We start from the raw sequence: 144,179 nt of genomic DNA, 5'->3' as shown, positions 1-144,179 counted from the left end.
AGTCGTACATCTGTATGATGGCCACAATGTACATTGGTTACATTGTAACACACAAGTCAAATTAGAACAAGGATGTATCACAAGCAGCAGCCAGCAACTTGTGTGCACATGTCCTACATCTGTATGATGGCTACAATATCCACTGGTTACCATGTAGTACATAAGTATAATTAGAACAAGGATGTATTGCAAGCATTAGCCCACAGCTTTCTGTAGATGCCCTACACCTGTATGATGGCCACAATGTACACATGTTACAATGTAACACACAAGTATAAGAACAAGGCTGTACTGCAAGCATTAGCCAGCAGCTTGTGTGTACACGCCCTACATCAGTATGATGGCCACAATGTACACGGGTTAGAATGTAACACATAAGTATAAGAACAAGGATGTACTGCAAGCACTAGCCAACAGCTTGCGTACACATGCCCTACATCTGTATGATGGCCACAATGTAAACGGGTTACAATGTACCCCAAGTATAATTACAAAAAGGATGTACTACAAGCATTAGCCAGCAGCTTGTGTGCAAATGCCCTGCATCTGTATGATGGCCAGAATGCACATTGGTTACAATGTAACATACAGGTATAATGAGCACAAGGACATACTGCAGGTATGAGCCAGCTTCTTGTATGCCCATGCGCTATGCTGTATGAAGGTCACAGTGTACACTGGTGATAAATTAACACACAAATATAATGAGAACAGGAACATACTGCACACATTAACCAATGACTTTTGTGCACATGTCCTACATATGTATGATGGTCACACTGTACACTGGTTACAATGTAACACACTATGATTCGAACGATATACTGCTAGCATTTGCCAGCAGCTTGTGTGCACATGCCCTAGATCTGTATGATGGCTAAAACGTACACTGGATACAAAGTAACACACAACTATGGCAACAAGGACATATTGCAAGCATTAGCAAGCAGCTTGTTTACACATGTCCTACATCTGTAAGATCACCGCAATGTACGCTTGTTACAAGGTAACACACAGGTTTGAGAATAAGGATATACTGCAAGCATTAGCCAGCAGCTTGTGTGCACATGCCTTACATCTGCACAATGGCTACAATGTACACTGGTTAGAATGTAACACACAAGTATAATAAGAACAATGATGTACTGCAAGCTTTAGCCAGCAGCTTGTGTGCACATGTCCTACAGCTGTATGATGGCCTTAATGTACACTGGTTGCAATGTAACATACACGTATGAGTGTACTGCAAGCTTTAGCCAGCAACTTGTGCGCATATGCCCTATATCTGTATGATGGCCAAAATGTACACTGATTATAATGTAACACACTAGTATAACTAGAACAAAGCCATACTGCAAGCATTAGCCATTGGCTTGTGTGCAGGTGCCTTACATCTGTATGATGGCTACAATGTACACTAATTACAATGTAGCACATATGTATGACAACAAGGACAAAATGCAAACATTAGCCAGCGACTTGTGTGCAAATGTCCTGCATCTGTATGAAGGACACAGTGTACACTTATTACAGTGTAACACACAAGTTTGAGAACAAGGACTTACTGCAAGCATTAGCCAGCAGCATGTGTGCACATCTCCTACATTTGTATGATGGCCAAAATGTACACTGGTTACAATGTAACACACAAATATAATGAGAACAAGGACATACTGCAAGCATGAGCCAGTGACTTTTGTGCACATGTCCTACATGAGTATGATGGTCACAATGTACACTGATTACAATGTAACACGCATATAACTAGAACAACGATATACTGCTAGCATTAACCAGCAGCTTGAGTGCACATGTTCTACATCTGTACAATAGTTACAATATAACATACAGCTATAATTAGAAGTTCGTACTAAATGCATTCCCCAGCAGCTTGTGTGCACATGCCATATAACTGTATGATGGCCGCAATGTGTAGTAGTTGCAGTGTAACACGCAAGTATGAGAAGAAGGACATACTGCAAGCATCAGCCAGCAGCTTCAGTGAACATGCCCTACATCTGTATGATGGCCACACTGTACACTAGTTACAATGTAACAAATAAGCATAATTAGAACAAGGATGTATCACAAGCAGCAGCAACTGACTTGTGTGCAGATGGTATAATGGCCATAAGGTGCACTGGTTACAATGTAACACACAAGTGTAATGAGAACAAGAGCATACTGCAAACATTAGCCAGCAGCTTGTGTGCACATGTCCTACATCTGTATGATGGCCACAATATACACTTCTTACACTGTAACACACAAGTATAATTAGAACATGGATGTATCAAAATCGGCAGACAGCAGTGTGTGCACATGGACTACATCTGTATGAAGCCCACAATGTCCACTGGGTACCATGTAACACACAAGTATAATTAGAATAAGGATATATTGCAAACATTAGCCAGCACCTTGTTTGCACATGTCCTACCTCTGTATGATGGCCACAATGTACACTGGTTACAATTTAACGCACAAGTATAATGAGAACAAGAACATACTACAAACATTAGCTGGTGAAGTATGCGCACAAGTCCTACATCTGTATGATGGCCACAATGTACATTGGTTACATTGTAACACACAAGTATAATTCGAACAAGGATGTATCACAAGCAGCAGCCAGCGACTTGTGTGCACGTCCTACATCTGTATGATGGCCACAATGTCCACTGGTTACCATGTAACACACAAGTATAATTAGAACAAGGACGAACTGCAAACATTATCCATCAACTTGTGTATATGTGTCATACATCTGTATGATGGCCACAATGTACACTGCTTACAGTGTAGCGCACAACTATGAGAACAAGCACATACTGCAAATATTAGCCAGTGATTTGTGTGCAGATGTCCTGCATCTGTATGATGGCTACAATGTCCACTGTTTACAGTGTAACACACAAGTATGAGAACAAGGACATACTGCAAACATTATCAAGTGACCTGTGTGCACATGTCCTACATCTATATGATGGCCACAATGTACACTGGTTACAATGTAGCACACAAGTGTGAGAGTACAACATTCTGCAAACATTAGCCAGCAACTTGTGTGCACATGTCCTACATCTGTATGATGGCCACAGTGTGCACTGGTTACAATGTTACACACAAGTATGAGAACAGGAACATACTGCAAACATTAGCCAGTGACTTGTTTGCATATGTCCTACATCTGTATGATGGCCACAATGTACAGTGTTTACAATGTAGCACACAAGTATGAGAATAAGGACATACTGCAAACATTAGCTACAGATTTCTGTGCACATGCCCTACATCTGTATGATTGCCACAATATCCACTGGTTACCATGTAACACACAATTATAATTAAAACAAGGACGTACTGCAAGCATTAGCCAGGAGCTTGTGTGCACATGGCTTACGTCTGTATGATGGCCACAATGTACACTTGTTACAATTTAACAAAGAAGTATAATTTGAACAAGAAAGTACTCCAAGCACTAGACCTACACCTGTAAGATGGCCACAATGTCCACTGGTTACCATGTAACACACAAGTATAATTAGAACAAGGACGTACTGCAATCGTTAACCAGTAAGTTGTGTGCATATGCCTACATCTGTATGATGACCACAATGTACACTGGTTAGAATGTAACACACAAGTATGAGAACAAGGATGTACTGCAAGCATTAGCCGGCAGCTTGTGTGCAAATGCCCTACATCTGTATATAGGCCAAAATGTACACTGTTTACTGTGTAAAACACAGGTATAATTAGAAAAAGAAAGTACTGCAAGCACTACCCAACAGCTTGTGTGCAGATGCCCTACATCTGTATGATGGCCACAATGTACACTGGTTACAATGTAACACACAAGTATGAGAACAAGGATGTACTGCAGGCATTAGCCAGCAGCTTATGTGCACATGCCCTAGATCTGTATGATGCCCACAATGCACACTGGTTGCAATGTAACACACAAGTATGAGAACAAGGATGTACTGCAAGCATTAGCCATCAGCTTATGTGCACATGCCCTACATCTGTATGATGGCCACAATGTACACTGGTTACATTGTAACAAACAAGTATAATTAGAAGAAGGCTGTATCACAAGCAGCAGCAAGTGACTTGTGTGTAGATGTCCTATGTCTGTGTGATGGCCATAATGTTCACTGGTTACAATGTAACACACAAGTATAATGAGATCAAGGACATACTGCAAACATTAGCCAAAGACTTGTGTGCACATGTCCTACATCTGTATGATGGCCACAATGTACACTGGTTATAATGTAGCACACAAGCATGAGAACAAGGGCATACTGCAAGCATTATCCAGCAACATGTGTGCATATGCCCTACATCTGTATGATGGCCAAAATGTACACTGGTTAGAATGTAACACACAAGTATAATGAGAACAAAGGCGTACTCCAAGCATTAGCCAGCAGTTCGTGTACACATGCCCTACATCTGTATGATGGCCAAAATGTACACTGGTTACATTGTAATTAGAAAAAGGATGTATCACAAGCAGCAGCAAATGACTGTGGTGCAGATGTCGTATGTCTGTGGGATGGCCATAATGTACACTGATTACAAAGTAATAAACACGTATAATGAGAACAAGGGCATGTTGCAAACATTAGCCAGAGACTTGTGTGCACATGTCCTACATCTGATGGTGGCCACAATGTACACTGGTTACAATGTAACACACAAGCATGAGAACAAGGACATACTGCAAGCATTATCCAGCAGGATGTGTGCATATGCCCTACATCTGTATAATGGCCAAAATGTACACTGGTTAGAATCTAAGACACAAGTATAATGAGAACAAAGATGTACTGCAAACATTAGCCATCAGCTTGTGGGCAGGTGCCTTACATCTGTATGATGGCCATAATGTACACTGGTTACAATGTAGCACATAAGTATGAGCATGTAAGTATAACCCCTGGATGGCGCAGTGGTGCAGCGCTAGCATTGTCACCTCACAGCAAGAGGTTCTCCAGTTCGATTCTCGGCTGTGGTGCCTTCTGTGCGGAGTCTGCATGTCCTCCCTGCAATCATGTGGATTTCGTCAGGGTGGTCCGGTTTCCTCCCACGTTACAAAGACATGCATCTGCAACCTTTCGCCCTGGGCCTCCACTGAAAATTGGCTTTGTTCCAAGTTGGACTTTCCCGGATAACAAATGTTAAATAAATAAATAAATATGAGAACAAGGACATACTGCAAACATTAGCCAGCAACTTGTGTGCACATGTCCTGCATCTGTATGAAGGACACAATGTACACTAGTTACAATGTAACACTTAAGTATGAGAACAAGGACTTATGGCAAGCAATAGCCAGCAGCTTGTGTGCACATCTCCTACATCTGTATGATGGTCACAATGTGCAGTGGTTACAATATAACACAAACATTTAATGAGAACAAGGACATACTGCCAGCATTAGCTAGCGACTTTTGTGCACATGTCCTACATGAGTATGATGGTCACAATGTGCACTGGTTACAATGTAACATGCACATATTATTAGAACAACGATATATTGCTAGCATTAGCCAGCAGCTTGTGTGCACATGTCCTACATCTGTACAATGGTTACAATGTAACATGCAGCTATAATTAGAACAGCGACGTACTGCATGCATTACCCAGCAGTTTGTGTGCACATGCCATATGTCTATATGATGACCACAATGTATAATAGTTACAGTGCAACACGCAGGTATAAGAACAAGGACATACTGCAAGCATTAGCCAGCAGCTTGAGTGCACATGCTCTACATCTGTATGATGGCCACAATGTACACTGTTTACACTGTAACACACAAGTCTGAGAACAAGGATGTACTGCAAGCATTAGCCAGCAGCTTTTGTGCACATGCCCTACAGCTGTATGATGCCCACAATGTACACTGGTTACAATGTAACACACAAGTATGAGAACAAAGATGTACTGCAAGCATTAGCCAGCAGCTTATGTGCACATGCTCTACATATGTATGATGGCCACAATGTACACAGGTTACAATGTCACAGACAAGTATGAGAACAAGGCTGCACTGCAAGCATTAGCCAGCAGCTTGTATGCACATGCCCTACATTGGTATGATGGTGACATTGTACATTGGTTAGAATGTAACACACAATTATGAGAACAAGTATGTACTGCAAGCATTAGCCGGCAGCTTGTGTGCACATGCCCTAAATTTGTATGTTGGCCAAAATGTACACTGATTACAGTGTAACACACAAGTATAATAAGAACAAGAAAGTACTGCAAGCAGTAACCAACAGCTTGTGTGTAGAGACCCTACAGCTGTACGATGGCCACAATGTCCACTGGTTACCATGTAACACACATGTATAATTAGAACAAGGAAGTACTTCCAGCATTGGCCAGCAGTTTGTGTACACATGCCCTATATGTGTATGATGGCCACAATGTACACTGGTTACAATGTAATCCAGGTATAATTACAACAAGGATGTAGTACAAGCATTAGCCAGCAGCTTGTGTGCAGATGCCCTGCATCTGAATGATGGCCAGAATGCACATTGGTTACAATGTAACATGCAAGTATAATGAGAACAAGGACATACTGCAAGCATGAGCCAGCTTCTTGTTGCCCATGAGCAATGACTGTATGATGGCCGCAATGTACACTCGTTACATTGTAACAAACAAGTATAATTAGAAGAAGGATGTATCACAAGCAGCAGCAAGTGACTTGTGTGCAGATATCCTATGTTTGTGTGATTTCCATAATGCACACCGGTTACAATGTAACACACAAGTATAATGAGAACAAGAACATAATGCAAACATTAGCCAGAGACTTTTGTGCACGTGTCCTACATCTGTATGATGGCCCCAATATACACTGGTTTCAATGTAACACACAAGCATGAGGACAAGGATATACTGCAAGCATTATCCAGCAGGATGTGTGCATATGCCCTACATCTGTATGATGGCCAAAATGTACACTGGTTACAATGTAACACACAAGTATAATGAGAACAAAGATGTACTGCAAGCATTAGCCAGCAATTTGTGTACACATGCCATACATCTGTATGATGGCCACAATGTACCCTTCCTGCACTGTAACACACAAGTATTATTAGAACAAGGATGTATCACAATCAAAAGACAGCAGCGTGTGTGCACATGCACTACATCTGTATGATGGCCACAATGTCCACTGGCTACCATGTAACTCACAAGTATAATTAGAATAAGGATATATTGCAAGCATGAGCCAGCATTCTTGTTTGCACATGTCCTACCTCTGTATGATGGCCACAATGTACTCTGGTTACAATGTAACAAACAAGTATAATTAGAACAAGGATGTATAACAAGCATCAGCAAGTGACTTGTGTGCAGATGTCCTATGTCTCTATGATGGCCATAATGTACACTGGTTACAATATAACACACAAGTATAATGAGAACAAGAGCATACTGCAAACATTAGCCAGAGACTTGTGTGCAAATGTCCTACATCTGTATTATAACCACAATGTACACTTCTTACACTGTAACACACAAGTATAATTAAAACAAGGATACATCATAAGCAACAGCCAGCAGGGTGTATGTGCATGCACTACATCTGTATGACGGCCACAGTGTCCACTGGTTACCATGTAACACACAAGTATAATTAGAATAAGGATGTACTTCAAACATTAGCCAGTAGCTTGTGTACACGTGTCCTACATCTGTATGATGGCCACAATGTACAGTGGTTACAATGTAGCAAACAAATATGAGAGTATGACATTCTGCAAACATTAGCCAGAGACTTGTTTGCACATGTCCTACATCTGTATGATGCCTACCATGTCCACTGGTTACAGTGTAACACACCGGTATGAGAACAGGGACATACTGCAAACATTATCAAGTGAGATGTGTGCACATGTCCTACATCTATATGATGGCCACAATGTACACTGGTTACAATGTAGCACACAAATACCGGAGTACAACATTCTGCAAACATTAGCCAGTGACTTGTGTGCACATGTCCTACATCTGTATGATGGCCACAATGTGCACTGGTTACAGTGTAACACGCAAGTATGAAAGCAAGAACATACTGCAAACATTAGCCAGTGACTTGTTTGCAAATGTCCTACAACTGTATGATGGCCACAATATACAGTGGTTACAATGTAGCACACAAGTATGAGAATAAGGACATACTGCAAACATTAGCTAGTGACTCCTTTGCACATGCTGTACATTGGTATGATTGCCACAATAACCACTGGTTACCATGTAACACACAAGTATAATTAGAACAAAGATGCACTGCAAGCATTAGCCAGCAACTTGTGTGCACATGTCCTACATCTGTGCGATGGCCACAATGTACACTTGCTATAATTTAACAAAGAAGTATTATTCGAACAAGAAAGTACTGCAAGCATTTGCCCGTAGCTTGTGTGCAGATCGCCTACAACTTTATGGTGGCCACAATGTCCACTGGTTACCATGTAACACAAAAGTATAATTAGAACAAGGACGTACTGCAAGCATTAGCCAGCAACTTGTGTGCATATGCCTACATCTGTATGATGGCCACAATGTACACTGGTTACAATGGAACACACAAGTATGAGAACAAGGATATACCGCAAGCATTAGTCAGCAGCTTGTGTGCACATGCCCTAGATCTGTATGATTGCCACAATGTACATTGGTTACAATGTAACACACATGTATGAGAACAAGGATGTACTGCATTACCCAGCAACTTGTGTTCATATGCCCTACATCTTTATGATGGCCACAATGTACACTGTTTACAATGTAACATACAAGGATAATTAGAACAAGGATGTATCACAAGCAGCAGCCAGCAGCTTGTGTGCACATGCCCTACATATGTATGATGGTCACAATATCCACTGGTTACCATGTAACACACGAGTATAATTAGAACAAGGATGTACTGCAAGCATTACTCAGCAGTTTATGTGGCCATTTCCCACATCTGTGTGATGGCCACAATATACACCGGTTACAATATAACACACATGTATAACAAGAACAAGGGTGTAGTGCAAGCAATAGCTAGTAGATTGTTTGCACATGTCCTACTACTGTATGATGGCCACAATGTACACTGGTTACAATGTAACACACATGTATGAGAACAAGGACATACTGCAAACATTAGCCAGTGATGTGTGCGCGCATGTCCTGCATCTGTATGATGGCCAAAATGTAACTGGTTACATTGTAACACACAAGTATTATTAAAACAAGGATGTACTGAAAGCATTAGCCAGCAGCTTGTGTGCACATGTTCTACATCTGTATGATGGCCACAATGTACACTGGTGACAATGTAACACACAAGTATAATTAGAACACAAAAGTACTGCAAGCACTAGCCAGTAGCTTATGTACAGATGCCCTACATCTGTATGATGTCCACAATGTCCACTGGTTACTATATTGCACACAAGTATAATTAGAACAAGAATGTACTGCAAGCATGAGCCAGCAGTTTGCATATGCCCTACAGCTGAATAAAAAAGGGAAAAAAATTGCTGCTGACAACCAAATCCTTGTAGAACAACAGTAAGAACTGATTTGGTTAGCCCAAATGTCCGAAAATCCAAGAAACTGCGAACAATGCTTCAAAACCAAAGTTATTAAGCGCTTTTGTCTTGGTCAATACCAAAACTTCTTCAGAATAAAGACCATACACTCTTCCCCATATTAAATACATAAAATAAATTGAATAATTACCCTGGTAATTACTCCAATTAACATTTAAAACCAATGAACTATAAAACAATATATAATTTCAAAGCTCTACTTTTAATACAGGTGCAAGAGACAAAGTGTCATTTAAATGAGGTTCAAAAACAGGATTTAAAAGAAATTGGCACTTTAACTCACACAGTTCAATGTTCATTTCCCACCAGCCACCTCTTAATGATTTGTGCACAATTTGCAATATACCAAATTTAAATCCTTTAAATCCCCAAAATTTTAATGAATGTATAGAGCATTTCTCTCATTTTTGTGTACAATTGCATACATGTGTTCATATATATATTTCCTTACTGGTCGCTTCGGTTTCCCCACATAGATATTTTTACAGGTGTCGCAAACTGCCAAATAAGCCAAACCCTTTGTGGCACAATTTCCAGGTTTGAAAATTACTTGATTCACCCTATTGGGTATACTAATAATTTTCTCTTCCAAAATGTGTTTACAAAAAGAGCAACATCCACACTTTGTTGTGCCCTTTTCCAATGGGCCCCTATCTATTATATTATGTTCATAGGTTCATAGGTTCATAGGTGGGTACTAGGCTATCTGCCTGAAGGCATTTATAAGTCTAGCCAGAATGTGTTGGCTTTCGCCGTCCCCTTAGATTAGTTCCCTGTGCCTCTGTCCAGCAGAGCCACTGAAGTGATCCCCGAGGTAAACTTTTTGTTTCCCGTCCACTCGTCAAGGTTTCTTTTGAAGAGTGTTAGTGAGGAGCTCTGGCTAATGTAGATTGGGATCTTATTCCAAAGCATGGGAAGTCTCTAGGACAGGAATCTATCCCTCCAGCACATCCTATTTATTGTTGTGGTGAGGTTTCGATCCCTAGAGTGTGTGGCTCGAAGGGCTAAGGTTTTCTTTAGGTGGAGCACGTCCATCAATTCTGGGTTGGACATGGCCTTGTATGTCAGGCCGAAATCACCTCTGAGTACGCGGTATGCAACTGAGTACAACTGGAGTTTCTTCAGTCGAGCTGCATAGGGCATCTGTTTGAGGCCATTGATCCTCTTGGTGAGGTACTTCTATGGTCTTTCCAGCTGTTGTAGTTGTCTTGTAAGGTACATCCCAAATGGGGTGTTGTACTCTAAGACGTATCTGATGACTGATGAGTAGAGGGGTACAATGACCTCTTTTGATCTGGATGCGAACCCTTTTGTGATTAGGTGGGCCACGTAGAAGGATTTTCTAACCACTTTGGCAATGTGATTATCAAAGGTGAGATTACTATCTGCTTGGGTCCCCAGATTCCTTATTACGTCTTCCGTATTTAGGGGACTGCCACCTATGTGGTAGTTTGTGGGTACTTTGTTTTTTCCAAAGGGGATGACTATGCACTTTTTGGCATTTAGCTTGAGGCCATGATTTTGACACCAGGTATCTGTCTCAGTGAAACCCTTTTGGAGGATGTCTGTGTTAGCCGGAGAGTCAATTATAGCTCCCAGTTTGCAGTCATCGGCGGACTTGGTTAGCCATAGTCTTCCTGTGTTTGCCTGTACTTCTGAGAAATATATGCCAAACAGTAGGGGTCCCAGAACTGAGCCTTGTGGGACACCACTTGTGACTGGTTTAGAGTTGGACCTGGAGCCCGCTATTCTTACCGTGTGAGTTCTGTCTGTAAGCCAGTTAGCAACCCATCTTGTGACATAGGGGTTTATTTTCAGACTGGTGAGTTTTTCTATAATACCCGAGTGAGGAATGGTGTCGAACACCTTGGTGAGATCAAGGTAGGCTGTGTGAACCCCCTTTCCCTTGTCTATGGTCTTGGTGACTGTCTCGAAGAAGTCAACCAGGTTTAGTAGGCATGATCTACCCTTAACAAAGCCAAACTGGGTCGAGTCATGTTTGGAGGTTCCCAATGTCTTTGTTAATGAGTTCCATGATGATGCGCTCCATAGCCTTGCAGACCAGGCTAGTCAGGCTTATGGAGCGATAGTTACTTGGGTCAGTTGTGGCCCCTCCTTTGTGGAGCAGAATAACCATTGCTGTGCACCATTCTATGGGCATGTAGCCTGTGGAGAGGCTGAGGTTGAACAGCGTGTTTAGGTGGGGGGTTAGTTTGTTCTATAGTTCATGCAAGACGCAGCCTGGGACACCATCTGGCCCCATTGATGCTATGTTTTTGGCTTTTGAAAGGGTTGTTTTCACCTGTGCTTCTGTGATTTCCGGGACACTATATTGTTGTAGGCCCTTTTGAAAGTGAGAGGGAGGTGAAGTTTGAACTGAATTTATCGGCCAGGATGTTGGCAATATCAGTAGGTTCAGTATATTTTGTGCTATTTTGTACTAGCTCAGAGCATATCTGCGAGTTGCCATTTAGATTCTTGACATAGTTAAAGAAGGCTTTGTGGTTATCTTTCGAATCCTTGGCTGTTTTTCTTTCGAAGTTAGCCTTGGATGATTTTATAAGGGACCTTAGTTTCTTACTAATACTGATCAGGGATGTCTTTCTTTCTTGGGATTTGCTTTTTTTCTGAACTAGTTTCCTCCTTCTGTTGTATAACCTGTTTATGGCAGGGGTCCACCAGACTGGTTTCCTTCTCTTAGGGGAGTGAGTCTTGGTCTTGCTAGGGATGGCACAATCTATGCATCCTTGTAGGTGCTCATAGAGTGCAATTGAAAAGGATTCTGCATCTTCGGCAGTGTTATCCTTTAGCGTGGAGGCTGTGAAATGTACCACCTCTGCCTTAAGTAAAGTGAAGTTTGCTTTAGAAAAGTTTTTCATTGTGGTTTCCTTGGTTGGGGGTGGTGGTGGGGTGTGGACATCCAGGGTGATTAGTTTATGGTCTGATCTAACCAGTGATGGGTTGACCTCCGGTACGAAACACCTTTTGCCCATGTTGGTGATGACCAGGTCCAATATGTTGTGGCCTCTGGTAGGGGAGTTTACCAGCTGATCCAGGGCATTTGAGTTGATAAATTCCAGGAAGCGCTGAGCCTGGGAGTTTGTACTCAAGTAGTTTTCCCAGTTAATGGTAGGGTAATTGAAATCACCCAATATCAGGGTGTTCGGTAGGACCTTCATGTTTTCCAGTGTCTCCAGAAAGGCAGAGTGGTGGTCCTGGGTCATGGAGGGTGATCTGCAGGAGGCCACAATTTGCATTGCAGATTTTCCCAATGTTAGTTGCACATGGATGATTTCAGAGGTATCATGATGCACCACTAACTTGGAGGTGTGAGTATTCTTGATGAATATGGATACACCCCCTCCTTTTGTGTTTCGGTCTGTATTCTGTGGCCGAAATGTGTGGTATGAGTTGTAGCCCAGTAGTGTTGGAGTGCTCTCTGGAGCCTTGAACCAGGTTTCAGTTACTGCACAGATGTCAACGTTCTCAATACTTAGGAGTGCTTCGAGTGCATGCATTTTGAGATTTAAACTCCTGGTGTTGAGTAGCATAACCCTCATTTTTTTACTTGTGCTGTTTAAGGTGGTGGGTTTGAATTTTGAGCCTTGCCTAAAAAAGGCACTATGGGGCAGCAAGAGCCTTGGGCAGTATTCAAAAGCCAAGGGGTGACAGGTGCAAGCTGTCTCTTGCGAAGCAATGCGGCTTGTCGAGCATGTCATTCCAGGCTGATAGACACTGGATCCCCTTTGAATGACACCAGAAGCTTAGCCAATTGTTGAAATTCATCATTGTTTCTTTATACTGAGGTATCATTCTTGGTGAGGGCAGGATGCTACTCAGGGTCAGGGTCATACTCACCTGGGCTACATGATCAGAGAGCTCTTCCATGTCTCTTTTCATGTAGTCCAGGGAGGTATATCTCAGGTCATTCACACCAACATGAACAATGACAGAGTCATATTTGTACTTGTTCTGGAGTGATCTGAGTGCTTGTGTTATGTGGCAGATTCTGGCTCCCAATTGGCAGCTAACAGTAACCTTCTCCTTGTCCAGCCTAGTGAGTGGGGCGTCAATGTGCCTGACTATTGAGTCACCTATTACTAGTGTGTTATGTATGTTATTTCGCCTTAAGGACTGTGATTGTGCGGCACATTGATTTTGTGTTTTATGTGTTATCTGGTTTGTGACGGGAGGTGCAGGTTTTGTGGGTGTCTACTTTGGAGCTCTCTGATGCTTTTGCAGGTTTTTATTTAGAGCCCCCGAGTATGATTTTGTGTATTTATGTGTATTTTTTGCCAGTGCTGGTTTAGTAGATCTGTGTGAGGTTGGAGGTGTGGTGCAAGTGTTAACCTTCTCCTCATGACTGTCTGTTCCAGTCTTGGGTGTAGAGACCTTAGCCTCCAGTCTGGCTGTATAATTGCATCTCTTGCATATGTTAGTGTTTTGTGGTAGGAGGAGAAGGCTGTCTGTGTACATGAGGCAGTTGTAACATTGCCTCAGGATACTCAGATTCACCAGCTGGACTGGAGAGTACACCTGAAGTTGCCCTTTGGTCATGCCTGAATAGTAGGGTGAGCTGCTTAGTTGCTTGGTTGGTGAGAAGTGGATTTTTTATTTATTTTTTATTTATTTTTATTTAACATTTGTTGACCGGGAATGTCCGACTAGGTTCCACAGAGCCTGTTTTCGGCGGAGGCCCGGGGAGAAATGCTCCAGATGCATGTCTTTGGAATGTGGGAGGGAACACAGGGAGAACATGCAAACTCCACACAGAAGGCACCCCAGCCGAGAATCGAACCGGAGAACCTCTTGCTGTGAGGCGACAACGTTAACCGCTGCACCACTGTGCCGCCCAATAAAGAGGATAAAGAGCCTTGCCCTGCTAGGCAGTTAAGTGTCTGGGTATATTACTGCTTGCTATTAGGTCTGAGCAAGTGCTGGACTGTAGGATGCTTTTTGAGTGCTTAGGTTGAGAGTTAGACTAGTTTCAAGTGAAAAACTGAAGAGGAGACTTAGTGGAGCCGAGAATAATTTAACCCTAGCTAACTGCTGCTGCCCGGCACACATAACCATGCAAATGCATTTTTTAAACTACTAACGTCTGGGCTGGAACCACTCCTCCAGGGACAGATGGTTGCTCAAATTTCCCCTCTCTCACAGGTGAACAGAGAAACTTCCCTCTATCCAAGTAAGGTATGGACAACTCAGAAACTTGTAACATAGCCCTGAATTCAGCACTAGCCTAAAAACTGGACTATACCAGCTTAGAAAGGCGGGAAACAATATTTTTTTTTGAAAAGATAAGGCAAAAACAGTAAAAAGTACACTGTAAACAGCTTTAAACGATTACAAACGATCAGAAAAGGCTACCGCACTTTAGTGTCTAGCCTACAACAGTTAAACAATTTATTTAAACAAAAAACAACTTTTTAAAAGTGCAGGCAGTCAAAAAAGTACAATATGTGAAAAAAACAAGCTTTTAAATCACAATAAGTGCTGGAAAAATCAGCGTTTATGCAGAAAACAGTTAAGTACAGCAAGAAAATACAGAAATCTGATAATCACTCCAAAGTCTCTCTTTTAAGCTAGAAGGCTTTTATCAGTTTAAGGCTTTCTAGTGCTTTCCATTAGGTTAGTTACAGGAAAGATGGGAAACAAGCGCAGATGTGGTCTTTTAAACCAGAAAGTTGAAAGAGATGGACAACTTCCAGAACGATCAATAAACTACAATTCCTGTGCCAAGAACCACTCCTCTTGTGGTAGACAGGCTACCTAGTACTTTCCACTCCCACTGATAAGCTAGAAGGCTGCACTCCAACACAAAGGCTTGGGGGGCTCAGAAGCTTACAAACAGTCCTGGATACAGAAAATCTGTACCTGCACTAGACTAGTTATGGGAAAGGTGGGGATCAAGCGCAAATATGGGCTTTAAAACCAGGAAGTTGAGAGAGATGGAAAAACTGCCCAAACAGCCAATAAACTACAATTTTTGGGCCAAGAACCACTCCTCTTGTGGTAGATAGGCTACCTAGTGCTTACCACTCCCACTGATAAGCTAGAAGGCTTCCCTCCAACACAGAAAGGCTTGCGGGTCTCAGAAGCTTACCAACAGTCCTGGATACAGCAACTCTGTATCTGGACTAGGCTAGTAACAGGAAAGGTGGGAAACAGCGCAAGTGCGGCTTTTAAACCAGAAAGTTGAAAGAGATGGGAAAAAACTGCCCAAATGGCCAGTAGCTACAATTTCTGGGCCAAGAACCACTCCTCTTGTGGTAGATAGGTTACCTAATGCTTACCACTCCCACTGATAAGCTAGAAGGCTTCCCTCCAACACAGAAAGGCTTGCGGGTCTCAGAAGCTTACCAACAGTCCTGGATACAGCAACTCTGTATCTGGACTAGGCTAGTAACAGGAAAGGTGGGAAACAGGCTTTTAAACCAGAAAGTTGAAAGAGATGGGAAAAAACTGCCCAAATGGCCAGTAGCTACAATTTCTGGGCCAAGAACCACTCCTCTTGTGGTAGATAGGTTACCTAATGCTTACCACTCCCACTGATAAGCTAGAAGGTTTCCCTCCAACACAGAAAGGCTTGGGGGGGCTCATAAGCTTACAAAGAGTCCTGGATACAGAAAATCTGTACCTGGACTAGACTAGTTACAGGAAAGCTGGGGAACAAGCACAAACTCAGGCTTTTAAACCAGCAAGTTGAAAGAGATGGAAAACTGCCTAAACAGCCAATAAACTACAATGTATGGGCCAAAACCCACTCTTCCCATGGTAGATAGGCTACCTGATGCTTACCACTCCCACTGATAAGTTAGAAGGCTTCCCTCCAACACAGAAAGGCTTGGGGGGGCTCAGAAGCTTACAAAGAGTTCTGGATACAGCAAATCTGTACCTGGACTAGACTAGTAACAGGAAAGGTAGAAAACAAGCACAAACACAGGCTTTTCTAAATAATTCTTGTCTATTGTCTATTTTCACCCCTTCGCTCTCTTTATCTTGAATTGTGAGATATAACCCAAGTTTTCTAGTAAATAACTTAATTCAGTCAGTCTCAGGTACACTGATTGCTGCACTAGGCACAAACCTCAAACTTTTATTAAAAAGAGCAAAATGTTCTTTAGTAATTTCAAGGTGGGAATAATTGAAAATATTGAAGCCCTTAAATTTCAAAACTCTCCCTTCATTTAATACCACAATGTTTTCATTTTGACCCTCTTCTTCCCTCCTAACTAAATTGGATCCAATTTCTGTCAATAATTTCTGTATGTCCCCCATTGCTGTTCCCTGGGGTGATTCCAAGTGCCCTGGGGTGCTGGGGTGTAACAAAAAGAATTACTGTTGATGTTATCATTGATTGTTCCTTGTTTATTACGGTTGTAAATCCTCTCTGATCTCCTCAATGGAGGGTTACTAAACAACTGTTGTTCACCTCTTTGTTCCGTGTCATCGACATCATTATTCAAACTAACACCCCCTTCCCCCTCCTCAAACAAGGGTCTGGTGTTGTTCTTACTAAATATTGTATTAATATATGCTTTAGGCATAGGATAGGCTGTTCCTCTTTTGTATTCTTCACTATCCCTATTTAACTTTTTCCTTTTTCTATCCATATTGAAATCCACTTGTTTTTCAGTACGGTCATACATACTATCATAATGCTGAACACTGAATTCAGAAAGTAAATAATCCATAATTTCCCTGTTTAAAACAGACACTTTCTCTAATAATTCTTCAATAAATGAATTGTTCAAACTAACGGTATACTGCACCAGTTCAAGACCAAACTGGCCAAACATTGTTAAAATTTCCATTTTGTCTTTGTCTTTTAGAAAAATGCCGGTGGGAATTTTAAAAAGACGCAAGCCCTTTGGAACTTGCTTGCATCTTAAACATTCAGTCAAGTACGGATTATTGCACCGTAGTTACCTTTAACTCAAAGTCCAACAGTTTTTTGTTGAAAGTCATTGGTGGTTCCTCCATAGAAATAGGACCACTCTCGGGACCCAACAATGGAATGTCTTTTCATGAAAGTTAATCCTCATGGATAGATGTTCTACACTCCGCTGACCTTCTGGTGCTGCTACTACCGTGTAGCTTGTTCCAAGTGATGAAAAATCACCCTGATTCCGAACGCTCATCACACCTTTTGGAATGTTCACCGAACTACGTGGTGCACAGCTTTCTGGGTCCTGTAGTCTCTGCATAAGTTGAGTCATATTGTTATTTTGTTGCGTTAATAACGAAATGAGTTGAGTTAAACTCACTTCTATATTTGAACTGTTCCCTCTATTGGGCTCAACACTCTCCGATCCGCAACCACTGCTCCTCTGCCCATACCAGCCTGGATCCTGCATTCTCGATGGTAGTCCCCAAATGGAATCCACCCTGGCAGTAGAAACCAATGTGAAAAAAGGCTCTTCAAACCAGGATTCGCCCAATAAACACAATTGAATAAAAAAATGTGAAAAATTTGCTCCTGACAACCAAACCCTTGTAGAACAACAGGATGAACTGATTTGATGAGCCCAAAAATCCGAAAATCCAAGAAACTGAGAACGATGCTTCAAAACCAAATTTATTAAGCGCTTTCATCTTGGTCAATACCAAGACATCTTCAGAATAAAGACCATACACTCTTCCCCATCTTAAATACATAAAATAAATTGAATAATTACCCTTGTAATTACTCCAATTAACATTTAAAACCAACAAACTCTAAAACCATCTATAATTTCAAAGCTCTAGTTTTTAATACAGGTGCAAGAGACAAAGTGTTATTTAAACCAGGTTCAAAAACGGAATTTAAAAGAAATTGCCACTTTAACTCACACAGTTCAGTGTTCATTTCCCGCCAGCCACCTCTTAATGATTTGTGCACAATTTCCAATATACCAAATTTGAATCCTTTAAATCCCAAACATTTTAATGAATGTCTGTATAGAGCATTTCTCTCATTTTTGTGTACAGTTGCATACATCTGTTCATATATATGTTTCCTTAATGGTCGCCTCATTTTCCCCACATAGAAGTTTTTACAGGTGTCACAAACTGCCAAATAAACCAAACCTTTTGTGGCACAATTTCCAGGTTTGAAAATTACTTGATTCACCCTATTAGGTATACTAATAATTTTATTGTCCAAAATGTATTTACAAAAAGAGCAACATCCACACTTTGTTGTGCCCTTTTCAAATGGGTTCCTATCTATTATATTATGTTCGAACATAAACTTCAAATTTTCCCCATTTTGTGTATAAAGTGGGGTTCACCCCCCGAAAGTCATCCAGTATTTTTTCATAATTTCTTTCACCTTTCTCGTACTTTCACCGAAGGGAATTATCATGCTGTTGTGGAAATCCTTCTGACTGGTTCTACTTGGGGACTCACATTCCCTCTCCCTGTACCTAAAAGGGATTTGAACTTGGAACCCCAAGCTTTTATTACCTCAAGGGACACACTCAGAATAAGGTCCCTCTGATATCCTCTCTCCACAAAAAAACCTAGTAATAAGCAAAATTTCCTTTCTCAGTGAATCCCACTCAGAGCACATTCTGGTAGCTCTGACCAACTGCCTTTCAGAACATTCTTCCTAGTTTTGTAAGGATGCTGACTGTTGAAATTTAAATAACTATTTGAAAAAGTGTCCTTATGGAAAATTGTTGAACTAAACTTCATTTTAATAAAGTCTTTACCAAATTTAACATGTCCTGCATCTGTATATGGCCACAATGTTCACTGGTTACAATGTAATACAAAAGTATAATTAAAAAAAGGATGTACTGCAAGCATTTGTTAGCAGCTTGTGTGCACATGTCCAACATATGTATGATGGCCACAATGTACACTGGTTACAATTTAACACACAAGTATAATTACAACAAGGATGTACTGCAAGCATTAGCCAGCAGCTTGTGTGCAAATGCCCTTCATCTGTATGATGGCCACAATGTACACTGATTACAATGTAACACACAAGTGTAATTAGTAAAAGAACATACTGCAAGCATTAGCCAGCAGCTTGTGTGCACATGCCCTACATCTGTATGATGGCCAGAATGTCCACTGGTTACCAAGTAGCACACAAGTATAATTAGAACAAGGACGTATTACCAGCACTATCCAGCAGTTTGTGTGCACATGCCCTACATCTGTATTATCGCCACAATGTACACTGGTTTCATTGTAAAATAAAAGTATAATTAGAACAAGGATGTCTCACAAGCCTTAGCCAGCAGCTTGTGTGCAGATGTCCTACATCTGTATGATGGCCTCAGTATACACTGGTTACAATGTAACACACAAGTATAATTAGAACAAGGACGTACTGCAAGCATTAGCCAGCAGCTTATGTGCAGATGCTCTACATCTGTATAATAGCCACAATGTACACTGGTTACAATGTAACACACAAGTAGGTGAACTAGGATGTACTGCAGGCATTAGCCAGCAACTTGTTTGCACATGCCCTACATCTGTATGATGGCCACAGTGTATACTGATTACAATGTAACACACAAGTATGTACTGCAAGTATTACCCAGCAACTTGTGTGCATATGCCCTACATTTGTAGGATTGCCAGAATGTAACACACAACCATGAGAACACAGACATACTGCAAGCATTACCCAGCGACTAGTTTACACATGTCCTGCATCTGTATGATGGACACAATGTACAGTGGGTAAAATGTAACACACCACTATAATTAGAGCAAGAATGTACTGCAAGCATTAGCCAGCAGCTTGTGTGCAAATCTCCTACATCTGTATGATGGCCACAATGTATACTGGTTACAGTGTAACACACAACTATAATTAGAGCAAGTACGTACTACATGCATCACCTAGCAGCTTGTGTACACATGCCATATATCTGTATGATGGCCACAATGTATAGTGGTTACAGTGTAACACGCATCAAGGACATATTGCAAGAATTAGCCAGCAGCTTGTGTGCACTACATCTCTATGATGGCCGCAATATATATTGGTTACACTGTAACACACAAGTATAATTAGAACAAGGATGTATCAAAAGCAGCAGCCAGCAGCTTGTGTGCACATGCCCTCCATCTGTATGATGGCCAGAATGTACACTGGTTACAATGTAATACACAAGTATAATTAGAACAAGGATGTACTGCAAACATTAGCCAGCAGCTTGCGTGCACATGCCCTACATCTGTATTATGGCCACAATGTACACTTTTTACAATGTAACATACAAGTACGAGAACAAGGACATGCTGCAAACATTAGCCAGTGACTTGTGTGCGCATGTCCTCCATCTGCATGATGGCCACAATGTCCACTGATTGCTACGTAACACACAAGTATAATTAGAACAAGGACGTACTGCAAGCATTAGCCAGCAGCTTGTATGCAGATGCCCTACATCTGTATGATGGCCACAATGTACACTGTTTACAATATAACACACAAGGATAAGAACTAGGATGTACTGCAAGCATTAGCCAGCAGCTTCTTTGCACATGCCCTACATTTGTATGATGGCTGTAATGTACACTGGTTACAGTGTAACACACAAGCATGAGAACAAAGACATACTGCAGACATTATCCGGCGACTTGTTTGCAGATGTCCTGCATCTGTATGATGGACATAATGCACACTGGGTACAATGTAACACACAAGTATAATTAGAACAAGGATGTACTGGTACTACAAGCATTAGCAAGCAGGTTGTGTGAAGATCTTTTACATCTGTATGATGGCCACAATGTACACTGGTTACAATGTAACACACAAGTATAATTATAACAAGGACGTACTACATACATTACCCAGCAGCTTGTGTGCACATGCCATAAATCTGTATGATGGCCACAATGTATAGTGGTTACAGTGTAACACGCAACAAGGACATACTGCAAGCATTAGCCAGCAGCTTGTGTACACATGCTCTACATCTGTATGATGGCCACAATGTACATTGGTTACAATGTAATACACAAGTATAATTAGAACAAGGACGTACTGTAGACATTAGCCAGAAGGTTCTGTGCACATGCCCTACATCTGTATGATGGCCACAATGTGCATTGGTTACACTGTAACATACAAGTATAATTAGAAGAAGGATGTATCAAAAGCAGCAGCCAGCAGCTTGTGTGCACATGCCATAAATCTGTATGATGGCCACACTGTATAGTGGTTACAGTGTAGTACGCAACAAGGACATTCTGCAAGCATTAGCCAGCAGCTTGTGTGCACATGCTCTACATCTGTATGATGGCCACAGTGTACATTGATTACAATGTACATTGGTTACAACATAATACACAAGTATAATTAGAACAAGGACGTACTGCAGACATTAGCCAGAAGGTTCTGTGCACATGCCCTACATCTGTATGATGGCCACAACATGCATTGGTTACACTGTAACATACAAGTATAATTAGAAGAAGGATGTATCAAAAGCAGCAGCCAGCAGCTTGTGTGCACATGCCCTATATCTGTATGATGGCCAGATTGTCCACTGGTTACCATGTAACACAGAAGTATAATTTAAAAAAGGACATACTGCAAGCATTAGCCAGCAGCTTGTGTACACATGTCCTACATCTGTCTGATGGGCACACTGGCCACTGGTTACAATGTAACACACAAGTATGAGAATAAGGACATACTGCAAACATTAGCCAGCGACTTGTGTGCGTTATGTCCTACATCTGTATGATGGCCGCAATGTACACTGCTTATCATGTAGCACACAAGTATATTTAGAACAAGGACTTACTGCAAGCATTAGCTAGCAGCTTGTGTGCAGATGCCCTACATCTGTATGATGGCCATAATGTACACTGGTTACAGTGTAATGCACAAGTATAATAAGAACAAGGATACACTGCAAGCATTTGCCAGCAGCTTGTGTGCACATGTCCTACATCTGTATTATGGCTACAATGTACACTGGTTACATAGTAAAACACAAGTATAATTAGAACAAGGACGTACTATATGCATTACCTAGCTGGTTGTGTGCACATGCCATACATCTGTATGATGGCCACAATGTGTAGTGGTTACAGTGTAACATGCAACAAGGATATACTATAAGCATTAGCCAGCAGCTTGTGTGCACATGCACTACATCTGTATGATAACCAGAATGTACATTGGTTACAGTGTAACACACAAGTATAATTAGAACAAGGACATACTGCAGGCATTAACCAGCAACTTCTGTGCACATGCCCTTCATCTATATGATGGCCACAATGTACATTGGTTACATGGTAACACACAAGTATAATTAGAACAAGGATGTATCAAAAGCAGCAGCCAGCAGCTTGAGTGCACATGCCATGCATCTGTATGATGGCCAGACTGTTCAATGGTTACCATGTGACACAGAAGTATAATATGAAGAAGGACATACTGCAAGTATTAGGCAGCAGCTTGTGTGCACATGTCCTACATCTGTTGGATGGGCACAATGACCAGTGGTTACAATGTAACACACAAGTACAAGAACAAGGATATACTGCAAGTATTTGCCAGCAGCTTGTGTGCACATGTCCTACATCTGTATGATGGCTACAATGTACACTGGTTACAATGTAACACACAGGTATAATTACAACAAAGACATACTGCAAGCATTAGCCAGCAGCTTGTGTGCAAATGCTGTACACACTGTGGAGTGAAAACTTTCAATAAATAACTGGAAGAAACAGCTGTCATAAAGCTTTATTGTGGACCCTCTGAGGTTCTTTTTTATTTTTTATTGGTTTGAGTGTTTTGTGGACCTTTTTGGCTTACTTGTGGATTTGTGTGCAAATGCCCTACATCTGTATGATGGTCACAATGTACACTGGTTACAATATAACACACACATGTAATTAGTACAAGAACACACTGCAAGCATTAGCCAGCAGCTTGTGTACATATGCCCTACATCTGTATGATGGCCAGAATGTTCACTGGTTGCCATGTAGCACACAAGTATAATTAGAACAAGGATGTACTGCAAGCATTATCCAGCAGTTTGTGTGCACATGCCCTACATCTGTATTATGGCCACAATGTACACTGGTTACATTGTAAAACACAAGTATAATTAAAACAAGGATGTCTCACAAGCATTAGCCAGCAGCTTGTCTGCACATGTCCTACATCTGTATGATGGCCACAATGTAACACACAAGTATAATTAGAACAAGGATGTACTGGAAGCATTAGCCAGCAGCTTGTGTGCACATGCTCTACATCTGTATGATGGCCACAATGTACACTGGTTACAATGTAATACTCAAGTATGAGAACAAGGACATATTGCAAGCATTAGTCAGCATATTGTGTCCACATAACCTGTATTGTAGAATGAGCATACATGTGATATATATCCAGTGTGTCAAATTAATACATGGTAGTGGATGTTTTAGCAAAGGCAAACAAAAACTGTAAAATTTATAGGGAAATATCAAAGTGGGATGGAGGTGGACAACCTGAGGCCACATCATGGAAAAGAAGGACATGGTAAGTTGACATAATCCAAATGCATGTGTACAGCACACAGGGTGAGGTAGAAGCCACATAAAATTGCATTTAACAACATGGAAAATATATGTCAAATGGCTAGATGGATTGCTGATGTCCACAGAATTGGACATGTATAAAACAGACATGCACAGTAATGTGCAATCATGTTACATCGATATGCAGCGGTAAGAAAGCTACAAATTGCAATTACATACACATATACTGTCAAGCAAATGTCAAATAAAGAAACACAGCTGTATGTCAACCACCCTGCTCATTATGGAGCAGAAGACACTCCTGTGGGCATTATTACAGCATATCAGCAGTAAATCACTGAATGCTCACTTGTCAGAGGTACATGTTTGTGTCAGTATGTATCTGACTATGTGCACACACATGTACAGTCATAATGTGTACAACTATTTATGGAAGGTGTAGACCAATGTTACTACATCACGGGTGTGGAAATGATACATACAACAAATGTGATGTGATGTACTGTGAAAGAATGTGTAATCTGTAACACTGTAAGCTTACCTTACTCATGATGCAGTCAGATAAGGAGTACTACACATACACAGGGCGTACCAATAAATAATCCTACATGGTATCAGTATTGCCATACCATGACACACAACATCACATCATGACAGCTGGACGTCATAACAGCTGCCATCCAAAACCATGTGGAATGACATGTCTGTATGTTGCACATACTTGATATGGAAGAACAGAATTCCAGGGCATATGATACTGTTAGTGATGGACTATGGACAATTTATTTATTATTATTTGCATTTGTTTACCTGGATGGTCCACTGGGTCGTAGTGAGCCCATTTTCAGTGGAGGCCTGGGGAGAAAAGCTCCACAATAAACACCCACAATACATACAAAACAATACAACAGCTCAACATGATCAGTACATACAATACATCAACATGATCAGTACATACACTACAATAGATCAACACATTCAGTACATACAATACAATAGATCACATGATCAGTACATGCAATACATTAGCTCAACATGAACAATACATAGGGCACAATAGCTCACATGATCAGTACATACAATACAATAGATCACATGATCAATGCATACAATACAGTACCTCAACATGATCAGTCCACATAATGCAGTAGATCACATGATCAGTATATATAATGCAATAGCTCAACATGATCAGTACATACAATACATCAACATGATCAGTGCATACAATACAATAGATCAACACGATCAGTACGTACAATACAATAGATAAGATCAACACGTTCAGTACATACAATACAATAGATCACATGATCAGTACATACAATACATTAGCTGAACATGATTAATACATACAATACAATAGCTCAACATGATCAATACATACAATACAATAGCTCAACATGATCAGTACCTACAATACAATAGATCACATGATCAGTACATGCAATACAATAGATCACATAATCAGTACATACAATTCAATAGATCACAAGATCAGTACATACAATACAATAGCTCAACATGTTCAGTACACACAATACAATGGATCACATGATCAGTACATACAATACAATAGCTCAACATGATTAATACATACAATGCAATAGCTCAACATGATCAGTACTTACAATACAGTAGATCACATCAGTACATACAATACAATAGATCACATGATCAGTACATACAATACCATAGGTCAACATGATCAGTACATGCAATAGATCAATACAATCAGTACATACAATAGAATAGATCAACATGATCAGTACATACAATACAAGAGTCATAGTTGAATACTATAGGATATGAATGATAATTTAATTAACAAGGTAAAGTTCTGAGTACAATATTAGATTACAATATAAGGATAATGTGGTATTACACAATTAGAATATCACTGGTTAGCATATAGCAAGTTAGGATAATTAAGTTACTCATGTGAGTAAATTAGGTTCTAGCAACATAGTCTGAATAATTAACACTTATGAAGTCTTAGGCTTAAATATAGGTGAACAAATATAGCAGGCAATATCAGCACTCTGGTTAAGTAAGTGATTTAAGATAGAAAGAGTGATGGAGTAGTAATTAATAAAGATGTGGTGAAGTGTTAGAAGAGAGAGTCAGGTTTTGGGAAGTTCAGTTTTGGCTTGTGTGTACTGCTATAGAGAGGAAAGGTGTGCTGTCAGAGATTACTTAAAGACAGCTGTATTGCTGGTAGTCCTGATTGATGGTGGGAGGGTGTGATGCATTGCTATTAGTCCTGATTGATGGTGTGTGATGCACTGCTGGTAGTCCTGATTGACGGAAGGAGGGTGTGATGCATTGCTGGTAGTCCTGATTGATGGCAGGAGGGTGTGATGCATTGCTGGTAGTTCTGATTGATGGTGGGAGGGTGTGATGCATTGCTGATAGTCCTGATTGATGGTGGGAGAGTGTTCCATAGTTTTGTAGTAGAGGAGTAGAGCATCTGAGACAAGATGTGTTGTCTGTTAGTTGTCTCAGTAACACAGGTTTACAGGCTGCCTGTCGCAGCACTATCAGCAGATTTACTGCCACAATGCATGGAGAGTTGAATGTGTGAGGACAGTGTAATGTGTTAATGGGTGTCATGCACACACTGAAACCAAAGTAAATATCACATGGTAATAAATAATAACCATGTCAGATACATGGTATGTTTGCACAAGAGTACAGTCCAATCAATTAAATGCAATCACCATGTTGGCATCATAACAGAGGTGGAGCACACAGACAATATCTACTGACCGGTGGAACCAGGCTAATGTGGATCAGCCTCCTGAATGATCTCACAAGCTATCATCCTGAATGAAGCCTGCATAGCCCATACCATTTCATTAAAGAAGGTTCCCATGATGTCCCTCATCAGTCATGACCTCCGGATCTCCTCCCAATAATCATCTCTATCCTGGTCGTGTCAACATCTTCAGAGTGCAGGCAAGATGTGTTGGGCAGGGGCAGGTCCAGATGCCTCAGCATCATCATCATCATCCTCATCATCATCATCATCATCAGCCCACTTCTTCAGAAGAAGAATCTGGCAGTGCCGTTGCATGTGCACATCAGCATCTGTGGATTGGCAAACATCCTCAGGTAGCATGCTCTGTAAAGATTAATTGTAAAACACAACAGAAAAAATGTTTATCATGCAAATATCCCCATGATAATCACAACACAACACAATATCATTATGATGACAATTTACCCAGGGACTGAGACACATCCATTATGGACAGAGTTACCTATGGCCCTGTGTGTTATACTCCTAAAAATGACAACAGTATTCTTTCCTGAACAATTCTATATGCTTGCACACACATACACACACACACACACACACACACACACACACACACACACACACACACACACACACACACACACACACACACACACACACACAGTTCATTAGCTTTGTAAAAATATATGAATGTGAAAAAAACATATTTTACTGTTTGCATTCAATGAGCTATACAAGCAGCCACAACATGCCGTTATAAAAATTAGTTGAAATTTATTGGACAGTATTGTGGACAATAATGAGAGACTCTGCATGATATTTGACTGAACACACATCAATATGATGAGTACAACACTGAAAACAATGTGATATGTTCAATCAACATAACTTTAGACCTATCAGAATCTAATATTTCTCATAATAACAGTACTGTGTTTGTACAAGTGTATACATTATCTTCAAAAACAATCAGGAATTTAACACAAATATAGAGATCAAGCTTTGGTTTGAGACATTAATTCCCTTTAGTATTACAAAAAAAATTACTGACAAATTGCATAGAAACACTTTAAATATCTGGAATCTAAAAACTTCATATGTTGGCAACATTGTATGATTGAACATAAGGTACTAGATGGAGACTTCCTATACTCAGGAAAATGCTACCCATCTATGTCAAGCAAAGTTCCTCATTAGCACTCTTCAAGAAAAATGTTGATGAGCGGATGGGAAATAGGAAATACACCATGGAGATCACTTCTGTGGCTCTGCTCAACAGGGGCAGAGGAAATTAACTTTCTTGGGTGGTGTAAGCTAGGGAACCTTGTTGGCTAGGCTTACTTAGGCCCTTGGGCTGATAGCCTAGTACCTACCTATGAACCTAGAAACCAAAGAAATTGTAATGCAATTTAAACTATCATCACAAGATTGGCTACTACTACAAAGTGTTCTGTCATATTCCCATGATATATGCAGAATAATGAATAGTTCTTCTTTCAAAGAAAAACTAAAGTTTGTCATCTATTTGTATGAAATTGTTTATAACAATTTCAACTTGAAAAACATCACCTCAAGTCTGAGAAAGGAGAAAATTACAGTCAGCTGCCTGTTGGGTGCCAGGATCTGCCACATAAAGCATGCACTGAAGTCACTCCACAACAAGTACAAATACGACTCTCTCATTGTCCATGTTGGAGTGAATGACTTCAGACATACCTCCCTGGACTACATGAAAAGAGACATGGAAGAGCTCTTGGATCATGTGGCCCAGACAGGTATAACCCTAACCCCGAGTAGCATCCTGCCTTCGCCCAGAATGATACCACAGCATAAGGACAAAATGATTGACTTCAACAGTTGGCTAAGCTTCTGGTGTCATTCAAAGGGAATCCAGTATCTGTCTGCCTGGGATGACATGATCGACAAACCACGATGCTTTTCCAGAGATGGTCTGCATATGTCACCACTGAGATTCAGATTACTGGCCAAAGCTCTTGCCACCCCTATAATGATTTTTTAGGCAAGGTTCAAAGGACAAAACCACCACCGTAACAGATACAAGCATGCAAAATCTGAAGGTAATGCTACTCAATGCTAAAAGTCTAAACCTCAAAATGCACTCTCTCAAGGCACTCCTAAAAATGGAGAAAATCGATATCAGTGCAATAACTGAGACCTGGTTCAAGACTCCAGAGAAACCCCTGCAATACCATACTACAACTCTTACCACTCTTTTCAGCCACCAAACCAGGACCGAAACACTAAATGTGGAGGAGTGTCCATATTCACCAAGGATATTCACACCTCCAAGCTAGTTGCCCAACACAATGCATCTTAAATTCTCCAGGTGCAACTAAAACTAGGTAAGACTACAAGCCAAACTGTAGCTTGCTACAGATCCCCCACTATGCCCAAAATTCTCAGTACACCTTTCTAAACATACTGGAAAATATTAAGATACAGCTAAACACCCTAATACTGGGTGATTTCAACTACCCTGCCATTAACTGGGAAAACTACTCAGGTACGAATACATTTTCCCAGCGGTTCTTGGAATTCATAAATTCCAACGCCCTGGATCAACTAATCCATTGTCCCACCAAGGGCTCCAATATCCTAGACTCGCTCATTACCAACATGAGAGATAGATGCTCCACACCAGTGGTCACCCCCTCATTGGTCAGGTCTGACCATACGCAAATCACCCTTAACATCCACATCCCACCCCCACCCCCCAGTAAGGAAACCTTCATAAAAAAAACTTCTCCAAAGCCAAGTTCATGCTACGTAAGTCAGAAGTGACAATCTTCATGGCACGCATGCAGACGGGAGCTGAAGGTTTGACTGCTGAATCCTATACTAAGGCACTGTATGAGCACATCCACTTGTGCATGAATCGTGCCATTCCAAATAGAACTAAGATGCTCTCCTCCAAAAAAGGAAGTGAATCTGGTGGTTCCCTGCTGTAAACAAACTATACAACAGAAGGAAGAAACTGTTGCAGAAAAGAGCAAAATCCCAGGATGCAAAAACTTCCTTACCAGCCTCAGTAAGAAACTGAGATCCCTCATAAAATCCTCCAAAGCTAGCTACAAAAATAAAATTGCCAAAGATTCCAAAGACAACCACAAGGCATTCTATAGTTATGTCAAGAATCTAAATGGCAATGCTCAGATCTGCTCTGAGCTACAACAGAATGGCGTTAAATACACTGATCCCAAGGATATTTCCAATATCCTGGCAGATCGATTAAGTGCCAACTTCACCCCCCTCTCACCCCCTAAAGGGCCCATCTCAATACCAAAAGATTGCCAAATCCTGGTAATCACAGCCACACAGGTAGAAATCGCACTCTCCAAAACTAAGAATATAGCATCCATGGGACCAGATGACATCCCAGGCTGTGTACTACATGAACTACAAAATGAACTGGCACCTCACCTAAGTGTCATGTTTAATCATAGCCTCACCTCAAGCTTCATGCCCACTGAGTGGCACACAGCTACAGTTATCCCACTCCACAAGGGGGGATCCACCTTGGATGCCGGGAACTACTGTCCCATCAGTCTGACAAGCCTGATCTGCAAAGGCATGGAATGCATTATCATGGAACTTATAACCAAAGACATTGGCAACCTTCAAACACTGGCCCCTACCCAGTTTGTGTTTGTGAAGGGCCAATCTTGTCTCCTGAACCTGACTGAGTTCTTCGAATCAGTCTCCAGAGCTGTGGATGAGGGTAAGGCGGTCCACACAGCCTATCTGGACCTCGCCAAGGCCTTTGACACCATCCCCCCACTTTGGAATCATAGATAAACTTACTAAGTTGGGAATAAATCCCTACATCACTTGATGGGTTGCCCACTGGCTTACTGACAGAACTCAGACTGTAAAAGTAACAGACTCCAAATCCAGCTCCAGACAAGTGACAAGTGTAGTACCTCAAGGTTCAGTCCTGGAACTGCTCTTGTTTGGCATCTACTTCTCTGAAGTACAAGCCAACACTAAGGGAGTCTGGCTAACAAAGTTCGCAGATGACTGCAAAGTGGGAGCCATTATTGAATCCCCAAATGATGTGGATATTAGAATAAAGGGCCTTACAGAAACAGATGCTTGGTGCCAGAGCCATAGGCTCAAGCTTAATGCCAAGAAATGTATAGTTATCTCCTTTGGGAAAAAACATGTACCCATAAATTACCACATAGGTGGCAGTACACTAAACACTGAAAGTGTGATGAGACACTTAGGGACACAAGTGGACAGGGGTCTCACCTTTGATAACCACATAGCCACAACAGTCAGGAAATCCTTCTATGTGGCACACCTCATCACTAAGGGCTTTTCATCCAAAAAAAAGGAGGTCATTGTCCCACTGTACTCATCCCTCTTTAGACCCATTATAGAGTACAATGCCCCGTTTGGTATGTACCTCACAAAACATCTGCAACAGCTGGAAAGGCTGCAGAAATACCTCACTAATAGAATCACAGGCCTAAAGCAGATGCCCTATGCTGACCATCTAAAAAAACACAAGCTATACTCTGTGGCATATCGTCTACTCAGAGGCGATCTCTGCTTAACATACAAGGGCATGTCAAACCCTGAGCTATTGGACATGCTCCACTTAAAGAAATCAAAATCCTTCAGAGCCACATGATCCAGGGATCTAAACCTTGTCATCACAATGAACAAAACATGCTGGAGGGATAGGTTCCTGACCCAGAGAATCTGCATACTCTGGAATGGACTGCCCATACATGCCAAGCGGAGTGCCTCCTTGGCCCTCTTCAGAAGGAGCCTTGACAATTGGATGGGAGATAGGAAATTCACCCCAGGTATCACATCAGTCACTCTGCTAGACAGGGGTCCAGGGAAGTAAATATTGTGGGAAGACATATCCAGGGAATTGTTTGGCTAGGCTTGCATAGGCCCTAGGCCCAATAGCCTAGTACCAACCTATGAACCTATGAACCTATAAAACAAAACCTCAAGAAAAATATTGGAATTATACTACTAAGGGGCATTCCTTATCTTTGACTACAGAATTAAAAATAGTATTTTGCTTTCTGTTAAATTAACCTCTTGGTCACAGCATTGGAGAATTTGTACCTGGAAATTTCTCCACAGAACATTCCTAACACCAGATAAAATAGCCAAGTTTAGTACTTCTAGTAATGTTTTATGTTTGAGATGTTCTCAAGCATGCAGGGCAGACTGGATACATATTTTTACTTGTATAAAACAATTCTGGAATGATATTAGTTTTTTACGATCTCTATTCACAGATATGTTTATATCATCTAAAGCTTTAGTGCTACTAAATATAAATGAAGGTTCTGTGGACCATTCCAGCAGTTGCTAGAAAGTGCAAAATGAGGAAATGGAATTCCACTTCACCAACATTCATGGAAGAATTTATAGCTTTAATGAAAGACACAGCACAGAAAGAGATCAAGATTAAATACCTGAGAATCTATCATAACACATTAACAAATAATCCTCTGAGAAAAGTACAAATCTTATTGAAAATCTTTAATTGGACTTTGCCTCCCTCTGATTACTGTAAATGTTTTATTTAATTGTATGTCAATCCATGTATTTTAAATCAAGCTGGCTTTATTTACTGATTTTTCCTGCAGGCCAAATGTAAATAGTGTATATAGTTATTTATGTATTAGAATTTAGATTCTGTTGTATCTGCAATATTTTTATGTGTTTGAAAATAAAAATTACTTGAGATAAAAAAAAAAAAACAATAAAAAATCATTAGGAGGAAAAAACAAAGTTTTGTAAATAGATTTGCTGATTATGAACTGCTGATAAATGGGTGCCTGCTCAAATGTCAGTCAACCTACACTGCAATAGTGTTTTTACAAACACACCCATGATGTCTGCGGCAGATGGAATTCCAGTGTTGAAGCAACACAGTCTGCACAGAGCAGTGCTAACAATAGCACGCCAAACTCCCATTCACTCTGTGAATGGGTACACTATGCACAACAGATCACTCACCAGAACACAAACCATACAGCATAAACAGTAATCATAGCAGTTCCATTTGTAAATTCTTCTTATTAGCTATGTCTCAGAAAGACACAACAAACTGTCATTTAGGTAGTGGATGTATTGTTAAAAACTGTGTGCTTACAAAATGGATCAAAAAATCATAATATGTCAACAGTATACGTTTCCACAGTTGTAATGACAGATGCCCTTTGCTGATTTCACTTACCTTACTGACACATGATGGGTATTCCTGCAGTGTTATCAATGAACATGTTAATTTGAAAATTACAAGCCTAAAAACCAGTGAAATATGCATTTCAGTTCATAATATACATAAAATAATCAACATACCTCTCTCCCCCCACTGCTCTTCAAGCCTGTGCACCTGCTTGATGCACGTTGCTCTGTTCCGATTGTAGTCCTCATTATCTGAAATAAAAAAATAAATAAATAAAAATTTATTCCTGAAATACATTTCTCAACACACTGTTTTTCTGAAGAACTTTAGGTAAGCACATCACTCAGCTGACAATTTTCCATTTAGGTGTTAACATCTTTAAGCATAGATTGATGAGCATGAGATTTAAACCTGCAATCACAATCTACATCCAAACTATAACCTTGAGACCTACATGGCTGTAGACTAGAGCAAGTGTATGTACCATTAAGAAGCATTTCCCAGATGTAGTATGTGCATATAAATATTGAGCAAGTGCAGGCAGCAGTGCCATTTTGAGAAAACAGCCAGAGTGTTAACAGGTATGAGTGCTGTAGTCAGTCTGTTTATAAGTTTATTTAAGTTTGTTACAAAGCCTCATTTCTTATGTGTGTGTAATAAAGCTGCTTGAACAGAACCCACAAATGTTCATCTGTTTTATCCTGACCAGACAAGCCACATGGTGTCAGAACTGGGATTAGAACAACTTCTTCAAGCCAGGAGGTACAGAGAAGAAGGTAAAAGCAGACTAAGTGAGTTGAGTGAAACGGAGCTCAGACAAACAAAAAAGGGCCAGAAACAAGCTAAAAGTAAAGAAAACTGCACAAATGATGTATTTGGCAAAGAAAATGAAACAGAGCATTTATAAGGCGCAAAATGCATTATTAATCAAACAAGTAGCACAAAAATGTATTATTATTCAAACAAAAGGCATAAACTGCATTATTAATTAAATGAAATGTTCAAAACCATGACAGTTGATAAAACTAGCAAAACTATTCATATGGGGCTCAGAATTATCTTTGGTTTGCATAATGAGCATGTTTAAAGTAAAACAGGCACAAGAAAAGTATAATGAGCATGACAATAAAAGGGCAAAATTACACTTAAAGAGCAAGGCGACTGCATGTTTTTTAATAAAAGACCATGCATGGGCACAAACTACTATTTTGTGTTGACTGAAGCCATTCAAAGCATAACTAGAGTTGTTCGAAGTATCTCAGAGTGTGCAAAGTGATTGCGGAGTGTGTGCTTCATTACAGTGCAATTATTTCAAAGAGTTTTCTGTGTGCAAAGTACAGTTATATTGTAAAGTACGGTCAAAGTACTATTTCAAAAAGTTTCTTGTGCTGTGTGCATTTATTCTCAGAAAGGTGCCATTTCAGAGTGCTTCTTACGTTGTGCACAGTTATTTCATATATATATATATATATATATATATATATATATATATATGGTTACCTATCATTTAATCGAAAGTTCATTTCATCTAAAGTTCATTCGAAGTTCATTACATCAAAAGCATTTGCCCCTTCCCCAATGTTGTGCGACCCTGGAGTTGATATATATAGTTAGGGGTATACAGCCCGCCCCACCTAAAATGTAATGAACTTTCATGGAATGAACTTTAGATGAAATGAACTTCGATGAAATGATAGGTAACTATATATATATATATATATATATATATATATATATATATATATATATATGTGTGTGTGTGTGTGTGTGTGTGTGTGTGTGTGTGTGTGTATATATTTACAGCCATTTTGAAAGGTTCATGTGGTGTGTATAATTTATTTGTGAATTGCAGGTAGCGTTGTTGCCTCACAGTAAGACGTTGTCCTGTTTGATTCTCAGCTAGAGCGTTTTCTGTGTGGAGACATGCGTGAATGGGCGTACCTTCATTGAAGGTTGTGCGTCAGGGCCGGCAACTTGGCACGTAAAAATCTACTGCCAATCATTAGCGGACCGGAGTTCCACTGTGGCGACCCCTAACCGGGAAAAAACAAAAGACACAACAACAGCAACATTCATCTTGAAGTGTTTTTTACTCTGAGCTTTTTCCATTGTGTACAGTTTATTTGCATGAAGTATTTCTTACACTGATAAAGAGTGGTTTCACAAAGTACAGTGATTTCAGAGTGTTCTTATGCTATGGAGACTTATTTGGCAAAATGCAGTTATTTCAGAGTTTGTTTTGCCATTGGGCATAGTTGCAAGTACTGGCATAAAGTTCTGGCATATATATGTGTATGTGTATGTGTGTGTGTATGTTCATACATGATTTCAAGCACCTTCACCACTGTGTGTTGATATAGCAGAGGCATTTTGCAGAACAAGTCCACTTGTGTTTGATCATAATATAGCAGAGAATTGGAGAGTATTTGAGCAGGAATACAATATTTTCATACAGCTTTTTCTGACAAAGATGCATGTACAAGGGCATTCATTTTGCTTAATTTACCTGGGTCAGAAGACATTGAAAGAGAGCATTCATTTGTGTATGGATCAGAAATATATGCAGGAGAGGGGAAAGCTGTCATATTTTGGTACCGTCTGAATTAAGGGAAGACTCTGCATGCTGAAAATGTAAATTTAGAGAAATGTGCAACCCCCAGACAAATGTTATATTAGAAATTCACTTATTTAATACAAGAGACCAAAAGCCAGGTGAAACTTTTGCAGCTTATTTTACTGACTTGAGAAACAAAGCTAAAACGTGCAGATTTGGGGACTTGAAAGATGAGTTAACAAAGGACAGGCTTGTGTGTGGTGTTAATAGTGCTGCAGTGAGAAAGATTTTGCTTCGTGACAGTAATTCAACGTTAAGCAAAGCCATAGAGATTTGTCAAATCCATGAGCTCACAGAAAGGCATACACGTATGCTTGCAAGTGATAAAATCATGGTTTCAGCAGCCTCTAGAGCAAACGTAGACAGCATGCAACATGTGGCAAGCAGAAGCAGGCCTAAGCACATGGCAGCAGCAACCCTGTGGGTGTGGCAGGGAAACTGTAACTGTCTAGCAAGTTCCAAGATAGCTCAGTAAGAAGAGCATGCTCAGTACAATATAAGACTGAGTCAGCAAAACTCAAGTCAAGTCTTTTTGTTAACTGTCATAATTGTGGAGCCAACCGTGAGTCTAAAAGAGAGAAGTGCTTCGCATTTGGTCAGCAATGCCACAGGTGTAAAAATGGAACCATTTTCAAAAGTTTTATAAATTCAGCAAACCTCATTCAGTTATTAAGAAAGGTCACTCAAAAAAGCAAGTTAATTATATAGAGAGCTGCAGTCCTACTTTCTTTGTGGATGGTGTATCAGTGGTCAGTGAAAACGTTAATGTAGTAGATTTGTTGTCAAATAATGAAGTATTTTGTACTGCCCTGATCAATGGTATACACACAGAGCCCAAAGTAGACACTGGTTCAAAGTGTAATGTAATGTCAGCAGAAACATTTGCTAAAGTGATAGCTGGTGAGCAACTTAATTTGGCCAATTGTGTGAAGCTTGTTGCTTATGGGGGTGAAGAGATTCAAACCAAAGGTTCAGTAATGCTTTCATGCTATTCAGCTGGGAACAGTTACAGCTTGCAATTTTATGTAGTCTGAAGACCATGCAGTCATTATTAGGTCTGAGATGATCTGAGAATGAAACTGCTTTCTTTTACCAAAGAAGTACATCATATAAGCACATGTCCCAGTTCCAGCTGCAGTGATGTTATTTTCTCAGAGTATGCTGATGTCTTCAACAACAAGCTAGGCAAACTTCCAGTTCCATGAAGTTAGACCCAGAGGTCTGTCTAATGGTCAGACCAGCAAGAAGACTTCCAATAGCTATGCAGGACAAGGACAAGGTCCAGTTAGACAAAATGGTACAGCAAGGTGTGATTTGTTCAGTCACAGAACCAACTGAGTGTGTATCTTCCATGGCAGCTACTCATAAGAAAAATTCATATGAGATCAGAATATGCATGGACCCAAGAGACTTGAACAAGGCATTAAAAAGACCTCATCATCCTATGAGTACAGTCAAAGAGATTGCAACCTTCTTGCCAAATGCCACTGTTTTTCCTGTCTTAGATGCAAAAAGTTAATTTTGGCAAGTGATGCTTGATTGCAGATCTTCACTACTGACTACATTCAGTACCCCATTTGATAGATACAGATTCCTCAGGATGCCTTTTGGAATAAATTCTGCCAGTGAAGTCTTTCAGCGTACAATGGAGCAATTTTTTTTCAGGCTACCCGTGTACAATAATAGTTGATTTATTGGTTGGAGGTAAGGGTGAAGCAGAGCATGACAGAAACCTCAGGAAAGTTCTAGACAGAGTGTGTGAAGTGAATTTAAAGCTCAGTCCTCTGAACTGCAAATTCAGACTACCAGAAGTTACTTATGTAGGTCATTTATTTACCAGTACAGGCTTACAACCAGATGCTTCCAAACAAGAAGCCATTCTTGTGATGCCAGCTAAAGACAATATTCAAGCCTTACAGCTTCTTCTTGGTGTGATTAACTATTTGGGCAAATTTATCCCTGACTTTAGTGAGTTATCACACCTTTGAGAGAGCTGACATGCAAATATGTTGCATGGTTATGGTTAGAACAACACCAGAGAGCATTTGATAACCTCAAACATCAAATTGCTATCCAGCCTACATTAAGATACTATGATGTCCACAAACCAGTAGCTCTTTCTTGTGATGCTTCAAAGTTTGGTCTTGGTGCAGTTATTCTTCAAGAGGACAGACCTGTTGCCTATGCCTCTAGAACTTTTACCCAAACTGAGATGCAGTATGCTCAAATTGAAAATGAAATTTTGGCAATTGTGTTCGCATGTTCGAAGTTCCATGATTATATTTATGGCTGAGCAGTCCAAATATAAACTGACCATCAACCTCTACTTACTATTTTAAAGAAACCTATGCATTCTACTCCAGCAAGGCTACAAAGAATGATGCTCAAATTGCAAAAGTATAATTTCAAAATGGTCAAAACAAAAGGTAAACTACCTTATCCAAATCGCCTAGAAATACCACGGAACAGCTTGATGCAAAGATTTTTTTCTTTGATATCATAAAAGTGCACAATTTTTCTATCACAAGACTTGATGAGCTAAGATATCATACAAAGACTCATCCAATTTTGAAATAGATCAACCTTTTCATCAATGTAGGATGGCTGTCAAAGCAATCCCATGCACCACCAGAAGTACAACCTTACTTTCCATACAGAGATGAGATGCTGATGGAAGATGGTAGCATATTCAAAGGTCCAAAATTTATTGTTCCTACTTCCTTACATGAATACATTCAGATTTTACATCATGGCCCCCAAGTTCCTATTCTACCAAAAGAAGGACAAGAGGGCTAGTAGTTTGGTCTTGTCTAGCAAAAGACATTTATAAAGTGATTTCTTCTTGTTCCGTGTGCTACAGTACTAAGCTGTATTTGCAAAAAGAGCCACTTCAGCTAAGCCAAATTCCTGAACTACCTTGGTCAACAGTAGCAACTGACATACTTGAGTGGAACAGTCAATATTTCTTATTGTTGGTAGACTCTTATTCAAACTGGTCTGAGAATGATTTGCTACCTAATCTAATGTACAGTGCTGTTATTAGTAAGATGAAATGTCATTTCTGACAATGGTTCTCAGTTTACCAGTCAATTATTTCAGAGATTTGCAGAAGAGTTGGATTTTATTCATGTTATTAGTAGTCCTGAATATCCTCAGTCAAATGGCTTTGCTGAACATGCAGTACAGAGTACAAAGCAATTACTGGAGAGGTCAAAGAGTGACAATACCGATATCTTCTGAATTTACTCAGTCTCAGAAATATACCGCGTAACAACCTATTAGGCTCGTCTGCTCAGAGACTTCTATTTAGGCAAACCAGAACAACCTTGCCTATCAGTTCTAGTTTGTTCGTGCCTAATGCTAAAAACAACAGAGCAATCAAAGCCCAACTTTCTAAGAAGTGTTTTTCTGAGAAGTCCAGTTATGATGAAATGAGCAGATTTCTTTGTCCGTTAAAAGAGAAACAGTGAGGATTCAAATGGCAAAAGGCTTTGATCGAATTGGTCAAGTGAGAGGTATATGTACCAAGCCAAGATGCTATTTAGTGGAATCTGAGCATATAGAGTACAGGAGAAAGGGTTCCTATTAGATTGTTGAAACTCAGTTTGTGCAAATACGAAATCATCGACACGTATTGCGCAAAGTATGTAATCGAATATGCAAAACCATGAAATTTGAAATGTCGAAGTGTTCTGGTTGGCCTATCTGTGGTACAGCTCTGTAAGGTAAGTGTGCGATAGTTACGGACCTTAGGGTTAGGGTGCGGGTTAAGGTAAGTCTATAGATAGGCAATGTGTGTAAGATTTAGTGTAGTGTTAGAAGCAGGGTTTTGTTAAATGTATTTGTGTATTATTTATTTTGTTTGGGTATATCTACATAGGGAAGTGTGCGGTAGTTATGGACCTTAGGGTTAGGGAAGGGTTAAGGTTAGTGCATAGATAGTTGTGTATGTGGGGTTAAGTGTAGGGTTAGAAGTTGAGTTTTGGAGCTTTACTTTAGGGTTAGGAGTAGGGTTTGGTTAGTGTATGTATGTGGTTTATTTATTTTGTTTGGGTAGGTAGTATGTAGCGGGTGATGGGGTTGGCTGACTATGAACGTTCGATATTTTAAATTTCGCAGTTTAGTGCGTTTGGTATTTTTGCAGTTCGAGTAAGAGTTGCCACTGTTTTGGTATTCGATGTAATGGATTTTCGTTGATTTGATATAGACTCCAGGAGAAACCAAAGACATCTTCTTCTTGTATCAGAACCTATATTGCAGCATCATACCTGTGATACAGACTGTAGATCACAGAGCAACCCTGACAATATTTGTACCGAAGAACATATCAAAGTATCCATTCCCATTCCTGAAGATGTCTCCAGAGTTGAACATTCCTTGAAGACAGTCCCCGTTGCTAGATCCAATTCTTTTATGTTACACGGTCAGGTCATATTTCTAGACCTAGTGTAAAATACACAGCAACCTGGACATGATTGTTTTATATGTGTCTAACTTTGTATGACTGCATGTCAGATAATTAGTTCTGTATAACTGCATGTCAAAAGATAATTTCTGTAAACTGCATGTCATTGAATTCTGTCATTTCATATAGGGACTATTTCTCAAAGAAGGAGGGTGTAGATATGAGTGTGTGTATGTACCTTTAAGAAGCATTTTGTGATGTAGCAAGTGCATATAAATGCTGAGTACATGCAGGCAGCAGTGCCATTTTGAGAGAAGAGCCAGAGTGTTAACATGTATTAGTGTGGTAGTCAGTCTGTTTATAAGTTAATTTAAGTTACAAAGCCTCATGTCTGATGTGTTTGTGTGTAATAAAGCTGCTCGATCAGAACCCATGAATGTTCGTCTGTTTTATCCTAACCAGACGAGCAACACTGTCTACCGAACACATCTTAACTGTGAAAAAGTATGTTTTCCAGACGTTTGATGGAGGATGGTCTAATAAGAATGATCTTGGCTTAAGTCTGCATGGTATGAACATGTGCTGGTCATGCAGCTAAACAGTTTGAAATTTACATTCATGTCAGCACTGTGTTCTGACAAATTAACAGTAATGGAGAGCATACATTCCTCAGACAGTGGGACAGTGTCATGTAGCATACATCTTCTGTGAACAGAAACATACCTGTTGTTGTACATTATGGACACAGTAAGGTATGTGTGAGGACTGTTATTCATTGTTAAATTTACATTCATGTCAGCACTGTGTTCTGACAAATTAACAGTAATGGAGAGCATACATTCCTCAGACAGTGGGACAGTGTCATGTAGCATACAGCTTCTGTGAACAGAACCATACCTGTTGTTGTACATTAAGGACACAGTAAGGTATGTGTGAGGACTGTTATTCATTGTTAAATTTACATTCATGTCAGCACTGTGTTCTGTCAAATTAACATTAATGGAGAGCATACATTCCTCAAACAGTGGGATAGTGTCATGTAGCATGCAGCTTCTGTGAACAGAACCATACATGTTACTGAACATTAAGGACACAGTAAGGTATGTGTGAGGACTGTTATTCATTGTTAAATTTACATTCATGTCAGCACTGTGTTCTGTCAAATTAACAGTAATGGAGAGCATACATTCCTCAGACAGTGGGACAGTGTCATGTAGCATACAGCTTCTGTGAACAGAACCATACCTGTTGTTGTACATTATAGTTTCATAGTTCCATAGTTTAGTACTAGGCTATCTGCCCTGGGGCATTTGCAAGCCTAGCCCTAGAGATGTGGCTTTCGCCACCCCATGTAGTGGTACTAAGGTGTATAGAATAAATTTAGACTACTGTGCCTTTGTCTAGTAGTGACACATTGAAGACCCCCTTACTTATTAAAATTAGTTTACTGTGCCTCTGTCAAGTAGTGACACAGAGGTGACCCCCGGGGTAAACCTACGATCTCCCATCCACTCGTCAAGATTTCTCTTGAAGAGAGTCAGTGAGGGGCTCTGCCTAACATGGACTGGGATTTTGTTCCAGAGTATGGGAAGCCTCTGAGTTATGAATCTGTCCCTCCAGCATGTTCTATTCATGTTTGTACTGAGGTTTAAATCTTTGGCTCTTGTGGTTCTTATGGATTTGGATTTTTTGAGGTGGAGCATGTCCATCAATTCCTGGTTGGACATGGCCTTGTACGTCAGGCACAGATCACCTCTGAGCAGGCGGTATGCTACTGAATAGAGCTGGAGTTTCTTTAGCCTGGCAGCATATGACATATGTTGGAGACCCTTGATCCTCTTGGTGAGGTACTTCAGGGGTCTCTCCAGCTGTTGTAAGTGCCGGGTGAGGTACATACCAAATGGGGCATTGTACTCAATCATGGGCCTGATAAGGGAGGAGTACAGGGGCACGATGACCTCCTTTGATCTGGATGTGAACCCCTTCATGACAAGGTGGGCAAGGTAGAAAGTCTATCTAACCCCTTTGGCAACATGGGTGTCAAATGAGAGGTCACTATCAACTTGGGTCCCCAGGTCTGTGATTACTTTTTCGGTAGTCAGTGGGTTACTGTCTATGTGAAAATTTTGGTGGTACTTTGTTTTTCCCAAAGGGAATGACTATACATTTCTTGGCATTCAGTTTAAGGCCATGATTCCAGCACCAGTTGTCCGTTTCAGTGAGGCCTTTCTGTAGGATGTATGTGTCAGCTGGTGTATCGACTATGGTGCCTAGTTTGCAGTCATCTGCGAACTTTGTCAGCCACAACCCTCCCATGTTTGCTTTCACATCTGAGAAGTAAATGCCGAACAAGAGGGTTCCCAGGACAGAGCCCTGTGAGACACCACTTGTGATTGGCTTTGAGTCTGACATGGCTCCCGCAATCTTGACTTTATGGGTTCTGTTCTTTAGCCAGTTTGCAACCCATCTTGTGACATATGGATTTACATTTAAGCTGTTTAGCTTATCTATGATCCCCGAGTGGGGTATTGTGTTGAAGGCTTTAGCCAAGTCCAGGTAGGCTGTATGAACTGCCTTGCCCTCATCAATGGCTCTAGTGACTGTTTTGAAAAAGTCAACCAGGTTCAAAAGGCAGGATCTGCCCTTTACAAAGCTGAACTGGGTGGGATCAAGTGTCTGTAGGACCCCAATGTCGTTGTTTATGAGTTCCATAATAATTCTTTCCATAGCTTTGCAAACCAGGCTGGTCAAGCTTATGGGGCGGTAGTTCCCAGGGTCTGTAGTGGAGCCTCCCTTGTGGAGTGGGACCACTGTTGCTGTACGCCAGTGTTCAGGTACATATCCTGTAGTAAGGCTAAGATTCAATAACATTTTTATATGCAGGTTTAGCTCCTCTTGGAGTTCACGTATCACGCAGCCGGGGATACCATCGGGTCCCATAGATGCTGTGTTTTTTGATTTGCTGAGGGCGGTTCTCACCTGGACATCAGAGATGACAGGGAGGTTACATTCAGTTGGGATGAGTATTTCTTCTTTTGGAGGTGAGGGAGGGGAGAAATTTGCACTGAACCTGTCTGCCAGAATGTTGGCAATATCTGTGGGTTCGGTAAATTTTTTGAGGGTCTTGGTTTTATTTGGGATTGCATGATCCATGCATTCTTGGAGATGTCCGTAGAAAGCATTTGTGTAGGATTCAGCATTGTGGGTTGTGGTTTCCATTGGCCCTGTGGACTTAAATGATACCATCTCAGTCTTGAGAAGTGTAAAGTCGGCTTTTGAGAAGTTTCTCACTGTAGTCTTTTGTGCTGGGGGAGGAGGTGGTAAATGTATATCCAGGGTGATTAGTTTGTGGTCAGATCTCACCAGTGAGGGGAATACTTCCAGTGTGGAGCATTTTGTCCCCATGTTTGTGATTATCAGGTCTAGTATATTATCCCCCCTTGTGGGAGAGGTGACTAGCTGTTCCATTGCATTTGAGTTTATGAATTCCAGGAACCTTTGGGCTAAGGTGTTAGGGCTAGAATAGTGCACCCAGTCTATCTTAGGGTAGTTGAAGTCTCCCAATATGATGGTATTTGGTGAGACATTCATATCTTCCAATGTCTTCAGGAAGTCTGAGTGGGGTTCTTGAGATTGGGAGGGTGGTCTGTAATATGCAACCAGTTGTATAGCAGTTTTGCCTATGGTTAGCTGCACCTGGATGGTCTCCGATGCTTCATGAGTTGCCACTAACCTGGAGGTGTGGGTATCCTTGATGAATATGGACACTCCCCCTCCCTTTGTGGTTCGGCCTGGGTTTTGGGGGCGAAAAGCATGATACGAGGTAAAGCCTGGTAGCACTGGGGTGCTCTCAGGAGCCTTGAACCAGGTTTCAGTTACTACACAGACGTCAACGTTCTCCATACTGAGGAGTGCATCAAGTGCCTGCATCTTGAGATTTAGACTTCTGGCGTTGAGCAGCATTACCCTTAGTTTTTTTCCATTTTTGTTATCTAAGGAGGTGGGTTTGTCTTTTGAGCCTTGCCTAAAAAAGGCACTATGGGGGTGGCAAGAGCCTTAGCCAATATCCGGAAGCCCAGTGGTGACAGGTGCAAGCCATCCCTTGTGAAGCAGCGTGGCTTGTCCAGCATGTCATCCCAGGCAGACAGACATTGGATCCCCCTAGAATGACACCAGTAATTGAGCCAATTATTAAAGCTGATCATCTTGTCTTTGTATTGTGGCATCATTCTTGGTGAGGGCAGGATGCTGCTCAGGGTCAGGGTCATACCAGCCTGGGCTACATAATCAGAGAGCTCCTCTATGTCTCTTTTCTTGTAGTCCAAGGAGGTACGTCTCAGGTCATTCACGCCGGCATGGACAATGACGGAGTCATATTTGTACATGCTTTTGAGTGACCTGAGTGCGTGTGTTATATGATGGATCCTAGCCCCCGATAGGCAGCTTACCATTACCCTCTCCTTGCTCAGCCTGGTAAGTGGGACGTCAGTGTGTCTGACTATAGAGTCACCTATCACTAGTGTATCAGGCATAGTGTTTGGCCTTAAAGGCTGTGATTTATTGACACACCGATTTATTGAAGTATGTGTTGCATGTGTTATGTTTTGAGGTGGTGGATTTTTGGGTGTCTGCTTTGGGAGCCTCTGTTGTTTTGGTAAGTTTTTTAATAGAGCCTCCGAGTATGTTTTTGTGTTATTATGTGCTTGATTTGCAGTTGGGGTAGGTCTATGTGTGACTGGGTTTGTTGTGTGTGTGGTTTCCTTCTCCTCCTGTCTGGTCTTGCCAGTCCTGAGTTGAGAGAGTTCAGCCTCCAGTTTGGCTATATAGTTGCATCTCCCACATTTATTTGTGTTTGTTGGGAGGAGGAGAGGGCTGTCTGTGTACATGAGACAATTATAGCACTGTCTCAAGATTCCCAGATTAACCAGCTGAACAGGAGAAGATGCTAGCAATCTATCACTCGACATGCTAGAATATTATAAGAGAGTGTTGTGCCTTTAAGGGAAGTGGTTAGGGTGGTAGGTGGATGTAGTGCTACTTGAGTTTGAGAATGCTTGCTTAGAAGAGAAGCTTTGAGAACAAGTGCTATGCTTATAATATAACGAGTAGACTGGTTATTCTAAGAGTAGAGCTTTCTAAGGGAAAATTTGAAGAGCAGACTTAGCGGAGCCAGAAAAAGTTTAACCCTGTTTAACCGGTGCTGCGCTATGTGCACAATCGCACAAAGCCACAAAAATGCGGATTTTAAACAGGGAACTTCAAAAGAGCTAGAAATGGTCCAAAACAACCAATTACTACAGCTCTTGTGATGTGGTCACTCCTTCAGGGACAGATAGGCTGCTGAAGGCTTCCCACTCCCACTGGTGAGCAAAGAAACTTCCTTCTTATCCAAATAAGGTAATGGACAACACAGGAACTACACCACAGCCCAGAATACAGCAAAGCCTGTAAACTGGTCTAAACTAGTCAAGGAGAGGCGGGAAAACAAGGATTATTTTTTTTTTGTTTTTAGATAGAAAACACCCAGAAATATAGAAGGCAGCAATAAATCAGTTACACAGGCTAGCACACTTTAGTGGGCAGCCTCAATAGTTAAATTAAACAAACAAACAACAGATTTTCGATTAATTTTCGACCAGGTAAAATTTTAAGTGCAGATACTATATAATGCAGCAAACAGTTAAGAAAACAGTATAAGCTTGTTTAAAATAAGCAAGAGAAAGTATTCCAAGTAAAAAACAGAAAAAAATACTTAAATCTGGAAAGTAGTTGCTTTTCTCAGTTCTCTGTAGCTAGGACCACTCTGCAGGACCACGTGGAGCTGTCTCTGAGTATTATAGCCAGGAAAAAACGCTCTGAGGCAGATTTTAAACAGGGAACTTCAAAAGAGCTAGAAATGGTCCAAAACAACCAATTACTACAGCTCTTGTGCTGAGGTCACTCCTTCAGGGACAGATAGGCTGCTCAAGGCTCCCCACTTCCACTGGTGAACAAAGAAACTTCCTTCTTATCCAAGTAAGGTAATGGACAACACAGGAACTACACTACAGCCCAGAATACAGCAAAGCCTTTAACTGGTCTAAACTAGTTGAGGAGAGGTGGGAAAACAAGGATTATTTTTTTGTTTTTTTTTTTGTTTTTAGATAGAAAACACCTAGAAATACAGAAGGCAGCAATAAATCAGTTACACAGGCTAGCACACTTTAGTGGGCAGCCTCAATAGTTAAATGAAACAAACAACAGATTTTCGATTAATTTTCGACCAGGTACAATTTTAAGTGCAGATACTATATAATGCAGCAAACAGTTAAAAAACAGTATAAGCTTGTTTAAAATAAGCAAGAGAAGGTATTCCAAGTAAAAAAATAGAAAAAAATACTTAAATCTGGAAAGTAGTCGCTTTTCTCAGTTCTCTGTAGCTAGTAAGGTATGTATGAGGACTGTTATTTATTGTTAAATTTACATTCATGTCAGCACTGTGTTCTGACAAATTAACATTAATGGAGAGCATACATTCCTCAAACAGTGGGATAGTGTCATGTAGCATGCAGCTTTTGTGAACAGAGCCATAACTGTTGTTGTACATTAAGGACACAGGAAGGTATGTGTGAGGACTGTTATTTATTGTTAAATTTACATTCATGTCAGCACTGTGTTCTGACAAATTAACAGTAATGGAGAGCATACATTCCTCAGACAGTGGGACAGTGTCATGTAGCATACAGCTTCTGTGAACAGAACCATAGCTGTTGTTGTACATTAAGAACACAGTAAGGTATGTGTGAGGACTGTTACTCTGTTAAATTGCATATCACTAGCTAAATCCATATATCTTCCCTGGTCTTCATTCTAACTGTTAACGTGGCCATCACTGTCCCTCAACATTATAGAGGTTGATTTTCTTCTACTGTTGCCTTAAGTATTTCAAGATAAAACAGAACTTCTTAGTGTTTTTGAAAGTATACAATTTCACTTAACAATTGCTCAGACAAGTAACAGGATTTGTCAAGATGTATTGGCACCGCTGTTAAATAGCGGATGTTAATAAATGTTACAGATTATGGAGATTATAAGAAGGAATTTGACAAATGACAGAGTTATTCGCAGCAATGCTCCAAGTAATTTTAATAAGTGTAATATGCTTTGGTAAATTAATGCTATGGGTATATGAAATCAGTATAACAGTTTACAACTTAGAACATCTTGGATGATTTATTCTTAGAAGGAAGCATTGATTATGACCTATTACAGTATTTGACTATGCCAGCCCCCAGGATCCCTACTTTATTCGGCACACCTAAAATTCATAAAGATCTTTTGAACCCCCCCCTTTCAGGTCAATCGTAGATGGAAGGGGGTCTATTACTTATGCATGTGCCAAATTGGTAGACGGCATTTTAAAACCATTGTTAGAACAAGAAGTTCAAATATGTAGGGATTCATGGAGCTTTCTTCAGTGTATAGGCCAAATTGTATATGATCCAACCCTGATATTCCTAGTGGTTGATATAAAGGATCTTTATACGGTTATTCCACATGAACTTGGGGTCGTGTGGACAGCAGATTTCATGCTCCGTAAAGGAGCATCGAATGACAAGATACGTCTTGTGGAAACCTTATTGGAAATTATTTTAAAAAACAACTTCCTTGTGTTTAAAAACAAAATTTTCCTTCAAACTACTGGCATAGCAATGGGCTCACCTTGTGGGGGCACTTTTGCTAATAGTGTATTGGCCCACTGGGAATTTGAACATTTGTTTAAGAATGCCTTATATCAGGAACATGTCACTTGGTACACTAGGTAACAAGATGACATGTTCTTCTTATGGAAAGGCCCTCTAGACATTATACCACACTTTATTGAGAATATCTCCAAGATGACGTATTTTTTGGAGTTTACACACTCTATTGGAATGAATGAAATTTCATTCCTGGATGTAAAAATCAGCAAAGATAATGAGTTGAATAAATTTAAATCCACAATTTTCAGGAAGCAAACTTTCTCTAACACATATTTACATTTTACTAGCTCGCATCCTCTCCATCAAAAAAGAAGTGTCGTTAAGGGACAGTTTGTCCGAGCGGCTAGGATGGTGTCTGAGCAATGTGACTTCTCGATTGAATGTGAGAAAATTCAATCCATGTTTCTTATGCGAGGGTATCCATATTTGTTTGTCGAGGAGATTAGACAGGAAGTGATACACAACAGAGAGATAGGGCATTTTCAACCTTTACTGAGAGGAGGTAATATGCAGCTAGCTATCAATAACAGGAAAGAAAATGATAGTATCACATTTCTTTTTACATACTGTTTGGATTTTAAATCCATCAAGAATATCATCTCCAAGAATTGGAGACTGTTCTTAGATGACCAACAGCTAGCCAAAAGTGTAGGAAATAGGCCTAGGTTTACTTATAGACGGGGCCTTAATTTAAAAGACCTTCTTGAACGTACTAGGGATAAAACTAACAAAAGATCAGGAATGACTAAATGTGGGATGTGTTCTTATTGTAGACACATTTTCACGGGATCATTAGTTAAGATAGCGGGGACAGACTATCTGATAAATGGGAAACATAACTGCAATTTTAAGGGAGTGGTCTATGTGGCACTTTGCAGACACTGTCCTGCCTTTTACATCGGCAAGACCGAAAGACCACTCAAGAAGAGAATGTACAAACATCTATATGCCATTAGTAATGGAGACTTAAACAATGCATTGGCCAAACACATCGTCCAAAACCCTGACCACAATTTTGGGTTTTCGGTTTTACAACAAGTACAACCCCATATCAGGGGGGGCCCGTAGCAGCTGCAATTAGAGGAACAAGAGGTGCTTTGGCAGATTCGTACATCATCTTATATTTACCCAGGATTAAATGATGTTGTTTCTCTAAAATGCATACTCAAACTCAAAGCCCTCAGGAGGTAGTTTGCCAAGTTAAGTCAAAGTCAGATGGATAGATTTAAATTACAGTATCATGTAACAATAATAATAATAAAAAATCTTTACCCAGCACTGGTTGGTTTCATTTTAATTTTTAGTTTTACCTTTATTTTTATTTTTACCTTTATTTCTATAATTTTATTTGAACCATGCCTTATATTTTGCATTTGAGATTAAAGTGATATCAAAACATAAAATACTGATATTTAAATATTGAAATAAAATATAAGGATATGTAAGATTCTGAATCAGAATCTAAGTTGGGTGTTGCTTATATGTGAGAATATATATATATATATATATATATATATATATATATATATATATAAATATATATATATATATATATATATACACACATATATATATAAATATATATATTGATTTTTAAATGAATATTAAATGCATGCAGAAGAAGACAGAAAGTGGCGACATGACACTGTCATTATATAGCCCTAATGTAATGTATAATAGCATATTCCGGCCTTTTTATATGTAATCAAGCACATAAAAGTATATATAATATATTAATTTTGTTTTTTATTATATGAAGTTTTGATATGCCAGATGTTGCTAAAACATATCAGGGTGTTCTAATACACACACACGGATGTGTGTGAGTATTTTTTATTCATTTTTTCTTCACTTGCTGTAAACATATATGTGTGGTTTTTGCTTTTGTTTTACATTATGTTATATGTTATGCTATTTTGTGAATATTGGTATATTGTATTTTACATTTTGTATCTTATTTATAGAAATACTGACATTTTTATTTTTATTCTTCAGTATATATATTTACTTCTTTTAAGTATAATTTAAATACTTAGGGTAACTTTAGAATGAATAGAGTGCATATATATTGTGTACTGTTTTTTTCAAAAGATCAGTTTTAGATATGTTTCTTTAAATGTTCTAAGTATGTGTTTTAATTGAGTAATTAACTGATACTCATAATTGTGAAGGTATTTAAATAGGGGAGAAGTATTTTGTATCTGTGTCTGATGAAGGTGGGGTAAATTTCCCTACCGAAAGCGCTCATTTATTAAATTGTCCGTGCACTGTTCTTGTGTTTCAGTTCCTTTTTTCTTCCACGATATTTGTTGGAGCTATGCTTATAATATAACGAGTAGACTGGTTATTCTAAGAGTAGAGCTTTCTAAGGGAAAATTTGAAGAGCAGACTTGGCGGAGCCAGAAAAAGTTTAACCCTGTTTAACCGGCGCTGTGCTATGTGCACAATCGCGCAAAGCCACACAAATGCGGATTTTAAACAGGGAACTTCAAAAGAGCTAGAAATGGTCAAAAACAACCAATTACTACAGCTCTTGTGCTGAGGTCACTCCTTCAGGGACAGATAGGCTGCTCAAGGCTCCCCACTCCCACTAATGAGCAAAGAAACTTCCTTCTTATCCAAGTAAGGTAATGGACAACACAGGAACTACACCACAGCCCAGAATACAGCAAAGCCTGTAAACTGGTCTAAACTAGTCGAGGAGAGGCGGGAAAACAAGGATTATTTTTTTTTTTTTATTTGAGATAGAAAACACCCAGAAATACAGAAGGCAGCAATAAATCAGTTACACAGGCTAGCACACTTTAGTGGGCAGCCTCAATCGTTAAATTAAACAAACAAACAACAGATTTTCGATTAATTTTCGACCAGGTAAAATTTTAAGTGCAGATACTATATAATGCAGCAAACAGTTAAGAAAACAGTATAAGCTTGTTTAAAATAAGCAAGAGAAGGTATTCCAAGTAAAAAACAGAAAAAAATACTTAAATCTGGAAAGTAGTCGCTTTTCTCAGTTCTCTGTAGCTAGGACCACTCTGCAGGACCACGTGGAGCTGTCTCTGAGTATTATAGCCAGAAAAAAACGCTCTGAGGTGGATTTTAAACAGGGAACTTCAAAAGAGCTAGAAATGGTCCAAAACAACCAATTACTACAGTTCTTGTGCTGAGGTCACTCCTTCAGGGACAGATAGGCTGCTCAAGGCTCCCCACTCCCACTGGTGAGCAAAGAAACGTCCTTCTTATCCAAGTAAGTTAATGGACAACACAGGAACTACACCACAGCCCAGAATACAGCAAAGCCTGTAAACTGGTCTAAACTAGTCGAGGAGAGGCGGGAAAACAAGGATTATTTTTGGTTTTTGTTTTAGATAGAAAACACCCAGAAATACAGAAGGCAGCAATAAATCAGTTACACAGGCTAGCACACTTTAGTGGGCAGCCTCAATAGTTAAATGAAACAAATAACAGATGTTCGATTAATTTTCGACCAGGTACAATTTTAAGTGCAGATACTATATAATGCAGCAAACAGTTAAAAAACAGTATAAGCTTGTTTAAAATAAGCAAGAGAAGGTATTCCAAGTAAAAAAATAGAAAAAAATACTTAAATCTGGAAAGTAGTCGCTTTTCTCAGTTCTCTGTAGCTAGTAAGGTATGTATGAGGACTGTTATTTATTGTTAAATTTACATTCATGTCAGCACTGTGTTCTGACAAATTAACAGTAATGGAGAGCATACATTCCTCAAACAGTGGGATAGTGTCATGTAGCATGCAGCTTTTGTGAACAGAACCATACCTGTTGTTGTACATTAAGGACACAGGAAGGTATGTGTGAGGACTGTTATTTATTGTTAAATTTACATTCATGTCAGCACTGTGTTCTGACAAATTAACAGTAATGGAGAGCATACATTCCTCAGACAGTGGGACAGTGTCATGTAGCATACAGCTTCTGTGAACAGAACCATAGCTGTTGTTGTACATTAAGGACAGAGTAAGGTATGTGTGAGGACTGTTACTCTGTTAAATTGCATATCACTAGCTAAATCCATATATCTTCCCTGGTCTTCATTCTAACTGTTAACGTGGCCATCACTGTCCCTCAACATTATAGAGGTTGATTTTCTTCTACTGTTGCCTTAAGTATTTCAAGACAAAACAGAACTTCTTAGTGTTTTTGAAAGTATACAATTTCACTTAACAATTGCTCAGACAAGTAACAGGATTTGTCAAGATGTATTGGCACCGCTGTTAAATAGCGGATGTTAATAAATGTTACAGATTATGGAGATTATAAGAAGGAATTTGACAAATGACAGAGTTATTCACAGCAATGCTCCAAGTAATTTCAATAAGTGTAATATGCTTTGGTAAATTAATGCTATGGGTATATGAAATCAGTATAACAGTTTAAGATATATGTATTCTCTTTCAAGATTTGAACACACAGCACACAAAATGGAAAAAGGCTGGTTTGTTTCCTTATGTGCTGAGCTACCACCCAACATATGCAACCTATAAGCAAACAGGTACTGCTCTTCAAACAGTGTTGTTATTGGGCTGTTATAGATTATGGTGTTATTCATAGACCAGTGAGTTATTACCATGCACAACATAAGCCTTAATATAAAGTATTGCAATATGTTTTTTGAAAAAATGATATGGGTGAATTTAACCAAGGTAACAAGTTCCCCTGTGTGGTTTGGATCCCACAACATGCCAACATTTAGACATGCTGGCTAGTTGCTTTACAGGCTGAACAAGCTTTCAACAAGGCTTTTATTGTAGAAAACCAGTACTGCAGGTGTTGATTAGAAATCCTGCTATAAACAGTACTGCAGGTGTTTATTAGAAATCCTGCAAAAATGACAGAATATGGAATATGCATACCATTTTAACACCTCTTATAGTGAAGACAGAACAGCTATCAACACATAACTAAAAATATGTTTAAGCAATGGCATGGCCATTAATGTTTACATTAAACAAACGTGTCTGTGTAAACCAAAAATGGCACTTGCAACAACTTAAGAACAAAACACACTGAGACAGAGAGGCAGCTGTATTAAGCGCTTTTGTCTTGTTTATTACAAGACTTCATCAGAACTCTGAGGAAGTCTTGTAATAAATGAGATGAAAGCGCTTAATACAGTTGGTTCTCTCAGTGTGTTTTGTTCTTAAAACGTGTCTGGGTACTTGTTTAGGAAGAATGATGTAAGTAAGTTATATACATGTTTGTCTTCCAACTAGTAACAGTCCAGTAGGTGATACAGTGAGATTATAATGGAAAACTATGAAATGCACAGTCATCCATGGCCTAGGTGCTGTAGGCATCTGAGATTTACGAGAACAGAGGCTATGTGTAATTATGCACTTAGATGTTGTAAAACATATGTACATTATGGATATTATTCAATTAAATGAAATGATAACATGGCTATCAAACCCATAGTTATGAGGGCAGTATTTACAAAGTCCCCTGATTTATCCTCATGAGTTGGGAGGGTGGCCTAATGGTTAAGGTGTTTGCCTTACAAACATAAGGTGCAGGGACTGAATCTCACAAGAGATAATTGGTTAGGCTTAAAATGGCCTGCATGGGAAGTTAGCTTAGTACTAATCTATGAAGATAAATCTCCATGGAATACAAAGAATTTTCCTATGAACCTATATCACTCAGAGACTCCCTATGCTGTGGAATAAAATCCCGGTCCATGTGAGGCAGAGCACCTCGCTGTCTCTGTTCAAGAGAAATCTAGACCTGTGGATGGGAGATTGTAGGTTTACCCCGGGAATCATCTCTGTGTCACTGCTGGACAGAGGCACAACAAACTAATGGGCACAGTATTTTTTCATATAAGGGGTGGCGTAAGCCACAAAAATTTGGGCTAGGCTTATAAATGCCTTAGGGCAGATAGCCTAGTATAAACCTATGAACCTATGAACCTAATTCTCAAGTCATTTATCCCTTGGTTATAAAAACATCTAGGTGATATTTATGGTTGAACAAAATATCTGTAAAATCCACAGCAATGCTAAGGTATTAGCAGAATATTGGTACTTAATTTAGGGAACTATGAGCTGCCTCCGCACCTTGTCAACCCTCCTTTGAAGATCCACTGCATTCCTCCAATGCAAGTCATCATAGTAGTGACGAACTTTCACTCCAGTGCAGTAGATCCCCATCCTCTGTCGATGCTTCCTCGCAATCTGGTTCCACACATTGAACGTAGTGAAGTTTCTCAGTCTGGTTGTCATCCTCTGCTCCAATAAGGCATACATGGTCTACATCTGGGTTGTGTCATCCTCAATCCAATTGGGCACATGGACATGTCTCAGCCTCCTCGAAGTAGGCATCGTGATCCTTAAGTTGAAGAAGTCTGAAAAACAGAAATGCTGACTGAAGTGCCATTCAGTTCACAGTTAGCAATGGTATGATCAGTAAATGTATCAAAATCAATATTTAAAAGTGGCACTGATGTCATATTATCAAGTCATTGGAAGATAACAGGCATGTGCCACACATGGTACCTTTTATCGATACTATTAGGTGTTTACACAGTACACCTGAGAGTTTCGGTGCATAATGGCAATTTACGCTGATGTGCATGAATGAGAATCCAAAAACCTGAATTTTAATTAACATCATTAGTTATGTATGGTGCAAATGGTACCTAAAGCTGTGTGCACGCAAGGTGCACTTTGATTGTGTGAGTCTGAGTGAGAGTTACATTGGCAACTGGTGGAAGTTCTGTAGTGGTAATTACTAAATCTGTTAAATATAATCATTTCAAAAGTTACATGTTTAATGTCATCTTTACTCAAAATGTTAAGTTTAACAGAAGTTGTAAGTTCCTGGATTCATGTTGCCTGGAAATTTATGCATACAAATGTTGTCCTTCTAAATATTTTGGTTCAGTCCCATATACAGTTGTATAGACAGACTTCCACTGCAAATGATAACATTGTATGCAGGAGGAGGATTTACAGACCATCGAAAATAATTCCTTGAAGTCTGTGGTCTAATTACAGAAACCTATGGATTACGACATTATCTGTATCTACTGTGTGATGTTGATATTACAGAAATTTCTTAAATCATGTTTCCTAAAACAGTGTTAATACATGTGCTGCTGCTTTCATGGATGTTTCTTCAATGAAGCTTATTAATAAAGGTGTTATCAGTGCTGTCTCAATATACAATGAACCTGTACTACTTATGGATCCTGAGGTATTCCAATGCTTTCTGTAAGTTGTTTAGTTGTTATTTGATGTTGTACTTTACTATGAAGTGCAAGCATATGTTTGTGGCCTGATGCTGCTGTCTTTAGACCTCCCTTTAGCTAATATGTAATGTTAGGGGTTCTAATCCCAGTCACAAGCTGTACCACTATTAGAAGTCATGTTGATTTTACAGATGTTGTATGAAGACATTGTTGTTACTTTTTACTTGTCATGTTCATGTTTATCATAGACAGTGTTATACAGATTTTTGCATTGCCCAGGAATGTATAGTGTTTATTTTGACATATGCTGTTCACAGAATCAAATGCATACATGTGCTCAACCATGAATATTATAAGGTGTGTATCAATGTTTCTCAGATGGCCAACTGTTTTAGGGATGACAATATCCCCCCTACCCAGGAAAATAAGATCATAATTGATGCTCTCCACCAACATGGAAGTAGACCCCTAGGCTGTTCCGGGGATATGGTTTGGAGAAATGAAACCTGGACTGACCTCACCAACATGATCAATGCTGCTGGAGGATACAAACGATCTTGTGAGGCCTGTAGATGATGCTGCTCAGACATGATTCTTCAAGCAACCAGCAGAGTGACACATTATGAGAGATCGAGGGATGCCACCAGTGATGTACCACCACTGACCTGCAATGACATCATAATTTTTTGGCCTCACTGCATACAGCAAGAGGGGAGTGATGAATCCATGATGGTGGATTGAACCTGTTGTTCCAGGATGGACGTATATGTATTTATGTTTATTACAAGGATGAGTACTGTGACACTCACTGTGTATTGCTTCAGCGTGCGTATTCATGTCCTGATGTTTACAGTTTACAGCAGAAGAGCTGAGCCACAAACAAACTACCAGACAATGTGAGAGTGATGAACAGAAGTATAATTACATGTATTGTATTGGTATATCTGAGTTACAGACAGCGTGAGGATGATGACCATAAGTATAATTACATGTATTGTATTGGTATATCTGAGTTAGAGACAGCATGAGGATGATGAACAGAAGTATAATTACATGTATTGTATTGGTATATCTGAGTTACAGACAGCATGAGGATGATGAACAGAAGTATAATTACATGTATTGTATTGGTATATCTGAGTTACAGACAGCATGAGGATGATGAACATAAGTATAATTACATGTATTGTACTGGTATATCTGAGTTACAAACAGAGTGAGGGTGATGACCATATGTATAATTACATGTATTGTATTGGTATATCTGAGTTACAGACAGCGTGAGGGTGATGACCATAAGTATAATTACATGTATTGTATTGGTATATCTGAGTTACAGACAGCATGAGGATGATGACCGTAAGTATAATTACATGTATTGTATTGGTATATCTGAGTTACAGACAGTATGAGGATGATGAACATAACTATAATTACATGTATTGTATTGGTATATCTGAGTTACAGACAGCGTGAGGATGATGAACATAAGTATAATTATATGTATTGTGTTGGTATATCTGAGTTACAGACAGCGTGAGGTTGATGAACATAAGTATAATTACATGTATTGTATTGGTATATCTGAGTAACAGACAGCGTGAGGATGATGAACATAATTATAATTACATGTATTGCATAGGTATATCTGAGTTACAGACAGCGTGAGGGTGATGACCATAACTATAATTACATGTATTGTATTGGTATATCTGAGTTACAGACAGCATGAGGGTGATGACCATAAGTATAATTATATGTATTGTATTGGTATATCTGAGTTACAGACAACATGAGGATGATGAACAGAAGTATAATTACATGTATTGTATTGTTATATCTGAGTTACAGAGAGTGTATATCTGGTTACAGACAGCATGAGGGTGATGACCATAAGTATAATTATATGTATTGTATTGGTATATCTGAGTTACAGACAACATGAGGATGATGAACATAAGTATAATTACATGTATTGTATTGGTATATCTTAGTTACTTGCAGCATGAGGATGATGAACAGAAGTATAATTACATGTATTGTATTGGTATATCTGAGTTACAGACAACATGAGGATGATGAGCGTTAGTATAACTACATGCATTGGTAGATATGAGTTACAGACAGCGTGAGGATGATGAATGTTAGTATAACTACATGTATTGGTAGATCTGAGTTACAGACAGTGTGAGGGTGATGAATGTTAGTATAATTACATGTATTGGTAGATATGAGTTACAGACAGCGTGAGGATGATGAACGTTAGTATAACTACATGTTTTGGTAGATCTGAGTTACAGACAGAGTAAGAGTGATGAACGTTAGTATAACTACATGTATTGGTAGATCTGAGTTACAGACAGCATGAGGATGATGAATGTTAGTATAACTACATGTATTGGTAGAGCTGAATTACAGACAGCGTGAGGGTGATGAACATTAGTGTAATTAGAAGTACTGGTAGATCTGAGTTACAGACAGAGTGAGGATGATGAACGTTAGTATAACTACATTTATGGGTTGATCTGAGTTACATACAGTGTGAGGAGGATGAACATTAATATAACTATATTTATTGGTCAATCTGAGTTGCAGATAGCATGAGAATGATGAATGTTAGTATAACCACATGTATTAGTAGATCTGAGTTACAGAAAGCATGAGGATGATGAACGTTAGTATAACTACATGTATTGGTAGATCTGAGATACAGACAGCATGAGGATGATGAACGTTAGTATAACTGCATGTATTGGTAGATCTGAGTTACAGATAGTGTGAGGATGATGGATGTTAGTATAACTACATGTATTGGTAGATCTGAGTTACAGACAGTGTGAGAATGATGAACGTTAGTATAACTACTGTATTGGTAGATCTGAGTTACAGACAGCGTGAGGATGATGAACGTTAGTATAACTACATGTATTACACACAGTGTGAGGATGATGAACGTTAGTATAACTAAATGTATTGGTAGACCTGAGTTACAGACAGTGTGAAGATGATGAACGTTAGTATAACTACATGTATTGGTAGATGTGAGTTACAGACAGCGTGACGATGATGAACGTTAGCATAAATACATGTATAGGTAGATCTGAGGTACAGACAGTGTGAGGAAGATGAACATTAGTATAGCTAAATGTATTGGTAGATCTGAGTTACAGAGAGTGTGAGGATGATGAACGTTATTATAACTACATGTATTGGTAGATATGAGTTAAAGACAGCGTGAGGATGAAGAACATTAGTATAACTACATGCATTGGTAGATCTGCGTTAAAGACATAGTGAGAATGATGAACGTTAGTATAACTACATGTATTGGTAGATCTGAGTTACCAACAGCATGAGGGTGCTGACCGTTAGTCTAACTACAGGAATTGGTAGATCTGAGTTACAGACAGCATGAGGATGATGACCTTTAGTATAACTACATGTATTGGTAGATCTGAGTTACAGATAGTGTGAGGATAATGAATGTTAGTATAACTTCATGTATTGGTAGATCTGAGTTACAGACAGTGTGAGGATGATGAACATTAGTATAATTACATGCATTGGTAGATCTGAGTTACAGACCGTTTGAGGATGATGAACGTTAGTATAACTACATGTATTTGTAGATCTGAGTTACAGACAGCGTGAGGATGTGGAATGCTAGTGTAACTGCAAGTATTGGTAGATGTGAGTTGCAGACAGCGTGAGGATGATGAACGTTAGTATAACTACATGTATTTGTAGATCTGAGTTACAGACAAAACAGTGCAAACAACATTTCTGATGTGTATTGCATTAATATTCACAGGTCCATCTACGCCGGGCCTACACCACGTAGCAGCACGTGAGTGTTTCTTTACTGTTGCTGTGCAGACTACCTTGTTCATGCCTCACCTCATTTAATGTCATTGGTGTTTACTATTATTATTGTTTCAGTAAGATTGAACACTACAGGTACATCCAGTGGAGAGGCGAACCACATTATCAAGTGCAGACAGAACAGGTATGTTATAGTGACTTTGTCAGAGCTTTTAACAATGTTTAGCTCACATGATGCCTGATATTTTTGTTAATATTTGTTGATACAGGCCCATCTGGTGTACAGTAGAAACAGTCATCATGTGAGTATCTGCAGCCGATATTGTATTCTACATGTGATGTTGTCAGTATTCTGTTTACTAAATACATGACTGTGCTGTCTTTCACGTGAGTATTTGCTGCCCGTATTACTGTATTTTACATGTGATGTTGTCATTATTCATTTTGCTAACTACATGGCTGTGCTGTCTTTTTCTTTACGTTCCCACTGCATGGTACACTGTACAACCCATAACCTCTACACAGCAGGTGTCCTCAAGTGCACATACAAGTGGTATGTGTATGTCACACATTCTGTGCACATACAAATAGTATGTGTGTGTCACACATTCTGTACACATACAAGTGGTATGTGTACGTCATACATTTGGTGCACATACAAGTGGTATGGGTATGTCAGACATTCTGTGCACATACAGTGGTATGTGTATGTCACACATTCAGTGCACATACGAGTGGTATGTGTAGGTCACACATTTAGTGCACATACAAGTGGTATGTGTATGTCACACATTCAGTGCACATACAAGTATGTGTATGTCACACATTCAGTGCATATACAAGTGCTATGTGTGTCACACATTCTGTGCACATACAGGTGGTATGTGTATGTCACATATTCTCTGCACATACAAGTGGTATGGGTAAGTCACACATTCTGTGCACATACAGGTGGTATGTGTATGGTATGTGTATGTCACACATTCTATGCACATACAGGTGGTATGTGTATGTCTCACATTCTGTGCACATACAGGTGGCATATGTGTGTCACAGATTCAGTGCATATACAAGTGCTATGTGTGTGTCACACATTCTGTGCACATACAGGTGTTATGTGTGTGTCACACATTCTGTGCACATACAGGTGGTATGGGTATGGTATGTTTACGTCACACATTCTGTGCACAAACAGGTGGTATGTGTATGTCACACATTCTGTGCACATACAGGTGGTATATGTATGTCACACATTCTGTGCACATACAGGTGGTATGTGTGTGTGTCACAGATTCTGTCCACATACAAGTGCTATGTGTGTGTCACACATTCTGTGCATATACAAGTGGGATGTGTGTGTCACACATTCTGTGCACATACAAATGAGATGTGTGTGTCACACATTCTGTGCACATACAAGTGGGATGTGTATATCACACATTCTGTGCACATACAAGTGGTAAGTGTTTGTCACACATTCTGTATGTTTTAACTGTGTTTACCTGGTTAATAGTGTGAATGATCTGATTTCTAATGTTTTTCCCCTATACTAGTTAAAGTTCATCCCAGTGCAACAACAGCATCATCCCATGAGTGTTTGCCAGGTGTTTTTATTTTTTTAAGCATCACATATGTCATGTACGTTGGCTATGTTAATACATTATATACTTATGGTATGTACATTATGTGAAACATACATTCAGTATACTGCAAGTGAAGTCATTAGTATTTGTAACATTGCAGTCAAATATATAAGCCAAACATCTTTGATATTTGTCATGCTCAAAGGTTCATAAGTGTTTACTAGGCTAACGAACACAAGGACCTTTTTAAGCCTAGCCATGCATCCCAAATCTCTGACAAGTTCTGATACCCTTGATAAGTGTAAGCATGGGTTTGGGAGATAATCAATTTACAGGTTACCTATGTCCATTAGAGACATAACTGCCAAAACAGGGGTGAATTTCCAGTTTCCCATCCAATTGTCGAAGTTGCACTTGAATTGTGTTAGGGAGGAACTCTGCTTCACATGGATGGAGAGCCTGTTCCATAGATGGGTTAGTCTCTGGGATGGATACCTCTCTCTCCAGCAGGACCTATTTATATCACAGGCAAGATTTAAGTCTTTAGAATGGGAATTCTGGTGCTGTTTGTTTTGTGGATATGCAGTTGGTCCATCAGAGTAGTATCTGACAGTGCCCTGTATGCCAGGCATAAATCTCCCCTCAAAAGCCTGTAGGAGACAAAATACAGGGATAGGGCCTTGAGGCTGTCTGCATAGGACATTTTACTTACTCCCTGTATTCCTTTCATGAAGAACCTTTATGGACATTCCAATTGTTGGATATGCCTGATTAGGTATATACCAAAGGGAGCATTGTACTCAGTGATAAGTCTGCCTAATGCAGAATACAGTGGAACAATGACTTCCTTGGACTGAAATGCCATACCTTTATTTATAAGTTGAGCAACATAGAATGATTTAATCACCACTGTAGACACATGATGGTCAAAGGCTAGATTACTATCTGTGTGTGTCCCCAAGTCCCTGACTACTGGGTGAACTCTAAGGGGTGTGTTGTCAATATGATAGTTACCATGATGGATGACTTTCCAAAGGATACTGTTATGCATTTCTTGGCATTTAGTTTTAGTCCATGGTTCTGACACCAGTTGTTTGTCTGTGTCAGCCCCTCCTGGAGAACTTTTGTGTCAGTGTGAGATTCAATGACAGCTCTTAATTTGTAATCATCTGCAAATTCAGTCGGCCAGAGACCACTGACATTGGCCTTGACTTCTGAGAAGTAAATGCCAAAAAGGAGCAGTCTAAGGACTGATCCCTGAGGGACTCCACTTGTGACTGGCATCTTTGTATAGGTAGACTCCCCGGTTCTGACTTCCTGTCTGTGAGCCAGCTGGCTATCCACCGGGTGACATACTGGTTTGTACCTAACCTTTTGAGTTTGTTGTAGATCAGTATGTATTTACTTTTAAGAAGCTATCCAAGGGCTTGTACTAGAGTATAAATACTGAGCATGTGCGAGCCTGACTGCCGTTTTATAGTTAGCTGTTGAAATGTGAACATATATGTATGTAAACTCTGTTTGTTAGTTAGTCTGTTCATATTTAAAGATGCTGCCATCCATCCTGATGTCATCCTGATGTGCTTCTATATATTAAAGCATCTGAACGAAACCCCAAGCCTTGTTATTATATGTATGAGATGAATGAGCAACATGGTGTCAGAAGTGGTACCAGAAGTTGCATATCTAAAGGGGCCTGAAGTCAGAACTGGCACACTAAAGGGGCATGAAGTTTAAAAATGCTTGGTGAAAACAATTTAAGGCAGTTATCCAGATGTTGGTGGAAAATAAAGGAGTGGATCATTTCCAAACTGTGCATACTTCATAAAACAGGTCAGAAACATATTTCAGGTATAAAATATTGCTCAGCACTATTTCTTTTTTGCATAATATGAAACGATGCATACAGAACATTTGAAATAATAGTCTGACAAACAGATATATACGATATTGATAAACTATTTGAATTACTATGGAAAATGTTTGAAATAAAGTCCGATTGCATAAAACAAATAAAATAAGGGGAAATAACCACATTTTTCACAAAGCATATGTACTTTCATATTACGCAAAGATATCCAAGTTTTCAGAAGTGGATAAAGTGTTCACATGTTTGTGCAGTGTTACAGTAAAGATATTTCAAAAAGTACAGCCATTACAAGTCATATTTCGCAAAGTGCAGCCATTATAGAGCATATTTTGCAAAGTAAACTATTTCGAAAAGTTTATTGTGCATTTGGATGTTGCTACAAGTTCACAGAACTATTTGTACATAATTACAAGGGCCATATTTTCATTGTGTTTGTGTACACTTTGTGAGCATGGCAGATGGATTTTGAAAACTCAGTGCCCTTGTGTTTGACAGTAATATTGCTGAAAATTGGAGAGTGTTTGAGCAGGACTACATTTTCATACAGGTTGCATTTTCTGATAAAGATGACTGTACAAAGGCATTCTTAATTTAGCTGGGTCAGAAGTTGTAGAAAGGGAACGTTCATTTGTGTATGCACCTGCTATTTATGCTGGAGAGGGGGAAAACCGTCATACTGTTTTACAGTCTGAGTCAAGGGAAGACCCAGAGTGCTTAAGATGTAAATTTAGAGAAATGTGTAACCCCTGGGCAAATGTTATAATGGAATGGCTCTTATTTTACGCAAAGCATCAAAAGCCCAGTGAAACTTTTGCAGCATATATAACTGACCTGAGAAACAATGCTAAAATGTGCAGATTTGGTGACTTAAGGAATGAGTTAATAACGGTCTGACTTGTGTGTGGCATAAAAGACGATGCTGTGAGAAAGATTTTGCTTTGTGACAGTGATTTAACTTTGAACAAGGCCATTGAGATTTGTCAGATATATAAGCTCACAGAAAACCACACAAATATGCTTATAAATGAGAGCAGCTCTAGAAGGCACAGTGATAAAGCTCATATTGATAGTATGCAGCATGTGGTTAAAAGAAACAGGCCTAAGCATATGGCATCCCCTGCTGCACCTACTGGTCATAGGATCATAGGAAGTTACTAGGCTATTGGCCATGAGGCCATTACAAGCCTAGCCAAGAATTTAGCCCATGTTCCAACAAGTCAGCACACAATGCCACTGTCAAGCAGTGACACAGATGAAATCTCAAGGATGTATTTTCTGTTCCGCATCCAGTTATCCAGGTTGCGCTTAAAATGGTTTAATGAGGTACTCTGCTTTACGTGGAGAGGGATTCTATTCCACAAAAGGGGGAGTCTCTGGGACACAAATCTGTCCTGCCAACAAGTCTTATTGATGTCACAGACCAGGTTGAGGTCACACATTCAGGTTACTTGAGTGGAACTTGAGTTGCAGATATGCAGCAGTCCCATCAGGGTGGGTTCTGAGATTGCTTTGTACAGGTTCTGGTAAACCTCAGAACTTTCACGCAAATTCCAGACTTCACACAGCCTCAGTGAAACACAAGAGTGAGTCAGCAAACAAGCGTAAGGGTGGGGGTGAACAGGTGGCACCCACTTTCATTGCCAACTGTCATACTTGTCATGGAAGTCATAAATCTAAAAGGGAAAACTGTTTTGCTTTTGGTGAACAATGTCACAATTGCAATAAATTAAATAATTTCAAGAGAATTTGTAAATCAAAAAAGTGTTGGTGCTCTTTTATTAAAAGGGAACATTTTAAGAAATGAGTTGATCAGTTAGACTGTGACAAGCATACTCTTTATGTCAATGGTGTGTCACTGCTTCAAGCAACAGTTAATGCAGTTGATTTAAGGGGCAAGAATGAAATATTTTGTACTGTTTGGATAAATAGCAAACCCATACAGTTCAAAGTTGATACAGGTTCTAAGTGCAATGATATGTCTGCAGAAAGATTTGCCAGAGTATGTAAATGTGACAGGCTTGATATGGCAAGGTGTGCGAAACTTGTTGCTTATGGAGGTGAAGAAATTCAAACTAAAGGCTAAGTTGTGCTTTCATGTTACTCTGCTAGAAGGAGCTACAACTTATTATTTTATGTGGTCTAGAGGAAAGTCAGTCATTATTAGGGCTCAAAGACTATTTGAAAATGGGACTGATTTCATTTAATAAGGAAGTCCATCATGTTAGCTTGAAAGACCACCACTCTAACTTTAACCAACACATTTTTTTCTATATATGCTGATCTTTTCCAAGACAAACTAGGTAAACTTCCAGTTGTGGACTCCATGAAATTGGACCCAGAGGTCAGTCCAGTTATCAGGCCAGCACATAAAGTTCTCGGATTATGAGGCACTCTCAGATTATGTAGCCCAAGCGGGTATGACCCTAACCCTGAGCAGCATTCTACCATCGCCCAGAATTATACCACAATATAAGCAGAAAATGATTGATTTCAACAATTGGCTAAGTTTCTGGTGTCATTCCAAGGGGATCCAGTATCTGTCTGCCTGGGAGGACATGATTGACAGACCTCAATGCTTTTCCAGAATGGCCTGCATCTGTCACCCCTGGCTTCCGGATACTGGCCAAGGCTCTTGCCACCCCTACAGTGCCTTTTTTAGGCTGTGTTCCAAAGACCAAATTACCACAGTAACAGCTACAAACAAATGCAATCTGAGGGTCATGCTGCTCAAAGCTAGAAGTCTAAATCTCAAAATGCACTCGCTCGAAGCACTCCTTAAAATGGAGATCATCAACATTTGTGCTGTAACAAAGACCTGGTTCAAAGCAACAGAAAGCACCCCTGCACTACCAGGCTATAACTCATTCCAAACTTTCAGCCCCAGAACTTGGACCAAAGCTCCAAAGATGGTGGTGTTTCCATATTCATAAAGGATGCGCACACCTCCAGACCGGTAGCCCAACATAATGCAATCTGGTAGTCCCCTGCCATAAACAAACTCAACTACAGAAGGAAGAAACTGAAGTGGAATAAGGTGAAGTCCCAAGACTGGAAAAACTCCATTATCAGCCTCAGCAAAAATCTGAGATCCATCATCAAATCCTCTAATGCTAGCTATGAAAACAGAATTGCAACAGATAGTAAAGACAACCACAAGGCCTTCTATAGTTATGTAAAGAATCTCCATGGCAATACCCAGATTTGCTCTGAGCTACTGCACAATGGTACCGCCTATACTGAGCCAACAGATATTGCCAATATACTGGCCGACAGATTCAGTGCCAGTTTTACCCCTCTCTCCCTCCCCAAAGGACCAATCACAATACCAGTAGATTGCCAGGCACCCAGTATTACTGCTGCACAAGTTAAAACAGCACTGTCCAAGGCCAAGAATACAGCTTCTGTGGGACTTGACAATATCCCTGGCTCTGTTCTACATGAACTACAGAGTGAACCGGCACCACATCTGTATGCCCTGTTCAGTCACAGCCTCACCACAGGCTTTGTCCCTACCAAATGGCGCACTGCTACAGTTATCCCTCTCCACAAAGGAGGAGCGACTACAGACCCTGGGAACAATCACCCCATTAGCTTGACGAGTCTGATATGCAAAGCTATGGAACACATTATCATTGACCTAATAAACAAGGATATAGGAAACTACCAAACTCTAGATCCCACACAGTTTGGTTGTGTGAAGGGTAGATCATGCCTGCTCAACCTGGTCAACTTCTTTGAGTCAGTCACCAGAGCTGTGGATGAAGGCAAGGTGGTTCATACAGCCTACCTTGATCTGGCCAAGGCCTTTGATACCATTAACCACTCAGGAATCATAGAAAAACTCACTAAGCTAGGCTTCAACTCCTATATCACTAGGTGGGTTGCAAACTGGCTCACAGATAGAACCCACAGTGTGAAAGTTGCTGACACCAAGTCAGACTGCTGATCAGTCATGAGTGGAGTCCCACAGGGTTTGGTCCTGGGTCCTCTCCTGTGGTATCTACTTCTCTGAAGTCCAGGTCAACATGAAGGGACTCTGACTAACAAAGTTCGCAGACGATTGCAAGTTGGGAACTATTATTAACTCCCCAAGTGATGCTGACATCCTGCAGAAAGGCCTCACTGAGACCAACGACTGGTGTCAGAACCATGGCCTTAAGCTCAATGCCAAAAAATGTGTCGTCATCCCCTTTGGAAAAAACTCAGTTCCCATAAATTACCACATTGATGGTAGTCCACTGAACACAGAAGGTATTATAAGAGATCTGGGAACACAGGTTGACAGCAACCTCTCTTTAGACCACTAAATTGTCACTGTGGTCAGAAAGTCCTTCTGTGTGACACATCTCATTACTAAGGGTTTTGCATCCAGGAAGAACGAGGTCATTGCCTCCCTCTACTCTTCCCTCATTACACCAGTCATTGAGTACAATGTATTTGGCATGTACCTCACTAGACACCTGCAACAACTGGAGAGGCTGCAAAAGTACTTCACAAAAATGATCCTAGGCCTTAAGCAGTTGTCCTCAAAAAACTCCAACTATTCTCTGTCTCATATTGCCTATGTAGAGGCAATCTCTGCTTGACTTAGAAAGCCATGTCTGACCCAACTCTGTTAGAAATACTACATCTAAAGAAATCCCAATCCCTCCACACCACACGCTCCAGAGACTTCAACCTCATTAACACAATCAACAGAACATGCTGGAGCATAGGCGCCGGAACCATAGAGTGACGGGGAGAGAGTGCCCCCCCTTTTACTGCTGTAGAGAGAGGAGGACCCAACAGAGGACTCATGGGTAACGCTAACGTGAATTTGAACTGTGTGGAAAAACTATGCTTTTAAACACAAACTGCTGCAGAGTCAAGGACATGTTTTATGTGCTATGCCTCATTTATTTAGCTGCTTAGCTTCAAGGTCTGTTTGTTTATTTAGCTGCTAGGTCTGTTTGTTTATTTAGCTGCAAGGTCTATTTGTTTATTTCGCTGCAAGGTCTGTTTGTTTATTTAACTACTAGGTCTGTTTGTTTATTTAGCTGCAAGGTGTGTGTGTGTGTGTGTGTGTGTGTGTGTGTGTGTGTGTGTGTGTGTGTGTGTGTGTAAAACAGAATTACCCAGGCTCAAACCCAGTACCTTAGGTACAAGGGCCTGCATTCTCTACCCATACTACCGCTGAGTTAGCTCTCAACTGACTAGATTTTCACAGAATATTTGGCTCATACGTTTGGTCTGTTCCTCTTAACATTTGTGGTTTTCTGGCAAATCAGTGATAATGGAATTCACTAAATAATGATATCCCTTTAAGTTTGTCTTCCTATGGTAACACAAAACACTATTTTAGCAACTTTCTAAGATTATACAAGCAATATTTAAATTGTGTCCTGGTTTTGGGCCTTTGCCCCCCCCCCCCATACATTTTGGCTTTTTCCAGATTTCGTCTGCTGTGAAATTGAGAAATTTAGTTGTGTCAAGTGGATGGTGCAGTGGTAGTGTTGTTACCTCACAGCAAAAGGTTCTCTGGTTTGATTCTTTGCTGGGGTGGAGTCTGTATGTCCTTCCATGTTACAAAGACATGTGTCTGGAGCATTTCTCCCTGGGCCTCTGCTGAAAATTAGCTTAGTTCCAAGTCAGACTTTCCTTGTAAACAAATGTTAAATAAATAAATTTTACAGGGAGCTGAGAGTTTCAGGGGAAGAGAAGTTTAGTGCTGCTTATTCCAAGTCTGTTTGCATTGTTAGTAGCAAAAGAGGTAGTAGCCTTACTTCTGATGCAGAAGGCTGTGGGTTCTACTCCCACAGTATGCAGATGGATCGCTGATACTGTACTGTGTTGTACTTTAAAAGGAATGGATGCTGCAGTCCTGTGAATATCCTCCTTTGGAGGAGTTACCTAGTAACTATGAACCTGTTATCAGTTTGCCATCCATTCCCTATTGCAATATTACTAGCTTATCATTTTTTAATGTAACATAGGCAATTTATTCTTCAAGGGCAACAGCCACGTTATTTGTAGAGGAAACAATGAAATACAAAGTTGTTTCCTAGCAGCAACCTCTTCATTAGTTAGAGATCCCTTTAATGTGAAATGATTTAGATGACTAACTTCTGCAGAGATTTTGCATATTTACTGATATTGGTGGATTGTAATGACAGAAGTTTGAATGGCCTTTTATGGTTGAAATTTTCTGAAATGGGTAGTTTTGTCATTATTGGTTCATACATTTTGTTTCATTGCTTACTAGAAGACTGCTCAAAACTACACATTTAAAACACATTCTAACAACTGGTGCTGTATTATGCAAGGAATATAATTTAATACAATCAGGAAGGTGCATCAAAGAATGCATACATGTATGCATGGCCCTAAAATGTGTTTGAAAACAGCCCAAAGGAAAGTGTGAAAGCCTCAAAATCATGGGTAAATTTTAAGCTTTACTCTTGATACCAAAGCAATGAATGAAGGTAAAACAGTTCACACCACATTACCTTGACCTGGCCAAGCCTTTTGACAAAATCCCCTACTCATGTGTAGTACAAAAGATGAATGATGTAGGAGCAAACACTTGCATCACTAGCTGGATTGCCAACTTGCTCACAGGATGCAGATCAAAATAGGGGAAGAGACCAGTCACCAATGGAATCCCCCAGGGTTCGGTGCTGAGACTTTTTCTGTTTGGCATGTACATCTCAAAAGTAAAAGCAAATACCAAAGGGCTTTGTTCGGCTAAGTTTGAGATGACTGCAAGCTAGGAGCAGTTATTGAATTCCCAAATGACTTAACCATCAGGCAGGAAGGTTTGTCCCAAATAATAACTGGTGTCAAAATCATGACAATGCCCACTGAGAACTGATCCAATTGGTTAGCATTTGGGAAGTTGTGTGCACAGTGACCTAACTTTTGACCAACATGTGCTCAGAGTCATAAGAAAGTCTTTCTATATTGCACAGCTTATAAGCAAATTGATTGTGACTAGATCTAGAGATGTTGTTGTCCCCCTTTGCAAAGCTCTCATTAGATCAATCCATTTTGTATATAGGTCAATCCAGTTTATATAATGCCCACTTTGGCATGTATCTGTCCAGCCCCATTCAACAATTGGAATACCTTCAGAGATACCTTACTAAAAGGATACAAGTCTTAAACAATAGGTCTCGCATGGACCACCTCAAAGATTTATTACTATACTCAGTATCCTACAGAGTGCTTAGAGGTGATGTGTCTGGCATACAAGGCATCCTCCAACCTAATACAGATGGACCTACTGAACATCCACAAGTCAAATGGCATCAGAAATATTCAGTCCAGGTCTAAAGTGAATGTTGTGGAGAGATGGATATATATCACAGAGACTACCACTGTTCCAGAACAGACTATCCATTCAAGTAAAACAAAACTCATCCCTGTCCATATTAAAATGCAACATGGATCTAAGGATGGGTAATAGAAAATGTACTCCAGGTTTGCCCCTCATGCCACTAATGGATAGAGGCAATTCCTAAATGCTGCATCTCTTACATGGGTCCCCTGAAATTATCTGTGGTATGATCACAGTTATTCTCACTAGGGCTAATATACAATTATCAGCCATAGGATAGGTAAGAGCGATCAGGAAATGTTAATTCAAGCACCAATAGGGAATTGGCTAAGCTTAAAATGTCCTCCAAATTAACCTATGTTGTGGAGTAAATAGTTATAAAAAAATTGCCCTTTATAAATCACTAGGTGCCCCTCTCATCCTCCGCCCCTCCAGTCTTCAACAGCTTCTGGCACCTATGTGCTGGAGGGCTAGGTTCTTAACCCAGAGACTGCCCATGCTCTGGAATAGACTTCCCATACATGTCAAGCAGAGCACCTCACTGGCCCTCTTCAAGAGAAATCCTGATGAGTGGATGGGAAATAGAAAATTCACCCTGGGGATCTCTCCAGTGGCTCTACTCGACAAAGGACTAATGTCGGGTGGCATGATGCCAGGGTAATCCTATGTGTTAGGCTTGTAAAGGCTCCAGGGCCATTAGCCTAGTACACACTTATGAACCTATGAATAGCCATACAGGACAGAGTCAAAGCCAAGTTAGATAAAATGGTGTGACAAGGTGTGAATTTGTCCCAGTTGAAACTCCAACAGAATCGGTATCTTCCATGGTGGTAATGCTGATAAGAAAAGCTCAGATTACATCAGAATATGTATTGATCCACGAGATTTCAACAAAACACTAAAAAGACCTCATCATCCAATATGCACAGTCGAAGAAATCACAACCTTGATGCCAAATGACACTACTTTTTCTGTCTTAGATACAAAGAGCTCATTTTGGCAAATTCAGCTTGACAAAAAGTCCTCAGTGCTCACTAGATTCAGTACTCCGTTTGGCAGGTACAGATTTTTGAGAATGCCATTTGGGATAAATTCTGTAAGTGAAGTCTTTCAGCGTGCAATGGAGCATTTTTTTTCTGGGTATCCTTGTGCTATTATAGTAGACAACATACTGGTGGGAGATCATGATGAAGCTGAACATAACAGAAACCTAAGAAAAGTTTTAGAAATGACATGTCAAGTGAATCTTAAGCTCAATGCACAGAAATGCAAATTTAGGCTGCAAGAAGTTCCTTATTTTGGTCATTTATTTACCAGTACAGGTCTATGACCAGATCCTTCAAACAAACAGCCATTTTTAAGATGCCAACTCCAGACAGTATTCAAGTCCTGCAACATTTTCTTGGCATGGTCAGCTACCTACATAAGTTAATTCCAGATTTTTGAGCCAACTTTCACCACCACTCAGAGAGCTGACATGTAAAAACATATCCTGGTATTGGTGAGAGCAACACCAAAGAGCATTTGATGTCCTGAAACAGAGAATTGCCAGTTCACTGATGCTCAGATACTTTGATGGTTACAACCAGTTACACTTTCCTGTGATGCTTCGAAATTTGGACTTTGTGCAGTTATTCTACAAGAGGATCAACGAGTTGCCTGTGCATTGAGAACTCTTACCCAAACTGAACAATATTCTTCAAATTAAGAAAGAGCTTTTGGAGATTGTGCTTGCATGTTCAAAGTTCCATAATTATGTTTATGGTAGACCTATCCAGATTGAAATAGATCACCAACCATTAGTCACAGTCCCGAGTAATCCAATGCATTCAGCTCCAGCCTGACTGCAATGTATGATGCTGAGATTACAAAAGTACAACTTCAATCTTGTCTACAAGAAAGGCAAACTTGTTTATCTTGCTGATACATTACCCGATCAGCCAGAAAAGACATTAAACAGAATGACAATCAAAGTTCTCAATTGTTTGATGATTTTGAAGTTATGGAAGTGAGACATTTTTCTTCCACACGTCTTAATGAACTGAGAGAACACACAGCCACAGATCCAATTTTGAAAAGGCTCAACCACTTTATCAGTCATGGATGGCCGTCAAAGCAGTTTAGTTTATCTCAAGAACTGCAGCCTTATTTTCCATACAGAGATGAGATTTTGACTGACTAAGGTATTTTTATGAAAGGTCCAAAAGTAATTGTTCCAAAATCCTTGCACCCGAGTACATTACTGTCTTGCATTGTGGTCACTCAGGAACTAAATCTACCAAAAGAAGGGTGAGAGAAATAGTATTTTGGCATTCTATGGCACAAGACATTAAGAGAGCACTTTCTTCTTGTTCAGTATATAATAGGTCCAAAATCTCATCAACAGAAGGAATCACTTCATCTTAACCAATTCTGGAACTACCTTGGTTGACAGTAGCCACTGATATCTTCGAATGGAATGGTCAACATTATTTTGTGTTAGTAGACCCTTACTTCAATTGGTTTGAGACTGATTTACTTCCTAACCTAGCATCTAGTACTGTCATTACTAAGATGAAATGTCATTTTGCTGTTTATGGAAGTCCACACAAATGTATTTCTGACAATGGCATGCAGTTTACAAGCCAACAGTTCAAAAGATTTGTTGAAGAATGGGACTTTACTCATGCCACAAGTAGCCCAGAGTATCCCCAGTCAAATGGTTTGGCAGAACACACAGTTCAAAGTGCAAAACCGTTACTTGAGAAGTCAAAAAAAGATACTACTGATGTGTTCCTGACTCTCTGGAATCTCAGCAATGTTCCTTGAGATAAACATCTTGGCTCACCTGCTCAGAGAGTTCTGCAAAGCAAACCAGAACCACATTACCACTCAACAATTCAGAGAAAAACAATCTGTTGAAGAAGTACCTATCCCAGAAGTCCTACTATGATAAGACCAGTAGACCAATCAATCCATTATGAAAGGGAGAAGTAGTAAGGATGGAAACTTCCAAACATTATGATCGGATTGGTGTCATGAAGAATATTGGTCCAGAGCCGAGATCATACATTATAGAATCAGAAGAAGCAACTTTTAGGAAGAATCAGAAACATTTCATACTGGTATCCAAGCGTATACCACAGCAAATAGACTGTGAGAGAGACTCTTGATCTCAAAGTGAGTTGTCTGGTGTTCCAATGCCAGAGGAAGTTCCAGAGGACATTCCTGTTCCTATGAAGAATCTAGAAGTTCCTGATACGAGTTGTGCACCACAAACTGTCTTCTGTTGCTAAATCTAGTCCCAACTGTTATGTTATGAGATATGGTCGAATCTCTATACCCTGTTGCAGAAATGAAGCATCTTGGACATGACCATTGTATTTTGTTTCTAAAGTGCACAATAATGCATGCCTAGCTCTAACATCATTTTGCATGAAGGGCAATCTTTTTACGAGCGAGGATGTTGATCAGTATGCATGTATATACCTTTAAGAAGCTATCCAAGGGCTTGCACTAGAGTATAAATACTGAGCATGTGTGAGCCTGACTGCCATTTTGTAGTTAGCTGTTGAGATGTGAACATGTATGTATGTAAGCTCTGTTTGTTAGTTCATTCATATTTAAAATGCTGCTTTCCATCCTGATGTGTTTCTAAATATTAAAGCACCTGAATGAAATGCCCGCCTTCTTATTATTTGTAATAAAGATGAACGAGTGACATTTGTCAACAATGCCCAAGTCGGGTATTGTGTCAAATGCCTTGGCCAGATTAGGATAGGCAGTGTGAATGATTTTGCCTTCATCCATTGCTTTGGTGACCTTCTCAAAGAAGTCCACCAGGTTGAGTAGGCATGATCTGCCCTTGACGATATCAAACTGGGTTGGGTCCAGTGTCTGGAGGTTTACTTATATCTCTATTGATCATCTCCATGATAATTCTTTCCATGGCTTTACATATAAGACTAGTGAGATTTATGCGTCTGTAGTTTCCAGGGTCTGTAGATGGCCTAACTTTGTGCAGAGGAATGATGGTTACCTTTCTCCATTCATGAGGCACAAAGCCTGTTCGGAGGCTACAGTTAAATAGTAATTCCAGAAACCCTGATCGGTCATGTTTCATGCTATTTAGAAGGCATCCTGGAATATTGTCTGGGTCCATTGATGCAGTGTTCTTGGTCTTAGAGCATTAAGGACCTGTTCCCTAGTGATAGCAGGAGGAGTTATATTTGATGATATTTCCTGAGAGAAGGTTGTGGGGGAGAGAGGGGTAAAGTTTAGGTTGAATTTATCAGCCAGGAGGTTTGCTACATCTTCTGGCACAGTATAGGTGGCTCCATTTACAATGAGGTCTGCACAAAATTGTGTATTGCCTTTGATGTTGTGGACATAGCTAAAGAATGCTTTGTGGTTGTTCTTCACCTGGGAGGCCAAACTTACCTCAGCTTTGGCTTTGAGAGACTTTATTTGTCCTCTGCATTGTTTGTTTAGTTTGATGACAGCGCTTTTATCCTGCTGGGTGCTGCACCTCCTACCTTTTGTCATGATTTCCTTCCTCCTGTTATACAGCCTATTGATTTTGTGACTCCACCAGGGAGGCTTGTTTTTTAAGTTAGCTCTCTACTTCTTCCTGGTGGGTACAGCTGCCTCTATGCAGCTATTAACGTGCTTTTACAGGGTTACTGTGAACAGTTCTGCATACACAGCAGTGTTCTCAAGGTTTATGGGGGCTTGAAATTTTGTCAGGTTATCACTTAATAGCAGGAGGTTAGCCTTAGAGTAGTTCCTGAATATTCCAGGTTTAGCTGGGAGGCAGGTTTTATTTTTATTTCAAAGGAGACCATTTTGTGCTCTGACCTTACCAGGGAAGTGACTAAAGTAGGGGGTGTGCAGCAGTCTTCCATATTAGTGAAGACGAGATCCAGTATGGTTTCTCCCCTGGTTGGTGTATTGACTATCTGGTCCAGGGAGTTTGTGCTTACAAAATCCAGGAATCTCTGGGCATGTATGTTTGGTGTCATATAGGATTCCCAGTTAATATTGGGGTAATTAAAGTCACCCATGAATATGGTATTGGGTTGGATGGTTAGTGCTTCTAGTAAGTTTAAATACATGGTATGGGTTTCCTGGCTCATACAGGGGGACCTATAGCTTGCAAGGAAGTGGTATTGGATTTTATCTATGTTGATTTGAACATGGAGCAGCTCAAGTGCATTGTCCTGTTTGACCAGCCATGAAGTGTATTTATTTTTGATGTAAATAGAGACACCACCATCTTTAGTACCTGCCTGTGAAGTAGCTGGCCTAAATGTGTGGTAGGCATTATAAGCTTGCAGTACTGGTGTGCTCTCCATGGCTTTAAACCATGTCTTAGTGACTGCACAGATATCAGCATTCTCTAGGGTAAAGACAGCTTCTAGGGAATGGAGTTTTCTGTTTAGACTCCTAGCATTGAGCAGTAATACCTTTATATTTTAGATGTGGTGTAGGCACATTGTCCTTCTGTGTCTTTGTATCTTGTAGCGTATCAGCTGTCTATCATCCAGCAACCATAATATGTCTCAGCATAGTAGTACGGCCCTTGGCACAGAGGAACTTGAGGTGTTTGCAGAGTGCATCCATGGGTCTGACAGCAGTGTTGCAGCAGATGTAGCCTCAGATGTGGAGGTCCACTTGTCTAGCCATTCAGAGGATGCTGTCACAGTGGATACTGCACAGGGTGAGCCTGTTGACCAACACACCACAGCTGAGAGCACTGTTGATGGCAGATACACACAACCAGGAACAGGGCATTGTGGTTGATGTAGGCAAGCAGATGCTGTAAGTGGCCGGGTGTCAGTGGGTGTCTGCCTCCAGCTGAAGGCAGATGAATGGTCACAGCAATGGCATTGTCCCAATGTCTTTGCACTAGCCTGTGCCCCATATTGTGTGGCACACCAACTACGTGTCATGCATGAAAAACAAGTGGTCAGACCTGGTGAGATTATGGCTGCACTGGGTGCTCAGAATGAGAAGTTGATAGCCATGGCATGGTCAATGGAAACCCTGGCCTCTACGGTACTGCAGCAGTGTTGTACTACCAGTATAATTTTGCATTACAAACTATGCACAGTGGACTGCAAACCTGTGAAAGGCAGACCACCTGTCTGCAGAACCACCAATAGGCAGTCAAGAATCCCTGTCTGTGGTCCAACCTGCAGAGACGTCAACTGCTGCTAGCCTATCTGCTGAGGTCCCTCCAGTCACAAGGCCTTTAAACTGCAGTCATGCTCCTTCATCTGAACATGGTTTTGTGCCCCCATCTGTTCCCTCTGTTAAGCAACCAGGGCAGGATGCATTTGTACATGCTCATGACAGGGCAGACCATGGTGTCATATGTCTGCGAGATCAACCAAGACTGTGTTAGAATATGTACACCAGTGCCATACACATAGCTGCTTTGTATTATTTCAATATCATTGTACTGTGATATGTGTTTTCTGGAATAAAAATGCCTGCAATATGTCATGCATGATTTCTCTTTTTTTTTATATTATACTAGTGTACAGATGTGTAAGTGCAGCAATGATATATGTCCCTTATTGTTTACCATACAGTGATACAACAAACTGAGTATGTATGCATACTTGTGTCAGTTGTTCCCTGAGTTGATGATCCCAGTTGTGACACATTTGCTTACGTTCATTTTGGAATAGCTTAGGCTCATGTTATGTGCAATTCTCAGTGTGCACATCTAGTGGGCATTTTTGCCATTAGATGAAATCTGTGTTGCTGTGGTGGGGCAACATCTGGACATCAATGTTCAATCTGTGTACTCATGTACATGAGGCTTGTCAAATGTTTGGGTCAGACGCTGCTGTGTAGCTTGGGCCTGCCAGCTGTTCATCAGGGACAGGGCAGAAATGGTTCTTTCAGACCATCCTGCCCATCCAGCAAGTTAATAAATGTTTAAATAAAAAATGTACAATAAAAAAATGGGGTGGGAAAGTGTAAAAATGAAATAGCAAAAATATTGCATAATGTGTGTGAAGGGCTCAGAGTCCTCTGCATTTCAACTTTGTATGTGAGGGGTTTCCTTGACATGAGTCATCATGTAATGCATGTTTAATAAATGTGAAGGACTTTTCCATTTCATAGCCTGCATGCACTTATCTTGACTGTTTGCGGAAGTTGTCTTAGGTCCAAGCTAGGAGTGTGTGACTGTCTATTGCAGCCATCTCTTTTCCCCTGAAAGTGCACAGATGCTTTTTATATGGTAATGGATTTGGAAGTGTCCCATCCTGCTTCTTTGTTTTATGTTTATTTGTCATGAATAGAAGACAACTTGACAGTGTTACCTTCAAGGTATTTGATATTGTGCATAATAAGGAGGTAATACTCATCTTCAGGGGATTTTCAGTAACATTTGTCATTTTGCTATATAACCAACCTAAACTGTAGGTACTGCAGTGTGCAGAGAACCAAGGGGTCCACAGATGGAGAGAAGGATGATGAGGCATAGAGTAGAGTAGACAGTAGGTGGGTTCTGACAATAGCAATCCAAGAGGTATCTGTTAAGAATTTTTCTTTCTACAAAGGGTTCACATTTTTTTTTGTGCAATTTTTAATTGTTTGACATATGTGTAAGTCAAATCTTCATCTGTTGTTGAAGAAAACACTCAAACAACATGTAAACAGCCCCTGGACATGTCTCTGTGATGACACCACCTGAACCCTGCCCCTACCGCAACACTACTTTCATCCTGCTCTCTCTCCTTTACTCTCCCCTATCCCCTCCTTTTATTCAAATTTAGACTCAGACAGCCCCAACATGACTTTTACTTTTTCTTGCTTCCTTTCCCTGCTGGTACCTGTTATCCTCACTCTCTGTCGCTTTCTTCTTATTGTTACTAACAAGGGATATTTTTACTAATACTTCATAGTCTGCCATATGTTTGTCATGTACATTACTTTTTCATGTTAATCTTATTGTTGTAACGTGGAGCTTTTCTCCCTGGTCTCCACTGAGAAAAAGCCTTTACCTAGTCGGACCATCCTGGTCAACAAATGTCAAATAAATAAATAAACAGGTAGAACAGGAAGCATCTGATCACTTGTCACATAAAGATGTTCTGGAATCTTCAGTAGGAAACCCGTACAAAAGTTCAGCTGAAGTTACACAGCAATGGAAGGAGCAGGAAATGGTGACAACTCTGATGCAGGCAATGTTGTGGAGAGATGGGTTAGTGAGTACCCATACGAAGGAGCAACACATGACACAGGATGCAGCTGAAGAAGGTATGTCACAGGAAGATGTTCTGGAACTTTCTGTTGGATGCTTGCTGGAAACAGACAGAAAAGAACGCACCCTCAGTTTAGAAGAAAATGATCTAAAGGAAGAGTTGTTTGAATTATTAGAGATGGATAGACGTATTAAGATCAATGAAAGAAATGAATTACATAAAGTAAACAAGATCCACAATCATAGAAGTCTGATAAAATAGTTGAGCACAGTAATCAAGACTTTTAGTAGAAATGTATGTGATATAACAGAAGTAAATAGGATATATTACTGTGCAGCTAAATTAATAACAGATAAAGTCATACCACAAAAAATGCAGAACAAAAACAGAAAGGAAGTGAAGAAATAAAACACTGAATAAAGAAAACTGTAACACAATTAAGACAACACAATTAAGACAATAAGTGTCACTGTTAGAGTATAGAACAGGGAACAGATCAACAAAAATACTTAGAAAGATAGGCATGTTAAAAACAAAACACAGTATCTGAACAGACCAGGCTCTATTATACACTATTACAAATAATAAACTAAAGATATCAGCACAGTTAAAAAAAACTTAGAAAATATGCAGATAAACATAAATGATAATTACAAAATAAGCAATTCATTGCTAATCCAAAGATGTTTTATAGAGAACTGGGTAACAAAGCAAAAAGAATAGAAACCCACCAAAAAAGAAGAAATAGACAGATTTGAGGGAAATGTTTATGAAGACCCTGTATAACATAACAAAGATGCTGAATGTATAGAACATCTAAAAGAAAGAGTACAAAGGTCAAATATAGAAGATATGAAGTGGGCGAAGTAATGGCCAGAGAAAGTGAAACAAAACTAAGACAAGCTCCTAGTTAGAAAACCCCAGGCTGAAATGCAATATCTAAGCTTTAACTTAAAGTATTAACATTTTTACCTGAAGATTTAGCCTTGAATCAGAACTATTAATAGACACATCCTGAAGAGACACCAGTCTGGTTAACGTTAGGAAACATGATACTCCTTCTTAAGAGTGAACCTACATGTTGTCCTAAAAGCTATAGGCGAATAACTTGCCTTCTGATGATGTACAAAGTATATACTGGAATTGATGCATATAGAGTTTGTAGTTATTAGGGCATCCACGGTGGTGTAGTGGTTAGCGTTGCTATCTCACAGCAACAGGTTCTCCGGTTTGATCCTTGGCTGGGGTGCCTTCTGTGCGGAGCCTGCATGTCCTCCTTCCTCCCACATCCCAAAGACATGCTGTAGGTGGATTGGACACTCTAAAATTGGCCCTAGGTGTGAGTGTGTGTGTGCCTTCCATGGAAGGTTGGGCGCCGGGCTGGCAACTTGACACTGTAAAACTCCACTGCCAATCATGACCCCTAACCAGGAAAAACCGAAAGGAGAAGAAGAAGTCATTTAGAAAAAGAATCCTCAATTATGGAAGTGGAAGAAAGCAGTAACAAAGGGAAGTCATATGGAACAAAGGATTACCTGTTGTTATATAATGCAATAATAGAAAAGGGGAGGAACCTAAGTATGGCATGGACAGATTACAAAAAAGCATTTGACAGCATCCCACATTCATGGATAAAGGAATACTTACAGATGAATAAGGGACACCCTACACTGATTAATTACAATGGCAAACCACTCTGCATCTATGGCATTATAAAGGACAAATTATTATTCTGGGGATAAAAATTCCAAGGGGGATATTCTAGGTGACTCTTTGTCACATATGCTCTTTATTCTTACCCTTAACCCATTAAACTGTCTACTTAGCAGACTAGGTCATGGTTACAATTTGGGGTCCAGAAAACAACTAAGTGTAAAGACTTCTCATATTTTTGTGGATGACTTAAGACTGTATGGTTCATCAGATGAGGTGGTGAAAGCACAACTGCAAGCAGCTAAAACTTTCTTAGATGATATAAAAATGTCATATAGTCTTGATAAATTTGCAAAAGCAACATTTAAAACAGGAAAGCTGCAGCACCAAGAAAATATCAGTCTGGGATAGGAATGTGGTAAAAAGGAACTTGAGTAGAGGGGTATAAATATCAGGGAATTGATGAAGGATTGTCAGTAAAACAAGAACAAATGTGAACAGGAAGGAATAGTTTAGAAGACTAAAACTAATACTAAAAACAGCCCTGATGTTTAGGAACAAAGTCCAAACTATAAACCAATTTGCTCTTCCTGTTCTAACTTACAGTTTTGGGGTGACTGGCCCCAACAGGCATTGAATCTGTTGTACAGGAAAACAAGAAAATGCTTCACTTACCAAATGATACAGAAAAAAATCTGTGAATACCGAGATTATATATTTCTCATTTTGAAGGAAGTATGGGCCTCCTCAAAGTTGATTACATGTATAGCTCTGCAGTCATGAGACTGCATACATATCTGCTGACCTCACGAGATCCAAACATTGTGAAAGTTTTTAAACATGAGTAGAAGAAGTCTAAGGTGACCTCCATGCTTAGTTTAACAGAAGCATATTGGTGTCAAACAGGAATAAAAATCAAACCAGAAGTAGATAAAAATCAGGCAGTAATTGAATGTGCCAAATAAAAAAAAATGAAAGAATATAAGGAGAAGGATCAGATGAGATGGCAAGAAATGTGGAAAAAGCAAAAATATTGTAGAAGGCAGAGGAAACTACTGGTGCAATCCGATGTCAGTCAGGAACTGACTCTGGGATGGCTAAGGAGCGCTGAATTTAAACGCAAAGATGAAAGGTTAGCACTAGTGTCCCAGGATAGTTGACTAGTTGGTTTACAAAGTCCATTGAACATTTTGGAAAAACAGACAAATGCAGGTTCTGTAAAACAGAATTGGAAACAGTCACCCATATGTTCATAGGATGTTACTAGGCTATTGACCCAAGGGTCTTTACACACCTAGCCATTAAATCTCAATATCATACGAGATGAAAGATATCTTCTATGCCCAATATTTTTCATTCAGGGACTACCCACATCCAGGAGAGAAGCATGGGCAATCCCCATCAGAAATTTATGGCTTCCCATCCAGTCGTTCAGATTGCACTTAAACAGGGTGATGGAGATGCTCTTGCTTGATGTGGATTGGAAGCCCATTCCAGAGGAGTGGCAGCCTCTCAGAGATGTATTTGTCTCTCCAGCAAGTCCTACTTATGTCGCAGGCAAGAATGAGGTTCCTTCAACGAGTGACTCTAATCCTATTTGACTTATGGATGTGTAGCATTTCCATTAGACTTGGGTCAGAGACAACACTGTAAGCCAGACATAAGTCACCTCTAAGTAGTCTATGCACTACTGACTATAGTGACAGTGACTTCAGTCTGTCCATACAAGACATCTTGTTGGTGGGTGTGATACATTAGTGGCAGAGGGCCTGTACACTGAAAGGCATAATAATGTCGCAAAATTGTTGCACTGGGGATTGTGCAAACACTACAATGTCAAAGTAGCTGAGAAGCACTGGAAATATGAGCCACAAAGCATTATACAGAATGGTGAAGTTTATATCACATGGGATCATCCATTATCAGCAGTTCAAAAAATAGGTGTGAGAAAACCAGATATAGTAGTCCATGAAAACTAGAATTGATCATGGAAATTGCTACACCCAGTGATTACAATCTTATGTACAGAGAGATACCAAGTCACAATTTGCAGGCAGAAATGAGAGCAATGTGGAAGAAGGTTACACAGACAGTTCCAATAGTAGTAGGTGCAATGGATCTTATAAAAAAGAATTTTCAGTTTTATTTAGATATGCTATGGATACATCTAACCTCATATGAATTACAGAAGGAGTCAATTCTGTGCACATTGCGGGTGCTAAGAAGAGCACATTTGGGGGTGTGGCTAGGATGTAGACTGGTTGGCAGCATCTTTTCCCAGCTCTGCACTCAAAAGATATTTCTGACAGGAATTTTTAAAAACTAGATATTGTAGACAAACCTATTTTGTTGAATTACTTCTACTAATATCACTAGAAGTCTACAGTGCAAAAAATTTGGCTTTAAACATTATTTTTCCTGTCAAAAACAAGAAGGAAGGTATCTGAATCTACTGAAAATGAGCTTTTCTAAGCATACCACACAGGACCAGATGATGAAAAAGGAGATACAGTCTTTATTAAATGCTATACAAGACTTGTCAGTGAAATTTGACAAAATGAATACCAAACTGGACACTTTTGAGGAGAGATCTACAAAACAAATACAGCAACTACAAGAAATAATGATGCAACAGAAGTCTCAAATAGCTGATATAGAGAGATCCTTAAATGATACTGAGGGCAGACTCTCAGAACAAGATCTTCAGCTACATTTTTTATCGCAACAAAATGCTTCATTACAAAATAAAATAGAGGATCTAGAGAACAGGTCCAGACGAAATAACCTTCGCATCTATGGGCTACCAGAGAAAACAGAGGGAGATAACATGGTGACTTTTCTTACTACCTGGTTACCAGAAGTTTTAAAATTGCCTGAAGCTCTTTCTTATGGAATTGAAAGAGCCCACAGATCCTTAAGAGCTGCTTCATCAACCATCAAATCAAAAATCACCCGAGATCAATAATAGTAAAGTTTTTTCATCACAGGACAAGGAACTTATTTTAAAAACAGCATGGTCAACTTCTCCAGTTAAATACAAAGACAACATAATCAGATTTGATAATGATTATTCTGTTGGAGTTATAACTGCAAGAAAAGAATGTCTCCCTCTGATAAAGGAATTGAAAAAAAGACAACTTAAAGTCCACTTGCTGTTCCCTGCAAGAATAAATATATTTTTTACTGAAGGTCCTAAAACTTTTGACACTCTGCAAGCAACAGTTTCTTATCTTTCAGTTAATAAAACCTTGGATAATGTGGAAGAAATGGATTTCTCCCAATATGGGGTTAAGCGTCACTTAGAAAAAAACGAATGGAGCACTGCTGACAAGAAGAAGAAGAAACGATAAAAGACATATGAAAAACACAAACATTATTGTCTTCTATTTGCTCTGTAAGGCAAAAAAGTTCTTTGAAAGCATTCATGCTTTACACATGTGTCAGTCTTTGAAACAATATAAATACAAGATAAACAGGACATTTTATAACTAAAGGAAACAACCTTAAAGAAAGCAAGGTAACATATCTTTCTCTATTACAGTGTAAATACTTACAGTCATGATTTTTCTAACTCTAAATGATGTTTAGATAGTTCATTTATAAATTACCTGCCTTTTACTGCTAGTATAGAATATGATGTATTTACACTGACTTATTAATGTGGTGTGTTTAAATGAGCATGATTCCTTTTTATATTATTTACACTAAGCTGCATGAAATATCTAAACTGATGTATTTAATACACATAATATATAAAAACTGATAGTAATAACTGTCAAAAAGTGCCTTGAAAAGTAATTATCTATTCTTTGATGTTAAAAGTGCCCTTTTGACTAACAAACAACTGTTTGGCTTGTATATCTGCCCTTAATGTTAAGAAAACTAATAGAAGTTTAATGAGCTGGTGTTCAGTTTAAAAAAAGCCCTAAAAACTTCACTTACTTTGTTTTTGTCTTCCCGCCATGGTCACGAGCTGGGAACTCTTATTTTACCACCCCTGAATGAAGGTTCTTCAGTTAGAATCCATTACAGTGTGTTAAACCTTCTAACAGCACAAAATGAAAGTAAACAGTCATGAGTGATGTCAGCACTAAAACAAGACAGTATGGGTGTGGTGTCAGCTCCTAAGCTACTTAAAGTAACCAGCACACTATTTATGAGATGGCAAAGGGCTTTAACAGTTTTAACAAATATTAAAAGTACACTGAAGTACCTAATGAATTTAGAAGGTATCAACACATACATGACGTTTTATTATATTGTAATATTTGTTATTCATTTTGAATTGTACACATAAACAGCACACAAAGCTTAAAAAGAAGTATATCACTTGGAAGAAACTGTATGAATAGTTAACACATACAGACTTTACTATAATCTTTTCTGATAAGATCACCCACGCAAATTACTATAATTTAACTTAATTTTATAAAAAATTAATCTATTTAAGTCCTTGACTGGAACTATATAACATATTTGTAAACACACTGCAGCTAGTGTACTCAACCTTAAGGATAGTAAGTCAATTAAGGTCCATGAATGTAGCTATGTGTTATTAGGCATTTTAAGGGTAAAAAGGAGTTGCTGTTTAATTATCAAGATACTCTGTAAATATTAAATTGTTCAAGTAGCACAATCATTAAGCAGTAATGAGCAAGAAAAAATCTCAGACTTGCTTATGATATTGTTATATATATATAGGAAAGAACTGCTGAATTATAAGTATGTTTTTATTAAAGGCAAGTAATATTAATATTGAACATCCTCACTGAAAATGAATGTTTGTGTAGAGACACAGTAACTCCCATTATATAACCAAGGCTAAAGAGATTGCCTTGTATGTCTAAATTGATCAGCCTTGAACCTTAGATTGCAAATAGACATGCAACATACTTTTACTTATAATACTGAATATATATTATATAACATCACAAACGCTAAAGCCATTGTCAGCTACATCTCATATCAATCAGCATTAAAATATGATTTGAATAGCATAGGCATTTACTAACATATTGCTGTTGGTACCTGATATGCATATAAGTAACAGGTCTAATTTCTGTCTATGAAAGTAAATACCAGGCTGTGTGCATTTGTTAATTATGAAGCAAGAGCGTGCTATCTATTCTTTTTAATATCCTATAGGTATGTACTTGTTAGAGACACACATGCTGCAAAGCTGCTAGTTATTGCATATTCATTAGTATATTTCTGACTGCAGTGTTATAAATATATGGTATGGACCACTTGAGTTGAGAATATGTCTCTATATTGGGCATGTTCTCTGTTTGAACGTTGTATATTATCTATAATATGATATGGAGTACCCTCACTAAATTCAAAGAAGCCACAATAGAAACAAATATTTATTAAAAATGGAGAATAGAAGGATGAAGAGAAAAATGAAGGAAAATGGTTGATGGTCATATAAGATTATCTTTTCCTGTGTATGTAGAAGAGTTGACAATAATAAGTACCAAACAATTGTGTTATAGCATATGTAAAGCCTACTTTGCTTCTCATATTTTCCAACCTTACAGTTATAATGCTGCAGATAAATCCTGTAATATCATAAGGAGTATGAGTTGCTATTTGACATATGTGGTACACTAGCGATGAAATATGCCAGTGGCACTAATAATTATATAGGAATTGCTAAGAAATATAGTCTTAAACTATATAATACCAGTGCCAAAAACAAATTAGTAGCATTCATACCACTAAAATATGACTTTTTGAATTAATAGAAAACTATAAGATTACTGATAAATGACAATACAAATGTAACGTTATATTCATTGTTACAGATACTCTCTGATTTAATCAACTTGTAGCATGGTTAACTGATGCATATAATGCTTAACATTTTTTTTATGTATGTATGCATATATGTGTGTATGTATGTGTGTATAGATATAAGTGTGTGTATGTGTATGTATGTATATGTATATATATAGGTAGACCATTACAATAAATTTGATACCTATGAATGCCACTCACACTATAAGGGAGATAGACAGCAAGCATATTATTTTTAAGATGCATAACCGTTATTGCTACACAAAAGATATATTAAAATAAAAGATTTTCCTTTACAATTTAAACAAAACCAAATAGTTAAGTATTAAATCTATGTATAGTTGTGTTGCCTTAGTGTTTTATAAAATATTAAAAATAGATAAAGACTGTATTTAAGTAATCTGTAAAGACAGATACATGTATAGTTAAAAGATATATAAGTTACTTTTCATTATAAAACTACCATATGGTGGGGCCGGGGGAGGATGCTGAAATGCAGACTTAGAGAGATTGCTTGAATGATTAGATCATTCAAGGATGAGATGTTTTTTCTCATGGAGGGGTTTGGTGGTTGTTTATCTTATATTGTTCTCAGTTATGATCTTGTAATTTACTTTTATTGGGTGTCTATAATCTATTGTAATACTGTTGGAAGAAGAAAGAACAAGTCATTCTCTTCATGTACACACATCTACACTTTGTTACGAGCATATGAATATGGATAAAAGCAAAGCTAATATAAATCCAATTGCAAAATGTATATCTCTTAATGTAAATGGTTTAAATAATAGCTGCAAAAGGGGAAGTCTTTATAGATATTTAAAGCTATGTGAAGCGCAACTAGTATTTTTACAGGAAACACACCTTACACAGGAAGACATAAATAAAAATTATACAGTACTAGTAAGTTCCACCTATAATCAGAAGCAAAGGGGAGTAGCAATTTTGTGGAAAAACACTACTTTAATGCCTAAAATTATAAGCACATTCCATGACAACTCAGGAATGTTTTGTCTAGTGACAATATCTATCAATGAAATGATATATACATTAGTGAATATTTATTGGATACCAGGACTAGGTGTTAGAGTGGCCAAACAACATTTAGAAGACATTGTACAATATACCAAAGGCAATTTAATCATAGCTGGAGATTTCAATTGCATTATAAAAGAAACTGACACAAATACTAAAACTACATGTAAGAGATCACCTTTAACAAAGTTGTTATCTGAGTTTGTTGAAACTTTTAATATAGTTGACATAAATGAGTATGCTATCCCAGATTCTCTATTCTTTACACATTTTTCCCATAGACATAATACATACTCTAGAATAGATAGAGTGTACATAACAAAGGATTTAACCTCTAAATTAAATAAAGTCAAGACAATTTCATGCCCATTTTCAGACCATAACACCATAACGTTTGAGATAGACTTATGTTTCAAGAGAAGGATATCAGTAACAACAATACCATCTTACATAACAAATCTCAAAGATTTTAAGGAATTTTATATTAAAGAGACACAAACATTCCTAGATATCAATCTTACAAAAGATGTATCTGAAATATATATATGGGATGCATTGAAAGCATACCTATATGGAAGAGCGGTGGGATGGTATAAAAATAAACAAAAACAGTGGAATAAGGAATTAATGGAATTACAGTCAAAAGTAGATAATTTAAAGCTTGATATTCAAAATGGAAACACCAACTTAATAAAAGAACTAGAAGATACTAATAAAAAATACTCAGAGATGCTACACCACAAAACAATGATCAGCTTAGAAAAAATTAAACTATGTTATTATTCAATGAACCCTAAAAACCAACGAAGAATAGCAAATAGGACTAAAAAGATTATTAAAACAAATCAAATCAAGGAAATGGATAATATAGAAACCAAAAAGAAAGTATCTGATTTAGAAGGAATACTAGAAGCTTTTGGGCTATTTTTTCATAAACTTAATAATCAAAATGAGAAAACAGAAACACATTCAGTATTGAAAGCTTTTCTCAAACACAATGTTAAAGTTAGGTTATTACAGGAGCAGGTACAACTAATAGATAAACAAATAACAATGACAGAACTTAAAGCTGAAGTAAATAAGCTAAAATTAAACAAAGCTCCAGATATAGATAATATCACCCCAGAAATGTTTAAATTACTATCAAATGAGGCTTTGCTGTTGTTATTGAATGTCTTTACATCAGTTAAAAATGGTAAAGACATTCCTCCTTCTTGGAAGTACACATTAATATCACCAATTCTGAAACAAAATAAAGATCCCAGTGAATGTTCATCATACAGACCCATTTCACTTCTTAATATAGATTATAAAATTTTTATGGCAATACATGCTGCTCGAATAAAACAATTACTACCACTTTTGATAGAGGAGGATCAAACAGGTTTTATAAAAGATAGGAACACTTATGACAGCATTAAAAGAATTCTTTCCTTAATTGATTATATAAATGTCACAAAAAAACAAAATGAATGTTATTAGCTTAGACATAAATAGCGCATTTGATTCAGTGTACTGGGATTATCTGTGGTTAGTTTTAGAAGAATATGGCTTCTCCAACAACTTTACTTTGTTAATAAAATCATTATATGAAAAATCATTGGCTTATATAAAACTGGGATCTTGTCTGTCTAAATCTATTAAAATAACTAAGGGCACAAAACAAGGCTGCCCTCTTTCTCCATTATTGTTTGCGCTAGTCATTGAACCCTTAGCAAATAATATACTTATGGATAAAAATATTGAAGGAATACAACTAGACAACAGCCTAGAGCTTAAAATTCAACTTTTTGCTGATGATTTTTTAATTACCTTAAAAAATAATAATAGCAGTTTAAAAGCATTATGGGACTCAATTCAAAACTTTCAAAACTTTTCAAGTCTTAAATTTAATGAGAACAAAACAAATGTATTGCTTATAAATACTAATAAAAAGATCTAAATAAAAATACCATAAATATATCTCTACCGATAATATAATTAAATACTTGGGAATTATAATAACTAACAACCTAGATACTACAATTGAAACAAATTATAAAGAGACCTTAAATAATATTAAAAATCTAATACAAAGATGGAATAAATTCTTCTTTTCAATGGAAGAAAGGCTTTATATAATTAAAATGATCATATTTCCAAAAATTCTTTATGTCATACAAGCTTGTTCTTTGCCACCAGCTAAATCGCACCTAAAACAATTAAATGATTTAATGGTAAGATTCCTATGGTATCCAAAAACCAAGGATAGCTATGAAGTATCATCTAGATGATTGGGATATAGGTGGCATAGGTTTACCAGACATAGAAATATATTTGCATTCATCCATTATTAAAACAATATCATTATGGCTAAATACAAAATATACATCAAAATGGAAGCTAGTTCATGAGAGAATCTGGTTAAAATCAGGATTTGTTGTAGCAAATAAGTATACAGATTTCATACCAAACAATTTTCTATGGCTGATGAAGGAATATATGATGATACATAAGAATAAAAATATAAGTTCCAAATACATTACTTGTACATTAAAGATTTTCCAAAATCTTATTAATAGCAATCCTGATATTAAAGCATGGTCATTTATTTTATATCCAGTAGCGTACACACAAGGTAATATAATAACATTTAATATGGAAGTAGTCAACATGCTTAAAGAAAAGGGATTAATATATTGGCATCAATTGCTAAACTCTGGAAAACCTCTGACAACAGACCAGATTAAACAGAAATTAAATGTGGAAGATAGTTCGTGGTTACATGTACAAGAATTAAGACAGTATATATTAAGCAAACAAGAAACAATGCAACCATCAATAAGACAAAATGTTCCTAACCTTATAGAACATATAATATTACTAACGAATCAACCCATTACTGGAAAGGGATACTTATCATCTATTTATAAAACAAACAAAAAAATAAAAATGCATAATAATGACAAAATATGGAATTATTATAGATCAGTTAATGGACATGTGCCAAATGACAGAGATAAAAAACTAATTCTTCTCTCTCCAAAGCAGACATCACTTTCATTACACTGGAGACTTTTTACATGGCAATTCATACACAGATCTTATGTAACCCCTCATAAAATGGAACTTATGTTTAAGAAAAATATTGGCTGCTGGAGATGTGATTTATCAATAAAAGCAGACTGGCAACATGTTCTACGAATGCCATTTGATTAAACCATATTGGGATAAAATAAATTATTTTCTGCAAATGGTATTCAATGATAAATTCCAGATTTCCAAATGTATTATTTTATTTAATGCACCTGTACCTGACTGTGTGCCAAGAACAAAATATGTAATTTTATGGACTCTCCTAGCTATTGCAAGGAAGAACATTACATCAAACTGGAAATCCAAAGCTTCTCCAACTTTTAAGCAATTCATGAATATGGTGTCAGCAGTATCGCAATTGGAAATGAACACTATTAAAGGAAGAACTGAAAGAACTACATCATTATACGTAGCATGGCAAAAAGTAACTGAAATACTGGAGAATAATGACTGCAGCAGATTATAATCAGGAAACAATTGTATAGAAAGTCAATTATATGTCAACAATAGACACCCTTGTAAATACTTTATTTTGGTTTTAATGTTTGATATCTGTTTAGAGGTTTTAGCCTACCTTTTTAAATAATTTGTAAATACTTCATTGTCATAAATAACCTGCATTCTTGTTTTCTTGTTTTTGGAAATGAATAAAAATATTTAAAAAAAAAAAAAGAAGAGCACATTTGGCTAACATCAAAGATCGAAACAATACTTATCTCATGAACTTTAATCATACCTTAACTTAGGAATGGGGTCTGTTCCTGTCATGATACTAGAAATCCAAAAGACTTGGAGAAATTAAACCACAAGAAATTACATAGAATTAATTTGACAGAAGTTCAGCATGCACTACATAAGGATACAGTTTTATAAATGTAATAAATATAACTCCGCTGATATAAGTAAAGTAAAAAATTGCATATCTCAGAACCAGAAAGCCTCCTTTATGTGATGAGAACATAACTGCATGAAAAAGAAGTGGTAATAAAACCTTTGCACTTGATCTTTAAGGCTGTGAGTACTTGCCCAATTATGTGTGACCTTGAGCAAGTCACTTTAGCAGACATTACACTCAGCTCGCTGCTTAAAAGGGATTAAATGGAGTGTGTGTCTAGGGGATCTATCTGATAAATCAAAAGACGTTATTATTATTATTATTATTATTATTATTATTATTATTATCAAGGACCATAGCTGTCAACCTCTTAGCACACAAAATCTAGACAAAGCCAAAAATAATGGGAAAAAAAACAAAAATAGTGTCAACATTTAGGATATAAAGACTGAAACTTAAGTCTGTCATTATTTAGTGAATTTAATCCTCACTGATTTGCCCCTCCTTGAGAAACATGGTAAATAACAGGTATGACCTTGTTGCTATTCTTGAAGTCAAATTTGGTTACTTTCCATTTTTTTCTTGTTTTAACACATAAAAACTAGAATGAAAACCCTCACATTTAACAAGGAAAATCTATCACTCCAAAGATTTAAATAAAAAGCTTTTCCATAACAGCTCTTTGTAAGATGCTAGACCTTATCAACAAGCTTAAAATCGAGGAGGTAGCTTTCTACTTTAGCAGTAAATGAATAAATCAAAATCTTAAATGAAAAAGCACAATTAATATTTGTGTACTTGCTTTACTTCAGTTCTCTAAATTTAAATATGGCATGCACAAGCACTGCATTATGGGTATGCAAATCGGTTTTGGTATTTAACAAACATAGTAATACATGTTTTGGCCTATTGTACATATTTTTTTTTTCTCGGCAGTAGCAGCTGTTTCGGGAGTTTGTTTAAAGGATCGTTTCCTGTTCTGCTTATATCTCCACAAATAACCCTGTCAGACTGCAGCCTGCATTTATCAAACTCTTTTCTCGGTCACTGTGGTACATTCCAAGTGAAGGGGCAGGTAGGCTCCAGTGCCAGCAGATGTAAGTAAATGCAGCTGAACTACCACCCAAGGGGTGGTAACACTTCACATCTCGTCACTCAACCGACCCCGCCCACTGCCAAAGCAGACTGGAAAGGTATGCCCTAAACAGAGATATCACTGCGAGTCTATACAAAGGTTCTTTATCAGTAACAGAATGTGCTGCATTATGTAAACATTTTCTATCATGAAAAATTAGTATGTGCTCCTCTTTTTGGGCCTGAGTATGATTTGTAATATCCAGAGGCTGATAAGTATGGTGGTTCTTCTTCTTCTTTCGGCTTTTCCCGGTTAGAGGTCGCCACAGCAGATCACCTATCTGCTCTTGATTAGCAGTGGAGTTTTACGGTGTCGAGTTGCCAGCCCGGTGCCCAACCTTCCACAGAAGGCAGCTGATAAGGCTGCTAGTCAACAAACAATAAATGGAGGGTGATGAAAGAATGCTGATCTGCATACCCACAATGCACTACTTTAACATTCTTTATAGTTACTGGAATTTCATGTTTGTAGATCTGGAAATGCAAAACAGAACTGTAAGCTTTAAACTTTCCTTTTCTGCTCTGTATTTAAATTCATATTAAAAACAGTGCAAGAATCTTCTCTGTGTGGAAGATTTTCAATCCATATATATCTAGTTAATCACTGTATATTAATAAGATCAGATAATGGTAGTAGAAGTAGCGAATTTACACTTGTTCTAAGTCAAAAAATAAAAAAAATATATAATTTGTAATGTTATACAGCATTACTAAGCATTCAAACGTAATCCAAGCAGGGTAGACAGTCTGTTTCCAGTCGAAAATCCTTTATTCAGTACGCGTACAAGTGATCCTAGTAAAACAAAAATAACAGAATAATAGTTTCCTCACAAGCTTTCTAACTATATATATATGTGTGTGTGTGTGTGTATATATATATATATATATATATATATATATATATATATATATATATATATATATATATATATATATATATATACACACATACTATATATATATATATATATATATATATATATATATATATATTTTTTTTTTTAATCAGGTAGGGGAGTGATTTATTGTGCTGTAAAACACAGTGCATTGGTATACATGTTAAAATCACATCCCTTCCCCATCAGTGTGACATTCGAGCTGGTTCTGCCCTACTTAGTAGCTGTCCTTATACTATAATCCTTATGTACTTTAAATAAAATTAATAATGATGTGGTACCTCTTATTTAACCAAATTATTAAGTCTGAGCTTTTATCCGAGACAATATACTACCTGGCTGAAAATACATAAACCTTAGACCATTTGACAATCTAAAAATATATATAAATATATACATATAAATTTTGCATGCAAAAAAAGTCATTGTGCAAATCATGTATCTCCAAACACCATCATACTAGGTGATTTCAACTACCCGAATATAGACTGGGATCACTACTCTAGCCCCAACAATCTAGCCCAAAGGTTCCTAGAGTTCATAAACTCAAATGCCATGGAACAACTAGTCACCATTCCCACAAGAGGAGATAACATACTAGATCTCATCATCACGAACACCGGAAGTATACCCTTCACTGGTGAGATCAGACCATAAACTAATCTCACTGGAAGTCCACATCCCGACCCACCTGAGATAAAAAAAGACCACAGTGAAGAACTTCTCAAAAGCCGACTTCACACTTCTAAAGGCTAGTGTGGTCTCTTTTATGGCCCCCAAGACTGCGGAAACCATTACTCAAGCCGCTGAATCACTTACAAATGCCTTCTACCAGCACCTACAGGACTGCATGGATCAGGCAATCCCAAACAAAACAAAGACCCTTTGTACCAAAGGCAAGCGTCCAGTTTGGTGGACCCCAGCCATAAACAAGCTCTACAACAAAAGGAGGAAGCTACTACAAGATAGAGCAAAATCCTTAAAAGGGAAAACACCCTTGATCATTATAAATAAAAAATTAAAATCTCTCATAAAATCATCCAAGGCAAATTTTGAGAGAAAAGTCGCCAAGGACTCAAAGGACAATCATAAGGCCTTCTTTAGCTATGTTAGAAACCTGGGAGGAAACTCCCAGATATGCTCAGAATTAGTTCAAAATGATGTAAAAATTACTGAACCTACAGACATTGCCAACATACTGGCTGACAGGTTCAGTGCAAACTCCCCCCCCAAAAGGTGAGATATCTATACCAGAGAATTATAGCCCCCCAAACATCTCAAACGCTCAGGTGAGAACTGCTCTCTCCAAGGCAAAAAACACAGCATCCATGGGACCAGATGGTGTCCCCGGATGTGTGCTCCACGAACTCAATGAGGAATTAAACCCGCAGTTAGGGCAGCTGTTTAATCTTAGCCTCACCTCAGGATACGTGCCTAAGGAGTGGCGTACGGCAACTGTGGTCCCACTTCACAAAGGAGGTGCCTCCACCGACCCGGGAAATTACCGTCCCATCAGCTTGACAAGCTTGATCTGCAAAGCTATGGAGAGGATCATAATGGAACTCATAAGTAAAGACATAGGAGACTTGCAGACTTTGGATCCGACCCAGTTTGGCTTTGTCAAGGGCAGATCATGCCTTTTAAACCTGGTGGACTTTTTCGAAACAGTCACTAAGGCCATTGATGAGGGAAAGGCAGTCCACACAGCCTACCTCGACCTGGCAAAGGCTTTCGACACAATACCCCACTCAGGTATCATTGAAAAACTCATCAGCTTAAATGTAAACCCATACGTCACAAGATGGGTTGCAAATTGGCTAAGTGACAGAACCCACAGGGTCAGAGTTGCTGGCGCCATGTCAGACTCAAAGCCTGTCACAAGTGGTGTCCCACAGGGCTCAGTCCTGGGCCCTCTCCTGTTCGGCATCTACTTTTCAGAAGTACAAGCAAACACAGGAGGATTATGGCTGACAAAATTTGCAGATGACTGCAAACTGGGCCATAGTTGAGAACACATCTGACACAGATATCCTTCAGAAGGGTCTTATAGAAACGGAAAACTGGTGCCAGAACCATGGCCTAAAGTTAAACGCCAAAAAATGCATAGTCATACCCTTCGGGAAAAACAAGGTTACCCCTAGCTACCATATAGGCGGCAACCCACTAAGCTCAGAAGAGGTTATCAGGGATCTGGGTACCCAGGTTGACAGTAACCTTTCATTTGATACTCACGTTGCCAAAGTAGTTAGGAAGACCTTCTACATTGCCCACCTGATCATGAAGGGATTTGCATCTAGATCAAGGGAAGTCATCGTCCCCCTGTACTCATCACTCATCAGGCCAATGATTGAGTACAATGCCCCATTCGGAATGTATATGACATGACACCTGCAGCAACTGGAAAGGCCCCAAAAGTTCCTCACCAAAAGGATAAAGGGTCTCAAAAATATGTCCTATGCTGCCCGACTGAAGGAACTTCAGCTCTACTCAGTCGCTTACCGTCTGCTCAGAGGTGACCTGTGCCTGACATACAAGGCCATGTCCAACCCAGAATTGATGAACATGCTTCACCTCAAAAAATCTAGATCCCTCAGAACTACAAGGGCGGGAGACTTAAACCTTGACACGGTTATTAATAGGACGTGCTGGAGGGACAGATTCATCACCCAGAGACTCCCTATGCTGTGGAACAAAATCCCGGTACATGTGAGGCAGAGCGCCTCGATGGCTTTGTTCAAGAGAAATCTTGACCAATGGATGGGAGATCGCAGATATACCCCAGGGATTATCTCAGTGTCACTGCTTGACAGAGGCACAGCAAAATAATGGGCATAGTATCCTCCAAACTAAAGGGGTGGCGAAAGCCACAAAACTCTGGCTAGGCTTATAAATGCCCTTGGGCAGATAGCCTAGTATGAACCTATGTACCTATGAACCTATGAACCTATATTCTATTTCCATAACCTATTGTTAACAAAATGTATATTTAAAAATAAAATAAATGATATAAAACTATAATAAAATAATATTAAAATAAATGTATATTTAAAAAGCATGTTTTCACTTTGCAATTTTAGTATATAAAGTTGTATTGATATAGATGGTTGGATTCCTATTGTTCTTTACGTGGAGTTTACCCCTCCTATATTCCTCCAATGTAATTAATCCATTTTTTTATAGTTTCAGTTGAATTGAGGCTTTTTTAAGTGTGTGAAGAGTAGTTAACTTTTTTGTTGCATGAGGTATGTTCTCTGTAACCTTTATGGGTAGCTATTTTTACTTTAGTTGTTATTGCAACATTTAGTTATTTGTTAGTGAATCATTTTTCCAGGGATAATTGTGGTCTAATTATGATTCACTTCTTTTCCCTAATCTCTCTTTTTTCTTGTTTGTTGGTCCCAGTAGCACTGCAAATGGTACAGCTAGACATGCTTGTGGAATTCTCTGACAAGTCAGCCATCGTTCTACCTGCGCACTACAATACAACATGCCCATTTCTTCTCTTTTCTCCCAGGACACGCCCTCTGTACAGTTCTGCATGCCCCCATCTAGAATTTGCATACAATTGTTCACTTCACCTGCATTTCTAAAAACATCCTATTGCTCTGGGACAGGAACTTTTTTTAATGACGTGTTGCCGGATGGCTGTGTTTTGCTGAAGGAACATCATTGCACACCACACTACTCAAGTAACATTTATTTACATTTGTTTACTGGGAAGGTCCGACTGGGCAGGTACCCATTTTCAGTGGAGTCACGGGGAGAAAAGCTCCACATAACATAAAGAAAAAAGTACAACGAAATTACAACAAAAATTATGATAAGGCTTTTAAAAAGAATGTGTATTTACAATAGCCATGGTATATGTCATGGAATCTGCAATGATAAGATAAATAAATTTAACATACATGGCTAAGAGAACTTAACAGCATAAAGGAGATCATAATATCATCAAATAGTACAATATTAGGGAGTTTAAATAAAAATTATAATTGTAATAAGTAGTTGATAGTTGATAGTACGAGTCTTGCAAGGTACATTTGTTGTAGTAGCAACTATAGGATTAAGTGGCAAGAAATAAATTATGGAGGGGTTGAGAGAGTAAGATTGGTACAGTTTATAGACGTCAGCCAGGTATCCTGCATGAATAATGCCAGGTATTTGATAGGTGAGTTTTACGTTGTTGTTTGAAGACAATGGTGTTTGTAGCAGATCTAATGGTGAGTGGGAGTGTGTTCCAGGCTTTTGCTACACGATTTGAGAAAAGACAGTCACCTGCTGTATTTGTTGCCTTGGTGATTTTCAGTAGCGATTTATTGGTGGAGCATAGTGTTTGGTTGTTGGGAGTAAGGTACTATTATGTTCTGGATACCTTGTACATTTTCAGGCTGATGAAGTATTTTGTAGGCCATTATGAGTTGGTTATAATGTAGTAGTTGGGGTAGTTCTAGCCAGGAAAGTTTTTTAGTGTGAGGCAGTGGTGGCTCGTGTGGCAAGTCCATGGCGAATTTTGCTATTTTATTATAGCATACTTCAAGTTTTTCTAGGTCAGTTTTTTTTTTTTAACATTAGTAAGTATGGGTGATGTGTAAAGGAGAGTAGATAGGAGGTGGGCTCCAACAATGGCTCTTCTAGTATTGTTGGATAGGAATGTTTTGTTTCTTTGTAGGGTTCCTGTCTTTTTATGTATCTTTTTGACTGTTTGTGATATATGTAGATCAAATCTCAACTTATTGTCTATTACTACTCCTAAGAGTTCTGTGTGTGATTCTGGTGTAATCATTGTGTTGTTGTTAGAGGTGATAGAGAAAGTGGGAGGGAAATCTGGGGCTCTGGTAGGTTGGAAGATCATAAGGTTGGTATTTTTGGTGTTTAGGATGAGTTGTAGATTTGTGACATACAATTTGATTGCTGTGAAAGATTTATGTGCGATGCCTTGGAGTTGTTGTATGTTAGGGGCAGCACATGTAAGCGCCAAATCATCTGCTACTGGATCATTGTGGCTAGCGAGGTGGCAGAACTTAGATTATTAGTGAAAATTCTGAAAAGAAGAGGCCCAAGTATGGACCCTTGTGGAACTCCTAATGTGACTGGTAGTAAGATGGAGAGGTCTTTTAATCATTTAACTGCTTGGTGGTGGCTTGTTAGATAGCTTTGAAACCAGGTGATAGCTGTGGGGCTGAGATTTAGGTTATTCAGAGCAGACAGCAGTTTGGGATGGGGTACTGTGTTGAAGGCCTTCAATATCCAGGAAGACTGAAGAAACCATTTTACCTTCATTTATGAAGTGATTAATGGTGTCGGTGAAACCGAGAAGGGCAGTTGTGGTACTATGGTAATGTCTAAACCCGTGTTGAGATTTGGTTAGGAGGTTGTTTGTTAAAAGAGATTGGAGAAGTTGTGAGTGGATACCTCTTTCTAGTATTTTGGACAGTGCGGATAGGATGGCTATGGGTCTATAATTTGAGAGTTTGGTTGAGTTGCTGCCTTTATATAGGGGGTTTATGTATGATATTTTCCAAAGCCGTGGGATGTATTCTTCTGTGATGGAGTGGTTTATTAGTATTGATAGAGGGTAGGCCAGTGCTTTGACTGCTATCTTGAGAAAGTCGTCAGGCAGGTTGTCAGCTGCTATTGTTGCTGGCTTTAATGATCTGAGTAGTTTTTGGATGGTCTTTGTGGGGATGAGTTGGAAGGAGAAGGCATTGCTACTATTTTTGGTTAGTGGGGGTGTGGCTGGTGGGTTAGGGGAGGTGTTGTTGGCAAGTGATAGGATGCTTTCAGTAAAGCATTTATTTAATTGTGCTGTGGTATTGCTGACCTTGTTTGGTGCTGAGAGGGATGCAGTTGTGATGTGTCTGGGATGGAGTATTTTATGTATTGCTGACTAGAACTTTTCTCGGTGTTTTTGATTTTTCTGTTGAATATCGGTATAGTACTTTTTATTATCCTGCATAATTTGTTTTTTGGCTTTGTTTGTAAGTCTTTGGAATTCTAGTCTTTTGGCCTGCATTTTGTTAGTGTACCATAGGTCCCAGGCTTTATCTCTAAGTTTAAGGAGAGATTTTATTTCTTTAGTTAGCCATAGACTATCATTTACGTTGATGTCCTAGGTAGGGCTATATTGTTAAGAATTCTGAGGAATGTCTCATTGAAGTATTCAACTGCTATTTCGAGGGGTAGGATTTTAAGGGAAAACCAATTAATTTGCTTAAGTGTGGACATTAGTATTTCTGGGTTGAAGTTTTTTTCTTATTATGTATTTGGCGATGAGTTATATGCTTGACTGGGTTGGTACATTGTCTTAGTATGTAGGTGGGTGTGTGATCACTGAGGCTGTCAGGGAGACAGCCAGAGTGTTGGAAATGGGAGGGTTTATTTGTTAGAATCCAGTCTAGGATAGCCTGTTTGTCTGATTTTGTATCTTCTGGTGGGGGATTGGATAATTTGAGAGAAACCATACAGGTTAATAACATTGTGGGGATCGTTGGAGTTACATAAGAAACTTCAGTGAATCAGTGAACCACCTCAAAACCAAATAAACAAAACAGTTCACTTGTGGAGTCTGTCTGGAATAAAATACGGCTCAATAAAACCAAGGCACAAGTTTATTCAAAGTTACATGCTTTCGTCTCTGCAATCAGATACGTCTTCAGAACAAATCAGTCAGGATACTTCACTTTTTTATATAAATCAATTAAATGTCACATGACTAATTATCCCTCCAAAAAGCAGGGTACCACCTTCGTTCCATTGTAAAACACTATATAAGAACCTTCATTTATTATTTTAAAAAATGGTTACACTATAAAACTAATATTGTATAAAATACATATTAATTAAACCATTTTAAATCAAATTCCAACAATATATATTTTTGAACCCCCTTTTAAAACTATTTTATACTATGCAGATGTATATTTGTTAAAATCCAGGCAGCAGAAATAAATTAAAATAGTGAATGTATGATCACAAACCAATAAGCTCTATTTTGTCTGCCTATTTATATACCCCTTCTCATACATATCTAAATCTGTAGAGCTCTCTGTCTCAATACTGGTTTCAAATTAATATGTTCATTTAACCCTGGTAGGTTTGCTGCATTCAATCTCAGCTGCTAATAAAATTCCCTTAAAGCTAGATCATTTTCCCAACAACCTCCCCTTGGATTTTTCCTAACTATCTCAATGATCCCGAACTTGAAATTTCCATATTGGTTACAACAGATAGTATGTTTATAAAGAGCGTTATTGTCATTTTGATGTTGTACAGCGTACAGATGTTCATATATACACTTCCTGAAACATCTCTCTATTTTCCCTATATAAAAATGTGGACAGCCTGAACATAACGCGATGTATACTAAACCCCTAATGCCACAGTTACCATTAACTAACTTCACTAACTGGGGGGGGGGGGGGTGACATACAATCACATCTGTCCTTTCCAAAATATATTTGCAATATCTACACGCTTCACGTTTTTGTGCTCCCCTTATATCTGAATTTTCAAAAATAGGGTGTTCTAACCAAAACTTTAAATTCCATTCCATCCATTCCATTGTGTGACTAAACTCTCCATGGTATAAAACCATGGAGTTGGTAAAGACAGGCTTTAATGGGATCTGTTCATTTTTTTAAATTCACCCACACTTGGTCAACAGAAAGTACAGATTACTTGGATGTTACCATATTTAAAAATTATGAGATAAGATGATTTGGTTCTAGATAATTTAGGAAGCCAATTTATTCGAATAATTTTTTTAGATTTTCACAGTTCCCATCCCTACCATGTCAAAGGAATTTAGTAAGAAGACAAATGATCAGAGCTGTGAGGATGTGTTCTGACCTTAATGATTTCAAAATGGAACTCACTTCTTTTTAAGATGTTTACTAAGGGAGGGTACCCCCCCCTGGATTGGTGATGGAAAATAGTGAAAATGCTTTAAAAGGGTGGGGTCCTAGATACTTACCATTGTCAGGTAGTGAAGAATTTGGTGTACAAGGTGCAAGTACACCTTCAGAGCCTGTCTATACCAACTCCATGGTTTTATACCATGGAGAGTTTAGTCACACGATAAGGGAAATTATGGTCAACAACCGGATTATGCTTAACACCAACTCTGAACTACTTGGTATGGTGGGTGAAAAGCCTTGGTTCATATATAAGACAGAATGGAATTTGAAGTTTTGGTTAGAATACCCTATTTTTGAAAATTCAAATATAAGGGGAGCACAAAAATGTGGAGCATGTGGATATTGCAAATATATTTTGGAAAGGACAGAAGTTATTGTAAGTTAACCCCCCCTCCCCCAGTTGATGAAGTTAGTTAATGGTAACTGTGGCATTAGGGGTTTAGTATACATCGTGTTATGTACAGGCTGTCCACATTTTTATATAGGGAAACAGAGAGATGTTTTAGGAAGCGTATATATGAACATCTGTACGCTATACAACATCAAAATAACAATAACGCTCTTTATAAACATACTATCTCTTGTAACTATAATGGAATTTTCAAGTTCGGGATCATTGAGATAGGAAAAATCCAAGGGGAGGTTGTTGGGAAAATGATCTACCTTTAAGGGAATTTTATTGGCAGCTAAAATTGAATGCGGCAAGCCTACCAGGTTTAAATTAACATATTAATTTGAAACCAGTGTTCAGACAGAGAGCTGTACAGATTTACATATGTATGAGAAGGGGTATATAAATAGGCAGACAAGATAGAACTTATTGGTTTGTGATCATACATTCACTATTTTATTTTATTTCTGCTTCCTTGATTTTAACAAATATACATCTGCATAGTACAAAATAGTTTTAAAAGGGGTTCAAAAATATATTTTGTTTGAATTTGATTTAAAATGGTTTGATTAATATGTATTTTATACAATATTAGTTTTATAGGTGTAACCATTTTTTAAAATAATAAATGAAGGTTCTTATATAGTGTTTTACAATGGAACAAAAGTGGTACCCTGCTTTTTGGAGGGGTAATTAGTCATGTGACATTTAATTGATTTATATAAAAATTTGAAGTACTCTAACATTTGTTCTCAAGAAGTTTCTGATTGCAGAGACGAAAGCGCTTAACTTTGAATAAACTTGTGCCTTGGTTTTATTGAGGAGTTACATGACAGCCAAGCTGTGTTAAAGTCACCCAGTATGATGGTTTTGTTAGGAATATTTTTGCATGTCCAGTGGAGGAGATATTCTATGGTGGCTAGATTGTTACCTGGGGGATATAAGTAGCTATTATAATTATATGTTTGTGTTGATTTGAAGTTTAATGCAGAGTATCTCAGTGTTTTTAAAAGTTGGTGGGGATTGATTTAGAAGTTGTAGTGTAAGACAGTTTTTGAACACAATTGCTACACCTCCACCTCTTTTACCTATATGATCTGTCCTAAGAATGTTATAACCTGCAGGGGTGATCTCAGTGTCCTTGGTGTTGGGCTTAAGCCATGTTTCTGTTAGAATGACAATGTCTGGGGAGTAAAGAGAGAGGGTGGCATGGAGTTCCTGTATCTTATTTAGAATACGTCTAAGGTTAATATTTACTAGTAGTAAATCTGAGCCTTTGTGAGTTAAGTATATTCAGTGGCTGAGGGGAGGGCTTGTTGAGTGGAAGGGGTGTTGTATTGGGTCCTGGATTTCGGTGTATTTCACCGCTTCTCATGAGTTTTGATGCTATATTAACAAGGAAGTTTATGAACTTAGTCTTATGTTTGTGATATGTAAAGGTAATATTAGTTACCTAATGATGGGTGGGTATATAGTGGGAACATTGGTCAATGCCAAGGAGTTTGTAAGTACAAGTTTTTTTTTTTTCATCAAATAAGTGTTGTGTTGCCATTTTTGAAGTGAATATTTTTTATAATTTCTTATGCTGGAGTGTCTGTGGTTGATTCTGGATAGTGTGGACGATTTTATTTATTTTCTTTTTTTTCTTTTTAATGGTCTTTATAGACTTTGCAATAAACTGAGACAATTGTATCAGTTTAATTGTTGTAGAGTAAGTGCAGATGCAATCAGATCAGTGGTGTTGACTAGTCAGATTAGGATGAGACTCAAAAGAATCTTTCTACTAGCCCAGTTACCCAGGTGAACAGAATGTTTTCACTGAACATAAAGCTTCATTATTTGTTCACTGAGCAGCCCCTTTCAAAATATATATCCACATATATCCATCTCTTTACCCTGCAGTTTGTGTTGTCCATTTGAACATTGGAGAAGGAAAGGACTTGGGTTGTAACAGTGTAAGAACGGACATGAGAAACATTTATCACACAGGATTTAGTGAGTAAATGAAGTCTGTTTGGAGTTTAGCACCACAGGGCTCATTAAATCCTTTCTGATACACTTATTTCATGTATGCTCTTCACTGCTTCACTGTACTTCCCCAGTGATGGCTTCCTGATCATATTGCACTTCTTGTGAGACTTGCTTTTTGTTCTGTGTTTTCTGGGGTACTTACATTTTTAAAGAACACCCATGGCTTTGCCTCGTATTTCTGCCTGCCCCTTGCTAAATGGATGTTACTGTAGTAAATCACAGAGGCTTTTGGTCATCCAGTGATGCCATATATTAGCAATTTGGAAAATATACATTGAAGCCAAATGTGCCATTCCATTAAATATTTAAGTGGATGACAGTTAAATGCAATAATCATCACTGCTTTTGGGCACATGGTGATGTTTTAATTAGGTAGTGTGTTGTGTAAGAGTAACATGTTTTTGTGTAGACAGTAGACCTTTTTGTAGGTTAAAGTTGCTGAAATTGTAGTTTATAGCAAACCCTACTGGATTATTAACTATTTGATTGAACTGGAATTTCCATTTTGTTCACTTGGGAAAGCAGATGGCAGCAGCTGATGAACATGAATGAAATAAGTGTATCACACATGATTTATTGAGAGATTTCGTGAAGTCCCATTGGAGTTCAGTTTGAAAGAGCATTATACATCCTCAGTGATAAATTTATTTCATGCCTGCACTTCTACTACTGTTATTTGCTTCACCAGTGCACATTTTCTTTTATTCTTTCTCGTTTACACTTGTGTCTCAACTTTTTATAGGTAATAAGTTCATAGAACATTACTAGACTCATGGCCCTAGAGCCCTTACAAGCTTAGCCATATTTATCCTGAGTTGCCCCAATTGTTGGTGGTTAGGTGAGTGAAGTTCACAGAGGTAAGGCTTCATGGGAGTTAATACTGACTTCCTCTATCCAGGAGGGACATGGCCATCACCCCATGAGTGAATTTTCAGTCATGCATCCATTGATTTAGGTTGCATATGAAAAGGGTCAGGGAGGGGCTTTGTTTCACAGGAACTGCAACCTTGTTCAACAGAAGTGGCAGTCTCTGTTAGATGCATCTACATCTCCAGTATGACCTGTTCATGTCAGAGGTTAGGTTAAGATCCCTGCAGCAAGTGACCCTCATGCAGTTTGATTTACAAATGTGTAGCACTTCCATCAGAGCTGAATCAGAGACTGCCCTGTAAGCCATGCACCACTCACCCCTTAGCAACCTGTAAGAGACAGAATACAGTAACAGGGCTTTCAGTCTTTCTGTGTAAGACTTGTTTTGTGTACCCTGTAATTTCTTGGTGAGAAACCTCTGTGGTCTGTCCAATTGTTGCAGGTGTCTAGTGAGGTACATGCAAAAGGGAGCATTGTACTCAGTTATTGGTCTGATGAGGGCCGAGTATAATGGAATTATCTGAAATAATCACCGCCAATCCAGGAAACACCAGTGATAACCACTATGACCACAGTATGAATGAGTTCAGTAATCCAAAACCAAAAAGGAGCAGGCATGCTGAAGTAAAAAGAGAATTTATTTAAGCCAAACACCGAAGCTTTTCGTCGGCGCACTGCACCAACTTCATCAGAAAAAGCAAAACAAAACTCGCGCCATTTCACTAGTTCTCTTAATATACAGACACTTAAAAAACACATCCCCCCTTTTTGCACTATTTAAAGGCACCAATACAAAATAAGATCAGATGGCAATAACGTGATTAACTATATAAATCAAAATGAAAACAAAAACAGTAACAATGTATAAATACCTAAAACATTTGTAAAATAAGTATATATATGTATATATATATATATATATATATATATATATATATCGAAAAACTGTCAGATGAATTGAACAACTATATTCAACCCAACATAAATCAACTGTCACTATACGAGCCTTCAAATACCTACAAGGTGTTTCCTGGATTAGCGGTGCTTATTTCAGTTTGTCTTTTTTGTGTTTGAAGTGGTTTTATAATGGAATTATAACATCCTTAGATCTATATGCAATGCCTTCACTTATAAAATTTGCCACATAGAAGGATTTCCTTACTATCATGGATATGTGAGGTCAAAGTTCAGATTGCTATCAACCTGAGTACCTCGATCACATACCACTAATCCTACTCTTAGGTGTTGCTGTCTATAATGTAATTAACAGGGATATCAGGTTTCCAAAGTGAATAATAATGCATTTTTTGCATTTAGCTTTAACTTGTGGCTTTGGAACCAATCATTTGTTTGTGTTAACACTGCCTGCAATATATTAAAATCATTGGAGGATTCAGTGAATGCTCCCAGTTTGCAATCGTGAACAAACTTGGTCAGCCATGTGCCGTTCAAGTTTACCTGAATGTCTGAGAAATAAATTACAAACAGTAAGGGGCCCAGCACAGAACCCTGTGGTATGCCACTGGTGACTGGTCTTTTGCTAGAGGTGAGGTCACCCACTTTGACAGTATGTGTCCTGTCAGTGAGCCAGTTAGCTACTCGTCTGTTAATGTAGGGGTTAATTGTCAGTTTGGAGAGCTTCTCTATAATACCCGAGTAAGGGATTGTGTCAGATGCCTTGGTTAGGTCAAGATAGGCGGTATGCACCGTCTTTTCCTCATCCAGGGCCTTAGTGACTTTCTGGTAGAAGTCAACCATGTTTAACCTTTAATGAGTCCAAACTGGGTTGGGTCAAGAGTTTGGAGATTACCTATGTCCTTGTTAATAAGGTCCATAATGATTTTTTCCATGGCCTTGCAGATGGGGCTAGTCAAGCTTATGGGATTATAATTCACAGGGTTGGTTGATGGTCCCCATTTATGCAGAGGAATTACTGTTTTTGGTCCTCCATTCCACCAGAAGATAGTTAGTTTGCAGGCTGTAGTTAAACAGGGATCCAAATGGGTCTGCTATGTCATGTTTTATGTTGTTTAAAAGGCATACTAGGACATTGTCTGGTGCCATTGATGCTATGTTTTTGGCCCTGGACAGAACCGAGATGACCTGGTCTCTTAAGATAATAGGCTGAGAGATGGTGGCAGGTTTACTTTGGTGGATGACTGGAGGGAACAGAAGGGTGACATTTGCTCCAAATCTGTCAGCTAGCAGGTTGGCTATTACATCCAATTCAGTGTAGGTGGTGCCATCCTGTATTCTACAGCAGAGGCCATTACAGAAAGCGACACAGACTAAAGCACAATCAGTCAGTCTCAGTCATTTAAATCAGTAATTAAATGCATTTAGTAATGAAAGAGAATTGGGACAGGGTAAGATTCATATTAGTGAGGTTAGGTACAAACCCGTTTGTCACCTGGTGGATAGTCAACTGCCTCACAGACAGGACCCAGGAAGTTAGAATTGGGAGTCCACCTCTACAAAGAGACCAGTCACAAGTTGAGTCCATCAAGGATCAATCCTTGGACCACTCCTTTTTGGCATTTACTTCTCAGAAGTCAAGGCCAATGTCAGTGGTCTCTGGCTGACTAAATTTGCAGGTGACTGCAAACTAGGAGCTGTCATTGAATCTCACACTAACACAAAAGCTCTGCAGGAGGGGCTAACACAGACAAACAACTGGTGTCAGAGCTATGGACTAAAACAAAATGCCAAGAAATGCATAATAGTATCCTTTGGGAAGTCATTCATCCCTGGTAACTATCATATTGACAACACATCCCTTAGAGTTGAGCCAGTAGCCAGGGACTTTGGGACACACATAGATATAGTCTTTGACCACCATGTGTCTACAGTGGTGAGGAATTAGAAGTTATGTACTCACCATAACGTTCCATCTGAGTAGGTGACTTCATTTGGATGCAACCTGTGGGTATCGGATCCGACCTCGGATCCGAGCCGGCCTTTCAAAAGCTTAGGCTCCGAGCTCCTAGCTCCTCCCTCTACCCATAACCCCTTGCCAAGCCCTGACTGACCTCAGATTGAGTTTGCCTATATAATACTGAATAAAGTATCTGAACAAAGCATAAATACTCGCTGTATAAAGGTCAGGGGGATGGAGGGGGGGATAGTTGCATCCAAATGAAGTCACCTACTCAGATGGAACGTTATGGTGAGTACATAACTTCTAAATCTGAAGTAGCAGACTTCATTTGTCTGCAACCTGTGGGACAGAGTCCCCAGCTACCTGAATCTTGGGCGGCCGTCATGGAAGGATGTTCCGGAGCACCGCTGAGCCAAAGGATGCTCTTTCCCTGGAAACAACATCCACCTTATAATGAGAAATAAAGGTATGAGGTGAGGCCCAAGTGGCTGCCATGCAGATATCATCCAATGACACACGGGACTTAAAGGCGGCTGACGTGGAGACTGCCCTAGTAGAATGAGCCGTAACCCTCTGAGGAGCAGGTCTACCTGAAGTGTCATAAGCCTGCAGAATACAATTAGCAATCCATCTCGATAGTGTGACTTTAGAAACTGCTTTACCCAAAGCAAATTTAGCAAAGGAGATGAACAGCTGATCTGATTGCCTGTGACCAGCTGTTCTGTGAATGCAAAATCGTAATTGTCTATGAACATCCAAGGAATGCAATTTGTATTCTCCTTTGTTTGAGTACTTGGGAAAAACACAGGTAAGTTGATTGATTGGTTGATATTAGATTCTGAAGAGACTTTTGGAAGAAAGGATGGATTGGTCCTGAGGCACACCCTATCTGGAAAGAAGGAAAGGTAAGGCGGTCTGACGCATAGAGCCTGAAGTTCAGACACTCTTCTGGCTGAAGTGATAGCTACTAAGAAGGCAGTCTTCCAGGAAAGGTACTTCAGGTCTGTAGAAGCTGCAGGCTCGAAGGGAGGAGCAGTAAGGGCTTGCAGAACTAAAGATAGGTCCCAAGGTGGTACAATCTCTTTGACTGGAGGCCTCAACAAAAAATCCCTTTAAGAAAGGTTTTGCACAGTTTCCGTCATGAGGGAGCTGTCTCATGACCAATGTGATAATGAGAGATGGCTGCCAATTGTACCTTAATCGTGGAAGAACTTGCCCCTTGATGAAAGAGGTCTGTTAAAAATCCAGCACTGCCGACATAGGTGCTGAAAAGGATCCAAACTTTTCTGGTCCGCCCAAATAGGGAATTTCTTCCATTTACTCCGATAAACCTGCCTAGTGGAAGGTTTATGAGCCGCCACTAGGATGGCCTTGACCGGTGACGAGATACCGGGAGTCCTAATCAAGGATGGAACTGGAGCAGCCAAGCTGTCAATTTCAGGGTACGTAGATTGGGGCGAATTCCCAGAGGGTGGGAGATGAGATCCGGGATCGGATCCAGAATCCAGGGTGGATTCACTTTGTGAGACCATACAAAGGGGAACCAGGGTTGACGAGGCCAGAACTGGGCAATGAGAATCATTCTGCTCCCCAAACTGTTGGCTTTCTGCAGAAGCCTCTGCATCAGAGGTAGTGGAGGGTAGGCATAAAGGAGACCGGGAGGCCAAGCATGCACCAGCCCCTGGTGGGGGAAGCAGAGCGAAGAAATTGTCGCATTTGGCGTTTGAGTGAGAGGCAAAAAGATCGCAACAGGGTTGCCCCCAGACGGCAAAAATCTTCTTCACTACCTGAGGGTTGAGAGACCACTCGTGAGGGGAAAGAATGGTGCGACTGAGTTTGTCCGCAAGGATGTTGGATTTTCCCGGAATGTGCGTTGCTACAAGAAAGCGTTTGGTGGAAATTGCCCATTCCCAGACTCTCATGGCCTCTCGACAAAGGGGATAGGACCTGGTTCCTCCCTGTTTGTTGATGTACCAGACTACCGACATGTTGTCTGTCTGAATCGCAATAGTCCCTGAAGGAAGAAGGTTGTGAAGTGCTTGCAACGCTAGGAGCACAGCCCTCATTTCCAGGACATTTATATGCAACAAAGTCTCTGTGGGGTTCCATGTGCCTTGGACAATCTTCCCCGCAGAATGCCCCCCCACCCGAGGCGAGAAGCGTCTGTGGTCACTGTGGCTTGGGGAAATGCTGCACAAAAAGGTCTCCCTGTCAGAGGCTCCGGAGACCGAAGCCACCAAAGAAGGGAATCCTTGCATGCTTTGCTGACCGCTATCGGACTGTTGAGAGAGGAATAGAGAGGGGACCACTGAACCTGTAGGGTCCATTGAAGAACCCGCATGCGTAAGCGCGCATGAATAAGAAGCGGGATAGCTGCTGCCATCGAACCTAGGGCCCTCAGGACCGAAGCTGCTGTCGGAAATGGTTGCAGGACCGCTGTGACATGACACTTCAGGTTGGAAATTCTGTCTGGGGTGAGGAAGGCTCGCATTGACCTGGTGTTTAGCCTTCCTCCTATGAAATCTATAATTTGTGTGGGGTGCAGTAAAGATTTCTCCCAGTTGATAGTGATGCCCAGCCTTGGGGCTATATGAAGGAAGTAGTCCCTGGCTGAGCACAGAAGATGCCTTGATGATGCCGTCAGGAGCCAGTCGTCCAGGTACGGAAAGACCTGTAATCCCCGGAGTCTCAGGTGGGCCGCTACAACCGCTAGTACCTTGGTGAACACCCTGGGGGCTGAGGTGAGACCGAAGGGGAGGACCCTGAACTGATAATGACTGGCTCCCAGCCGGAAGCGAAGAAACCTCCTGGACCGTCTGTCCATGCGAATGTGGTAGTACGCGTCCTTGAGGTCGATGGAGCACATCCAGTCGTTCTCCCTCAAGAGGGGGAGTATAGATTGAAGGGTGACCATCCGGAACTTTGCTTGGTTACTGACAGGTTCAGCAGGGAAAGATCTAAGATCGGTCTTAAGTCCCCCGTTTTCTTTGGCACTAAAAAGAACCTGGAGTAAAACCCTGACCCGGTTTGATCTAGGGGGACGCACTGGATAGCTCTTTTTTCTAGCAGCTGTCCGATTTCGATAGCTGCTGCCTCCCTTTGGTCGGGTGGTACATCTGGGAGGCTGCGAGATCTGGGAACTTTGTACAGGGGAATTGTATAACCTCTGGATATCACGCGAAGCACCCAACGGTCTGTTATGATGGACTCCCAAGAAGTTAGGTGCCTTGAAAAATGCCCCCCGACTGCCTCCAGAGACGGACAGCCGGGCAACCCTTCAGGGCTGCTGCGTGGGCCTATCAGAGAAAGGTTCTCTGGACCCAAAGTTTCTAGGAGCCCCTCTGCCTCTAGGACGGCGACCTCCCTGTCCTCCTCTGCCACGGGAGGACTGGTTATCCGGAGCAGGTTGGGACTGCTGCGACTTCCGGAACCACATCTTCTTCTGTCCCTTTTGGTTCTTCGAGAAGGACCTCTGGGGAGCTGAGAAGCGGACTCCGACAGCAGACAGCGTCTTCCCGTCCTTCTCGCTCTGGACCAATGTTTCGCGAACAGTTTTGCCAAACAAGGCAGAACCATCAAAGGGGGCATTCGCGAAAGTCGCCTTGAAGGGCTCTGTGAAATCACAGTGGCGGAGCCAGGCCTGCCGTCTCATGACTAGGCCTGCTCCGCTGGCTCTAGCGGCTCCCTCGGTAGCGTGAGAAAGTAGCCGCATAGATGTGTTAGAAACTGCTCTAAGAGTGGCCATTCGGGTGGAGTATACCTGCTTGTCCTCACCCGACATGGACTCTGGGGGAGATGCAGCGTATTCTTTAATCAAATCCCGCTGCATCCTGATGACGTGTGCCATGTAGTTCGGCGCTCTCAAAGAGAAGGTTGCTGAACTGAAAACTCGCTTCCCAATGCGATCCATCGAGCGGGACTCCTTGCCCGGAGGATGCATAGAGGGACTCTCCTGGGCCAACTCCTCTTAGTGGCTGCAGCCATCATCATGGCATCTACTGGGGCCTTTGCTCCAGTGAATGCGGTCCCGGAGGAAAGGATACGGTCAGGACGCTTGGGTACAGGCTCAACGGTGTCCGGATCCTTCCACGCTCTGGTGGATATAAGGTCCACCAGAGGGTCGGCAGGAGGGGACACCCAAGAGGTAGATGGGCCCGCCTCGAATGCCTCCAAGAACACAGACTCGTCTGAGGAGGCCTTGGGGGCAGACCACCCCCCCCTGATCCTCAACATTTCCATAATGTCTCCAAATGAGACGTCTTCAGGGGGTGACCTTGGGGAGCCCTCCCCTTCATCCAAGTCTGTGCCTTCGGTAACGGACTCGGGGGAGTCCATGTGCCTCCTTTTGCACTTACGCTTCCGAGGTACTTCTTCGGGGGGGCTGTCCGAGGAGTACTCTTCCGCAGTTGGATGTTCCAAGGGAACTACTTGGGACATCGAGGCGGGCTGTCCCTGGGACCGGCTGGTGGGAGCCTGGCCCAACTGTAAGGGAGTGCGGGATGGAGCCGTGGCAGGGACCGGGGGTCCAGAAGTCCTCAACAGTGCCCTTTCCACTATGCCGAAGGCCGAGGGGGAGCCAGCTTCTCTGAACCCCGAGAGCCGACCCCCACTCGGATCCGACGCACGGATCGGAGCCGGAGCCGAGACCGTCGGATCCGAGAGACTGGTGTGCTCCGACCTAGACAGAGCCGAAGACACACCAGCTCCCTCGGATCCGAGGCTCGGTCCTCGGCTCCGAGAGGTCGGGTCCGAAGCACCCGAAGCACTCAAGGGATGGGACGGATCCGAGGTGCGCCGACCTATCGGATCCGACCCACCCCCGGATCCAACTCTGCCCGGCGCCGACAGCTCCGAACCCATGGTGTGGGTCGGAGAAGGAGCCAAAGGGGCGAAAAAAGGGGTCGAAGCCCCTCCCAGATGGGGGGGGCTAGGAGCACTCCCATTTGCATTTGGGCCTGGATGAATCTCCTCATCATCCGGTCCATGTCTGCTTCACTCATGGAGAAGGTAGATCTAGTCGAGGCCACCGAAGCGGACCTAGAGAGCCGCCTTGGGGACCTCGCTGAAGGGCTAGCCTCCTCCTCCTCGGGCCCAGGAGAGAACCGAGGGGAGTGGAGCCGAGGAGGAGGGAAACTAGAAGGCACAGGAGAGGCCCGCTTGGATGGAGGAGCCGAACTAGAGGTTTCAGCTCTCCGTTTGTGGTGCCTCTCCCTGTGCCTCTCCTTCTTTTCTCTCTCCCTAGAAGTCTCTCTCTCCTCCGGTGTCTTAGAGGGAGGTTGAGTCCCAGCCGGGGGAGGAGAGACCACAACAACTGCTTGCTGTGTAGAAGGGGCAGAGGCCGAAGCGGTATCTGGAGGGAGAAGTCCCGCCAGAACAAGCTTCGACCTCCGCTCCCTCAAAGCTCGGGGGTTGAACCCTGCACAAATGGTACAACCAGATGACAGGTGTTCAACCCCCAAGCATTTAACACACAGAGTGTGGCCATCCGCCGGGGACAGCTTATGGCCACACTCGGTGCACTTAGAAAAAACTGCCTTATGGGCTTCAGACATACTCTAGCCCTAACAGGCCTAAACACACACAAACCACTCAAACTACGCAAACCCGGGAAGAAAATATAAAAGATAGAGGAAGGAAAGCCTAACAGACACACTTCTAACTAAAATAATCAAAAAAGGTTAAATTTTACAAAATTTTCCTGTCAGAAAACTTATCTGCACTAGGAGCTCAAGGAATCCGTCGCAACTTGAAAGCGGCAAACGAAATCTGAGGTCAGTCAGGGCTTGGCAAGGGGTTATGGGTAGAGGGAGGAGCTAGGAGCTTGGAGCCTAAGCTTTTGAAAGGCCGGCTCGGATCCGAGGTCGGATCCGATACCCACAGGTTGCAGACAAATGAAGTCTGCCTACTTCAGATATAATTTTATGCTGCTCAACTTATAAACAAAGGTATGGCATCTAAGTCCAAGGAAGTCACTGTTCCACTGTATTTGGCATTCATCAGACCTATCACTGAGAACAATGCCCCCTTTGGTATGTACCTAATCAGGCATATTCAACAATTGGAACGTCCACAGAGGTTCCTAACTAAAAATACAGGGCATAAGTAAAATGTCCTTTGCAGATCACCTCAAGGCCCTATCCTTGTATTCTGTCTCCTACAGGCTTTTAACGGGAGATCTATGTTTGGCATACAGGGCATTGTCAGACCCTACTCTGATGGACCTCCTGCATATCCACAAAACAAACTGCACCAGGATTACCCGTTCTGAAAACTTAAACCTTGTATGAGATATTAAATAGATCCTGCTGTAGAAAGTTCCTCCCTAACCCTATTCAAGTGCAGCTTGGACAATTGGAAGGGAAACTGCAAATTCATCCCTGGTTTGGCACCTATATCTCTAATGGACACAGGCAACCTGTGAATGGCTCTCTCAGGCCCATACTTACACAGTGTAATAACACAGACAACATCAATATGATAAATTATTTTCTAGCATGGTGTGGTCTTTCTTAGAGAGGAAAACTACAGTTATAAGAATCACCACGATGATAGCCTGCAGTAAAATATGCTTGTGGGTGTTATACATTGATTAGTTAAGTGCTACAATCAAAAATGTTCTTTGAACTCAGTGGTCTTCTCAGAAAGGCAGAGGCTCCATCTGTTTTCGAAGTTTGGTGTTGTAGCGAGAACCTGCTGGTAAGACAGACTGCCTGCAGTACCAAGTTCCATATGCTGGTGGAGCTGTACTGCAGTTATTTGGAGTTGTTGGGGGAAAGCCTGGGCTTATGCGCATTCCAGAAACAATGTCTCCGTGTTTTGTTTTAAAAAAAAAACAAGGATTTAATTTCTTGAAGGACTACAGGTTCTGCAAGCCTGTTACTTATCTTGCACAGATAGTGTGTAGTTATGACAGACATGCCACCCTCATGTGGAACTTCTGCACTAGTCAGCTTCATGGTAATGCAGCTCCACCTGTAGGTCAGACATGGTTCCCTGACAGCAATACCACATATGACATACAAGTAGAGCTGTTGTACTGAAGAACATCAATTAAACTCAGCTGTCCCACTAGGGTTACCACCTGTCCCACTTTGCGAGGGACAGTCCCTCTTTGGGCAGTTGTGTCCTGACAAAAAATTGTAAAAATGGCAAATGTCCTGAGATTTTAGGACAAAATTATTTCCTATGTTTTATGTACTAGTTGCATAAAACAGTTATTCTGTATCTAAAATACATAAATGTTATAAGAAACAGAATAAGCAACTAAAATGCTACAAGAATAAGCTTTTATTTAGGTAAAAAAAGTTAAGTTCTATCTTTTGTACAGACCATGTGTATGTGTCGGCCTGTAAAATCTGATGTTTGTACCAAAAATGTCCCTCTTTGGCCATTTGAAAAGGTGGCAACCCTATGTCCCACCAGATCCTTAGGAAGTTTTGGGTATTCTCAGAATAGATGATGAGATTCAGTTGCATAGAAATGTATAGAATCATACTATCCTGATGTATTCAGCTACACATTGTTTGATTCCCTGATGAGATCATCAGAAAGTGCAAACAGATGACAGAATCAGAAAGTCATTCGACATAAGCTCAGCATGCACTACAAAAGGACACAAGGTTTTTAAATGTAATAAATATAATTGCACTGATGTAATTAAAGTAAAACACTAGATATTTCAGAATCAGTCTCAGTGGAGAAATAAGGGGGTCTGAATGGCAAAGGGAGGAGTCTGAATGGAGAAATGATGAAATCAGCAAAAAAAGGAGAGCAGTGTTGCTGGAACTGAATTCATCCACAAGTCTTGATGAGCATCTTCACGTGGTGGACCCTGTTTTCACAAAATCTGACCAAGACGACACTGATATATAGACTGTATTTGGTACTTCCATATTGCAACCACCTTCCAAACAACTCATTCTTGATATATTCACATGTCGTTCAGATGCCAACAAATTTATTAACGTAATTTTGTCACATCTGAGTCATTGCAGTGTTCTTTTCTTTTCCTTTGCAATTTAACATTTATTGTGGGTAGTAATGAAAGAAACAGGGGTAGTGTGCCATCACAGTTTATGATTTAATTAGGACATGACATGTTTTGCTTCCACAGCCATCCTACATTTTGTTCTGTCCGTGAATATTTTCTGACAGGAAATGTAAAATTATAACCTTTTCTGAAATGGTGTTTTTTCCCCTACATGACATCGGGTAAAAGTTAATTGAACTGTACTGTCAGTGATGCCAACACACTGAGTGCATCCATACAATTAATGGATGCCTCAGAGGTCATGCACACCTTGTAGTCTGTTATAGAGTAGGGATGCACCCTACGGTACTTGTCAAGGGATGTCAGCGATGGGTAAAGTAGATTGATGCACACATTTTATTAACATTTTTTCTTTACCAATCTGTTTTACACATAATAAAATTAGTAAACTTCTTTTTCACTGTCTTTATTAGTCCAAACTTCTGTATTTCCATTTTCTGCGAACTCTTTATTGTTGTTGGTCAAACCAAATTCGTACAACTGTGACTTGCGTGGAACTAGGGTACAATAACATTTTTTTCTTTCCAGAGCTGTTTCACACATAACAAATGTGTCACAATTGTGTTTCACTGTGTTTATTAGTACAAATTTTAGTACTTAACGTTAACTGTGACCTGTTCATTGTGGTTTGTCAACAGTGTATGTACAACCATCAGATGTTTGGAAGGTGGTTGTGAAAATACGTAAGTACCGAAAAACATTTCAGTTAAATGCTTGGAGTAATGGGCTTTCCATGTTAAATGTCAGGGTTTTCACTCTAGTACTTAACCCATTAAAAATTGTGAACTAGATAAGGTTCAGTTAAGAAATAACAACTGAGGTATGTTAGTCATTAACCATACAAGTCCACTAAAACCCCTTTTAAGCAATGACCTGAGAGTAATGTATACATAAGTGACTTGATTAAAGGACAACCGGATTCTATTATTAAATGCTCACCTTCTGTGTCCTTTTTCTCCCTATTTATTGTCCCTGCTATGAATAAACAACAACACAGCACTTAAAATATTTACATTGACTGTTTCTCTCCACTAGAACAGTACCTTACTGTACTGTGGAGGTTTCACTTTCAAAACACTTTTATTCTGCCCTTGCTTCAGTCTCCAATTCATTGATGTCATCAAGGTAACTGAATACAGGTAGTTTTCTGACCAGTTGCCTCCCCAAACTGACATCACCATGACTGTCTTAAAAACTCATTCATGGTGTGATGTCACAGCACTCTGGTCCTTCTCCTACTCATATAGAAAGTACAGGCTAGAACAAGGAAACAGTACATGAGTCAAGTCTCCTACTGTGAGCTGTCAATCACAGCAGGTAACAGCTCAAATTACCGTTAGCAATTGACAGCTAGAGAAGTTAGGTGTGAAGAGGAATGGGAGATGAGTCAAAGTAGTACAATTCAGGCTTCACAAAAAACTGCAGTTTAGCCATTCTAAAAAGAAGCAGCAGTAAAAAGCACTTTGAAAGTTTGTTCTGTGGCATTTTCAATGTTTGTGTTTTAAGTAGTCATTGAACGGCATGACATGTTACTTAAATCTAACTTATTGAAAGACAGCAATGTATGTGTATAAAAATCAATGCAGTGACAGGAACTTTAGGAAGAAAGGGGCCTGTGTGATATAATTTTTTACAGATGAGCACTGCAATTTGGGATACCTAGAGGCAGACTAAACAATCATAATTACTTCAAGATGCCAGAGACCATGTGGTCAGACTCAGAAATTATGTACAAAAATATATAAAAACCTGTAAATAGTCCCAGAGTCGTGTTAAAACGTAGGAAACACCAAACCATGATGAAATAAACATGTTTTTTGAGACTATGGGAGTGGTTCTCCTTTAACGTCAGACCGTAGGCAGGGGCTCACTGCCTTAAAGATCAAGTGCAAAGGTTTTCTTACCACTTATTTTTCATGCAATTATGCTCTCATCATATAAACAAAGCTTTCTGGTTCTGAGATATACATTTTTTTTTACTATAGTTACATCAGTGGTGTTATATTTATGACATTTATAAAACTGTGTCCTTGTGTAGTGCATGCTGAGCTTCTGTCAAATTACTTCTATGTAATTTCTTGTGGTTTAATTTCTCCAAGTGTTTTGGATTTCTTGTACTATGACAGGAATTGACCCCATTCCTAGGTTAAGGTATGATTAAAGTTCATGACATAAGTATCGTTTCAATCTTTGATGTTGGCCAAAAGTGCTCTTCGTAGCACTTGCAATGTGCACATAACTAACTCCTTCTGTAATTCATATGAAGTTCCATGTATCCATAGCATATCTAAATAAGATTGTAAATCATTTTTTATAAGACCCATTGCTCCTACTACTATTGGAACTGTCTGGATAACTTTCTTCCACACTGCCCTCATTTCTGCCTGCAAATCATATTATTTTATTACTTTGTGTCTCTGTGTGCATGACTGTAATCACTGGGTGTAGCAATTTCCATGATTAATGCTAGTTTGCATAGACTACTATATCTGGTTTTCTCACACATTTTTTAACTGTTGGTAATGGGTGAACCCCTGTGATACAAACTTCTTTATTCTCTGTAATGTCTTGTGGCTCATGTTTCCAGTGCTTCTCAGCTACTTCAATATTGTAATGTTTGCAGAATCCCCATTGCAATAGTTTTGCCACATTATTATGTCCTTCAGTGTACAAGCCCTCTGCCACTAATGTATAACATCCACCAACATGATGTCTTATATGGACAGACTGAAGTCGCTGTCACTGTACTCAGTGTATAGAGTACTGAGAGGCGACTTTTACAGGGCTATCTCTGACCAAAATCTAATGGAAATGCTACTCATCCGTAAGTGAAATAGGACTAGAGTCACCTGTTCCAGAGACCTCAGTCTTGCCTGTTACATAAATATGACCTGCTGGAGAGACAGCTACTTCTCTGAGAGGCTGCCACTCCTCGGTAATAGGTTTTCAATCCACATCAAGCAGAACACCTCCATGCCCTGTTTAAGTGCAACCTGGATGACTGGATGGGAAACTGTAAGTTTCTGTTGGGGATTGCCCCTGCTTTTCTCCTGGACATGGGTAGTCCTTGATAGGTGTGTAAAGACCCTCGGGTTAATAGCCTTAGTAACAGCCTATGAACATGTGGTTAGCTGTTTCCATTACTGTTTTACAGAACCTGCATTTGTCTGTTTCTCCAACATGTTCAATGGACTCTGTAAATCAATGTGTACACAGTCCACTATCCTTGGTTTAAATTCACCTCTCCTTAACCATTCCTGGGTCAGATCCTGATCGACATGGGGCTGTTCCTGGAGCTTCCTGTACTTTCTACAATATTTATGCCTTTTCCACATTTCTTGCCATCTCATCCGATCCTTTCATTTGTTTTTTTTTTTTTTTGGCACATTCAATTGCTGCCTGATTTTTATCTACTTCTGGTTTGATTTCCATTCCTGTTTAACACCACTATATTTTTGCTAAACTAAGCTTATGTTAAAACACTTTCAGTGTTTGATCTGGTGAGATCAGTAGATATGTATGCAGTCTCATGATTGTAGATCTGTACATGTAATCAACTTTGAGGAGGCCCATATCTCCTTCAGAATGAGAAATATATAATCTCGGTTTGCACTGATATTTCTGTATCATTTGGTAAGTGAGGTATTTTTCTTGTCTTCCTGTCCAATGGATTCAATACCTGTTGGGGCCAATCACCCTAAAACTGTAAGTTAGAACAGGAAGAACAAATTGGTTTCTAGCTTGGACTTTGTTCCTAAATGGCAGGACTGTTTCAATATTAGTTTTGGTCTTCTAAAATATTCCTTACTGAGTTTGTTCATATTCGTTCATGTTTTATTTACAACTTTTCATAAGTTCCCAAGTATTTATACACCCCCTCCTGCTCAAGTTCCTTTTTACCACATTCCTACCCCAGACTGATATTTTCTTGGTGCTGTAGCTTTCCTGTTTTAAATGTTGCTTTTCCACATTTATCAAGACTATATGAACTTCTTATATCATCTAAGAACATTTTAGCTGCTTGCAGTTGTGCTTTCAGCTCCTCATCTGATGAACTATACAATCTTAAGTCATCCACAAAAAGAAGATGAGAAGTCTTTACACTTAGTTGTTTTCTGGAGCCCATATTGTAACCATGACCTAGTCTGCTAAGTAGACAGTTTAATGGGTTAAGGGTAAGAATAAAGAACATCTGTGACAAAGAGTCACCTAGAATATCCCCCTTGGAATTGTTATCCCTGGGATAATAATTTGACCTTCATAATGGCTTAGCTGCAGAGTGGTTTGCCACAGTTTCATGGTCACTGTAATGTAATTAATCAATGTAGGATGTCCCTTATTCATCTGTAAGTATTCCTTTATCCATGAATGTGGGATGCTGTCAAATGCTTTTTTGTAATTTAACCATGCCATACTTCGGTTCCTCCCCTTTTTAAAATTCTCTGTTATGGCTTTATTTAAGAACAGGTGATCCTTTATTCCATATAACTTTCTTTTGTTGCCCTTTTGTTACATATGACTTCCTTTTGTTACTGTTTTGTTCTATTGCCATAATTGAGGGTTCTTTTTTCTAAATAACTACAAACCCTGTCTGCATCACTTCTAGTATGTAGTTTGTACACCATCAGAAGGCAAGTTATTGGTCTATCGTTTTTATGATAACTTGTAGGTTCACTCTTAAGAAGGAGTATCATTTTTCCTGTCATTAACCAGACAGGTGTCTCTTCAGGATGTGTATATTAGTAGTTCTGACTCAAGGCTAAATGTTTGTGTAAAAATGTTAGTACTTTCAGCTAAAAGTTAGGTACTGCATTTGGGCCTGGGGTTTTCTAACTAGGAGATTGTCTTAGTTTTGTTTCACTTTCTCTGGCCATTACTTCACCCACTCCTGATCCTCTATATTTGACCTTTATACTGTTTCTTTTAAATGATCTATACATTCAGCATCTTTGTTATGTTGCACAGGGTCTTCACAAATAGTTCCCCAAAATGTGTTTATTTCTTCTTTTCTGGTGGTGTTTCTATTCTTTTTGCTTTGTTTCCCAGTTCTGTATAAAACCTTTTTTAATTATCAGTGAATTGTTTATTTTTTAATTTTCTTTTATGTTTATCTGTGTATCTTCTAAGTTTTCTTGCCTGTGCTGATATATTTAGTTTATTATTTGCAATAGTGTACGATAGAACCCAGTCTGTTATGATACTGCATTTTGCTTTTATCATGCCTTTCTAAGTATTTTTGTTGATCTGTTCCCTGTTCTATACTCTTCTAACAGTGACACTTATTGTCTTAATTGTGTTACAGTTTTCTCTATTTGATGTTTCCATGATGGCATTTTATTTCTTCACTTCCTTTCCCTTTCTGCTCTGCATTTTTGTGGTGTGACTTTATCTGTTATTAATTTAGCTGCACAGTAATATATCCTGTTTACTTCTGTTATATCACATACATTTCTTCTAAAAGTCTTGCTTACTGTGTTCAACTATAAAGACCTCTAGCATTTGGGGTCATTTACTTTATGTAATCCCTTTCTTTCATCAATCTTAATATGTCTATCCATGTCTAATAATTCAAACACCTCTTGCATTAGATCATTTCTTTCCTTTAGATCATTTTCTTCTAAACTGAGGGAACATTTTTTGCTCTCTGTTTCCTACAGGCATTCTACAGAAAGTTCCAGAACATCTTCTTGTGACATATCTTCTTCAGCTGCATCATGTGTTGCTCCTTCATATGGGTACTCACTAACCCATCACTCCACAACATTGCCTGCATGTTTATTTATTTATTTATTTATTTTACATTTGTTGACCTGGTTGGTCCGACTGAGCTGAGTAGCCCTTTTTCACTGGAGGCCCGGGGAGAAAAGCTCCACAGTATAACAATTTGTTATACAGAAATAATAGATAAAAGCATTGGAAGGTTACAATGTATACCTACAATGTAAGTACAGTTTTATAGAAGCAATAGATAAAAAGCTTCAGTATTTTACATTATAAGCATGAGTAAAAGCAATATACAATACAAAAAAAGCCTTAACAAAACAGCAAAAATTACAAAATATCTATAGTTATTCCATGAAATATGAGAAATCAGAAAAGGAAATGAGAGATGGACAAGTACAGTGATACTTTATAGAGGTTAAGAGCTGGTTGTTCAAGATTATGAGGCAAAAGTGATCTTTCAGACTGAGTAAGGTAGGGGTCTACAAGAGGACAGGTACTCAAGTGTCTTTGAAGACAGCAAGGTGGTTCAAGGAGGGGAGTGCAGTTGCAGGACCAGTGGGTTTGTAGGTATTTTCTAGTGGCAGTTTTGAATTGATTTAGATGTTTGAGGGACCTGATTTCTAATGGCAGTTTGTTCCATGGTATGGTAGGATTGAGCTATAGAGGTTGCAACCAATTTTAGATTTATAAATTTGTAGCAGATTTTGATCAGAGCTATGTGGAGACCTAGTAGGGAATATTGAGAGATGAGGGGATATAGGCTATGACAGAAAGATTACAGTGAAAGACAGTGATTAGATTTATAAGTTTGGTGTGTAGCGAATCTAGCAACCTTGCTGTAGGCAGATTCTACCTTAGCCAGTAGTGTGAAGTTAAGATTAATAAGAGTTTGACAGCTACATAATAGGCTAGGTAAAAGGTATGCATGAGAGAGGGTTACTTTTGCTTTGTTAGTTAGAAACTTTTTGTTTCGATAAAGAAGGCCAAGTTTTTGGTGCGTCTTTTTAATACAATTATTTACATGTAAATCAAACTTAAGTTGATCATCTATTGTTACTCCTGGAAGTTTTGTGCTAAATTCAACATTGATGGGAGTGTTATTGAGGGACAGTATAGAAAAAGTTAATTTAAGGTGAATGATGTTTTTAGGAAGAAAGAGTAAGAGCTTTTTTTTTTTTTTTTTTAGGGTTAAGAATTAGCTGGTTATCCCAGTGCCAGGATTAGACAGAGTTAAAAGATACTTGAGTTGCAGAGATACAGGATTCGACTGAGTTAAAAGATGCTTGAGTTGCAGAGATACAGGATTCAACTGAGTTAGAAGATGCTTGAGTTGCAGAGATGAGGTCAGAGGGAGTTTCAGTGATGGTGATGACCGTAGAGTCATCCGCTTATTGTATAAAGGCTGACTGGAGACAGGAGGTGTAGAGTAGATTAGTGAATATATTAAAAAGTAATTGGCCAAGGATAGATCCTTGGGGGATACCCATTTGGACAGGAAGAGGAGGGGAGAGAGCTGAGAGCTTTCTCACTGATTGCAGATAGTCAGTGAGATAGCTGGAAAACCAGGTAACAGTAGAAGCAGAGAAATTAAGGTTAGAGAATTTGGTCAGTAGAAGTGGGTGGGAGACCATATCAAAGGCTTTAGAGAGGTCAAGGAATAGACAAGAGACCAGATGTTCTTCGTGTTTCACTGTTGCAGTCATTACACTTGGGTAATCTGCTGGCAGATTGCCCTCAGTCAGCCTGATTAACAAAGTCTTGGGTCCTGCATCGGTTGCTGTCCCTTCTTCCATGACATTAGGTCATCAGAGGTATAAAACATGCAGCCAACTCCATTTTCATCAGTCTTTCTTGCCCCAAACAGAAACAGTTCCAAGTGCCGGTCAGCCGACTCCTGAAATTTTCATTTTCAAGTTTCAGAACTGAAGTCTTCAACCTAAAGCTAAGTACCCCGTTGGGGAAACTTTTTCTTATTCCTTATTGATGTCAGTAAAAGTTAATAATGGTATTACTTGTGGGAAGCAAATCCCTCATAAAGATTTTCATTTGTACTGTATTCCTTGCCTAGGCCCTGACCACAACGTGCCTTGCTGTCGGTTTTGTGCTAAATTTAATCAACGCACCATTAAACATCGGTATATTTTTGCATCTAAATATTTTGGCTCAAGATTTAACTATCCAGAAATGTCGCCGGTTAACAATCCGACTACCAGAATACACAAAAAATGCAAAGAAAAAGACAGAGACAGACCATCAATGTCCAAAACCGATGATGAAGCTTCTGCTAAGCCAGTCGCCGGTACTCAGTGAGGTGCTTTCGCAGCCCTGATGCCCGCTACTTTTGATTCGCAGGCCTCTACTGATACCCATTCGGAGTCCGGTATGCCATGAGACACTTTAAGTATTGAACCCATGGATGTCTCTACCTTAGATGGGTCCGGAGCCGCTGAGCAGGCACCGGCTTCTGAGGGTGTTTTCAGGCCTAAAGATTTGTATATTAAACTGACGTCATCTTCAAAACCTAGGCCAAAATCAACTTCTGTGTCTAAAGACCGATGCTTGGGCCACATGCACAGGCACCTATGCCTAAAAAACAAATGATCAAAATGCCTGAGGATTTAATTACCTTGATCAGGGGTTCCCATCCCCCTCCAACTAAGAGGCCTAGGCAAGGCAATGATTATGAATCATCAGATCAGGTTTCCATTTCTTCTGATTCCTCTTCTGATCAGGAATTATCTATTCCACCTTATGCGGACTCTGATGCAGAAGAATCCATCCCTTCTGCTTCTCCTCCTGAGGATTTTTCTTTTGGAGGAAATTTGCATACCTTACGGGAACATTTTCACTGGGAGAGTCAGGATTTTTCAGAATCTAAAAAGAGGCTTAGGGATTTCCTTCTTCTTCCTCAGCATAGGCTTTTGGCTATACCTCCTGTTCTAGACATTGTTGATGATGTTTTCTCAGAATCCAGCATGGCTCCTGATTCCCTGCCTCCGACTCCTAGTAAGCCGGACAGATATTACAGGGTTCCTGACTCCCACAAATTACTTTTTAAAAACCCTACTGTTGACCCTGAAACCATTTCTCAGGGTCCCAAGGGCATTAAGGCCTCTACTGCTAAAAATCCTACCCCTTCTGATAGAGACTCCAGGGCGCTGGATAGATGGGGTAAGAAGGTTTACACGTCTGCAACCTTGGCAATAAGGGCTTTAAACTGTCAATTTCATATGCTTAAATATCAGCAGCATGTCATGGGCCTACTTAAACAGACAATGATGTTGATTTCTGACTGTGTGGAAAATAAAGAGTTACAGGATTTATTGCATTCAGCTGAACAAGTTGGAAAGCATACTCTGCAATGTGGTTTTGATTCCTTGGAGGCCTCTTGCAGGGCCGCTGTAACTGGATCTGTGATAAGAAGGCATGCTTGGCACAAGGAGCAAAATCTGCCTGATCATGTTAAAGCAAAATTGTTGGATGCCCCCTTACAACAGGACAGTCTATTTGGTAATAAGGCAGAAGACATTTTGAAAAAGATGGAAGATAAAGCTAAATCTATGCAAACTGTAAAAGATTTCCTACAAGTGCAGCCACCCAGGTTCAGTAGGCACTGGCCAACTAAGAAGTGGTCCTTTCCAGTACCCACCAGAGCTGCTCAGGTCAAACCCAAACACTCCAAAGGCTCCAGGTTTCAGTCACAAGGAACTTACAGAACACAACAATGGGGTGCCTCCACCTCCAAATCTGGAAGTAACAAGGCACCTCCCTAAGGTAAACAGTCTCAATGACTTTCCTCTGCCATCTCCAAGCACTTATCTTTTGGCAGACCCTTTGGGGGGAAAACTGGCACTTCATGCATGAAATTGGCATCTAATTACCCAGGACAAGTGGGTTTTAAATATAGTATCCCAGGGATACAGATTTCATTTCCACAGGTTGCCAATCCCAAACGGATGGCCAGATCTGCCTCCAAATCAGTAGGCAGAGGCCCAGAAACAAGTTATGTCCCTCGTGAATATGGGGGCTATTCAACCAGTACCTTAAAAGGAAAAGGGACAAGGTTTTTATTCAAGACTTTTCCTGGTACCCAGAAAAGACAAATCATGGTGTCCAATTCTGGACTTATCCATTCTAAATACATTTCTGGACATTCCAAAATTCAAGATGCTGACTCTACAACAGTTAATGCCTATGCTAGGCAAGGATGCCTGGTTGGTAAGTCTAGACTTAAAAGAGGCTTACCTGCATATCCCAATCAGGGAATCTTGCAGAAGATACCTCCGCTTCAAAGCAGGCTGTTTGCATTACCAGTTCTCTGCACTGTCCTTTGGCTTATCTACTGTGCCCAGGGTCTTCACAAAGTGCCTGACACCAGTAATCGCATTTTGCAGGCAAAGAAACATTCAAATTTATCCTTACCTGGACGATTGCCTAATTCAGGCAGAAAACAAGGACACACTTCTACAGCATCTGGCATTTGTAAAAAGGCTTCTAACTTGGCTAGGGTACACCATAAACGAAAAGAAATCACAACTGGTACCCTCTCAAATAATTACATTCCTGGGTGCAAGCTTGAATACAACTGCCCAGATGACTTACTTCATGCCAGAAAAACAAATTCAATTGATGACTTACTTCAAAGAAGTGGCCACAAAAACACAGCTATCTGCAAGACAAATTCTGCAGGCCTTGGGGTTCATGGCTTCCTGCATTCTACTAATTCCATATGCAAGACTGCATATGAGGAAACTTCAATGGTACCTAAAAGGCTTATGGAGTCAACATTGTCACAGCCTGGAAAAAATGATTCCTATCATTCCTTGCCTGCAACAAGTGTTCCTATGGAAGGCAGAGGCCTGTCACCAAAACAAGGGACTGTCATTCATTCCACCCCCTGCCTCCCAAATCCTGACTACAGACGCATCAGATTATGCTTGGGGGGCGCATCTGGCAGGAGGATGCATTCAGGGCAAATGGAGCCCAAATCAAATGCACCTGCATATCAACCAGAAAGAGATGCTAGCTGTACAGAATGCTCTGACAGCCTTCAAGGACTATCTTCATCCAGGGCAACTACTGATAAAGACGGACAACACCACAGTCATGTGGTACATAAACAAGCAGGGGGGTACCCATTCCTACCCCCTTTGCAGACTAGCCATGGCTTTGTGGAACATGGCCTTGACTTACCAAATACATCTACAAGCTCAATTCCTGCCAAGAAAGCAAAATACTCTGGCAGACAAACTAAGCAGAAATCTTATGGACCCACACGAATTGAAACTGGATCCACAAATCTTCAGCATGTTGACACGCAAATTGGGGAGCCTGGAGATAGATCTTTTTGCCTCACCCCAAAATTATCAGTTGGACAAATTCTGCACAAGAATTCATCACAAAAAAGCTTGGAAAGTGGATGCTCTATCCTTCAGCTGGAAAAAACTATCAGTCTATGCCTTTCCCCCTCTGCCTCTGCTCTCCAGGGTCTTATTAAAAGTCACACAGGAAAAAACAAAAATTATTCTGATTGCTCCAGACTGGCCTCACCAACACTGGTACCCGCTCCTTCGCAATATGTCACACCTTCCTCCGTGGTTCCTGCCTCAGACTCCTTATCTACTGTCTCAGCAGAACTATCAAATTCTGTACACTCAGCTCCAAACTCTGAATCTTGCAGCATGGCTAATAACTCATTTTACCAGTTACATCTCTCAGCAAACCTGTGATGGATGTCATTTTGGAGGCTAGAAGGCCTAGTACTAGAAAATCTTATGCTGAGAAATGGAAAAGATTATGTGCCTGGAACCAAGCACAAGGAATAAACACAGCGATGCCCAATATTCCTCAGATTCTGCAATACTTAACTGAGATGCTTTACAAGGGCCTATCCTTTTCTTCAATAAAAATCCATGCCTCTGCCATTTCAGCTCATTACAACACAGAGCCTCCCCGAGGGGCCAATAATTTGAGACCTCCCAGGAGAGCACCAGCTCCTGCATGGGACCTCAATTTTGTTTTGGAAAAACTCACTACCTCCTTTTAAACCAGCTGCTACTGCAGACATAAAATTTCTCTCTTGGAAAACAGCTTTTCTTTTAGCAGTCACTTCAGCTAGAAGAATTTCAGAAGTACAGGCTCTCATGGCAGTGGAGCCTTTTACTATCTTTTATCTGGACAGGGTGGCTCTCAGGACCAATCCATCCTTTATGCCTAAAGTGGTATCTAGTGTGGCTACTAATCAAACCATTCATCTGCCAACTTTTTTCCCAAATCCATAGAACAAGGGTGAGCGAATTCTGCATTCATTGGATGTACACAGACAACTAAGATTCTACTTAAACAGGGCAAAATCTTTAAGAAAATCTGAGCAATTACTGGTGGCATTTGCTGCACGGGCAGAGGGAAAGGCTATTTCAAAGCAGACTATTTCAAAATGGATAAGCCATTGTATTCGTTTCTGCTACATGCACCATGGTAAATCTGTCCCCAAGGGGATCAGATCCCATTCCACCAGGGCTGCATCTACTTCTGCAGCCTTTCTCAGAGGGGTTCTTACCAGAGACATTCTAGAAGCTGCTACCTGGAGCTCAGTTCATACGTTCACCAAACATTACCATTTACCTCTCTTCTCTAAATCCAGAGCAGGCTTTGCCACTGCTGCAGGGCCTTATAGCTGCTCCTAATGCTGTATAATTCCATCCTCCCAACCATAGCTTTGGGATTCGACCCAAATGTAATGACTGCAACAGTGAAGCATGAAGAACATAGTACAGTTGTGCACACTTACCATAAATGTAGATGTTCGAGTGTATTCACTCTTGCAGTCCTGGTTACCCACCCGCCAGCCCCCTATTTTTCTCTTACTATACCTCTTCTTTCTCTTGCTATGCTCAAAAGCCTTTTTGGTGTATTTGCTTTTATTTGGAGGTATATTTTTTGCATTGTAAATTACATGTGTGTGTGTGTGTATATATATATATATATATATATATATATATATATATATATATATATATATATATATTGCTCCCCATTTGGAGGGCACCTAACATCTGGGGCAAGAAAAACTGATGAAAATGGCGTCGGCTGCATATTTTATACCCATGACGACCTGATGTCATGGAAGAAGGGACAGCAACTGACGCAGGACCCAAGACGTTGTTAATCAGGCCGACTGAGGGCAACCTGCTAGTAGATTACCCAAGTGTAATAACTGCAACAGTGAATACACTCGAACATCTACATTTATGATAAGTGTACACAACTGTACTTTTATTGTTGTCTCTGGCAAGAGAAATAGTATTAATGAAGGATATAAGAGCAGTTGTAATGCTATGTTTAGGGCAAAAGCCATGCTGGGCAGATGTGAACAAGTTTTCCTGAAGTAGGTATTGCATGACTTGCTTATGTTTGCATTTTTCCAATATTTTTGAGAATGGTGAGAGGATCGCGATAGGCCTGACGTTTGTGATTTCAGTGGAGTTCCTCCTTTATGTATATGTAAGGTGTAGAATTCTTTCCAGATAGAAGGACTTTTGATTCAGAGATGGAGCAATTTATTAAGATAGATACAGGGATAGTGAGGGATTTGGCTGCTACTTGCAGGAACTAGGGAGGCAGATTGTCAGCAGAAGAAGAGCAGGGTTTAAGTTTAGAGAGCAAGGATTTTATATAGCTAATAGGTACAGTTGTAAGGGAGAAAGTGGTTGAGGAATTGAGAGTAGGAAAGGATCTGGAAGAGTTATTAGTGTAGTAGAGGGGAAGAAATGTATCATCTTAGATATGGAGTCAAGGAAATACGTATTGAATATGGCAGCTGTTTCTTCTGGTGTGTTGTTTAGGCAGGGTTTAGACGAAGAAGGGTTACCAGGATGCAACATTTGATTTATAGAGTTCCAGAAGTTTTTTGGATCTGATCTTTGGGCAGTTGGGGAGTTAAAATAGAAGTAATTTTTGTCTTTGTTAATGTGTTTTTTAGCTAGATTTCCTATTTTTGTATATTTTTGCAAATGGATAGGGAGCTTAGTTTTCACCCACATTTTCCACATCCTGTCTCTGGATTTCATTAAGGTGCAGGTAGCACTGCTTAACCATGGGGATATATTAGATTTGATGTGGACAGTGCAGAGAGGAGCAAGTGAGTTAAGGATGTTTAGGAAGGTAGAGATGAAAGAGTGGACAGCTTCATCAAGGGGGAGTAGGGTTAGATGTGTCCAGTTTATTCTGGAGAGAAGGGCAGTAAAAGTCTCAGGACAGAAAGTGGAAAGTTTGTGACAAGGTATGTGTCTGTGAGGCCTAGTGAAGTGAGGAGTGTATCTAAGAACATTTACAGGGGAGTGATCACTTAGGGAGTTGGGAAGGGTCTTAGGATTATGACATTTAGGGGGATCAGACACTAGAATCAAATCTATGAGAGAGCTGGGGATATGTGATTTGCTAGTATGGGTGGGGGTTGAGATTAGTTGCACAAAACCATGTAAGTTGATGCATGAAGTAGTGTTTGGTGCCAGAAGAGTTAGCCAAGTAATGTTTACGTCCCCAAGAAGGATGGTTTCATTGTGAATGTTTTGAGAAAGGTAAGAGAGAATGCTATTTAGAAGGGTAATGTCTCCAGGGGCAATATAGACAGCTAAAACAGTAATAGTGCTGTAGTTGTTAAGTTTAAAGTTAGCTGTCAGGTTTTCAGTAGGTGAAAAGAAGGGTCTGGGCTTAGACAATGGCCACTCCACCCCCTTTTTCTTTTGTCTATCTAGCCTAAGTTTATTGTATCCAGGAGGGAGGATATCACTGTTGCGGTTTTGCGGTTTTAGCCAGGTTTCTGTCAGGGTGAACTATATCAGGGGTGTGATTAGCCATCCAGGCATGGAATTCACTAATCCTGTTTAGGATACTTCTAAGATTCATAGAGTAAAATGATACCTGCTTTTTTGGAGGAGTAGTGCTGGCTAGGTTTGGAAAATTAGCATTATTGGCTGGGGGGGGGGGGGGTTGGGACCAGGGTTTGGGTGTATATCACCTGACTGAAGTAGAGACTTGGGGAGGAAGTATTGTTTGTATAGTAGGTACTTTATTTTGTCTTCTAAAGAGGTGTTAAGGAATGGAGGTATTTTGATTTTTGGGAAGACATCAGAGTTGCCACTTTTTCCTGCTCCTTCTATTGCTGTGCAACTTCAGCTGAACTTTAGTACAGGTTTCCTACTGAAGATTCCAAAACATCTTTATGAGGCAAGTGATCCGATGCTCCCTGTTCTACCTGTTTATGTATTTATTTATATGACATTTGTTGACCAGGATGGTCCGACTAGGCAAAGGCCTTTTTTCAGCAGAGACCCAGGCAGAAAAGCTCTACGTTACAGCAATAAGATTAACATGAAAAAGTAACATGAAAAAGTAATGTACATAAACATGTGGCAGACTATAAAGTATTAGTAAAAATATCCCTTGTTAGTAACAATAAGAAGAAAGAGACAGAGAGTGAGGATAACATGTACCAGCAGGGAAAGGAAGCAAGAAAAAGTAAAAGTCATGTTGGGGCTGTCTGAGTCTAAATTTGAATAAAAGGAGGGGGTAGGGGAGAGTAAAGGAGAGAGAGTGGGATGAAAGTAGTGTTGGGGTAGGGGCAGGGTTCAGGTGGTATCATCACAGAGACATGTCCAGGGGCTGTTTACATGTTGTTTGAGTGTTTTCCTCAATAACAGACTAAGATTCAACTTACACATATGTCGAACAATTAAAAAATACGCAAAACATGGGAACCCTTTATAGAAACAAAAACTTCCTAACGGATGCCTCTAGAATTGCTATTGTCAGAACCCACCTACTGTCTTCTCTACTCTACGCCTCGCCCATCCTTATCAACCTTAGAAAAACTGGCTTAGACAAATTAGAAACACGCTACAACAAAATGGCAAAATTTGCCACAGACCCTTCACAGAGGACGCACCACTGTCTCACTCTAAAAAAACTCACCTGGCTAGAACTACCTCAACTACTAACTTATAACCAGTTAACTATGGCCCATAAACTACTATATCAACCTGAGAAAACTGCAGCTCTTCTAAATGTGCTTCAGCCATTCTCCAACATAAGTAAACTTTGCTGAGCAAACAAATCACTACTCCAAGTCATTAAATCTAAAAACACTGCTGGGGACTGCCTATGTTCCTACCATGTTGCTAAATCTTGGAATTTGTTACTTCAGTCTATTAGAAGCACCCCAACCTAACCCAGTTTAAAAACTCAAACAACACTTACCAGACGCATGGCTTTGCTCATGTAACAGCCCAGGCTAATTATTCTACCTGTGCACTATCACACTATCTTAAACAAAAAAAAAAAAAACCCTCAAATTACCTTCACAACCAAAATCGTTCACCTTTTACTCCTTTTACTCATCCCTGCCTTCCTCACTTCTTCTTCCAGCTGTTTTCTTTATTAATAAAATGGAACAGAACCTGTTACAAACACACGAGTCTCCATTCCTTTACTACAAATTGTATATTATACTGCATAGATAAGTTCACTAAGATTCCATATACCAGTTAATTATGAATCACAATAAGAACCAAGTAATCAGACTTTCCTATACTGCTCAATTGTATTGTTATTTATACTATGACTTCTTGCAAGCCACACTTGATTATTTCTGCTGTTTATGTACTTTACGCTGCAATGCCACTGTATTTTTTTATCATTGTATAAAAAGTATTCATGCTATGAATGTTATTACTATATTACTGTGTTCTGCCATGATGTGGAGCTTTTCTCTCCGGGTCTCTGCTGAAAATGGGTTCTCCCAGTCAGACTCTTCCGGTAAACAAATGTAAAACAAAATAAATAAATAAAATAAATTTGGGAACTCTTTATTCCATCATGCTGTGACATTACCTAAGTTGGATTTTCTCCACTAAATCCTTTGCTTTGCAGGTAATCCATATTTCAGTTTCCATTTCTTTAATGTCTTCATAGGTTCATAGGTTCATACTAGGCTATCTGCCCTGGGGCAATTATAAGCCTAGCCCGATTTTGTTTGGCTTACGCCACCCCTTGATTTGAGTATACTGTGCCCTTTTTACGGTTTAGTTTACTGTGCCTCTGTCTAATAGTGACACGGAAGTAATCCCCGGAACAAACCTACGATCCCCCATCCACTCATCAAGATTCTTCTTGAAGAGATTCAATGAGGTGCTCTGCCTAACATGAATTGGAATTCTATTCCAGAGCGAAGGGAGCCTCTGGGTTATGAATCTGTCCCTCCTGCAAGTCCTATTTATTTCTGTGTTGAGGTTCAAGTCCCTCGAGCGTGTGGCTCTAAGGGATTTAGATTTACTGAGGTGGAGGATGTCCATTAATTCTGGATTGGACATAGCTTTATATGTCAGGCGTAGATCGCCTCGAAGTAGGTGGTATGCAACTGAGTAGAGCTGGAGTTTTTTTAACCGAGCAGCATATGGCATCTGTTTGAGTCCCTTGATCCTCTTGGTGAGGTACTTTTGGGGTCTTTCTAATTGCTGTAGGTGTCGGGTAAGGTACATCCCAAAAGGGGCATTGTATTCTATGATGGGCCTGATGAGGGATGAATAAAGGGGCACGATTACCTCTCTTGATCTAGATGTGAATCCTTTCATGATGAGGTGGGCCATGTAGAAGGTCTTTCTAACCACTTTGGCAATGTGGTTGTCAAAGGAGAGATTGCTATCAACTTGGGTCCCCAGATCCCTAATTACTTTCTCTGTACTTAATGGTTTATCGCCTATGTGGCAGTTTGTGGGCACATTGTTTTTGCCAAAGGGTATGACTATACACTTTTTGGCATTTAGCTTTAGACCATGGCTCTGGCACCAGTTATCCGTCTCTGTGAGACCTTTGTGAAGGATGTTTGTGTCAGCTGGAGAGTCAATTATGGCACCCAGTTTGCAGTCATCTGCGAACTTGGTGAGCCATAGTCCTCCCATGTTGGCCTGTACCTCGGAAAAGTATATACTGAACAAGAGTGGTCCCAGGACAGAACCTTGTGGGACACCACTTGTGACTGGTTTCGAGTCTGACATGGCTCCAGCAACTCTCACTCTGTGGGTTCTATCTTTGAGCCAGTTTGCGACCCATCTTGTGACATAGGGGTTTATATTTAAGCTGGATAGCTTATCTATGATGCCCGCGTGGGGTATTGTGTCAAATGCCTTTGCTAGGTCTAGATAGGCTCTGTGGACTATCTTCCCTTCATGTATGGCTTTGGTGACTGTTTTAAAGAAGTCAACCAGGTTCAAAAGGCAGGATCTGCCCTTGACAAAGCCGAATTGGGTAGGATCTAGTGTCTGTAGGTCCCCGATGTCTTTGTTTATGAGCTCCATGATGATCCTCTCCATAGCCTTGCAGACTAAGCTAGCCAGGCTTATGGGTTGATAGTTTCCAGGGTCCATGGAGGCTCCACCTTTGTGGAGTGGGACCACTGTTGCTGTACGCCATTCTGCGGGCACATATCCTGTAGTGAGGCTGAGACTGTACAGCTGTTTTATTTGAGAGATTAGTTCTTCTTGGAGTTCATGTAGGACGCAACCCGGGACGCCATCTGGTCCCATGGAAGCTGTGTTTTTTGCTTTGGAGAGGGCAGCCTTCACCTGAGCATCAGAGATGTTTGGGAGGCAGCCCTCTGCCGGGATAGACACTTGCTCTTTTGGGGGGGAGGGGGTGGAGAAGAGTTAGAATTCATTGCTAATCCTCTTTTCTACTTTCCCCCTTTCCTTTGTCTTATTATTTTTTGTACTGTGAACTTTTCCATATCTAGGTGCCTTTGCCTTTATTTCTCTTCAAATATCTTTGGTGTTGTTTTTCGTATTTATTAGTTTTTGCTTTCTCCTTTGTACAGATATTGCACCATATCAAATCTCTTTTTCTTTCTCGTATCCATATTTTTTCTTTGGATGTCTGCAGCTCACCTGTTTCTTCTTAATTTGGGGACTCATTGTTCCATCAGGCTGTGACATAACCTGTGTTAGACTGTCCACAATAAATCCTTCACTTCACAGGTATTCCATAACTTCAGTTTCTATTTAACTTCTGTATGACTAATCTTCTCGTCTACATTCCCCTTTGAGTTCTTATTTTATTTCATTCACGTATTTATTTTTTGTATTGTAAAGGTTTCCCCATCAGGGTGCCTTTCCCCTGTATTTGTCTTCAAATATCTTTGGAGATGCTTTTTTATTTATTTGCTTTGCTTTCACCTTTGCATAAATATTACACCATATTAGATCTCTTTTTCTTTCCCATGTCCATGTTTCTTTTTTATACCTTTCAAAAATCTCAGGACTGTGTTCTTAAATTTTCTAACTTCCTCTGTTCCTTCTTTTTCCAGGCAACCAAAAGTTTCTTCATGTATGTAATGTTTTCCTTACATCTGTTGTATTAATGAACACAAATTTGTATTTGAAGCTTTTGACAGTTTTTCTTGTGTAACTATTTTTCTTTCCTCTAATTTCTGTCTTAATCTTTCTGAAGATCTTCTATCTGGAAATTCCTGGCTACTTGCATAATAACATCGATACATAATTTCTTCCTTATCAACAATCCACTGAATCATCTTCATGTCTGTTGTGTGGCCTGTTTTTGTGCTTTTTGTGGACTACTGTTTCCTTCGATAACAGGGGTCCATCCTCCTCCTGACCCTGGTCTATCCCTGTTGTAGGAATGTTCCATGCCCTGAGGATATTACACTGCTATTTTTTCTAGTCCTGGCACCATTGCGTACACCAGGATTGGGCACTTGTTTTATCCCAAAACTTCTGCATCAGTTTCTTTTATTTTTTAACTTACCTCTGTCAGTGATATAAGTTATATTAAAATCAGTCCATGTATCAGTGTCGTCTTGGTTAGATTTTGTGAAAACAGGGTCCGCCACACAAAGGTGCTCACCAGGACTTGTGGCTGGATTCAGTTCCAGCATCATTCTCTTCTTTTCTTGCTGATTTCATCGTTTTTCCCCTTGGACCCCCCTTTTCTCCATTCAGACACCCTTATTTTTCCATTCAGACTGATTCTGAAATATGTAGTTTTTACTTTAGTTACATTAGTGCCATTATATTTATTTCTTTTAAAAAAACGTGTCCTTTTCTAGTGCATGCTGAGCTTCTGTCAAATTACTTTCTGAGTCTGTCATCTATTTGCCCTTTTTGATGATGCCATCATGGAATCAAACAATGTGTAGTTAATGCATCAGGGTAGTATGATTCTGTATATTTCTATGCTACTGAATCTCATTATTTGTTCTGAGAATAGCCAAAACTTCCTAAGGATTTGGTGGGGCAGTTGAGGTCAATTGATGCTCACCAGTACAGCAGCTCCACCTTTATGTCATATGTGGTACTGCTGTCAGGGACCCAGGTCTGACAGGTGGAGCTGCGATACCATGAAGCTATCTAGTGCAGAAGTGGCATGTCTATCATAACTACTCATTACCTGTTCAAGATAAGTAACATGCTTGCAGAACCTGTAGTCATTCAAGAAATTAAATCATTTGTTTAAAAACAAAACACTGGGAGACATTGTCTCTGGAGTTTGGGAATGGCTCACACTACACCAAACTACGTATGCACATAAGCCCAGACTCCCCCCCCCCCCACTCCACAGCTCTAAATAACTGCAGTACAACTGCACCAGCATACGGAACTTGGTACTGCAGGCAGTCTGTCTTACCAGCAGGTTCTCTCTACAATACCTAACCTCAAATATAGATGGAGCTTCTGCCATTCTGAGAAACTCACTGAGTTCAAAGAACATTTTAGATTGTAACACTTACCTAATCAATCTATAACACCCACAAGCATATTTTAGTTTAGGCTATTATTATGGCGATTCACATCACTGTAGTTTTCCTCTCTAAGAGAGACCACACCATGCTAGGAAGTAGTTTATCACATTGATGTTGTCTGTGTTATTAGACTGTATGCAAACATTATAGGTTCATAGGTGTTTATTAAGCTAATGACCACAAGGGCCTTTTTAAGCCTAGCCATACATCCCAAATTTCTGACAAGTTCTGATACCCTTGATAAGTGTAAGCATGGGCCTGGGAGCTGAACAATTTACCAGTTACCTGTGTCCGTTAGAGACATAGGTGCCAAACCAGGGATGAATTTCTGGTTTCCCATCCAACTGTCCAAGTTGCATTTGAATTGGATTAGGGAGGAACTCTGCTTCACATGGATGGGGAGCCTGTTCCATAGATGGGGTAGTCTCTGGAATACATACCTATCTCTCCAGCAGATCCTATTTATATCACAGGCAAGGGTTAAGTCTTTAGAATAGGTAATTCTGGTGCTGTTTGCTTTGTGGATATGCAAGAAGTCCATCAGAGTTGGGTCTGACAATGTCCTGTATGCCAGGCATAGATCTCCTGTCAAAAGCCTGTAGGAGACAGAATAGAGGGATAGGGCCTTGAGGCAGTCTGCAGAGGACATGTTACTTATGCCCTGTATTCTTTTAGTGAGGAACCTCTGTGGACTTTCCAATTGTTGGATATGCCTGGTTAGGTACATACCAAAGGGGGCATTATATTCAGTGATAGTCTGATGAATGCCGAATACAGTGGAACAATGACTCCCTTGGACTAAGATCCCACACCTTTGTCAGTAAGTTGTGCAACATAGAATGATTTTCTCAAATGCTAGATGACTGTCTATGTTTGTCCCTAAGTTCCTGACTACTGGGTCAGCTCTAAGGGGTATGTTGTCAATATGATAGTTACCAGGGATGGATGACTTCCCAAAGGAAACTATTATGCATTTCTTGGCATTTTGTTTTAGTCCATAGCTCTGACACCAGTCATTTGTCTGTGTCAGCCCCTCCTGGCGAACATTTGTGTTGGTGTGAGATTCAATGATAGCTCCTAGTTTGCAGTCATCTGCAAATTTATTCAGCCAGAGACCACTGACATTGGCCTTGACTTCTGAGAAGTAAATGCCAAAAATGAGTGGTCCAAGGACTGATCCTAGAGGGACTCAACTTGTAACTAGCCTCTTTGTAGAGGCGGACATCCCAATTCAAACTTTCTGGGTCCTGTCTGTGAGCCAGTTGGAAATCCACTGGGTGACATATGGGTTTGTACCTGACCTCACTAATATGAATCTTACCCTGTTCCAATTCTCCTTCATTAGTAAATGCATTTAATCACTGATTTATTTGACTGAGAGACTGAGTGTTTGTGCTTCAGTCTGTGTTATTTTCTATAATGACCTCTGCTGTAGACTACAGAATGGCATCACCGATACTCAACTGGACATAATAGCCAATCTGCTAGCTGACAGATGTGGAGCAAACATCAGCCCTCTGTCCCATCCAGTCATCTCCCAAAGTAAACCTGCCACCCTCCCTCAGCTTATTATCTCAAGACAGCAGGTTATCTCAGTGGTCTCCAAGTCCAAAAACACAGCATCAGTGGGACCAGACCACATCCCAGATTGCCTTTTAAACAACTTAAAACATGACCTAGTAGATCCATTTGGATCCCTGTTTAACTACAGCCTGTGAACTCACTATGTTTGGGTGGAATGGAGGACAACAACAGTAATTCCTTTAAAGAAAGGGGACCATCAACCAACTCTAGGAATTATAGTCCCATAAGCTTGACCATCCTCATCTGCAAGGCCATGGAAAGAATCATTATGGACCTTATTAACAAGGACATAGGTAATCTCCAAATTCTGGACCCAGCCCAGTTCAGATTAATTAAACGTAGCCTGTTAAACATGGTTGACTTCTTCCAGAAAGTCACCAAGGCCCTAGATGGGGGAAAGACAGTGCATACCACCCATCTTGCCAAAGCCAAGGCATTTGACACAATCCCTCACTCAGGTATTGTAGAGAAATTCTCCCAGTTGTGAATTAACCTCTACATTAACAGATGGGTAGTTAACTGGCTCACCGACAGGACACATACAGTCAAAGTGGGTGACTTCACCTCTAGCAAAACACCAGTCACCAGTGGCGTACCACAGGTTTTGTGCTGGGCCCCTTAATGTTCATAATTTATTTTTCAGAAGTTCAGGCAAACTTGAACGACCTGTGGATGACCAAGTTCACTCGTGTTTGCAAACTGGAAGCAATCATCGAGTCCCCCAATGATTTTAATATACTGCAGGCAGGGTTAATGCAGACAAATGATTAGTGCCAAAGCCACGGGTTAAAGCTAAATGCAAAAAATGCATTATTATTCACTTTGGAAAGCTGACATCCCTGCTGATTACAATATAGACAGCACCCCCTAAGAGTAAAGCCAGTGGTACATGAGCTGGGTACTCAGGTTGATAGCAATCTGAACTTTGACCATCACGTATCCATGGGAGTAGGGAAATCCTTCTATGTGGTACATTTCATAAGTAAAGACATTGCACCTAGATCTAAGGATGTTATAATTCCATTATATTCGGCCATCATTAGGCCAATAACTGAGCACAATGCTCCCTTTTGTATGTACCTCACTGCACATCTGCAACAATCAGAGAGACCACAGAGGTTTCTCACCAACAAATTACAGAGTACACAAAACAAGTCTTACACAGTAAGACTGAAAGCCCTGTCACTGTATTATGTCTCCTACAGGTTGCTAAGGGGTGAGCTGTGCCTGCCTTACAGGGCAGTCTCAAACTCAACCCTGATGGAAGTGCTGCACATTTGTAAATCAAACTGCATTTGGGTCACTTGCCGCAGGGATCTTAACCTAACGTCTGAAATGAACAGGTCACACTGGAGAGATACATGCATCTGACAGAGACTGCCATTTCTCTGGAACAAGCTTCCAATTCATGTGAAACAAAGCCCATCCCTGACCCACTTCATATGCAACCTAGATCAATGGACAGGTGACAGCAAATTCACTCCTGGGGTGGTGGCCATGTCCCTCTTGGATAGAGGAAGTTGCTATTAACTACCACAGATCCCTACCTCTGTGAACATCACTCACCTAACCACAAACAACTGGGGCAACCCACAATAAATATGGCTAGTTTTGTAAGGTCTCTAGGTTCCTTAGCCTAGTGACCTTCTATGAACCTATGACCATATCAAACGTCCAGAACACAAGTACAAAAGAGAAAGAATAAAAGAAAATGTGCACTGGGGAACAAACAACAGTAGCAGAAGTGCAGGCATGAAATAAATCTATCATGCAGGACATATAAAGCTCTTCATACCTCTCAATCTCTTAAAGCAAGAAATCTGGACAAAGCTATTAATAATGGGGGGACAAAGGCCCAAAAAAATAGGGACAATTTTTAAATATTGCCCTTAGAAACTTAGTTGATAGAATAACAGGATTTGCATTAGATCAAAAAACTGCTCAAGGCTTGGAAAATACGAAACCACGGACTAGCGTAACTTCCACTTTATTCAACGCTTTCGTAAAAAACCTTCAGAACCAAAAGGAATGTTACATCAAGCATTCATTTAAATACTGCACACAATTAAAATCAATTAATCAATTACATAGTGTAAAAACATAATTAAAGAGCCCTTTACAAAAAGCAAACTCTTCATTCATCATTATGCACTATAGAATAGGCATAATTGAGTACATTACAATAACAAACATTATAAAACATATGCTTCACGATCTTTTAAGAAACATTTAATATTGATGGCTTCATTTAACCCAGGAAAATGATCCGCCTGTAGTTTAATTTGCCATCTAGCCTCTCTTTGAGCCAAAACATTCATGTAAGCACCCCCCCTGATGTCAGTGTTCCAGGATAGAAAACAAAATTTTTTTAAAACCAATACATTCAACACTATGTTTATAAAATATTTGTTTTTTGTCCTTTTTTCTAATATTATACATATGCTCCTTCATTCTAACATTTAATTTTCTAGTAGTCATACCAATATAAAATGATGAGCATTTGTCACACACTGCAATATGAACAACTCCTTTTGTTTTGCAACAAAAACTACCAGGGACCCCTATGGTATTAAGTATGTGAGGAAGCTGAATGTAGGGACCTTCTAAAATAAACCTACAGATGGAACAGTCATGACACTTGTGCATACCCCTGTTGATATGCCCCTTCTTAATGCTACATGTGCTTCTATCTCTCCCCTTTTCAAATGCTCCTTTCAGACTATGTTCATTCCTATAAACAAACTTTGGTTTCCCCTTAATGGCTGCCATTAAATCAGCCTTTCCTTCGAGGATCTTCCAATTATTGTTTATAATATTACGTATACCTATATTGTCAACACTCATATTCATACTGAAACATAAAATTTCAGTATACTTTCCAGTTTCCTTAACTTGGAGTGTTGGCCTATTTTTCAAAATGGGTGGATACAAGGTTGCACGTTGCTTAGAGATGTCATCAGCTGCTTCCCTTAACAAACTCTCACTGTACCCCCTCTCCAAAAACAATTGTATGATGAATTCAAGCTCATTAATAAATGTCTCATCAACACTCGTCATCCTGCTAGCTCATATGAATTGGCTTTTAGGTATATTATTCAGCATGAATTTCGGATGTTGACTAGTTGCATGTAAATAATTATTCTTGAAAGTTTCTTTATGAAAAATACTGCTAGTAAAGTTTTCTCCCAATGCATTCCATGTCAAAGTTACATCCAAAAAGTTAATGGAATTTCCATAACATCCCACAACAAACTTCAAGAAGTCAGAAACCTCATTCAACTTATTACAAAATAACTGCATTTCTCGAACCCCTCCATATAAAATAAAAATTAAATCATCTATAAATCTTTTGTAATAAATGACCTTGAATTCAGTTTTCAAGGAGTCCAAGATGGTGTGTTCCCACCACCCCATAACTAAGTTGGCAAAAACTGGGGCTGCTGGGGACCCCATCGCAACTCCTTGAACTTGCTTATAAAATCTATGATTAAATATAAAAAAAATTATTTTCTAAAATCACTTCCATAGAATCACAATAAAAACTGACTTCTCCATTAGATATATTACTACATTGCTGTAAAAATGCTCTCATTGCTTCTATCCCCTTATCATGGGGTATGGACGTGTACAAAGACACTACATCTAGAGTAAACATAATGTGCTGTGTTGGACTTTCCAAGCCTTGAGCAGTTTTTTGATCTTTTTTTTTTTGTTGTTCAGCTGCATTGTTGACTTTTTGATTTTTGTTAGGATTTGCATTAGCATGAATTTTCTGAAGGGCACGAAATCTGAAACGCAGATGTCTGTCATTATTTTTCAACTTCAGTCTTTTAATGATTTGACAGTGATTTGCCAGAAAACCAGAATTTATGAAAAACGGACAAAAATTTCAGGCAAAATGTTGAAGTTCTGCACAAATCTGTACAGTTGAGAGGTACAATTAGCTCTTTCAAACAAAACTCCAACAGGACTTCATGAAATCTCTCAATTAATCCTGCATGATACACTTATGTTATTCATATTCATCAGCTGCTGACATCTGCTTTCCCAAGTGAACAATCTGGGAATTCCAGTACTCTCAAAAAGTAAATAGTCCAGTAGGGTTTGCTTTAATCTACAATTTCAGCAACTTTAACCTATAAAAAAGACCTCCTGTCTACATAAAAACATAAGGAACTCTTACACAACACACTACCTAATTAAAAAAATCACTGTGTGCCCAATAGCAGTGATGATTATTACCTGTAACTGTACTCCATTTAAATATTTATTGGAACAACACCTTTGGCTCCAATGTGTATTTTCCAGAATGATAATATATGGCATCACTGGATGACTGAAAGCCTATCTGATTTACTACAGAAACATCCATTTAACAAAGGGCAGGCAGAAATATGAGGCAAAGTCATGGGTGTTCTTTAAAAGTGTAAATACCCCAGAAAACACAGAACAAAAAGCAAGTCTCACAAGAAGTGCAATAAGATCCAGAAAACCAACACTAGGAAAGAAGAGTGAAGCAGTGAAGAGCATCCATGAAATAAGTGTGTCAGAAAGGATTTAATGAGCACTGTGGTGCTAAACTCCAAACAGACTTCATTCACTCACTAAATCCTGTGTGATAAATGTTTCTCATGTTCGTTCTTACACTGTTACAACTCATGTCCTTCCCTTCTCCAATGTTCAAAGAGAGTTCTGTGCTATACCAAAGTCCAGCCAAACGAAGCAAACAAATGTATATCCAAAAACGCGGCAGGACACTGCTATATGTTCAAAATTTATTAAAACCACAAAAATGCAAACAAGATGAGTGCTTTCGGGTAACAGCCCTTCATCAGATAAAACACTCAATACAACCAAATCTTTTAAAAGAAACGTTAACCAATGACAAACTAATGAAAAACCCGCCTACTCTTGAGGGCTGGCTTAAGGGGTATTACATCATTCAATCCAGGGCTCCTATGAGCCGTCAGCTCTAAAATCCATTTGGATTCAGCAACTTCAGTTAACTGTTTAATATCACCTCCCCTATTATTTAATTTTATGTTAACAATGGCTCTGAACCTAAAACTATGTGTAGGATGTGCTTTTATATGCCTATACAAGGCATTGTGTTCATCACTATTCCTAATGGAGGATAAATGCTGTAAAACCCTCACTTTTAACATGTTGTTGGTTTTCCCTACATAAAAACTGGGGCAGAACAAACACTCAGCTAAATATACTACATCTGTAGTTCTACAGGCAGCCCTCCCCTTCAAATAAAACATTCTACCAGTGACTGGATGTTTGAATGATGTCTCCTTATCAATGTAACCACAAGCCTTACATGTCCCACAAGGTACAGTGCCTGCTGTACTCTTAACAGGCCTATTGCTTGTGACGATCTTCTCCTTACACAACAAATCCTTCAAATTTTTGTTCCTCCTATACCTAAAACATGGATTATCTCCTACTATTTCCCCTTACACCAGTGTCACTGGTCAAGATGTTCCAATTCCTGTGTATAATACCACATACATCCCTGATGTTACTGCTGTAAGTCAACATTAGCTTCGGGCCTCCTTGTGTCCAACTATTAGAGCTGGTTTGTTCTCCTTGGGTCCGTCTAAGCCAAGGTTTATACTTATTCTGCCTAAGACCCTTGCTTCTATCCACTACCTTGTTTACCAATTCATCGTCATATCCCCTTTCCCGAAAACATTGCTTGAGTTTAATCATTTCGTCCTTAAACTGTGTATCAACCATACTAATCCTGGAGGTTCGACTAACCTGCCCCTGTATGATACTGGGGAAAGTAAAGCAGGGGTGCATGCTGTCAAAGGACAGCAAAGTATTTTTCCAACAATCCTTCCTATATAATTGCGAGGAAAATCCCTCTCCCGTCTGCTTTACACACACATCCAAAAAATCCAATGTGTTATATGAACTAGTGACAGTAAACCTCAGGAAAGACGTGGTGGAGTGTAGGTACGTAATAAAAGTCTCTAATAGGCCACTGTCCCCTCTCCACAAAATAAAAATATCATCAACAAAACGCACATACATCCCAATATATCACATCCATCTCTCATCCCCTAGTACAAAGGCTTTCTCCCAATAAGACAGAACAAGATTAGCGTACGTATTCGCACAGGGGGTGCCCATCGCAACCCCCTGTGCTTGTCTGTACACCAAATGTGCCCCCAAGAACACATTGTTCTCTAATACCAGGGCCAACATATCCTTAATAAGGTCTATCTTTACCTCAGTTACTCCCAAACCCTTCAAAAGTTCATTTACAGCATATATGCCATAGTTATTGCTGATTACAGTAAATAGACTATGGACATCAAGTGTCACCATCAAAAACCTATCAATGGTCTCTGCCCTATTCATTTCCCCTAAAATGGTCAGGAAATGACCCGTATCTACCAGAACATTATCCATTCTCTCCACATAAGGTCTAAGGACAAATTCCAACCAGATAGAGATGTTCTCAGTGACCCATCCTCTGCCCGACACTATAGGTCTCAGAGGTGGGTCCGTGAGGGATTTGTGAACCTTAGGCAACGCCTTGAAGATGGGTGTAACCGCCTTCTCTATCATCAAAAAATCAAAAAGTTCCTGTGTAATCTGCATGTTGTTAAGTGACCTCCGCAGTCGATTGTGTACCCTGTCTATCACCTGTTGTACACCAATGGGATTTATTAAAATATATGTGCCCTCATCAGATAACATTTCTATCAACTTTTTATTATACCAATCAGTGTCTAACACCACCACCGCTCCTCCCTTATCCGCCATTTTGATAGTCAGATCCAAATTGTTACTAAGGTCTAACACAGCTTGCCTTTGCGCCTGATTTAAATTGTAGTATTTACTAAACTCACCCTCCTGAAAATAAGCCATCAATTCACACTCACGCCTATTAATAAAGAGATTCATGGCTGGCGAGAATGGTGGAACAAAGCTGCTAGGTTTTCTCAATTCTCGATTAATAAAGTTACTATCACCAAATATCTGTCTTAGTGCCACGCTACGGCAGAAAAACATTAAATCCAAAATCACATCACTATAAACACTAGCCCTGCTGGGAACAAAGGTTAAACCTTTGTTCAAAACTATCAGTTCATCATTGGTCAACTCATAAGAAGATAAATTAAAAACAATACCAGTGTCCCCAAAAACAGTCAGTCCAGAGTCCTCCTTTTCTTGTTCATGTCCCTGTCTTCACTCAGGGACCGTTTCCAGGCCCCTTTCTTCTTTACCTGTGCTGGTAACATTTCCAAAAAATGATTCTGCCCCTGTAGGGTCTTGGGACGTGCCCCTGCTCTATTCACCCCTTGGTCGGAGATACCGGACGTGATGGCTCCCAAGATGCTGTCCCTCGATCCAGCCGTCACGGCATCAGTGGAAGCAGTCACCAAATCCATAGCTGGTAAGACCTGCTCCATATTGCCATCTGTAACCGCTGCCTTATTGACTAAGCTGGAGACACCAGGCCTGATCTCAGGTGTATCCTCCTAGCGTCCAGAAGAGGTTGTCCGTACACCACTGGAAACATTTGCCACATCCGAGGTAGCAGGACCTTCTCGTTGGCCACTCCCCTCCTGCTGGCGTGTTACCGATTTCCTGAC

The sequence above is a fragment of the Protopterus annectens genome, chromosome 2.part1 (assembly GCF_019279795.1).
Source record: "Protopterus annectens isolate FY-2018-M chromosome 2.part1, PAN1.0, whole genome shotgun sequence".
Lineage (NCBI taxonomy): Eukaryota > Metazoa > Chordata > Ceratodontiformes > Protopteridae > Protopterus > Protopterus annectens.
Note: the sequence above shows the minus strand (reverse complement) of the source record.